At 39.2% G+C, this 121,896-nt stretch overlaps 2 protein-coding genes across 5 annotated transcripts; one reads left to right on the forward strand and one right to left on the reverse strand.

Moving 5' to 3' along the window:
• Positions 1-44,002: 44,002 nt before the first annotated feature.
• Positions 44,003-47,129, reverse strand: LSM5 (LSM5 homolog, U6 small nuclear RNA and mRNA degradation associated). 2 transcript variants are annotated; one of them, XM_036897511.2, is made up of 5 exons: positions 47,002-47,129; positions 45,755-45,850; positions 45,442-45,469; positions 44,674-44,746; positions 44,003-44,262 (listed from the first exon to the last, which is right to left on the reverse strand). In XM_036897511.2, the coding sequence occupies exons 1-5, from the start codon at positions 47,045-47,047 to the stop codon at positions 44,230-44,232; spliced, it is 276 nt and encodes a 91-aa protein (XP_036753406.1). In that variant the 5' UTR covers positions 47,048-47,129; the 3' UTR covers positions 44,003-44,229. The 2 variants fall into 2 exon arrangements, with proteins under 2 accessions (XP_036753406.1, XP_036753407.1); XM_036897512.2 differs by lacking the exon at positions 47,002-47,129 and adding an exon at positions 46,070-46,939.
• Positions 47,130-50,525: 3,396 nt separating this feature from the next.
• On the forward strand, positions 50,526-120,265 carry AVL9 (AVL9 cell migration associated). Of its 3 annotated transcripts, XR_005027156.2 has the most exons (17): positions 50,528-50,859; positions 76,677-76,797; positions 78,454-78,539; positions 81,016-81,087; positions 87,536-87,625; positions 88,341-88,407; positions 89,506-89,546; positions 91,812-91,850; positions 94,346-94,415; positions 94,706-95,244; positions 100,140-100,274; positions 101,564-101,783; positions 110,372-110,489; positions 112,984-113,037; positions 113,539-113,627; positions 115,708-116,033; positions 116,988-120,265. XR_005027156.2 is itself a non-coding variant. In XM_036897363.2 (16 exons), exons 1-16 carry the CDS (start codon positions 50,767-50,769, stop codon positions 115,821-115,823), a joined length of 1,917 nt encoding a protein of 638 aa, XP_036753258.2. In that variant the 5' UTR covers positions 50,526-50,766; the 3' UTR covers positions 115,824-120,265. The 3 variants fall into 3 exon arrangements, 2 of the variants coding, with proteins under 2 accessions (XP_036753258.2, XP_036753257.2); XM_036897363.2 differs by having other exon boundaries at positions 50,526-50,859; positions 100,173-100,274; positions 115,708-120,265; XM_036897362.2 differs by having other exon boundaries at positions 115,708-120,265.
• The last annotated feature ends 1,631 nt before the right edge of the window (positions 120,266-121,896 follow it).

Below are 121,896 nucleotides of genomic sequence, written 5' to 3' on the forward strand. Positions count from 1 at the left end.
ATTAAAGGGTCTTGTCTATAAAGGTGTGGGCAGAGTTTGGGGAAACTAAAAAGGGATAGAACTGTACCCCAGGGTTAGGAAGGGCAGGGGACTGGTACTAATCCTAGGCCTGAAAGGGAACCCAAAGCTGTGGCCTCTGTGGAGGGATGCAGTCAATCTGCAGTGAGCCAGAGAAGAATAAGACTCTGATTTCCTCTTCCCGTCATCGTCTCTCCTGCCAGTGCCTCTGCCTCTGGGTGCTGGTATAAAAGCACTGATCAAACATAATGGGAAGCCAGAGAACAGGTGTCTGTTGATGCAGCAAAGACAGGACAGGTAGGGTTGCCAGATTTAGCAAATGAAATTACAGGAGCCCAGATAAACGTAAATTTCAGATAAACAGAAAATATTTTTTTAGTATAAGTATGTCCCAAATATTGCATGAGTCATATTTATACTAAAAAGGTATGTTCATTGAAATTCACATTTAACTGAGCCTCATGTATCTTATCTGGCAACCCTCCACCCGAGGGCACAGAGCAGGGAAAAGAAGAGTGGAGGGTGGGTCTGGTGGAGGGCAAAATGAGACTATCCAGCACAGTGTCCAGATTCCTTCTGTTAAAAATCCTATTCTGCTCATCTCCTGTCCTCATTGTAGATTCTGAAATTAGGCAAGACTTCATTTCTCTCAGTACTACTGAAAGATACCAGGCATGGCCCTGAAAAAGAAATTCCCTCCCACCAGCTGGTGACAGACATCTCCACAAGATAGGCCTCCCCTGCAGCTGCAGAAAGGCGAGACGGACTCGGTCACAGAACCACCCTTGCAAAGGTTCTTCTAAGACAGCCAGACTGTGGAAGTGAACTTTACCTCTTAGAGTCTGAAATTTTACTTGGTCTTCTTTCTTAAAAATGTATTGACCTGGTAATGGTATTTAAATTGATATCTTTATTTTGGGGAAGTGTAAGTATTTGTGTATTTTCTTTAAGCCAGGAAAAGATTAATGGCATTTTCCTTTTCCCCCACCTGCTCAAGCTTAAATAAAATCTATGACCCTAGCTAGCTTTTTTTATTTAAACAAAGAGTTTGAAGGTCTATATTAAGGTTAGAATTCACAACAGTATCAATCTCATTGTGGAAATTAAATGGGCTAATGCCCTGTAGGTAACAGTTATACATAATAAACTCACTTATTTGAGACTGGCTATCAAAACCCCAAACAAGATTTGTGCAATTGTACATTAGAACAGAAACTCAGGAAGTGGAACAAACAAAACATGACATGTTTCCAGTGGAGGGCAGGTCCCGTGATCAGCCCTGGGAGAGTGCAGCCCAGCATAGGAGCCTATGCCCCAGGGCCTGTCTAGGAGGCTCAAGACAGGGGCCCAGCAGGAAGGCAAAAATGGTGACTGGGGGCCATGAGAAAGTAATATACACGAGGACAAGCAGGCAGGCCATACCTGACCACAGTAAGTTGGGATTCTTCTCAGTATGTCTAAAAAATAACTTATAAATGATCACAAGTTATGTTATAAAGTAAAAGTAATATTTAACATTGTTCAGTGTTTTTGCATCTACTAGCTTGTATTATTCTTATTTTACCATCTTTGGGGCATTTTAAATAATTTTAAACAATGCATCTAATGATACTTCAGACTTAATGTGCATTTATAAACAATAATTATCAGAGGTAGTCTTTCTTAAGCACTCCCTATGTGCTGGGGAAATAAATGCAGCACTTAGCTTACTGTTTCCAACAGGGCTTCTGGGGACAGATATGCTAGATTTAAAGCCCAGCCCCACAATTTACTAGCTGTGTGATGCTGGGGGGCTATCTCACCTCTCTTTCCTTTAGGTTCTTCATCTGTGAAATGGGAGAAAATAATAATAAGTTGGCCATTGAACTCTCTTTATGAAAAAGTGCTGTCCCATAGCAAATATTCACACATTAACATACATCATCTCGTGTCATCACTACAACACAGTGAGGTCAGTATACTATTAATCCCATTTTATGGACAAAGAAATATTCAGGGAAGTTAAGCTACTTGTCCAAGTTTATAAAAGTTTTAAATGTAGGTTTTTCTGACTCAGACCCACGCATGTTCTCAACCAGTGTGCTATGCCAAACTCCCACCATTTATCAGATCTGTAGCATTTTAGAAATGACAGAATTGTTTTGTATCTGGGTACTTTTATTCTGCCTATTTTTTAACTTCTGATGAACTTTTTTTTCCCCACTTTGTTTAAAGGGCCATTCATTCACATTAGAACTAGCATCACGACAGACTATCAAGCCATGGCCTGCAAATCAAAGGACAAGTTGCCAGTTCTAGGAAGATGAGGGGGCTGGGTATGAGCAACCAGTGAGGAGCTGAGTGGTGACCTAACCTGAACAAAGGGTCAAAGCCGGAGAAGTGACAATGCCAACTGAGAGCAGGACATTTCCAGTGCCCCTGGCCTCTACAGTAACAATTACACATAGGTATAATTATCTAGCAACATGAAAACTGCCACATAGAAAAGGTAAATGACTTGCCGTTTAAGTAAATGCTGTAGCCAGGACTTGTATTAGAGCTTGACGTCTGGGGCATAGAGTAGATGATGTTGGTTAGAAGGGAGGGGGCACATCACAACAACAGATCATTCCCCAGACGTGACCTGAGGTGGTGCACTGCACTGACACCCGTGAGCTACAGGGAACTCCTGGAGCTTGTCAAGGTTGAAAGGATCCAGCCAAAGTGGAACACACCCAAGGCCAATTGGGGCATGAGCTGCCTCAGAGCTCTCCCTTCAAGCTAGTGGCTGCTGCCCCCACAGACAGAGGCAGCTCTTGGAAGGATGGGGTACAGATGAAGGTAAAGGAAGCTGAGAGATGAGAGAAAGAAAGGAGCTCCGTAGGCACCAGACTCCAGTGTGCCACCTAGCAAGCAGAGCAAATCCTTCATGACCCATGGGCACTAGTACAATTCTGCAGCTGCAACTTGGGAACTCCAACTCTGCATTCAAGGTGAGGTCACCAAAGCACCTAACTTCAACTAGCCATGTCCAAAAGGGGGTAAGGGGTGGAATAATGTGCTCTACTTCTGCTGCACATAACTGAAAACCTGACCAATGGCGGCTTAACCACAAGCATATTTATTCATCTCACCCAACAAAATGTCTGGAGAAAGGTAGTTCCAAGGTTGTTTGGCCTCTCTGCAGTTGTGTTGGCCTTATTATTGGAAGTCACAAGATGGCTGCCAAAGCTCCAAGCATTGTATCTTCACACAACAACAATCCAAGCAGGAAGAAAGAGGACTGGTGGTGAAGGACCCTCTCTTAGTACAAACCTCTCTTTTATTAGAGAAGAAAATTGTACCCTGGAACTCATGCAGCAAATGTTCCCCCTTACTTCTCACTAGCTAAAACAAGGTCATGTCCCCAGTTCCCTAAAACCACATCACTAGCAAAGACAAATGAGACCCCATGATTATCTTAAGGCAACCTTGGGGCTAGGAGTTGCCTCCCAAATAAAATCGGGTTCTTTTAACAACAAGAGGCAAAGAACAATGGCTCCATCTCCTATTCCCAGCCTATACCTTACCAATCCCCCTCCCCAAGAACTTGGTCCTTGATTAATCAAATCCATTTCACCTGCTCACAGAAGAAAAGAGGCAAGATCTTCTTAATGTGTGGGGAGGCACATTGTGTGAGGGCCAGTTTCCACTAACTTTACCACTGCTTCTTGCCATATACATAACCCATGGCACCCAGATGGCATGGGTCTCCACGGGCAGTCTCTGCTATTCCCACACCCAAGGATGTGACATTTCATACATCTCAAAACAGACAAAGTCCACAACAAATTTACTGGTCAGAGATATTTTACTGAAGATTCCATAGAAATGGATATGAGGCATCACTTTAATACCAAAACCAGACAAAGACACTACAAAAAAAGAAAATTATAGGCCAATATCCCTGATGAACATAGATGCAAAAATCCTCAACAAAATATTAGCAAACCGAATTCAAAACTATATCAAAAGGATCATCCATCATGACCAAGTGGGATTTATTCCAAGGATGCCAGGATGGTACAGTATTCATCAATCAATCACTTTGATACACCACATTAATGAAAAAGATAAAAACACATGATCATCTCAATAGATGCTAAAAAAGCATTTGACAAAATTCAACATCCATTCATAAAAACTTTCAACAATATGGGTATAGAAGGAATAGGCCTCAACATTATAAAGGTAAGCAATATACAGCAAACCTACATCTAACATCATATTCAGTGGAGAAAAGCTTGTAGCTTTTTCTTTAAGATCAAGAACAATACAAGGATGCCCACTCTCACCATTTTTATTCAACATAGTACTGGAGGTCCTAGCCACAGCAATCAGACAACACAAAGAGATAAAAGACATCCATATTGGTAAGGAAGAAGTTAAACTGTCACTATTTGCAGGTGACATATTATACATAGCAAACCCTAAAGAATCCACCAAAAAACTACAAGAACTAATAACAGAATTCAGCAAAGTTTCAGGATACAAAATTATTACACAGAAATATGTTGTGTTCCTGCACACTAACAACAAACTAGCAGAAAGAGAAATCAGAAAAACAACTCCATTTACAATTGCATCAAAAAGAATAAAATACCTAGGAATAAACCTAATCAAGGAGGTGAAAGACCTATACTCTGAAAGCTATAAGACACTCTTGAGAGAAATCAAAGAAGACACCAATAATTGGAAATCTATCCGATGCTCATGGATAGGGTGAATTAATATTGTCAAAATGGCCATCCTGCCCAAAGCAATCTACAGATTCAATGCAATCCCTATCAAAATACCAATAGCATTTTTCAATGAACTAGAGCAAATAGTTCTAAAATTCATATGGAACCACAAAAGACCCCAAATAGCCAAAACAATCCTCAGAAAGAAGTACAAAGCTGGGGGTGTTACACTCCCTAACTTCAAGCTCTATCTACTACAAAGCTACAGTAATCAAAACAGTTTGGTACTGGCACAATAACAGACCCATAGATCAGTGGAACAGAATAGAGAACAGAGAGCCCAGAAATGAACCCACACATACATAGTCAATTAATACATGATAAGTCATGAATACGCAATGGGAAAAAGACAGTCTCTTCAGTAACTGGTGTTGGGAAAACCTGACATTTACATGCAAGAAAATGAATCTGGATTACTGTCTAACTCCACACACAAACATAAGTTCAAAGTGGATTAAAGACCTAAACATAAGACATGAAACCATGAAACCCTTAGAAGAAAACATAGGCAAAAATCTCTTTAACATAAGTATGAGCAATTTTTTTCTGGACACATCTCCATGGGCAAGGGGAACAAAATAAAAAATGAACAAATGGGATTATATCAAACCAAAAAGCTTCTGTACAGCAAAAGAAACCATCAACAAAAAAAAAGGCATCGTACAGTATGTGAGAAAATATTCATAAATGGTTTATACAATAAGGGGCTAACACCCAAAATATATAAGAGAACTCATATGCCTCAACACCCAAAAAACAACCAACCTGATTAAAAATTGTGCAGAGGACCTGAACAGACATTTTTCCAAAGAAGATATACAGATGGTCAACAGCACATGAAATGATGCTCCACATTGCTAATCATCAGGACAATGAGATATCACCTTACACCAGTTAGAATAGCCACTATCCGAAAGACAAGAAATGAAGTGTTGGCAAGGATATGCAGAAAAGGGAACCCTCCTACACTGTTTGTGGATGGTTCAGGAATGTCAGTTGGTACAGCCACTGTGGAAAGCAGTATGTAGGTTCCTCAAAAAAAACTTAAAATAGAAATACCATATGACCCATCAATTCCACTTCTAGAAATTTACCCAAAGAAAACAAAATCCCTGATTTGAAAAGATACATGCACCTCTATATTTATTGCTGCATTATTTACCATAGCTAAGATATGGAAGCAACCAAAGCATCCATCAATAGATGAATATATAAAGATGTGGTACATATGCACCATGAAACATTATTCAGCCATAAAAAAGAAAGAAATCCTGCCATTTGCAACAACATGAACCTAGAGGGTATTATAGTAAGTGAAATAAGCCAGGCTGAGAAAGACAAATACCATATGCTTTCACTTACTTACATAAAAACAAAACAAAATGAACAAAATAGCAATAGACTCATAGACACTGAGAAGTGACTGGTGGTTACCATGGGGGAGGGGTTGGGTGGGTGGAGAGGGTTAGGGGGTAAAAGGGGCACAAAAATTCTTAATTATAATATAAGTTGGTCACAGGCATGGTAGTACAGCATGGAGAATATAGCCAACGGTTCTGTAGCATCTTTCTATGTTGACAGATAGTAACTGCACTAGTTGGGGTTAGGATTTAATAATGTGGATAACTGGTGGACCACTGTGTTATATACTCAAAACTAATATAAGATTGTATATCAACTATACTTCAGTTTAATAAATAAATAAATAAAAACATTAGATTAATATATTTTTTTTAATTGCCCTGGGTAATTTGTCTGCTCTTGCCTCCATCCACTTACTTCATCCAGTCAGCCAAAGGTCCAGCAGCTGTTCATGGATCTGTAACCAAATATCATTCTTCAAGCAAAGCATAAATGGTTTATACAATAAGGGGCTAACACCCAAAATATATAAGAGAACTCATATGCCTCAACACCCAAAAAACAACCAAAAAGCTTTAAGCAACTAAAATTATCATTCAATATTAGAGATGTTGAAAAGTAGGATGAGTAGGAGAGCCAGGGATAAAGGGTGAGGAATAAAGTGAGTGATCTTTGGTAGCGAATATTGGGGAGGAGAGAATTTATTGTTATATCTTTGGACAGATACTCACTTTTTAGGTCAACTAAGAGTAGCTAACTTTTTTTTTTTTTTTTTAATGTGAGGAGAGGCACCCTCACTCTGGAGAGGTAACTCCTCCCCAGTCTGTATTTTTTTTTTATTTGAGAGGGCATCTCATATTTATTGATCAAATGGTTGTTAGCAACAATAAAATTCTGTATAGGAGACTCGATGCACAATCATTAATCAACCCCCAAGCCTAATTCTCAACAGTCTCCAATATTCTGAAGCAAAGCGAACAAGTTCTTATATGGTGAACAAGTTCTTACATAGTGAATAAGTTCTTACATGGTGAACAGTGCAAGGGCAGTCATATCACAGAAACTTCCGGTTTTGATCACACATCATGAACTATAAACAATCAAGTCAGATATGATTATTCATTTGATTTTTATACTTGATTTATATGTGAATACCACATTTCTCCCTTATTTATTTATTTTTAAATAAAATGCTGAAGTGGTATGTAGATGCAAGATAAAGGTAGAAAACATAATTTAGTGCTGTAAGAGGGCAAATGTAGATGATCAGGTGTGTGCCTGTAGGCTAAGTATTAATCCAAGCTAGACAAGGGCAACAAAACATCCATGGATGCAGAAGATTTCTCTCAAAACAGGGGGGGTGAGGTTCTAAGCCTCACTTTGGTTGATCCCCAGTTTCTCACCTGATGGCCCCCCTGCGACTGTGCCTGTCTTAGGTTGTTCCTCCCTTGAGGAATCTTACCCGTCTCTGGCTAACCAGCCATCTTCCGGGGCCATACAGGGAAATGTAAAGTTGGTAAGTGAGAGAGAAGCAATATTGTTTGAAAAGGTTAGCTTTTTACTTCTTTGCAGATTTATACCCTGTGGCTTCTATGCCCAGCATTTGTCTTGAGGTATCTTTACCACTTGGAAGAATTATGGTACTCGGTAATTTTCGTTATAAGGCATGAATTCTACTAAAGGGTTGTAATTAGGAAGGAAGAAGAAAAGCTATAGAAGTAGCAGACGGAAGAAAACATGGGAAGATTGATTATTTCTTTGACATAACTTCTTATAGAGTAACATAAGCATGTATAGGTTTTAACAAACTACTAATTAAATTGCATACACACATTAACAGAATAGGAATACAGATACATAACAAAAACAGACCTACAATTACCAGCTATATCCAGTGAAACCAAGAAAACCAGTTAGGTACCCTAGGCATTTGTGAAAACTTATCAATAATATGATGGATATTGTCTAACTGAATTTGAATAGTTTGAGAAAAATCAGACAAATTAAAACAACACATTCCTGGGAACTGTTCACATCCCATATGTTCTTTTAACAGTAGATAGTCTATAGTCGCAAGATTTTGGAGCACTGCAACTTGCACTTCTCCTAATTCCTGGTTGAGTTCTGACAATATAGATCCAGTCAAATTTGTTGTTTTACTGTATGCACAGGCCAGCTTAGATATCTCCTTCTTCATTCCAATGGCAAGTCCAGGAACCGGTGGGATGAATGCAGCTACAACTGCAACAGCGCCAGGATCTTTGTTGAAGTTTTTTGATGATCATCTTCTGGAATGACTCTTTCAGGGGATGTTGATGTTGGAAGTTCTTCTTCATATCGTATCTTAATTCGTTTTCTGGGTAGCCAAATTAGGCTTTGATCCTCTGTATAAACACAAACAAACCCTTTGCCCACACTTTGATATGACCTTTATACCATTGCGAAGAACCTATTGGAGACCACCACACAGGAATTGCTTTTTCTTTTTTTTAAGAGAAAGAAATATTATCAGAAAAATGTACTTCCATAGCTGATCATCTGACACCGCCGCCATCTTGGCTCCGCCCCAAGAGTAGCTAATTTTTGCACTTAAAATTCCTGTCTCTGTGAGGTAAAAAGTATACCCAAAGCAAGATGGTCACTTCAGGCTGTAATTTTTATTTTTATTAGTTTTAATTTCATGTTCAAACTTTTTCTATACAGGTGTTAGTGTGTGGGGATGTGGGGGAGGGGTGTCAAGAATAATTAGACAAATGGACCTACTTCCCCAAACCCCTCGAGAGCTTGCTATGGTGAAACCAAATTTATAGGCGTCTGTCTGACATAGACAGCCAATTATTAGAATCCCTCTAGAATCAGCTGTACCTGAGGGTTTGCCATCCTGTCTTTCCCTCCTGTGAGATCCAGGCAGAACAGGCAGGGGCTGAAGTAAATGAGGTGCTCAAAGACCCACTGACCTTAGTCCGCTGAGAGCTGAGGGTGAAATATCTCACAAGGGGTGCACTTGTTACCCTATAGGAGATAGGAACTGTGGCTGAAAAGGATTGCTATGCCCATTGATTAAGAATTTTTCTAACAGTGAACTTGGTTCAGATGTACCTTCCCTGGTTGCCATCTAGGCAAGCTGTTCTCACCCTGTTTCAGTTTTCTACTGCTGCATGAAATATACACAAAAAAAACACATAGTGGCTTTAAACTATGACAATTTATCTTTGCTCCTGAGTCTATGGCAGTCTATGGCTGGGATCACTCGTGCAGCTTGAATGCAGCTGGGGGCTCAGTTAGGGACCGCAGTCCTCCTTCACATGGTCTTCCTCTCCATGTGATGTCTCCAACTCCAGCTCCTGTCCACATGGCCTCTGTCCAACAGGGTAGCCTAGACTTCATTACAGCATGGTGCTTGGTTTCCAAAAGTGTTCCTGAGGACAAGTTCCTGAGTACAACCATGAATCCAGCCTCTGCCTATATGAAGCCTGCTAATGTCCCAATGGCCAAAAGTCACAGGGCCACCTGGAAGAAGACTATAGAAATAATAAGGAGCCCCATTATTAATGTATATCACAATCTCAAAGCACCAATATCTTTACTTACCTCTTTGGGGAGCAGAATACTGTGCAGGCAAGACAATTGTGAGACCCTGTGAGCTAAAGAATCTATGAGTCAGTGAATATAGAATTGAGTAAGGAAGATTTTAGAATATGTGTTAAAATTTGGTACTTGATGCTACCAAAAAACATCACATTAAAAGGGTCAGTGAAAATATAAATCCAGAGAATTTAATAAAATAGTTTCAAATTATTGAGTCTGGAAGGTAGTGGGTGTGACTAACTGAATGCTTCTCTAATCTGCCTTTTTCCTAAGGTTAGTATTTAATTCTTTATTTCTTTATTTCTTCAGCAAATGTTTGTGAAACACAAGGCATCACTCTTACAAGCTGAGGCTTTGTGCCAAGCCCTATTCCATCTCTGACCTTTTCCTACCTAGGTTCTGGCAATGGCCCAATAGCTGGTCCTCCATCCCAACCATAAATGCTCGAAAGTGTTTGTCCAAAAACACAAATGTAACCCTATTTTGTTTCAGTTTTAAAAACCTGTGACACTGTATAAAGTCTCAACCCTCTAGAGTGGTCTACCTTCTGTTAAAAGATAATTTTTTATAAAGGGTAAAATCATCACTCACATATAAATATAAGATGAACATATGTCAAAGATTCATTAAGCCTGCAAATTAATAAGGAACAGGTCAGATGTTAAAACCCACTTCAAAGGAGTGTCCATGTGGCTGACACATATACAGACACTCAGGCATGCTGAAATGAATTTGTTAATAGAAACAAAACTGGATGCTCCTTCATGTAAAGGTCTTGGGATTGGAGGAGGTGGGAAATCAATTGCACCTCCACCTGACAAAATTCATTTTTATTTCTATAGACAAGAATCCTTTGCCTTACTGTTAGAGTTGTAGAACTTACAAAGTTGAATAACTAACAGAGTTGTAAAAAAAATTCAGACAGTGAAGGGGCAGATCACAATAGAACAAGATAATATGAAAAAGTACAGTAGACAACACCCAACATACTCTAAGATACCCAGTGATCTTTTCTTTCTTTTCACTTCAAAGTCTTTGACAATTTGTTTACACATTCCAGCCTTATCATCCACAGCTCCTCCAGCCCTTCACCCTATATTGTAGCCACTGCACTCCTCACAGTTGCCTAGGAAATCCCCATGCACTTCTGGCCACATTCCTGGGTACCTTCTGTACCCCTACATGAAATAGACCCACTCTTTATTTGGAGATCTACCCGTTGTTCTTTTGATTTATTCATCATATACTTCCTTTTATACCAATAATAGGCCAAGCAGTGAGGATTCAGAAGTAAAGAAGACAGACAAGGTCCCAGCCTAGCCTGGAAATTGTACTTTGGGTGTGCTGCTTACCTTGTATCATCCAGACTTCAGGGAATGCACTGATGTCCAACCATTGTTTAATTGTGAGTGGCAAAGGGACCTCCCCTGCAGTGCATGGCCCTGCATGATCCACTGTTGATCATTCCGAGTGAAAGAGGAACCTTCCCTCTACAAGGAGAACCAGAAGAGACCTGAACAAAGCAGCCACCATGGACAGATCTAGTAAGAACATGAATTAAAGAATACACATGCCATGTGTGTTGGAAACCACCCTTTGCAGAGTGTTTCAATGGAGAGATGGAGACAGAAGTTGTATTACTCTGGGCTATAAAATTTAAAAAGGTGTATAAAATTGTAGAGATTGAATGTGGTTTTCTTTGGAAGAAATAGGGATTCTATTGTGGAGGCAGAAAGGGGAGAAAGGTGAGAAGAGAGAGTATGAGTAGAGCAACTAAGTCATTTCCCAGAGAAAACTCAGCTGTATTGTGATGTAGAAAGAGCACTGGATTTGGAGTCAAAAAATTGTGCTTGAATCCTAGTTATGAGATTTGGGGCTTGTTATGCAATCTCTTTGGACCTCAGTTTTCTCTTCTGTTAAGTGGATATAGTAATACTTCAAAATATTGTTCAATGACATAATCCTTACAAAAGAACATAGTACAAAGCTTAGCAGATATTATGTGCCCAACGGATTATTTTAAACCTCAGGGAGAAAGCAACGGCTACTATGGGTAATCATGTCGATAATCTTGACAATTCCCATGATATTCATTGAGGTTTTGTCTTGTTTTATTTTTACATCCTACAGAGCGCAGTTTCAGCAATGAAGTGTAAACATGCTCACTGTCCAGACACTTTGAATTCCTTATTAGGAATAATTTGCATTCTGGGCTCCGTTTCCAAGTAAGGACCTGGGAGATGATCTTGCCTTACTTTCTCACTTTGATGTGCCTTACTTAAGGGCAAGGCCAGAAATGGGATTCCAGCAGATCCTAGTAACCGGGTCTCCCGAGAGAACAGTCCACTGCCCTTTCCTCCTTACTAATTAGAGCCAGAAAAGCTCTACAATGGAGACAAATGGGAAATACAAACAGCTTCTTTTTATTGCTGAGGAGACAAAGCAACAAATAACCAAAGCAGCTTGTGGTAAAATTGATAAAAATCTTAGGCCTCCTACCAGTAACCTACCACCAACCACCTTCTCCCAAACCTATCACTCCCATCCCCCAGAGTAAGAATAAACTGCTTGGAACAGATGACTTTAGTGTCCAAAAAGGGGAAAACAACTCCACTTTCTCTTCCTCTACACAGCATCCTAATTTGTCTCCACTTAGCCATACAGCTCAAGACAAGAGTTTTGAAAATTAATGATGCTTTTCTAAGAGTAATTGCTTCTGCTCTAATCACATGCTGTTTCTTGCTACCCACAGAGCTCACCATTAAAATTGCCCTGAAAGAATCAGCAAATTGCCCAAAATGTGCTGCTCTCAAGCCTCCAGTTTGCTTAATAAATAATGATGAGTCACCCTAAGCCAGGTAATCACCTCGGATTCCTTATAACATGAGCTTGTACATCAATATACTCCCTAGAAGGCAAATCAGAATGTGGCGCTGGAAAAGGTCAGGGCTCAGACTTCTTAAAAACCTTCCCAGCTGCTTTTTTTTTAATTGAGGTGAAGTCACATAACATACAATTAACCATTTTAAAGTATACAACTTAATGCATTCACGATGTTGTGTAACCAACTCTCTAGTTTCAAAACTCTTTCTTCACCCCATGAAAACACCCTGTACCCATTAAGCAGTCCTCCTTGTTCTCCCCTACCTGCATCCCCTGGTAATCTCTCAGCTGCTTTCTGTCTTTAGGGATTTGCCTATTCTAGATAGAAAGGGAATCATGCGATATGTGACCTTTTGTGTCTGGCTTCTTTTACTTAGCATGTTTTCAAAGGTCATCCATGCTATAGAATTTATCAGTACTTCAGTCCTTTTTATAGCTAAATAACGTTCCATTGTATGAATATAACACAATTTGCTTACCCATTACATCTATTGATAAGACATTTGGGTTGTTTCCACCTTTTGGCTATTATGAATAATGCTGCTATGATCATTCTTGTACACATTCTGTGTGGATCCCAGCTGTTTCGACATGCCTCTTCATTCCTTAGCTCATAGAGAACATTTAACTTAGAACACCTTCTAAGAAATCCTCGGTAAGAATAAGATATTCTTAGGAAGAAAGGGATGTTCTTTTTAGCCTGGCCTCTCAGACTTTCACAATCACTATGCTTATCTCCTAGTTGCTGAACTTCTCAGTGACCACAGTGCCCAGCCCCAGCCCCAGTCTGTCCACCATTTTCTGAGATAGGTACTGGTGTGAGCTGCTTCAGAACAGCACCATGCTGGGCTGGCTGGGGCTTGGTGGAGCCAGAGGACGCTCGAGGTGATGGTGACTGAAGCAGAGAAAGAGCTGCCCCAAGAACAGAAGAGGAGGAAGAGGCGGAGGTGTGGAGGTAGGTGAGGGGCTGATCTGAGGCAGGAGTCCCAACTCTGGAAGAGATATTCTTATTTCTGCCATTTGTTGCTTCTCCTCTTTCTCATTCATTCCCCTGTCATGTACAAGAAAAAGGACTACACCATAAAAAGAAAGTGACCCACTAATATTTTAGTAGAGACTACAGAATCACTATTATTAGAACTTTTTGAGATTTCTTGAGCCATTATTTTCCCCATATGCGTTATTTTGGCCAGTCCTTCCCTATGATTAGTAAGAAAACCTTTAAAACAAAAAAGGCCCGTGTGCCTGTGTGGCCCATGTACTAACAGGCCTTGCATTCACCAGGCACATCTTCATGCTGCTCCTACCAGAGAGGATACAGAAATGTCAGGGTGTTAGGCAATGTGATAGAGTGTGACTCTGTGCCTGGCAAGACCCCCATAAGAAAGTGTCTCCTCTTGCCACAGAGAATACAGCAACAAAGCAGGGAAGGTTTATCAAGGCTGAGAAGAGGCAGGAGACAAAGCACCATGTAGAAAGTGCACTTCTTAGCCAGGCAAAAAGATAAAAGCTGCCCTTAGAAAAGCAAAAACAGAACCTCAGCATTTTGCAACACATATTGGAGGAAACAAGCCTCAGCAGAATTAATTGGTGAAAATCAGAGTAAATAAGAACTTTTTGCAAACAGTTGCACAAAGGAGTCAGAGGCCTTGACATGAGGTGTCTTACCAATGGGTTTCAGCCCCAGGCAAGTTTGCTATGGATTCAATGTGACCAAAGAAATTGACAGTAAAACGTTCTTTGGGGTGAAAGGGTTTATTACCCGGCTTGTTCTCCCAGCAGGTAGGTCCAGCACTAGTGTCTCTGCCTCCGCCCAGAGCACTGGGCTGAGCTCTCTATATAGGACAGTAATAGCTTATTGCCTAAAGGTGTGGAAGCAGTAGCCTAGCAACAGTTACATCATCAGGTGGTTTAAGTTCAGTGAGTATCCTGGCCATAGGAACCTCTACTTCCCCGCACAAGGGTACCATCCACTTGGACCAATCCCAGTAGAAAGAGAACAGCATGGGACAAAAGAAAGAGTGGTGACAGATTCTTATATGGAAGACTTGATCTGAACAAGATTATTCCTGTGGTTCCATGCCTCAGGGTTCTGTACTGGTTAGCCTGCTTTCGGCAGCAAAACAACAATAAAATAGAAAACCCAATCCAAATTAGCTTAAATTATAAGGAAATACACTGGTCCACTCAACTGGAGGACCAGTTGTTTCTATCTCCATTTCTTTGACCTCCTCCATGTCTTGCCTTCATCCTCAGACTGGCAAGGAGGTGGCAGCCTCACATCCACACACAACAAAGCCCTGAGAAAGGACAGCACATCTCTTCGTGTGGGTCTCTTAAGAGTAGAGAAGCTTTTCCCAGAATCCCCCAGCAAACTTCCCAAAGTTGAATCACATGCCCATTTCTGACTCAATCACCACAAAAGGGTTGAGATTCTCATTATTGCCTTAAACAATTAAGACCTTTGTGGGGCTACAGATGAACCCCCACAGCATAGCTGCTCTCCGGTGGTGGAGGGTATGATGGATGTTGAAGAGACACCATAAAGTCCACCATGGTTTCCCAGCAATTCCTTAGAGGAGGTACTGGAAACGATGCTGCAACCTCACATACAGCCTTAAGAGTTTGAAGCTTATCTTTGTGTTAGTTAGGATTTCTGGGTTGCAAGTAACATAAACACAATTCGAATTAGCTAAATGGAATTGGTTGGTTCTCAGCATCTAGAAAAGGCTGAATTTCCAACCTGAGGGAGTATCCAGGAAGCAGGTGGGTGGGCCATGGTTAGAACAGGACCTTGAATGCAGCCAGGGCACTGCCCCCGTCGCTCCCCTCTGAGCTTCTGCCACTCTTTCTCACCCACACCAACTTTTTCCACATAGCAGAAAACTTGGCTAATGACAGTAACCACAATTTACATCTCACAGCTTCTAAACAGAGACTGAATTCAAGGCCACTCTGATCCCAAGTCAAAAATCTTTGAAAAGGGGCTCATTGGCTAGACTTGAGTTCAATGCCAATCCCTGGACAAATAAGGGATTTGTCTGAAGAGAGGGGTTGGTAATCTCCCTGTACTAACATGGCAACTTCTGTTCTAACTGCTCGGATGGAGGAAGAGGTAGATCCTTAAAAAGGGGTCCTGAAAAGACAATCTTAGGTGTACAATAGTTATACTCAGTTGTATAATAAACTGCATAGAATTCCTATTCCAAGGAGAGGGCTTAAGTATTTCATCAGGGATTATTATAAATAGTAAGTGGACTCTGACAACTGCAGTCAAGATTGGCAAAGCAAAAAGCTTCTTCTTATGCCTCCTTTCTCTCCAGCAGGGACACTCTTGGCTTGTTTCAGGCACAGGGAAGAAGGAGAGAATTAGAGAGACTATGTTATCTTCCACAATCCTGGGGCTGAAGCCCTCCCCTTCCATGAAAAAAGAAGGCAGTTGTGAGGCAGAGCAGGAGTTCATGAGACAGGAAGAAGAGAACCCCTAGGAACTGGCCCAGGGTGGAGAAGCAGGCATTTCAGAAGGAGACAGGGCTATGGGTTTCTCTCCTGGATGGGGTTCCCCAAAAGCAAGTCCCAGAGTGATTTGGGTACAAGTGCTTTTGGAGGTCAGAAAGCAAATGTGGGACAGGAGAAGTGCGATGGGATGTGCTGACGCATGCATCGCTCCTAGGGAGAACTGCAGCTCCATCCCACTGGGGCCCCTCTAAGAGACCACAGAGCATACCCCAGAAGTGCCCCCATCAAGAAGCAAGAGAGCTGGGGTTTTTACCCTTCAGGTCCTGTCCCCATTAGTTGAGTGCCAGCCCTGGGGGCATTAATTCCCCAGCACTTCCATACAAAGCATGGTCACAAGGCCAGAGAAAATCTTTAAAGAGAAAGAATCATGTGCTTGACTATGTTTTTGGTGTGACATGGAAACTGTCCACAAATTACACGTCACCCCGACGGTGGCCCAAGGGGATTCTGAAGGGGGCATTGACAGTGTGCCCTACAGTTTCCAGAACACACTCCACAGGCAGACCCCTCAGCTTCCACACCTCAACAACAATCACCCCTCTCAGATGTTCCTGGTGTTCATTTTAACTAGATTTCACCTGGATTCAAACATCAATAGGGAGAAGTTGCTTCCCCACAGTGTGCACTGGTCCAGATCCTAGAAGTTGTTCAGGCAAAGATGAGACCTAATGTGTACTGAGTACCTACTACAGGCCAGGTTCTGCATATATATGGCCTCATGGTAATGCTCAAAAGAGCCCTGTGATGCACACAATATCCTCCCCCTTCTACAGACATTTACATACACATACACATATATAATGGAAACTGAGACCTGGAGAGGGAGGTAACTTGCTCCATCTCAAAGAGCAAGGAAGTGACACAGCTGAGACTCAAACCAAGTGTGGTTATTTCCAAAACCTCATGCCCTTTCTTCCTAACACATGAAGAGAGGCCAGAACCTGTTCATCTCGCAGTAAGAACATTCCTGTTAGATCAAGAGACCCAAGTTTAAGAATTCCAGGGAACTTCAGAAAGCCCCATTCCTTCCAGAGCCTAAGAGGAAATAAACTTGATTGTCTGGAAAGACATCTTTTACTAATACTCAAATAGTACCTGAACCTTGCCTACATGCAAACTGCTCTTTAATACACATCACTTAACACAAAGCCCTGTGCATACTAAGCTGGCTATTTTTGCTGCTTTGAGTTCATATGAAGAAGGGTTGATGTGGAACAAGCCACAAGGCAGAAACCTACACATGTTCCCTCCCTCCAGGGGAACACTTTCCAGGGCTGGGGATTACAGAATTCAGTATCTATTAAGTGGAGAGAATTTGCTTACAGAAGGAGCAAGTTTTTAAAAGTCCAGGTGATGTATGTGGCAGTGTTTTCCAGCCCTGGGAGTGTGTTGCACAAAAGAGGTGGATAATTTTAGCAAGTACACCTGCAGATGATTTCCCCAGTGAGTCTCTGGGAAGACTCCTTCCCTCTCCAGGGTAACATGAGCTGGGATTATTCTTTCTTCTCCTGGAAGATACTGGAGTCCACATAAAATCCTTTGCCCTCCCACAAAGCACTTAGCTACAATCACCCTGGTTTCATGTTACATCACTGGGCAAAATGCCATTGGTTCACAGGCATTTAATGGGTGTCTACAGTACTTCCAGCCCCATGGAAAGCTCCAGGGATATGAATATGAGAGCAAGGTCTAGTTGCCCTCAAAGAACCGCGAGTGATGAAGGATTTGCATTTCTTGTGAGTATTAAATTAGACAACAAACGTGTAGACACCGGCAGTATGTTTGGCATATATAGGTGCACATCAATGTTGGTTTCCTTTTCTTTCCCTTCAAACTACTTTTATGAGAATTGATTTGTTGATTTCTCAGCACCTCTTTGAATCCAATTTGGAGGAGACAGAATAAAAGCATATTAGTAAGTACAGGAATCCTGTGAGTAGAAAGAGGCTGGCATTATCAGCTTCATCTGTACTTGAGGAAATTGCAAGATTAGGTCATGGAGCAGAATGGGCAGGGCCATGGATCCTAGAGCAGAATTCTGACTGCCACATCCCAGACCAGACCTTGGGCATTCTCAACTCTCTGCCTCAGTTTCCTAATCAGTACAAGGGGGTGTGATGGTTAGTTTTATGTGTCAATTTGGCTAGGCTACAGTACCCAGTTATCTAATGAAAAACTAACATAGGTGCTGCTATGAAGATATTTTCCAGGTATGGTTAACTGCTTCTATTAGTTGACATTAAAGCAAGGGAGACTACCCTTGATAATGTGGATGGGTTTCATCCAACCAATTGAAAGGATGTAAGAGCCAAAACTGAGGTTTTCCAAGAAAGAAGAAATTCTGCCTCCAACAATATCAGCTCTTGCTAAACCTGCGAGCCTGCCCCATGGACTTTGGACTTGCCAATCCCACAACGGTGTAGACCAATTCCTGAAAACAGACAGGGATAGATACACACATACATACACACATATCTCCTATTGGTTCTGTTTCTCTGGAGAATCCTGACTGATACAGAAGACAACAATACATCCTACCTCACTGAGTTGTGAGAAGTTACCATCTTAGAACAGTCCCTGACACATGGGAAAGATTATACTAACTTTCACCTACTCAAGACCACCCAGCTGGTAGCTATGAAAGTAGGGCGAGTCTCCAAGTATAGGACTTTTACACCACACCCCATATTTCCTCTGCCCATCACACAGAGACTTGTCCCAATCCATTCTGCTCTTCAGAGCGAAGTACTGAATAGTACACATTTCCTGCATTTCTGGCCACCCACTTTTTCAGTTGATTCACAAAATGGCTGGGTCCCACTCAGTGGGGAGATTGTACCTAGAATATGACCATCTCATTCCTCTGTAAGGGCATTGGGGTTATTAACAGGGTTTCCTCAAGAATCCCCTGAAAGCTGAAACCTGGTTTTGGTTTTAAGCCACAAGTGGGGATTTCACTTTTCTATCAATTGACCATGATGAATGGATAATCAAAATCTTAAGGGTAAAAACTAATTTATTAAGGATTTTTATTTTTTCAAGAATGGAAATTTATTTTATCTTGGTCAACCTAAGAAAAGAGATTGGGAAATGGTAAAGGAAGACTAAGAAAGAAATGGAAGTTTGGAATATGCCAAAAATGAATAGTTTGTTAGGCTTGGGAAGGGATGGGAGGCAGGGCAAGGATGAATGGTACACAATCCAGCAGACATTTTTAAAGATAACACTGTCAAAATATGTTCTAGAACATGTTTTTTATCTCTATTTAAAAACTGAAGGCATATTTTGTAGGTAACCTGGAATTGTTTTCATAGAGGAAATATCCATCACATGACTTCCAAAACACCAATTCTCAAGACCTTTGCAGCATTCAGTGTGTAGGCAGAGTCTGTTCCCACTACCGGGAATGCTTTCCCCCTTACCAGATGAGCAACCATCAAAATTCAGCTCAATGACTACCTCTTCTGGAAAGCCTTTCCTGACACTCATAGGAGGCTCATCACCCACCCCTTCCTTTTGTGTACCCACAGCCCCCTCTTCCCACTATCTTTGTATAATTCTTCACAGCTGACATTCAGACCTTCTTTGCTAGCTCTTCTAACTGATCCTTGTACCCTTTGCACTGAGCCTAACACAGTACCTGACACACCTGGCCAAAGGTTTGTTGGTACAACAACCAAATGCAGTGGGTAGACCTGGTTTCAATCCTAATTCAGACAACCTACTGTAAAAAGGCAGTTGTGAAACAACTGGGCAAATCCAAAATAGATTGAGTATTAAATAACATTACCGAGTTATTTCTAATTTCATTAAATATGATAATGGTACAATTGCTCTGTAAGAAAATATGCTTATTTTTAAGAAATATATACAGAAGTAGCTAGAAATGCAATGACATAATGACAGTGATTTCCTTTAAAAGACTACAGCCAAAAGAAAACTAAAAGAGAGAGGAAGGGCAGAGAGGAGGGAGGGAGAAAGGAAGGAAGATGAAAGAGAGATGAAGCAAACAAGGCACAATGTTGGCAACCATCGAATCTGGGGATGGATTTGGCAACTTTTTGAATGTGTGGATGTTTTCATAATAGAATAGTTTTTAAAAGGCTTTCTGGAAAAGAAAATATAAAGGAGTTGATAAAATTAAGCCCAGATGATCTTTGCATTCATTTCATTTTTGCAGCCTTTTCTAGCATCTGAGAATCTGCTGTTAAGGACTGCGTTGGCCACATATATCTGAACCAACTAAGGACAGGAGCTCCCTCCAAGCAAACCTGTTACAACTTTTGCTTTGGAAAATCCTGGCTTGTTTTCAACCTGCTCCGAACCTAGACCAAACACAGCCTCTAACCTGGGCAAAAGGAGTCCCCTGCATGATCTAATCTTTCTCACCAAGGTGCCATATTTTCCCTTTATGACTGTATTGGTTAGGCTTAACCAAGTGGGTTCAAGAAGATAATTTATTTCTCCCTCACGCAGATGGCCAGGTAGGGGTCTAGGACAGGGACAGCAGCTCCACAACTGCCAGCATCTCCTCCTTCTTACTCTGCAGTGTCCATCTCATACTCCAGCACTACATTTACATCCCAACAGCCAGAATCTTTGCATGATTCTTTCTTTTCTAAATGGAACTATCATTGATATACAGTCTTATGTTGGTTTCAAATGCACAACACGGTGGTTCAGTAGTTACCACATTATCAAATCCTCACCCTCTCTAGTGTGGTTACTATTTATCAAAGTAGAAAGATGTTACAGAATCATTGACTATATTCTCCATGCTATATACTACCTTCCCTGTGACCAACCTATACTATGATTGCAAATTACTGTGCCTCTTTATCCTCCCACTCTTCTCCCAAAACGCACCCTAACCTCCCCCCTTGGTAACCGTAGTCACTTCTTATTGTCTGTGAGTCTACTGCTGTTTTATTCCTTCTCTTTTGCTTTGTTTTTATATTCCACAAGTAAGTGAAATCATATGGTATTTGTTTTTCTCCACCTGGCTTATTTCACTGAGTATAATACCCTCTAGATCCATCCATGTTGTTGCAAATGGCAGGATTTGTTTTCTTTTTATTGCTGAATAATATTCCATTGGGTCTGTGTATCAGATCTTCTTTATCCATTCATCTATTGATAAACACTTAGGTTGCTTCCATATCTTGGCTATTGCAAATAGTGCAGCAATAAACATAGGGGTGCATATATCCTTTCAAATTTGGGATTTTGTTTTCTTTGGGTAAATTTCTAGGAGTGAGATTACTAGATCAAATGGTATCTCTACTTTTAGGTTTTTGAGGAACCTCCAAACTACTTTCCACAGCAGTTACATCAGTTTACATTCCCACCAACAGGAGGATTCCCATTTCTCCACATCCTCACCAGCATTTGTTATCTCTTGTCTTTTGGATAACGGCCATTCTAACCGGTGTGAGGTTAGAATGTGATTTGGATTTGCATTACCCTGACGACCAGCCATGTGGAGCATCTTTTCATATGCCTGTTGGCCATTTGTATTTCTCCTATGAAGAAATGTCTGTTCAGGTCCTCCATCTATTTTTTAATCAGGCTATTTGTTTTTTCAGTGTTGAAGCATATGAGTTCTTTACATATTTTGGATGTTAACTTCTTATCAGATGAGTCATTTACGAGTATATTCTCCCATACTGTAGAATGCTTTTTTGTTCTGCTGGTGGTGTCCTTTGCTGTACAGAAGCTTTGGAGTTTGATGTAGCCCCACTTCTTCATTTTTTGTTTCCTTTGCCCAAGGAGATGTGTCCAGGAAAAAAATTGCTCATACTTACCTTAAAGAGATTTTTGCCTATGATTTCTTCTAAGAGTTTCATGGTTTCTTGAGTTATAGTCTTGGATCCATTTAGAGTTTACTTTTGTGTATGGAGTTAGATAATAATCCAATTTCATTCTCTTACATGTAGCTGTCCAGTTTTGCCAACACCAGCTGTTGGAAAGACTGTCTTATCCCCATTACACATTCATGGCTCCTTTATCATATACTAATTAACCTTATATGTGTGGGTTTATTTCTGGCTCTTTATTCTGTTCCATTGATCTATGTGCCAATACCAAACTGTCTTGATTACTGTGGCATTGTAGTAGAGTTTGAACTCAGGGAGTGTAATCCCCCCAGCTTAGCTCTTCTTTCTGAGGATTGCTTTGGCTATTTGGGGTCTTTTGTGGTTCCATATGAATTTTAGAACTATTTTCTCTAGTTCATTGAAGAATGCTGTTGTGTTTTGATAGGGATTGCACTGAATCTGTAAATTGCTTTGGGCAGGATGGCCATTTTGACAATATTAATTTGTCCTATCTATGAACATGGGATAGATTTCCATTTATTGGTGTCTTCTTCGATTTCTCTCGTGAGTATCTTATAGTTTTCAGAGTATAGGTCTTTCATCTCCTTGGCTAGGTTTATTCCTAGGTATTGTATTCTTTTTGATGCAATTGTAAATGGAGTTGTTTTCCTGATTTCTCTTTCTGCAAGTTTGTTGTTAATGTATAGGAACATGACAGATTTTTGTGCATTAATTTTGTATCCTGCAACTTTGCTGAATTCTGTTATTAGTTCTTGTAGTTTTTTTGTAGATACTTTAGGGTTTTCTATGTATAATATCATGTCATCTGCAAATAGTGACAGTTTAACTTCTTTCTTACCAATATGGATGCTTTTTATCTCTTTGTGTTGTCTGATTGCTGTGGCTAGGACCTCCAGTACTACGTTGAATAAAAATGGTGAGAGTGGGCATCCTTGTCTTGTTTCTAATCTTAGAGGAAAAGCTTTTAGTCTTTTGTTATATTAAGTAGCATGATTCTTACATGACCACAATTTGCTGAAAGGGATGTCTAGAAATGTCATCTTTGGAGAACCATGTAAGGAGAGTGAAAAAAATGCAGGACCACCAGTAATTTTCACTATCATGCTCAAGCAAGAAAAGGCATTTATTATCTTTTGGGCATATATTTTTCCTGGGGACCATTTAGAAAAATGTGGCCAGTCAAAGGTAAAAATCAGGTTTCCAGGAGTCCCTACAAAAACCATTATCTTAATTAATATGACTTCCATTGGTGCTCTTTCTGCTGGCATCAAAATGCATCCTTGCTCCTATCTGCATCAAGGAGAGCTCACCTGAGAATAGACATAACACATAGTAGAGCAGAGCAAGACATGGAGAGACTGCATCCTGCAGACACCATTAGAGTCCCTGCATCTAGCCATGCCAGTGACTGGAGTGTTAAATTATGTAAAACAATAAATATCCCCCCAGCCATGCTTTTTTTCTTAACAACAACAAAACACTATTTTGACCTTTGTCACTACAACATGCAACCTGACATTGGAGGAGACCCAAAAGACGGATCTCTGCAAAGGGCAGGAGATGCAAGGCACTCCTGGCACTTCAGCAGTTTCCAGGAAGAGAAGACTATCACCTGCAGAGTACCTACTGCATATCCAGCATGGTGGTGCCTTCAAACCAGGTGTATTTCATACATATTTGCATATATACCATATATTTATCATATACATTCTCTCACTGAACTCTCATATAATCCTGAAGTACACTCATCACCCCCGTTTTACATACATGGGCACAAAGGCTTAGGGTTGCTAAGTCACCTCTCCAGGGTCACACCATTGGGAGGTAACAAAACAGGTATTAGAAGCCAGATCCACCCCACCCCCACACTTCCTTTAAATTCCCTCCTGGGCCATCTTCCTTTCCTGGTCCTGTCCCATATAGGCCCCTCCTCCTGGTCCTCCTGCACCCATTGGCTTCTGTTGCTGTCAGCCTTTTTTAAGGTGCTGGGGGCCCCAAGGCAGATGAGGCAGCACTCCAGCTAGCACTGCAACTGGCTCTTTGGAAATAAACTGTGAACGCACATCTCTAGGACACCAATGGAAATGCACAGGGTCTCAGGCATAAGTGATTTCAATCAGATTGTAGTAAGAGGGCGGTAATTTTATCCCGGGTAACCCAGCTGTGACCACCTGGTCATGGAGGAGTGGCATGGCCAAAGAGCTCCAGGGATCTAAGCACTGGTTCCAGCTCTGGCCCTGAATCCCTTAGGCAAGTCATGGCCCCTCTCTGGAGCTCCATCTCTTCATCTATAGAGGCAGGACTGGGCCTAGTGGTGTGGTAAGCTCCTTTCTGACTCACCATAGCTGGGATCCAAAATTCCTCAGATCTCAGTGCCAGTTTGTGTCATCCTCAAGCAACAGTCACTAGGCCAGCAGGAGGCCAGGTTTCACTGGGGAGATCCTCACCTCTCAAGAGTTAAACATTTATTCTCCCAAATAGATGTATTAAGTACAGAAATGGAATAGAAGTAACCAGGTGTCTATGGGGGCTCATTTATGGAAAATTCCTTAAGCTTCTGCAATCTCTACCCATGGTGATGTGAGCACCCAATCTGGATCTAAGAGAAAAAAACATGGGTCAAATTGCCCCATTGAGCATATCACTTCTTCCCCAGCCTTTCTCACCTTCTTGCTGGCACAGGATGCCTCTTGCCTGACTCAATTTTCTCCACTAATTAAATGTCACACTTCCAGCTACAATCACCAAGCGATGCTCTCCAGGCAATTCAGTAAAGGGAAAAATAAGGTCCTTCCCATTTCTTACTACCCTCATGAGATGTTGTTTGTGAGGCTGGCAAAAACCGATGACAAATAACAGGGTTGCTATGAGGAAGTGTTAATGGGGCCTATGGCCCAAGCAGCAGCAATTATGAGGCAAAAGGAAATACTTAAAAGGAAGTAAATAGATCCTTCCCAGAAAGCCCATGATCCACATATCTATGATTCACCATACCCCATGGTCATGATCTATTCTAGTATATTTCTCTATTTTATAGGAAATATAATGACCCATTATTATGTAAGCATTCTTGTAGGCTGCCACACTTCTTTTTGGAAGGTGGTGGGCTACAGATTCATAAGTCTACAGGATGTTATCAGCTGGTGTCCAATGATGAATGAATAGGGATCTAGAGTCAATATGGAGAATTGGTCAAATTAAAGCATTTCATAGCAATAAGCACTCTACATCTTCAGAATATCTGTGTGAAATATGAAAGGCATAAGTTCTTACCAGACCCAAAAAGGATAAGTCACTTGGCTGAGCTCACTGAGTCTGTACGTGATAGACTTCTACCCCAGACCATGACTCCTTTCAATGTGGTTGCCACTCTGACAGTTTTCAAGTTTACTCTCATTGAAACAGAACAGAAAAGGAAGAGGCAGCAAGAACAGGAAGCATTACAGCTTTAAAAATTTAGCCACAGTATCCAAAACCACTAGATTCCCTCTGGACAATAAGCCCTGGGTAATCAGCAGACATGGGAATGTGACCCCAAGTCCCCAAAGGCTACCAATGCTCAACCAATTCCAAGCACGCCACAGCCAGCAGTGATGGCATGGCTGATGGTTGGAGGGAAGAGTTTGCATGCCTGAGCCTTAGGGATGTGACCTCTCTCTCAGGGTCAGCCACCCCTTCTCCCCACTTGGACCACAGGCCCTTGGCTAATTTTCTCTTCCACTGAAATGCAGACATCCAAGGGCAAAGGGAAAGTTGTTGCTGGAAGGGAATCCAAACAGTCAATTCAACTCATGTTTTATAGGTAAGAATACTGAAGTCCTGAAAAAAGGGGGTGACTTGCCCAAGGTTATACAGACATTGACAACAAAAAGTTTCCTAACTGCCTTTCCATTCCTCTTTCCAAACTGTCCAGCTGCCTGCTTTGCCTGTGTGTGACTGACATAATCCCAGTGGCACAGACTCCTTTTAAGGTGCCGGAGGGAAAATGTCATTTCCTGAAGATATACGATGGAGCTCAAGGCGGCAGCTCTTACTGTTCTCTTAGACAACCACTTTCCTCCTCAGCACGTGCATCCCAGGGTGGGGAATGGAGGGAATGAGTTTGGATTAGTTAAACTGTGCCCATCCTTTCCTAACTATGCAGTCACCATGCTTTACTCCTTTCTGATCCCCATGCTTCTTTGTGAAGCCACTTCACCATACTTGTGATTCTTTTTTCTGTGATGAAATCCCTCCTTCAACCTGATTTCCAAAGCATCCTCTTCCAAATTCATCAGGTAAGACTGAAGAGGTCTGAACCTCAACCTCCAAAAGACTACCTATCCTCCCTATAAATCGGGTGATGCAAACAGATCCCTTAGAGAAGGGAATCCTTAACTCCACTCTCCAGATGTTGCCAAAGCCCAGTTCTAGCTCAACAGGATTCGATTTTCAGATGCACCCTATATCCAGCTCCCACACAGCCCTCATCCCAGACCCAAAGACCAAATTCTTCCCCTCTCCATGCCAGTCCCCTTTGTCTGCAATGCCTTTTCCTCTCTCTGCTGGGCAATGCCTGCTTATTTGCCAAGGGCCAGCTCCCATCACTCCTCTTCTAAGATGCTGTATTGATCTGGGTCCCAGCAAGGTTCAGATGAAGAGATTCTATTTCATGGAAGGAATACTTACTGAGGTGTGGACAGTACTTACAAAAAAAGAGGTATAGTGAGGCACCGAAATGATAGCAAACACGGGAAGCCACTTCTATCCAGTGACTGAATGGGACAAGGGGAAGAAAGTGCCACACAAGCCTTTTGAGAAGCAGAGGCAGGGAGGAAGGACTGCCAGCCTGTGCTGCAGTTGTGGACAGTCACAGTCACTACTGGGGAACACAGTGCTGAAGAAGGAAAAACACCCCAGCCTCTCTCTTCTACCCTCTCATCTCCTGCTGTTGCTTCTCTTTGGAGGAACCCAACTAGGCACCAGAGGGCAAAGCAGCAGGCATGCTGTTTGCAGGATTCCACACCAAGATGCAGGGCGGGGTAGAGATGAGCAGAGAAAGAATCTAGGGTTGGGGGAGGTGAGGGACACAGAGAACAACTGGGAGAGCTCTCTATGCCCTGGCCAGTTAGCTTCTGAAAGACAGGCACACAGGAGGTGCTCAATAAGTGATTACTTCATTAATGAATTAATGACAACCATGAGCAAATCTTGATAACTCTCTGGCTCTTTATTTTACTCCCCCAAATTTAATTTCTTTGTTAAGTTCAGCCACTTTCTGATTAACAAAAAAACTTATCAGTCTCATCCTAAGGGAAAAAAGATAGCTTCCTGCTCTACTGTCACCACTGAACTCAGCAAATATCATTTGGGTCTTTCTGCCCACGTACTTTGTGATAGAAGATTCAAATATGATTAAGGACTCAGTTCTTGGGGGAAATGTTATGGACAGTCTTAAGTGGCAGATAGCTTGAACTCAAATGGAATTGTTTTGATGGAAAAAAAACATAAAAACAAGTTGATCCAAAGGCTCTTTAAATAGCAGTAATAACTATCACTATTTATTGAGCACTTACTATGTGATTGAAATGTTACTGGATGCATTCCATATATTAATCACTATTAGTTAACCTTTACAACCTGGAGAGGTGGTTGTTTCTCCCAGTTTACAAATAAAGGAATTGAAGCCAGAGACATTAAGTAGCCACCTAAACTCATACAATAATAAATAATTGACTGTGATTAGTCCAAGTCTCACTCTAGAGTTCATGTTTTTATCCATTTAGACAATTTTTTACTGTAGAAAAGGCACCTCCTGTAGAAAATATGAATAAAAAACTTTTCCATAAGTAAGTATAAAAGAATAGATTCATTCCTTTACCTGCCCTTGTGGTGTGATCCAATAGTAATAAGTACAGCAGAGTGGAAGACCAGAAGCCTGAGTTCTAATGCAGAATCTGAGAAGACACAAAAAAACTTGACCTCAGCAATTTGCTCCCTGTTCCACAGTGCTCTCTGGTGGCCAGCTCACATCATGCATGATTTTTTTTTTTTTTGAATTCAAGAATGAAATGTTTAATCACCAAAGATTCACCTAGGGTCAACGTTGGGTAAAGTAGATTAAGTCTGTTTTCCAGTCATTTTGTGTTCCAGCCTCATGCCCGCTGACCTCACACTCTTCATGACTGCAGCAGACAGAGCATAATCTGGGCATCAGGATGACTTGAGGTCAAGTGCCAGCCCCACCCCTTAGACATGCCCACCAGTGGGACAAACAGAGCTCCTGGACCCTGCTGGAGCTCCCCAAGTTTCCATCCCTAATCTTTCCTGTTAACACCCAGAGCCCAATTCTGTCACTGTACTAATGGTTGATTGACCACATCTAAGACCTTCAGATGATGGTGGTGCTGGTGATATTAGTGGTGGCTCAGACTCTACTTTCTGGTCCAACAGCGTAACAGGATTTATATCCCTTGAAATCAGGATGTTGCATGGCATGAACTAATTGAAGCTGTTTTTTTTTTTTTAAAGGAAACAGCTGTTCAAGCTAGTATAATCAAAAAGTTCTTTGAAGTCTCCATGACATGTATTGAGAAGTGATAGAGGGGTAGGGATGTTGTAGGACTTCCTGCAGGAAGTGACACGACACTACTCTTAAAGATTGAGTAGAAGTAAACCATGTAAAGAGAAGTTTAGAGACAAAGGTATTCCCACAGGGACCCAACATGAGTAAAGCCAAAAATCCAAAAAGAAGAAAGTCAGCATTACAAATTCTGTGACTAAGGCAAGACCTAGATGTGATTGACAAGGTCAATGGGTACAAGAGGTATTTTTCATGGTATCCTGCTGAGGAACTTGGGCTTTTGTTGTATAGTGGGTAAGTTACTAGAGGTTTGAAAGCCAAAGCATGACAGGATCATACTCGGCATTTTAGATAAATCACTCAAATGTTCAGATGGTTGTGAAGGACAGATGTGATAGAATGAAATAGGAGGCAATCAGGAAGGCAGAGGAGGTTGCTGTATTAGGACTGCAGAGAAGTGAGGGTTACTGGAGTCTTTGAAGGAACCAAAATGAGTTCTAAACCAATTGAGAGAAAAGGAAAAATGGTCAAACAAGGTCAAAACAGGCTAATTTACAACAAAATGGATGGATCTAAAGGGTATTATGCTCAGCGAAATATCCCAGGCCAAGAAAGACAAATACCATATGATTTCACTTTTTTGTGGAATATAAAAACAAAGCAAAACAGAATGAACAAAACAGCAGTAGACTCATAGGCACTGAGAGGAGACTGGTAGTTACCATGGGGGTGGGGATGGGGTGGGTGAGTGGGGAAAGTGAGGGGCATAAAGCGGCGCAAAAATTCTCAATCATGATATAAGTTGGCCATGGGGATAGTACAGCATGGAGAATACAGCCAGTGATTCTGTAACATCTTCCTATGTTGACAGATAGTAGCAACTGCACTAATGGAGTTGAGGGTTTAATAACATGCATAACTGTTGAACCACTGTGTTGTATTTGAAACCAATATAAGATTGTATATCAATGATACTTCAATAAAAACCACTGTGTTGATTTGAAACCAAAAGAAGAAAAAAAAAAGGCTAAGTGGATGATGTAGTTTTTATCTGCGGGCTAGTTAACTTCTTAGTATGGAATTCTTGAATTATTCAGATTTACCCACTGCACCACAGACATTGCTGGACCTCCCCAGACTACTCGTGTCTCCATGCAGACCCCTACAAAAACAGTAGATGCTCCCTGAAGTCCGCTCAACCCTAAGAGGGAAAAGGGGCTGAGGCAAGCATGCCAAGTTTCCCTTTCCCCAAACTTAATCAGTCTAATCACTCCATGTCTTTTGGGGCAGGGGGAACAAAGGAATAGAGGAGGCCAAGTACGTTACACTAACCTACCTATACAATAGAATTAAAATCCAAAAGTTAAAATCCCTTGCCTTTATGAGTTCCAAGTCCAGCACTCTTCAGAAGTTAAAGACCAAAAGCAATCTTCCCCAAATTTTTCTTAACCACAGGGGTTTTTGATGCTTGGGTGAAGATAAAGTCCTTTCAGCAGCCCACAGCCTAGGCTATCATTCATGAAGAAGTCAGTGTTTCTTTTAGGGCCTCATAAATTACATTAGATATGATTCAAATCGGTCTCACTTTTTAAAAAATTGAGACAGAATTCCTGTACATTAAGATCCACCCTTTTAAAATGTAATGTTCACTGGTTTTAGTATATTCACAGAGTTGTGTAACCGTCAGACCCTGAAGTGGTTCTCCCAGGTAAAATTACATACTCATAACCCAAAGTATTGCCCAAGTCCACAGCAGAGACTCTGAAGTGGCTGAATGAAGGAAGTCAGACTTTGCAAGGATGCCTGTTAGTCTGTCCATTGCTCAGACTCCATGACCTGACAAAATCAACTGGATTTACTTAATTCATTCAGTCAGTTGGTTGCCTTAAGTGGCTAATTATGGCACGAAGCTGACCATATCTGGGCGCACTTCCATCTATGAAAACGGTGCCTTTCTTTCTCAGCAAGTGGCATATGCAAAAACACTGCCTTCTAGCAGAGAAGAAATTTGCACAGATGGCAGATCTAGTCACCTGGGCTTATTTGAGACCACCTTTCTTTCTCATCCAATGTGTTTTAAACCTCCCAATTTCTACGTCCCCTTAGAAATGAGTTTGAGTTTGGGCACCCTGGTGCTGCATTAAGGTGGGCTCTGTCCCATGACATGGCCCCTAACACTCACTCAGAATCAAGTATATTAGTCCTGCTGCACAGTGGCTGCTTTCCTTGCTTATGAAGTGACTTAACTCTGGGCAACCTCCCTCCTGGGTAAGACTTCCACATTTTTTTCAGCTGAAGAATCACACTGGCAGATTCCTAAACAGAAACTGCTATAATGGACATTCTGAAGGTTGGGCTGCTACAGCCTTGATGTGGACTAAAACCCCTGTCGGGGCTCCTAGAGATCCTGCATTTCCTCAGCTTCGGATGCCCAAGCCCGGAGTAGCCTGCCTTCCTGATCTACCTTCTGCAGTCATGCACTGTGCCCCTACTATTTAATTTGTCTCCATTGTTCTATTTTGTTCATTAAAACTCAGCAGCATTCCCAACTGCTTCTTAAATGGGATCATTTTCCTTTCTAATGCAAGTAATCAGTACTCTTTGATGGAAAGTGGGCTCTTTAAAAAAATTATAAAAATTTTCAAACACAGGTAATTTAAAATAGAATGAACACCTTTAAAATTACTAGCTAGATTCAACAATTGTTAACATTTTGTCATATCTGCTTTACTCATCTACTTACCGATATATTGCTTAACTAACTTAAAATAAATTACATATAACATTTTACCCTGAAACATTTCAGCATACAAAACCAAAAAAACAAAGACAATCTCCTCCATAAACAGGGTATTATCACAGCTAACATTATCAATAACTCCCTATATCATCTAATATGTTATAAATATTTGAATTTCCCCAATTTTTCTCCAAAATCTTTTCAGCTGGTTTGTTCCAACCAGACTGCCAAGGACCACCCATTTCAGTTGATTCTGTCTAGAGCAGTCACCACCTTCATTTTTTCTCTGCTTCCATGATACTTTTTGAAGAAACCAGATCAATTGTCCTGTATGACATAGCCAAAAGACAAGAAATAACAAGTGTTGGAAAGGATGTGGAGAGAAGGGAATCCTCGTGCACTGGTGATAGGAATGTAAACTGATGCAGCCACTATGGAAAACAGTATGGAGGTTCCTCAAAAAAAAATAAATAAATACCACACAACTCAGGAATACTGTATTTTTAAAAAGGAGGAAATTCCTTCTAATGCTGAACATTCCATTGTATGTATATGCCACATTTTGCTTATCCATTCATCTGTTGATGAACATTTGAGTTGCTTCCACATTTTATCTATAGTGAATAATGCTGCTATATGGATTTTCAGACTTTGCTTTCAAAAATTTTTTTGCATATATACCCAGAAGTGCATTTTTAATTTTGGGGGGAACTACCAGTTTTGCACTGCAGATATACCATTTTACATTCTCATCAACAGTACATAAGGGTTCCAATTTCTCAACCAGAATCATCAATTTTTACATATTGAAAAAATGTTTCAAATAACTAGTCCTTATTGTTTTTGATACTTAGAAACAGTCCCCTTCAAGCAGCTTCCTGTTTTGCCCCCATTAGTTTTTTAATGCTACCTTGCTATTACATGACTATTAGGTAGTAATTACTAATTAAGTAATTTCAGTAAGAAACATTGATGAATACAAAAATTGGTAGGTTAAAGGGGGATGAAGGACAGGACATTTACATGGTCTTGGAGAATCACCCCACAGAGTATTTAGTATATAACGGTAGGAAAGCGTAACTTTACAATGGAGAAACCTGGCAAACATCATGAATCAAAGCTTAAGGTTTACACCATCAGAAATGGAACTAATTGACACTATTTGCCCCTCAAAGAGATGCACTGGGAGGAACAGCATTACTTCTGAGATACACCTGCCAGAAATGCATACTCTGGGTCTGTGGGGAGACTATCAAACAAATCCAAATTGAGGAACATTCTACAACGGCTATTCTGCAATCTTCAGAAATGCCAGGGTCATGAAGGTCAAGGGGAGTCTAAAGAACTCCTCCAAATTGAAGGTGACTGGAGAAACACAACAACTGGCTACAGCAGATAATCCAGGACTAGATGGTCTTGCTGTGGACATCGCTGGGGCAACCGACAAAACTTGAGCAGGGTCTGAGCGAGGGTGGGAGTTCTTTCTGATATTCTTGCAACTTGTCTTCAGTAAGTCTGAACTTGTTAAAAAATAAAATTTGAAAAATAAAATGCCCCAACCACAGACCTTTTTTTTGGTTTACAATAATTTCACTGAGATTTTACAACTACCTGCCATATTATCTACAGTAAGGGCCCACACTATTTTTCTTTACTGATCAAAACCAACCACACCTCTCTGGGTAAAGCTACAATTCTGGGCTCTGAAATCTAAAGAACGGTTAAAGTTTGTGCAATCACCAAACCAACCTTCAAGAATGAAACTGAGATTACATTTCTAGGAAGTGACCCCCAAGCCTACCGACAAGCCATGGAATCCAAGGCTGCCCCTCCACAGGTCTTCCCTTGGTCCAGGCTGAACTCTGGCATTTGGGCAGCAGATGTTATCACTTCCTACTGAGGCCTGGCACTAACGATTTAAACCAGAACTCCAATAATACTCCACAGCACACAGAACTTAGCTGCTTTACAGTTTAAATGCAGCATATACTGTTCCATCCACTAATATATGAAAGATCTATATACAGATTCTCATTTCTATAATCAAATCCTTGCTTCAGTCATGCCTGCTTTAAGAAGCTATACTGGAGAGGGGCGGAAGATGGCGGCGTGAGTAGAGCAGCAGAAATCTCCTCCCAAAACAACATATATCTATGAAAATATAACAAAGACAACCCTTCCTAGAATAAAGACCAGAGGACACAGGACAATATCCAGACCACATCCGCACCTGAGAGAACCCAGCGCCTCGCGAAGGGGGTAAGATACAAGCCCCGGCCCGGCGGGAGCCGAGCGCCCCTCCGCCCAGCTCCCGGCGGGAGAAGAATAGGCAGAGCGGGAGGGAGACGGAGCCCAGGACTGCCGAACACCCAGCCCCACCATCCGGGCCAGAGCGCAGACACAGTATGTGCCCAGGGGGCCCTGGATGCTAGGAAAACAGGGCAGCAAGAACAGTGAGCGGGCACTGGAGGCCGGGCGCCGGAGGACATAAGAAAAGTGCGCGACCATTTTTTTTTTTGCTTTTTTGCTGTTTTGTTTTGGCGAGCGCTTTTTGGAAGTCTTAAAGGGATAGGGACCCCAATACTAGGGAAACAGGGCAGAAAGACCAGTGAGCAGAGGCCTGAGGCTGGCACCAGAGAATAAAGAAAAACGAACGACCACCTTTTTTTTTTTTAATTTAAAAATTTTTTTTTTTTTTTTTTTGGTGGTCGTTGTTTTGTTTTGGCGGGTGCTTTTTGGAAGTCTTAAAGGGGCAGGGCGGGTCACTTAATCCAGAGGTAGGGAATCCGGGGATCTCTGGGCACCCTAACCCCTGGGCTGCAGGGAGCAGGGAGGCCCCTTACGGAGATAAATAGCCTCCCAGCAGCTCCTGCTCCAACGCGACTCCACCATTTTGGAGTAGCTGCCCGAGCCAGGCCACGCCCACAGCAACAGCGGAGATTAACTCCATAGCAACCGGGCAGGAAGCAGAAACCCTGTCTGCGCGCAGCTGCGCAGCACAAGCCACTAGAGGTCGCTGTTCTCCCAGGAGAGGAGGGCCACAAACCAACAAGAAGGGAAGTCCTTCCAGCCGTCACTCGTCCCAGTTCTGCAGACTATTCCTATCACCATGAAAAGGCAAAGCTACAGGCAGACAAAGATCACAGAGACAACACCAGAGAAGGAGACAGACCTAACCAGTCTTCCTGAAAAAGAATTCAAAATAAGAATCATAAACATGCTGACAGAGATGCAGAGAAATACGCAAGAGAAATGGGATGAAGTCCATAAGGAGATCGCAGAAATGAATCAAACTCTGGAAGGGTTTATAAGCAGAATGGATAGAATGCAAGAGGCCATTGATGGAATTGAAATCAGAGAACAGGAACGCATAGAAGCTGACATAGAGAGAGACAAAAGGATCTCCAGGAATTAAACAATATTAAGAGAACTGTGTGACCAATCCAAAAGGAACAATATCCGTATTATAGGGGTCCCAGAAGAAGAAGAGAGAGGAAAAGAGATGGAAAGTATCTTAGAAAAAATAATTGCTGAAAACTTCCCCACACTGGGGGAGGAAGTAATCGAACAGACCACGGAAATACACAGAACCCCCAACAGAAAGGATCCAAGAAGGGCAACACCAAGACACATAATAATTAAAATGGCAAAGATCAAGGACAAGGAAAGAGTGTTAAAGGCAGCTAGAGAGAAAAAGGTCACCTATAAAGGGAAACCCATCAGGCTAACATCAGAATTCTCAACAGAAACCCTACAGGCCAGAAGAGAATGGCATGATATATTTAATACAATGAACCAGAAGGGCCTTGAACCAAGGATACTGTATCCAGCACGACTATCATTCAAATATGACGGTGGGATTAAACAATTCCCAGACAAACAAAAGCTGAGGGAATTTGCTTTCCACAAACAACCTCTACAGAACATCTTACAGGGACTGCTCTAGATGGGAGCACTCCTAGAAAGAGCACAGCACAAAACACCCAACATACGAAGAATCGAGGAGGAGGAACAAGAAGGGAGAGAAGAAAAGAATCTCCAGACAGTGTATATAACAGCTCAATAAGCGAGCGAAGTTAGGCAGTAAGATACTAAAGAGGCTAACCTTGAACCTTTGGTAAACACGAATTTAAATCCTGCAATGGCAATAAGTATATATCTTTCAATAGTCAACCTAAATGTTAAAGGTCTGAATGCACCCATCAAAAGACACAGAGTAATAGAATGGATAAAAAAGTAAGACCCATCTATATGCTGCTTACAAGAAACTCACCTCAAACCCAAAGACATGTACAGACTAAAAGTCAAGGGATGGAAAAACATATTTCAAGCAAACAACAGTGAGAAGAAAGCAGGGGTTGCAGTACTAATATCAGACAAAATAGACTTCAAAACAAAGAAAGTAACAAGAGATAAAGAAGGACACTACATAATGATAAAGGGCTCAGTCAAACAAGAGGATATAACCATTCTAAATATATATGCACCCAACACAGGAGCACCAGCATATGTGAAACAAATACTAACAGAACTAAAGGGGGATATAGACTGCAATGCATTCATTCTAGGAGACTTCAACACACCACTCACCCCAAAGGATAGATCCACTGGGCAGAAAATAAGTAAGGACATGGAAGCACTGAACAACACAGTAGAGCAGATGGACCTAATAGACATCTATAGAACTCTACATCCAAAAGCAGCAGGATATACATTCTTCTCAACTGCACATGGAACATTCTCCAGAATAGACCACATACTAGGCCACAAAAAGAGCCTCAGAAAATTCCAAAAGATTGAAATCCTACCAACCAACTTTTCAGACCACAAAGGCATAAAACTAGAAATAAACTGTACAAAGAAAGCAAAGAGGCTCACAAACACATGGAGGCTTAACAACACGCTCCTAAATAATCAATGGATCAATGACCAAATGAAAATGGAGATCCAGCAATATATGGAAACAAATGACAACAACAACACTAAGCCCCAACTTCTGTGGGACACAGCAAAAGCAGTCTTAAGAGGAAAGTATATAGCAATCCAAGCATATTTAAAAAAGGAAGAGCAATCCCAAATGAATGGTCTAATGTCACAATTATCGAAATTGGAAAAAGAAGAACAGATGAGGCCTAAGGTCAGCAGAAGGAGGGACATAATAAAGATCAGAGAAGAAATAAATAAAATTGAGAAGAATAAAACAATAGCAAAAATCAATGAAACCAAGAGCTGGTTCTTCGAGAAAATAAACAAAATAGATAAGCCTCTAGCCAGACTTATTAAGAAGAAAAGAGAGTCAACACAAATCAACAGTATCAGAAATGAGAAAGGAAAAATCACGACAGACCCCACGGAAATGCAAAGAATTATTGGAGAATACTATGAAAACCTATATGCTAACAAGCTGGGAAACCTAGGAGAAATGGACAACTTCCTAGAAAAATACAACCTTCCAAGATTGACCCAGGAAGAAACAGAAAATCTAAACAGACCAATTACCAGCAACGAAATTGAAGCGGTAATCAAAAAACTACCAAAGAACAAAACCCCTGGGCCAGATGGATTTACCTCGGAATTTTATCAGACATACAGGGAAGACATAATACCCATTCTCCTTAAAGTTTTCCAAAAAATAGAGGAAGAGGGGATACTCCCAAACTTATTCTATGAAGCTAACATCACCCTAATACCAAAACCAGGGAAAGACCCCACCAAAAAAGAAAACTACAGACCAATATCCCTGATGAACGTAGATGCAAAAATACTCAACAAAATATTAGCAAACCGAATTCAAAAATACATCAAAAGGATCATACACCATGACCAACTGGGATTCACCCCAGGGATGCAAGGATGGTACAACATTCGAAAGTCCGTCAACATCATCCACCACATCAACAAAAAGAAAGACAAAAACCACATGATCATCTCCATAGATGCTGAAAAAGCATTTGACAAAGTTCAACATCCATTCATGTTAAAAACTCTCAGCAAAATGGGAATAGAGGGCAAGTACCTCAACATAATAAAGGCCATCTATGATAAACCCACAGCCAACATTATATTGAACAGCGAGAAGCTGAAAGCATTTCCTCTGAGATCGGGAACTAGACAGGGATGCCCACTCTCTCCACTGTTATTTAACATAGTACTGGAGGTCCTAGCCACGGCAATCAGACAAAATAAAGAAATACAAGGAATCCAGATTGGTAAAGAAGAAGTTAAACTGTCACTATTTGCAGATGACATGATACTGTACATAAAAAACCCTAAAGACTCCACCCCAGAACTACTAGAACTGATATCGGAATACAGCAAAGTTGCAGGATACAAAATCAACACACAGAAATCTGTTGCTTTCCTATATACTAACAATGAACCAACAGAAAGAGAAATCAGGAAAACAACTCCATTCACAATTGCATCAAAAAAAATAAAATACCTAGGAATAAACCTAACCAAAGAAGTGAAAGACTTATACTCTGAAAACTACAAGTCACTCTTAAGAGAAATTAAAGGGGACACTAACAGATGGAAACTCATCCCATGCTCGTGGCTAGGAAGAATTAATATCGTCAAAATGGCCATCCTGCCCAAAGCAATATACAGATTCGATGCAATCCCTATGAAACTACCAGCAACATTCTTCAATGAACTGGAACAAATAATTCAAAAATTCATATGGAAACACCAAAGACCCCGAATAGCCAAAGCAATCCTGAGAAAGAAGAATAAAGTAGGGGGGATCTCACTCCCCAACTTCAAGCTCTACTATAAAGCCATAGTAATCAAGACAATTTGGTACTGGCACAAGAGCAGAGCCACAGTCCAATGGAACAGACTAGAGAATCCAGACATTAACCCAGACATATATGGTGAATTAATATTTGATAAAGGAGCCATGGACATACAATGGCAAAATGACAGTCTCTTCAACAGGTGGTGCTGGCAAAACTGGACAGCTACATGTAGGAGAATGAAACTGGACCATTGTCTAACCCCATATACAAAAGTAAACTCAAAATGGATCAAAGACCTGAATGTAAGCCATGAAACCATTAAACTCTTGGAAGAAAACATAGGCAAAAACCTCTTAGACATAAACATGAGTGACCTCTTCTTGAACATATCTCCCCGGGCAAGGAAAACAACAGCAAAAATGAGTAAGTGGGACTATATTAAGCTGAAAAGCTTCTGTACAGCAAAAGACACCATCAATAGAACAAAAAGGATCCCTACAGTATGGGAGAATATATTTGAAAATGACACATCCGATAAAGGCTTGACATCCAGAATATATAAAGAGCTCACACGCCTCAACAAACAAAAAACAAATAACCCAATTAAAAAATGGGCAGAGGAACTGAACAGACAGTTCTCCAAAAAAGAAATACAGATGGCCAACAGACACATGAAAAGATGCTTCACATCGCTAATTATCAGAGAAATGCAAATTAAAACTACAATGAAATATCACCTCACACCAGTAAGGATGGCTGCCATCCAAAAGACAGAGAACAACAAATGTTGGCGAGGCTGTGGAGAAAGGGGAACCCTCCTACACTGCTGGTGGGAATGTAAGTTAGTTCAACCATTGTGGAAAGCAGTATGGAGGTACATCAAATGCTCAAAACAGACTTACCATTTGACCCAGGAATTCCACTCCTAGGAATTTACCCTAAGAACACAGCAATCAAGTTTGAGAAAGACAGATGCACCCCTATGTTTATCGCAGCACTATTTACAATAGCCAAGAATTGGAAGCAACCTAAATGTCCATCGATAGATGAATGGATAAAGAAGATGTGGTACATATACACAATGGAATACTACTCAGCCATAAGAAAAGGGCAAATCCAATCATTTGCAGCAACATGGATGGAGCTGGAGGGTATTATGCTCAGTGAAACAAGCCAAGCGGAGAAAGAGAAATACCAAATGATTTCACTTATCTGTGGAATATAAGAACAAAGGAAAAACTGAAGGAACAAAACAGCACCAGAATCACAGAACTCAAGAATGGACTAACAGGTACCAAAGGGAAAGGGACTGGGGAGGATGGGTGGGTAGGGAGGGATAAGGGGGGGGAGAAGTAGGGGGGTATTAAGATTAACATGCATGGGGGGGTAGGAGAAAAGGGAGGGCTGTACAACACAGAGAAGGCAAGTAGTGATTCTACAACATTTTGCTCTGCTGATGGACAGTGACTGTAAAGGGGTTTATAGGGGAGACCTGGTATAGGGGAGAGCCTAGTAAACATAATATTCGTCATGTAAGTGTAGATTAGTGATACCAAAAAAAAAAAAAAAGGGCAGTTCCTGTGTGGTAACCTCCAATGAGTTCTACACAAGAGTATAAAGGGCATATAAAAGTGTAGGCAAAGGGTCTGTTTGCATCTATACAGAAGATCAAAGCCTAATTGGGCTACCCCGAAAATGAACTAAGATACGATATGAAAGAGAACTTCCAACATCAGCACTCTCTGGAAGACTCATGCCAGAAGATGATCATCAAAAAACCCCAACAAAGATCCACGCACTGCTACAGCTGTAGATGCACTCATCCCACCGGCTCCTGGACTTGCCATGGGAATGAAGGAGATATCTAAGCTGGCCTGTGCATACAGTAAAACAACAAATTTGACTGGATCTATACTGTTGGAACTCAACCAAGAATTAGGAGAAGTGCAAATTGTAGTGCTCCAAAATCTTACAACTACAGACTATTTACTGTTAAAAGAACATAAGGGATGTGAACATTCCCCAGGAATGGGTTGTTTTAATTTGTCTGATTTCTCTCAGACTGTTCAAGTTCAGTTGGACAATATCCACCATATCATAGATAAGTTTTCACAAATGCCTAAGGTGCCTAACTGGTTTTCTTGGTTTCACTGGAGATGGCTGGTTATTACAGGTATGCTTTGGTTATGTAACTATACTCCTATTATGTTAATGTGTGTGCGCAATTTAATTAGTAGTTTAAAACCTATACATGCTGAAGTTACTCTACAAGAAGATATGTCAAAGAAATAATCAATCTTCCCATGTTTTCTTCCGCCTGCTACTTCTATAGCTTTTCTTCTTCCTTCCTAATTACAACCCTTAAATAGAATTCGTGCCTCATATCAAATTTACCGAGTATTATAATTCTTCCAAGTGGTAAAGATACCTCAAGACAAATGCTGGGCATAGAAGCCACAGGGCATAAATCTGCAAAGAAGTAAAAAGCTAACCTTTTCAAACAATATTGCTTCTCTCTCACTTACCAACTTTACATTTCCCTGTATGGCCCCGGAAGATGACTGGTTAGCCAGAGACGGGTAAGATTCCTCAAGGGAGGAACAACCTAGGACAGGCACAGTCGCAGGGGGGCCATCAGGTGAGAAATTGGGGATCAACAGAGGTGAGGCTTAGAACCTCACCCCCCCGTTCTGAGAGAAATCTTCTGCATACGTGGATGTTTTATTGCCCTTGTCTAGCTTGGATTAACACATAGTGTACAGGCACACACATGATCATCTACATTTGCTCTCTTACAACACTAAACTATGTTTTCTACCTTTATCTTGTATCTACCTACCACTTCAGCATTTTATTAAAAATAATAATAATAGAGAAATGTGGTATCCACATATAAATCAAGTATAAAAACCAAATGAGTATTCATATTTGAACTGACTGTTTATAGTTCATAATGCATTAGCAAAACCGAAAGTTTCTGTGATGACGGCCCTTGTACTGTTCACTATGTAACATTCATTATGTAAGAGTTTGTTCTACATGTAAGAACTTGTTTGTTATGCCTCAGAAGATTGGAGACTGATGAAAATTAGGCTTGGGGTGTATTAATGATTGTGCATTGAGCATTGACTCCCCTATACAGAATTTTATTGTCGTTAACCATTTGATCAATAAATATGAGAGATGCCCTCACAAAAATAAATAAATAAATAAATAAAGACAGACAGACTTCCAATGGTAAAATAAATAAGTAACCGGGATGTAATGTATAGCATAAGGAAAGAAAAAAAAAAAGAAGCTATACTGGAAGCAGCCTGCACTCTAAGGCAGTGGGTCTCAGGCTTTGGTGAGGATCAGAATTACCTGGGAAACTTGGTACAAATGCAAAGGCCCAGGACCCTACCCTACTTTCAATTGTTATTAGCTTTCCCAGTGATTCTGATACCAGTTTTCAAACCAAAGTTTGAGAAAAGAAAACCCAAATCCACAGTGCAGGCATAGCTTCTGCCTCTCCTGCTCTCATTTTTGCTGAGGCTTCACCTTTTGCTTTAGGGCCCAGCACATGCAGCCCAGCCTCTCAGAAATGAAATACCACCTGTATAAAAAAAAGACACTTAGCAGCAACCTGCCAAAGTGAAAATCCTATATGGTTAGCACATAATACAGTATCATTTCAGCTTAGAACCACTCATTTTACCCTGCTGGACTCTTTAGTCACAGCATTTTCTCTCCAATCCTTATTTATTGTCTAGAACCAACGTTCCTCACCCAAGCACCAAATATTATGGAATTTTGGAGGGTCCAATAAACAGCACCCCTACTGTTTAGAACAGTGGTTCTCCACTATGAGTGTTACTTTGCCCTCAGAGGATATCTGGCAATATCTGGAGCTATTTTTGTTACCAGTTGGGGGAAGCAGGAAGGAAGGATGCCATTGGCATCTAACAGGTGGAGGCCCAGGACAATGATGAACACCCTATGATGCACAGAATGCCCACACAACTGAGAATTTTCCAGACAAAAATGTCAAGTGCCAGTGTTAAGTGACCCTTATTTAGAATAGCACCCATTCTAAACAAACTTCAATGTAAGACAAAAGTTTAAGCAGATAGGAGACACACCATTTTTATGACTTTAAAGACTAGATTAAGAGACCTTGTTTATCTGAAGGCAAGTGAATTTCCTATGACTGAACCCCAGAAGTAGATTATCCCCCTAGCAGGTGAGGTAACTATATGCCTCCGTAAGTGAGGTGAGGCTCCTCTAGAACACCTAGCATGTTGGAGCTAACATATGCCACCTGCAAGCAAATTACCAGGAGGAAAAAATTACCCACAGAATAGCAACTAAAAAGGTAGAAAGAGCACAGTATTACATTTAACCTCCCTCCAAAGGTATGGCAATAACAGGGGGAAAGCATTCCCTCCCAACATGATTCAAAAGCACTGGGCAGGGAAGGTGTGGGCAGCAGGCTCTTACTAGCTCCTGAGAACCAACAGGTTACATCTTTGGAACGTTTGCAAGCTAGCTGTTAAACCCTTGGCAGCTTGAAATCAGCCACAGTAGGAGTATTTATACCATGAAAGTAAAAAGATACCATAAATCAGTGGCTTAGTTTTTTAGAAAATAAAGTTGGATCCTACTTTTACATGGAAACAGTAAAACTGAAGATGGATTCAGGATTTAAATGAAACAAAGAAAACATAAAATACCAAAAAATGTACAATCAGAGCAAAGGTCTTTCTAAGCCATGTGTACCAATGACAAAAACCATAAATAACGAGAACATATAACTACATAAAAACACATTATTTATGCCAAAAAATTCCCACTAACAGGCAAACTACAAACTAGGGAAATTATCTGCAAAATACATGACTAAAAATAACCTATTAATAATCCTTACAAATTAGTTAAGAAAAAGACAAGCATTAAATGGCAAAAAACTCACTTAAGTATTTCACAAGATATAAATGAGTTCAAAATTAATAAAAACTTAAACATACCAGGTTTGCCTATCACAGTGGCAGAGAGAAGGTAGAACATAGCCAATATTGTTAAGTATGTAGAGTACTAGGAAAAACTTTTGGCAAAAGAACAGGTTGACACAGGGAAGACAGTATAACACAGAGAAGACAAGTAGTGATTCTATAGCATCTTACTATGCTGATGGACAGTGACTGTAATGGGGTATGTGGTGGGGAACTGATAATGGGGGAGTGTAGTAACCATAATATTGCTCATGTAATTGTATATTAATGATACCAAAATAATAAAAAATTTTAAAAATTTAAAAATAAAAGAACAGGTTGGTACAAACTTTTTGTTGGCAACATGGTTCTACCCTTTAACCTTCCACATTTACTACTCTAAGAAAAATGAAAGTGTATAAAGATTTAGTTAGACTATTGTGGCCAATAATAATAGGCTAAAGAAGTTATTGTAACTCCATTTAGTGAAATACTATGCATACTCTCACGGTGCTGAATTATTTGGCATGGAAAGATGTTCACCATTTAAATTCAAAAACAGTATTAAATGGAGGCTGCAAGATAGAATATTCAGGATGAGCAAGTTGTGTAAACATAAAATGTGTACTGAAAGTGTACCAATAAAGTCTAAAAGGATATACAGAGAAGAGTGAAGAATAATTCCCTTTTTACTTATCTGCATTTCTACAGTGGGTATATGTTACCTGCATATTTCACTGGTTTGTTTTTAATAGGAGTTAATGGAACTTGAGTTAAGCAGAAAAATCCTTATTTCAATATATCATTGTTTGAAGTGAATTTTGTAAATAATCATCTCAGGTTTTTAAAATATAACTGTTCAAAATCAAAGGTCATCACTTTGGAATAATTTTTGTTTATGTTTAAGAATCAAATGGTTGTGCAAATGAAGCAAATAGGCATAAAATGACAGGAAAGCAAGTGACAATCATAATTACAATCTTTGTTCTACTGGCTATTATGTTATAATAAATAAACTGACAGTTAACCAAAAACACTTTTATTTTTGTCTTCAAAGAACAAACTGTTCTTTTTCTGAGATAATCATGATTAACTTACAAAAACGGGCATTTACAATGCATTTTCAAAGCATTTCCCTTTAACGGGAAACTTAGCTTTACAGAATCCAAATACTAAAAGGTTGGAAAAAATTCCTATTTTCTTGTCATTATAATACAAAACATAATCTAGCATAAGAAAAGGAAATCCATTCATACTTCAGGTCCTTCTCCTCCAGGAACAAGCTGCATAGGAGGAAAAAGAGTTTATTAATAACACCATCACATCATCTAAAAACCCCTACTAAGAGCTCCTCATGAACCAAAGCCACTTTTGCCCCTTCCTCACATTCCCGTTTTCTCCAGGTCATTGCTATCTGTTTATAATTTCCAGCATCATCAATTAATACTTAGTGTGTCAACAATGATTCTTGACAAAATAAAAGACTAAAAAGCCCAAGCAAAATAATCTTTGGACCTAATGTTACCTTCAAGAGTTCAGTTTTGGGGCCCTGATCACCAGAGCATCCCTTTTCCATCTTAAGCACAACTGGGCCATGAACATTTAGTTGAGCAAGTTAGTTCTAGTTACTTCTGTGATCCCTGCCCCACAAATATGAGCTAACATCCAAATAAAATAGCTTTATTGTGTCTTACCATTGTTATATTATTTCCATTAAGCAAAATCTGATCTAATTTAGTAATCCTTCTTCCTTCCGGTGTGATTTCACTAGATGAATAGATACAACAGAGTCAGGATAAATAATAATAATCAAAGCCACCATTCTGATCCCTAAACAAGATTATTCTTGTACATAAATCAATGTGAGGTCAGACAATTTTATCAGTTCTCAAACACAAGGGATATCCACTAGGTGATGTACATTCTTCCTGAACTGATTAACCTAAGATTCACATCCACTAGGACTTATCTCTATAAAAGCTGAAACTTGCTCACAAGATCAAATATGAAATTAAATGTTTACTAGCTCAATTTTTACAATTGCTTACTACCAATTCCTTTCTGTTAAATCAATCTATCAATCTTTACTCAATTCAATTTTGAAAGCCGAAATGCTGGTCATGATCTTTATAACTAATACAATGGAGCCATCATTTACATTTTATTATGCTGTTAAAACACTCTTATTATCAGTTACCTGATTTGACCTGAGCCCTAAGGTTCCTGGCTGTTTTTAGTATGTTCTACCTTAAATTGCTGTCTCCACTAATTTCCTAGCAATTTAGTAGTAATTACATTACAGTAATATGGTAATAATCCTCTGAAATTTTACTGGTATTAGTAAATAAAATTTATTAAAGGTAATTCCAATGTTTCCTCATAAATCATTTTAGACACATTAATGCTGAAATTGCTTTAAATTAAAGAGATTTCCCAATTCTTTAATTTTTAACACTACTCACAACTCAGTGACATCCTCCAGTACCATATCTGAAATAAGGCGTTAAGAAAACAAACATAACAGGTTGAATTTACTCTGGCTTCTGCCTTTATTCAGGTTTAATTATAACACTCAAAACAATGTCTCAAATTCATAATATTTGTAGTTGGTAGGAACTTTTTTTAGTACACACACCTCTTAAAATGCTATCACATGTTCCCTGAGAATAAATTAATTCTTATTATAATAATTACTAAATACTGATTATCTATAGTTCTTCTGTTCTTAAATAACAGAAGAAAAACCCATACCATCACCACCTTTTAAAAGGATACTGACAAAGTCGTCAAATCCTAGAAGCGTGCCAACAATTTCCTTATCACTCTTCATCACAATGTGAATTCTCGATCCTATACATTTGTCCACAAGCTCTATGGATATATTTTTTTTAAAGGAAAAAAAGTGGGGGAGAGGGAAAAGATTATTTTACCCATTCATTTACTTCAACAATTATTTGAGCGCCTACTAGCACTTGTTACTTGCATATGGTAAAAGATAAACTAAGAGAAGTGTTCATTCAAAAAACTTTATAGAGCTTAAACATTTCTCTGTTCAATCATTAACAGAAGTTTCCCCTGTTTGCCACTTACCTATCCTTTGTAGAAATTTATGGTCTTTGTGGTTTTATATTTGTCTGATTAACATATGAACTCCTCCTTTAAAATCTAAACTCCAAGAGAGCTGAGACCTGGTTGTTTTTTGCACATTACTGTATCCCCAATGGACAGTCCCTGGCACACACTAGGAATTCAAAAAGAGTATGTCAAATAAATGAAGGAATGAAAACCTTCAATCACTGACACATCAGCTAACTCACTCTTCAGCTACGAATTAGGAAGAGAGGCATAATTGCCTTCATCAGATATTCCTTCCTGTTAGTACCTCTGCTTTGACAGCAGCTTGAACATCTCTAGCCGGCTTAGCATTATTTGTTATGTTATTTGTCCAGTATTCTATGTACTTCACTGGTTCGTGTTATTATTTTAAGGCAATGGCCGTGATTTAAATGTGAATACTGCCAAGCCACTGTCTGGTACACAGACGCTCAACAACTCTTTGGTTAAAGAAAGGCAAACGGAACTGGTTTCCAGATCCTTCTTTTAAGGGTCATTCTACACTGCACTGCTTCTCTTAATAACCGGCCGGATACAGAACAGGGTGTAATCTGGGGAACTTAAAAAAATGCCAAGTTGAGGACTGGGACTGCTACCCGTGAACGTGGTAGGCGAGCGCACAACAACGAAGGCCGACCACGCATTCATAAATTATAGACCGTTTCCGTGACGACTTGGTTTGGGGAGTCACAAGTCTCTCCCTCAAGGAGCCTTACCACGCTGAAGAGACATGGGCGGCCCACGGCCGCAGAGACTTGGGGCCTGGAGACACGCCGCGGAAGGAGAAAGCAGCTGGCCGGTTACGCTTCCCTAACACTCGGCCAGGGGCTGCCTCGGCCGCAGCCCCTAAACCCCCAACCATAAGCTCCAGCTCCCTCCCGCCCCGCTCCCCACAGGACGGGAGTTACCAAGAGGTAGTAGCTGCGACGGGTTTGTGGTCGCGTTAGCCGCCATGGCTACGCCGGAAATGGCCTGCTTCCATCCACAGAGGGGCGGTGAGTTTGAAAGAGCGCGCTTCCGCTTTTTTCCGCAGCGCGGACAGGCTCGACCAATCTGAGGCCGAGTGTGCGATCGGTCCAGTCCACGTGGGTCTTGCCAAGTAATTTCCCGGGCACTGTGAACCCGGGAAAAGTAACAGGCCATTGAACATTCTGCGGGCCTGACAGATACCCACTTTCCCCTCAAAGTTTCTGGGAGACGTTAAAAATATCCTGCCTTGAAGAGCTGAATAGACACTTCTCCAAAGAAGAAATTCAAATGGCCAACAGGCACATGAAAAGATGCTCCACATCGCTAATCATCAGAGAAATGCAAATTAAAACCACAATGAGATATCACCTCACACCAGTTAGGATGGCCAACATCCAAAAGACAAACAACAAATGCTGGCGAGGATGTGGAGAAAGGGGAACCCTCCTTCACTGCTGGTGGGAATGTAAATTAGTTCAACCATTGTGGAAAGAAGTATGGAGGTTCCTCAAAAAACTCAAAATAGAAATACCATTTGACCCAGGAATTCCACTCCTAGGAATTTACCCTAAGAATGCAGCAGCCCAGTTTGAAAAAGACATGTGCACCCCTATGTTTATTGCTGCACTATTTACAATAGCCAAGAAATGGAAGCAACCTGAGTGTCCAGTAGTAGATGAATGGATAAAGAAGATGTGGTACATATACACAATGGAATATTATTCAGCCATAAGAAGAAAACAAATCCTACCATTTGCAACAACATGGATGGAACTAGAGGGTATTATGCTCAGTGAAATAAGCCAGGTGGAGAAAGACAAGTACCAAATTATTTCACTCATCTGTGGAGTATAAGAACAAAGAAAAAACTGAAGGGACAAAACAGCAGCAGATTCACAGAACCCAAGAATGGACTAACAGTTACCAAAGGGAAAGGGACTGGGGAGGGTGGGTGGGAGGGGAGGGATAAGCGGAGAAAAGGGGCATTACAATTAGCACACATAATGTAGGGGGGTGGGGGGACACGGGAAAGGCAGAACATACAGAGAAGACAAGTAATGATTCTATAGCATCTTACTACACTGATGGACAGTGACTGTAATGGGGTATGTGGGGGGGGACTTGATAATAGGGGGAGTCTAGTAACCATAATGTTGGTCAAGTAATTGTACATTAACGATACCAAATATATATATATCCTGCCTTGTTAATAAATTCTTCTTCTAACCCGGAAGGCTTCTCAAAATACGGAAACCTTTGAGTTGTCTCATTTTCCACTATAAGGTTGCATCTCACTTCAAACCAAGATCTTTCTTAAAACCAGTATAAATCAATTCGATTTTCCCACCACAAATTCATTGTGTTGCAATTTCGTAAAAGCCATTCATTTTCTTAAGGAATTACTGTTTTTAAAGTCCAGCGGACTAAAAACCCACAACCAACATTTAAAAAAAATTTTTCTAGCGTGGGAATTTAAGATATGTTTTCTATTTATTTCTACCACCTTATTTATTTCATTGTTCTTATTTTACTATATCTAGAAGTCTAATTCATTAGGACTTTGTATTTACTTTCTTCAGCCAACACATACTGTCTAACAAGCAACCAACCACCAGATGTCTCTCTATGTTAATGTTAATGTCATCACACTTAAGAACCCTTAACGCTTTTTGCACTTGCTGTTTTGAAAAAAGAGAACAAATTCTCGGCCTTACTCTCTTTTATATTTGTATGCAAGGATCTTAAAGGTGGAGGATCAAAACAGCAGAGGCCAGAAAAACATCATTCATTCATACACAACAAATAGTTGTAAAGCACCATCATTTATTCATTAAAGAATTACTTATTAGTTGCAAACTATTTGACTAGCATTTTGCTGAGTACAAAACTGTACAAAACAACTACAAGGTTTTCTGCCCTTGTAGGAGCTGAAGATTGAATGGGGAAGAAAGACAATGAACAAACATTATGTACATGGCTCGTAAAATTTAATATATACAGCAAAAGACCTCTTTCAGCATCAGGGACCCTAGAGAATTAGTTATGATTTACCACAAATGTCAGCGAGGAGGTTCAGAAAGCCCTCATAAATGGGCCCTACATTTCAAAGCTCCCTAGAATTCAGCCTTCTAAATACCAAGCCAATCCTGGCTTTTTTGCGTTTCATAAAATATTGAGTGCCTACTATGTGCGAGGATTCTCACAAATACACCTACTCGATCTTTATGACTATCCTTTGAGACAGGTGTTAGAATGAACTTCCTCAGGTTAAATAATTTGCCCACTGATCACATAGATAGCTTGGAAAACTTCGCAAAGCAACTGACAGTAATCTAATCTTGGAGGATGGGTAAGAATTCATCTTTTGCCCAAATGATTTCCCTAAATAATCTCAGTCCTTCGCGATTTTACTTCCTTGCACTCAAGATGCTCTGTCCCCCAGTTCTGGTAAAAATCCTGCTCATCTTTCAAAACCCTTCAAAGGTGACCCCCTCTTTGAGGATTCTCTGACTTGAAGATTCGGTGGGCTCTGTCATTGTCCTGCAACAAGGTTAATAGCTCTCAGAATACTCCCAATATATTCTCTTATAATTATCTATCCAAGGGGTTACCACCCCTCACAAAAGACTATTAGTTCCTCAAAGTCAAGAATTTTGGGAAGCAGTATAGTGATTAACCCCACTGGTTTTGAAATGAAATTAGTTAGGTTCAAATCCCATCACCACAATTCTTTCTCTTTACCTGACCTTAGACTAGTTAATTAACCTAAGTCCCAATTTACCATTGGAAAAAAATGACGATAATCGTATCTATTTGTAGGATTGTTATGAAGACTGAGATTATCCGTGAAAAGTGGTTAGCAGAGCACTGGCACATAGAGCTTTTTCATGAAATGTGTGCAGTTATTGCTTATTTATCTTTGTTTCCTAACGCTTAACGTGGTGAGTGGCTTAGAGTGGGTGCTACAAAAGCTAGCATTGCTTATGTTCATATTTATATCTAATTTCTATAACCCATTATAAACCATAGAATACACAGATACAAAGCCGCACCAATATGCCTCCATGTTATCAAATATTTAAGGGTAAAAGCGAAGGAAGGGACATGAAGGAACTGGATACTCGGAGGTGAACAAAAAAGATGTTTAAAAGAAAGAAGAAAAGCTGAGGAAAAAGGAGGGAAGCGGCGGGGTTTTAAGGGAAGAAGTGAGGGCAAAGCAGGCGAAAGCGGGTTGAGACCGCACGGGGGGAGCAGGGTACAGGGAACAGGTGTGCGGTGTGCTAGGCGGTGCACCCAGGCAACAGGTGTGCGGTCCGCAGGGAGGCCCACCCAGGCCCCGCCCCATCCCAACACCAGTGCCCTCGGCGCCCTCGTCCCCCGCCACCAGGGCTCCGCCCCCTCCCCTCAGACCACGCCCCAGGCCCCTCCCCCTCCTGTCCTGCCCCGCCCGCCGGCGACGGCAGCGCACCGGGTGACAGCCCGGAAGCAGCGGAAGCGGCTGAGGGAAACGCGGCCATCGGCCCCGGAGGGCGGTGCGGTGGTGCAGGAGCCTGCGTCCGCTCCGGGCGCCCTGCGGGGCCCTCATGCGGCTCCCTCGCTGACACCTGAAATCCGCCGCACGCGGTCCTCCTGGAGACCGCTGGGTCGCCCCGCCTGCCGCCCTTGGCGGTTGAAATCGTGGTGCGGAACCGCGGCCGCCGCCCATGGAGAAGGCCGGGCGGGGCGGTACTGGCTCCTCGCGGGGGCCCGTACTCCACATCGTGGTGGTCGGCTTTCATCACAAGAAGGGCTGCCAGGTGAGGAAGGGGCCCGAACCCGCCTCTGGCCGTTCGCGGATTCGCGCGCCTCGGTTCTCCGCCCCGCTCGGCTCCGTCATCCCTCCAGTGCCTTCGGCCTCCCCGCCTCTGAGCTAGACGCCTCTCTCCGGCTCCTCGCACTCGCCCCACCCGAGGCCCATATCCCCGACTCCCTTCTATCTCCTGCCCTGAAAATCGTATTTTGAGTAGCAGAGGAGCTAAGCGTTGGCGTGTTGGGTTGGCAGGTGTTTTTAAGTTTTTTGGTGGAGTGGGTCCCACTCTCCTCATCCATCTCTTGTCTCTATTGGTCTTCTGGGTATCCACCTGTAAGGGGAGCGCTTAGAGAAATTCAGTCCTTAGACTGCATTTTGAAGGTAATGAGCTCAGTGGGCTCGGGTTGATTGAAGCACAGACGGAGCCGTGGGAAAGTCAACTTCCTTTGTTTACCCGTGGAAACCCTAGAATCCGTCCGTCGTGTTCGGGTGGTGTATTGACTCCGCCCCCTTCCCATTGGGCCTTGGTTTTGCTATTTGATCGTCCAGATTTTGCCTTTTGGTGAGTAACTGACCTCCCCAGCTCAATTGCAATAAGAGCAGGTGTATTTACCGAGCAAAGAAATATACAAATACAAGTCATTTTTAAGCTTCATCATTGAAATGGTGAACGAGAGCAATGGAACATTTTTACAGTCTATGCATTGAAGGCAAGGAAACAAAATAGAAGCAAATGAGCAGCATTGAAAGACAGTGATGTCATTATGTGCTATTGAATAGTAAATTGAAATGCTTAAAGTGCTAAAAATACTACTACCACTAGGTAATAGAGCTCATGATTTCTTGCAATGTACAGATAATGTAACATTTTAGATCTGGTAGCAAAATTTAAGTTCCTTAGAGGATAACAGAAAAGTGGTGGAGTGAAAAGATAGCTGGGTATATATTGTAAAAACTGCTCAACTTTAAAATATATCATATTCATTGCCCCTCAGGTAAAAGCCCTATAGAAACATACCGAGGGGGAAGTGGCATTAAATGTGAAATTAAAACATTTTTTAAAATGTCAAACAACAGCAGTAGAATACAAGTTTTAAAAATGTGGCCCTATATTTAGAGGTAGGATAGATATTTTAAATTGAACCATGGTATGCAGACACAGTATTAATCGTCATTAGATTTTTCATACTTTAAAACTCCACATTTTTTTACTTAGTTGTCATGTTATAACTTATTTTGGATATGGCTGAAAGAACTGAAGCCTGGAGGAAGTAAAATGATCTTACTGAGGTCACACGGCAAAACAAATCCTGAAGTCAGAATTGCTTCTGGCACCATGTGTGTTCATTCTGCTGATCTATGTGGCATTTAGGAACCACTTAGAGTAAAGAAGGAAGTGGGAGCCCACTTCCAAACCAAACTGAATGGAACTTTTAAAGACAAAAAAGGAACTATTGGTAGGAGATAGAGTAAAATCTTTTAGTTTTTGCTGTCATCTAGTGTCAAGATTAATAAGTTTTGTACCTGCTTTATTGGCGAGTTTTATACCTACTTTATTGGCAAAGGTAATAGAATTTGTATTTCCAGAAATAAAAAAATATTTATTTTAGGAAACAAAATGTAATGTTGCTTAGTGGATAAAGTGAAGGTTCCTGTGGCCAGGATTCTCACCTGGCCTGGTTGGCTCGCTCACTACACATGTGTGGTCAGTACGTTGCCCTTGACTCTTTATAAAGAGCTCCTCCGCCCAGTGCTCTGGATGACACGATGGCATGGGCACAGGGTGTGACATAGACTGAGGACAGAGACTGAGATGGCTGCAGGGGTAGAGAGGCCCAAAGGCAGAGACCAGCTTTCCACATGCAGACACGCTCTGAGTGGATGGGATTCTAGTGATTGACCTGCCACCGTGGGATTAAAGTTCCATAGTGAACTTGCCTGGGGCTGAAACCCATTGGCAAGACAGAGTAAATGAAACTAAACAACATACTGTTCTAAAATGAAAGAGGCACTTTGGGCTGAAGTAGCACCCTGGGTGCCATGGCATTTCTCTGTATTTGTCTGGCTTTTGGTTTTAGCAGTGAGGTAGCAGGGACTGGTTTTATAAAAACAGTGTGCTTGGAGTCAGAAGATCCAGATGATGTCCTGGCTTCACAGCTCTTGTGAGCTCCAAGCAAGTCCAAATTGCTTACTTTTTCTGCACCTCATTATTTTCTACCAGATTTCTTCAGAGGAATTTTAGACCTAACAAGAATTCTTAGAGATCATCTACTCCATTTCCCTTAAATTTACAGATGAGTAAACTGAAATCCAGAAAGGTTAAAGGACTTGAGCATACTTGGCTAGTTTGGTGCTACCAGAAAAACCAGAGCTGGATAATAGTTAAAGTTGTAAAAAGTTTTCAGACAAGCTGTTGCAGTAGGGGGAAAGAGACCTCAGTACAGAACTGGGCTCAATTCCAAATACAATGAAGAAAAGCAGGAATTTATAGCTAAGGAGCGGAATGGGGATCAGTGAGGGGAAAATTACTATCTCAGGAGTGGTGGTGGGGTTCTGGCTAAGCCCACCTAACAGGATTCTTGCTAAAATTAGGCAATGCAGAGACTAACAGGGAAGCCCTAGTTGAGAAGAGAGTCCAGAGAAGCCTGACTTAAAGTTTGGTTAAGGAGAAATTATTTGTCAGCTAAAGCTGAAACCCAGATGTCCCTAGTATTTATAACTACATCTCTTAATAGCACTTTTAGGTTGTAAGCTCCTAGTAGAAAGGAAATATATGCCTTGAGTAATTGATTGATTTTTATTTATCTGTTTATTTATTTATTGAGGCCCATATGGTGCTTCAGAGACAAGGGCAATTATTTTTTTATGCTTGTTGAGTGTCTGCTCACCTGGGTTGCTGATAGAATGGAGGAGAATGCAGTGGGTTCTGCCACAGTGCAATGAAAGATGAGAAACCTAGTATGGATTATTTTCTTACTGCTGACCAAAAGACAGCTTTTTTAAATGTCTCACCTCTCAAAGCAGAAAATGAAGAGTTAAGAACTTAGTTTTTGCAAATCAAACTAGGATTTGTTACAGGTAGTCATAGTCTAAATAATGCACAGTGAATAAAAAGGTGATTTTTAGATTGATAAATTGCAGTCTGTAGCTTTTGCAAGAGTCAAACATTTATTTTAGTAGACCTATTACTCAAAAATTTTGGCTTACTAGTAATCCTCTGTTAATTTTCTTCTCGTGGAGATTGGTTGGATAGATGGCACTATGATTTTTCAACTCTAAAGAGAGGGTTTGGGGAGTGGATAATCTGAAAAACCTTCATTCGGAAACGCTCTGTGGTATTAGCCGGGTTGTGTGTAGGGCCACAGCCAGTCTGCTCAGACAACAGAGCAAATGAATGAAAAAATATCTTATACTAAGTTGGTTGATGAAATTGACAGGTCAAGTCAGTAAAAAACAATGGAACTTTTGCTGGAGCCATAATTTGTGTAAAGTCATAGTAGTTCATCCAAGTGGAACAGGAGATTCAGTGGATATATATAATAGTATTGGAAACAATGGGGAAATAGTTTGTTCACCTACATTTTTTTCTGTTTTGATTGCCCTACAGTTCCCCTTCTTTTGTCTTAGTTTTTCTAAAATACTGAGAATGATGTTGATTTTGCCAGGTAAAAAGGAGTAATGTAAAAGTGTTTTAAAATTTCCAGTGTATGTCATATTCCTAAAGTTCTTCACCTCTACAAATCAATGTCTTTTTAGATGTCCTACATCTAAAAATGTGGGCTTTCTTAAAGCCTTCAAAATCAAGTACATTTCATGTTTTCAAAAGTGCATGTGTGTTACAGGTGTTAAGTCTTAGAATATTCTTAAGCCTTCAAAATCAAGAATATTTCCTGTTTTGGAAAGTGCATGTGTTATAGGTTTTAAGTCTTAGAATGTTCTAGAGACTGCTGTTCCTTTTCAATCAATGTATCAGGTGATTCAAAGGCTCTAATTGTGTAAGACTTCCCTCAGGATGAATTAACCAGCTACCATAGTCTTTTCCATTTTAGTTCCAGGTGTAAAGGATTAAAAGTGGATGGCTTATTGAATTTTTACTCTGACATCAGAGTGTTTTAGTTTGTGTTGTGTGAGGGTGCTTTATCAAATTGCTCTTCCAAGTGTTCACAATGCTGCACGTCACGTTGATCATAAGTTCTTTACGTGCACTGAGATTATTCATAGTATAGATTCCCATACTTTATTGTAATTTGTAATTTTGTAATTCAAGTGAACAGAAGTAAAACCTTTGTTTAAAAGTAATGCCATTCAGCAGTCTGCTGGGCTAAGCATAACTTTATGTAGAGGAATGTACTAAATCTTTGTGGACTCTTCTGTTATAAAGGTGCTCTATGGTGCTATGGTAAAGGAGTCAGGCGGTCAAAGACCATCTTCTAATGCAGCACAGCTGTGTTGAATGTCCCCAAACTAGGCATGTAGATGTTCATCTTGTTTCCTACATTTTTTCCACCTTTGACACCTTCAGATGTATTTTAAATGAAAATGCCTTCATTTAAATTAAAACGGACGTCTGATGGCAGAGTAACTGATGAAGCAGATGTCAAGTTTGCAACTTAGTGAGATGCTGCGGCAGCTATGTCAAAAGGCAAAGCAAATATGCAGCACAGATATGTGTGACTCTTTTTGAATCCCTTGGCAGGAGCAAGCAGTGATACTTGTGAACACAGATATGTGAAATTCTTCTTAAATCCCACAGCAGGAACAAGCAGTGGTGCTTATGGTAACCAAACGGTGAGAGGCATGGGCTTGTCAAACCATTGAGTTATGGCAGCCCAGCCAGCCAGCCAGCTTCTGAGTCGTGTTTATGGAGGCAGGCAGCTATGGTGGCCAGAACAGCATGAGTGGATATGACCAAATATTACAGGAAAAGGCCAGTGCTTTTCAATCAAGCATTGCATAGGCAGCAAAGGAGCAATGAACAGAAGCTTCTACAGTAGTGGAAGCCATGCATCTGTGGGAGGGAACAGAATGAGAGGGATGGCTAGCATGTCCAGTATGAGTGGTAGATGGAGGATTATAATTATCCTGATCAGTGACTCTTGGTCAACATTTGTGTGGTCAACAAAACTTAAGTTTAATAGTTTTGCAATATAAGCTTGTGATTTAGGCTTAATCTAAGTGGAAAATCAGGATTGTTTTATTAAAGACTTAAGGTTCAGTATTTTTGAACATATATATTCATATAAGATGTAACAACCAAGTATAACTGTTAAACAATTTTCAGCTTTTCTCAAGTTAGTTATATTATAGGACATACTTAAGCAGTAAGTGTATTATGGTGAATTATGTTGAATATTGCTCTTACACCACATTACATTGAACACTGGATGCATGTTCAAAGATGCTTTTTTGTAAAACTCAATACAGGAGCTGTGTCTGTAATTAAAAGTGAAACATTTGGCATGCTTGCTAATTCTAGTTTCATTTAATAACCTGAGGCATGTAAGTTTAAGCAGTTAATGGGGAGAATTTTGAGACACAATACCAGTACTTTAGAATTTTGGTCTTGGTCTTTGTATGAAATTCGGAGGCCTTGATTTAAATCTTCTCTTGTATTATTATTTCCTTTTGGGTGTATTGCTATAGCTCCAGGGCGAGTCCTGGTGAAACCAAAATAAGTCAAGGGAAAAGGATAGGTTGGGAGAAAGGCTCTTATTTCCTACAGTCACTAGCCAGGCTCAGCTCCGTCTGTCTCCTCTGGCCGCTTCTCATGCTCCCCTCCCCCTACCTGCCCCATCCGGCAGGAACTCCATGGGTGGCTCCTTGGTGTCTGGCAAAAGCCAGACCAATTCCATACCAGTAACAGAGGGGAGGAGAGAATAGCCGTTTTCTCTCCACCTGTTGCACCAGTTCTACAGGAGTGCTCTGCAGTGGTTAACACCTATTGACATGTAAATGAACTAAGGCTAGGCAGGAGATCCTGGAAATTTTGCCATTTGCCCCACAATCCACCCCTCTAGAATTCTTGCCTCACAGTCTATGTGTCCCCAATCTTCTGCAATGGCCCCTGTGAGAAAACTAGAGCACTGTAATCAGACTAACAATATACAAAAAAACAATAGTAGTTATGACACAGAGATCAATAAAGTCATGACAGTCCTTAAACCTGTGGGTCCAGCTGGGTTCAGAGTCCTACTCAGATTAATTCCATAGCTCACCGATTCCACAAGAGGCAAGCAGCTGAACTGGTAGGGAGCTCTGTGCACACTAAGCAGCATCTGTAGCTAGGAGGTAGGCCCAATCAGCAAAGACTGTAGAAGAAAATAAGCTTAAGGGTGATAAAATACATGTTTAATGATATCAGTGTAGGCAAATCTTGTCCATTAAGAAGGCTACTGGAAGCACATGCACTGGCCACAATAATAAGACAAAACTCCCCTTCAAAGTGCTTTTACCTTCCAGCTATTTGGGTATACTAATACTACTGTGACCTTTGGGGGCCACTCTGCAGTTACTCCAGGAACACAGGAGGCCAGCTTCCAGGCCTTGTACCCAAGGTGCTAGAAGGGCCAACTATCACTGGTCCATGTGTCAAGATGTCCAAGGCCATGTAGTCTGCAGGTTGGTGTGGGACTCAGTCACATAATGTGTTCCTGCCAGGCTCTACTGACCTCTTCAAATGTCAGAGGCAGGACTCACCAACGGACTACAGCCCACAGGTCTTCTGTCCTGGACGAGGTTGTTTGCTTCATCATTCTCTAGGGATGCCAAGATACATGGCGTGCAAGTTGCTGCCAGAGGCCCCAGTCACATGGACATCCAGCTTGTCCATTTTACAATGATGGAGATAACTGCACACATTAACTGAACTCTCTTCTTCCCAGCCCCACCTGATGCCCATGCATGCCAAGGGGCATAAGGGCCTCAGAATTTGTGCCTAGTGCAGGGTCAACACTCTCCAGTAGCCTACAAGACCCAAAACCTCTTGCAATAATGCCATAGTTATCTGTAAGAGAATCAGAAGTGAGCATAACATCATACACATTAGATCCCCCTATTCTCAAGGGGATTCAGGCTTGTTCCACTCTGACAGCCCCACCCCTGTATAATAATGGGGCCCTAGGATACTGCTCAGGGTCACAATAAATCAGGGAACATCCAGCTCCTGTGTCCACCAGTGCCAGGACATGCACAATCACTGGGGGACCAGCAAATTGCTAATTCTTCATGTGGCCTCCAGTCCCTACCATGTCCCCCAAGGTGGGGTGCTTGACCCTCCCCCCAGTCAAACCACAACTCCCAGTCACGCTCCTTTGTGGGCAGGGGCCCAGGCAGGGTCTGGGTACTCTCCCTCAGGAAGTACTGCAGGCACACGGCCAGATATGGGGCTTTGCTTCCGGCTTCTGGGTCTTGGACCTCAGCGACTGGAACTGCTGCTCTGGCTCTAATTGATGCCACAGCTCTAGCAATATTCTACTGGGCTATCCATCAAGTTTTCTTTCACTGCCCCCACCTTTATCAGCTCAACCTACCTCTGGGTCCTCAAGACCTTCATGGGGCCCTTTGAGCCTCTTCTTTCGTTGCAAACCATATTTCCTTCCATGTTCTTATTATTTCAACCTCCCCCAGATCTAATATACTATGAGTAACCTCACTTATGGATTCCCCTATATGGAGGGCAAGAATAGACACTAGGGATCCAAAGAGGGATGGGGCAGCTGTATGGTGAACAGCTCCTCACTGGGCCGTGGGGGTCCATATTGTAGATGATATTTTTCGTGCTTAACTCCCATAACACCTGCTGGAGCTCTGCATATTTTTGCCAGCTAGTGGGAAAGTATCGTAAATCACCCTGATTAGGCCAAGTTGCCTTGAGGGCTGCCGTCAGCCAATCCTAAAGTGTGTGATTCCCTGGGGTCTAATGGGCATTTTGTAACCTGCCAGAGAGAGGGGTGAGTCATCAGGGAAGCCAGCTTGCCCCTTTCTGACCCAGACAGAACAATGGCCCCTACTTCTAAATCCCAAAGGTGCAAAAGCCATGTGGGCAGAGGCTCCAAGGGTTTCTGCTGAAACCAGGTGCTCAAATCCACCAGCTTAGCCTGGGTATAGGGGCAGAGCATAGAGTGCTCCACAACCTAAGCATGGGGCTGCTCCTCTCCCTGAGGAACCCATGGTTGTTACATCTTTATTTTCTTAACTACAACTGGGCAGGCTTTCAATATGGGAGGGGCTGGTGCCTCAGGTGGCAGACTCAGCCCCAACCCCTCATCATTCCCCAGCTCCTCCTCCACTGACATCTCTACCATCTTGGGGCTGAAGGCACTACCCCTTCCTGTACCTCCCCAACAGCCTCTAACAGCTCACATTTTTCTGCTTCCCCCTCCCACACCACTAGCATGTCTCTCAGCAGCATGACCTTGGTTTTCAATAGCTTTGTTCCCTTTTCAGAGCACCCCACAACTTGTCTTCCTGTTCTGACAGTTACCATCAAAGGGCATCTCTCCCATTAGTAACCCTTTCTAATGCCGCAGGAAACAACCACCCCTCTTTTCTTGTAACCTCGTGGCTACTCAGTTCCCCTAAGGAGTCTCTGATTTTGCGGAGGGCCAACTCCATTGCCTCCAGGGTCCCCATCCTTCCCCAGTTCTGGGGAGGGGCCCCACTCCTCTAGGAGGCACTTTACCCTAACCACATCCCCACTGGACTGGGGAATCTCCAGGTGAATCCCCACCATCCACAGGGAAGTCCCCAGGTGAATCCCCCCCCACCCCTAGAGGGGGTCCAAGGGTATTTCCCCACCATCTATAGGAGCAGCCCGCCCAAACATTGATAGATTTCATGCAGATAGATTTCAGGTTCACCAGATCCTGCCTACTATGCCAGATGTAGCTCCAGGAGGAAGGATGTCCTCTGCCTGGGGCCAGTCCTTTTTGAATCCGATGAAACCAAAATAAGTCAAGGGGAAGGGTAGTTTGGAAAAAAGGCTCTTATTTCTTACAGTCACTAGCTAGGCTCAGCTCTGTCCATCTCTGGCTGCTGGTTGTGCTCCCCTTCCTCTACCTGCCCCTTCTGGCAGGAACTCCATAGGCAGGTTCTTGGTGACTGGCAGACGCCAGACCAATTACATACTAGGAACAGAGGAGAGGAGAGAATGGCCATTTTCTCTCCACCCTTTGCCCCAGATCAGCAGGAGGCTCTGCAGTAGAAAATACCTATTGATATGTCAATGAACTAAGGCTAGGCAGGAGATTCTGGAAATTCTGCCATTTACCCCACAATTGTGTTAAGTGAAATTTATCAAATAAATCTTCCTTTTAAAAACTAAAGGAAAAAAAGGGTTAAAATGAACATCTATTAACTTTATCATGAACATCTCTTCACTTTTATTGGGGTAATTTGTGAGAGTGAATTCTAATGGTGATTATTCTAGTTTATCAACATACTTAGTATTTAGAACATTTGAAGCGAACAACATTTAAAATAGTTATGAGTCTGGCACAGCTGATGGGTAGGGAGAGGGGTCCCAGGGACAGCAGTGGAAGGGACTGCCAAAGCGGGGGCTGGCCCTACCCATCAGGGCTGGTACCTACCATTCCCTTGACTCAGCCCTGCCGCCTGCGGCCCTGAAAGACTGAACTGCAATGAATGGAGAAAAAAAAACGGGGGATGGGGGTGGATACGGGAACAAAACAGGCAGCTTTCCCAGGCACTGGGGCTGGGCTGGGGCAGAGTGAGCCCAACATGGGGTGGTGGCAGGCCTGGCAGACAGACTCCAAGGCCTACCTTCCCTGCCTTGTTCTGAGGGAGCCCATGAGCCCCTCCCTGCAGACTGTCTATCTGTACATTAGTTCCCAATGCAGGCTGGGGTTGAAGAGGCCAGTGGGGGTAACTGGGGAAGCCCCTCTCATCCTGCCATGGACTTATCTGTGCAGCCGTAGTTTTGTGCGTGGCTGTCCATTCATGGAAGACACAACCCCTTTTTCCATCCCTGTGGGCTAAGCCTTGCTTTGACAGCCTTCATCACATCATCAGCAGGCTTTGCTGAGGCTGGAGGGTGGAAAGGCTGCAGGGGGCCTGGCCTTTGGGAGCTGTACCCCTGACAAACAAGACTTAATCAGAAGCTTCCTGCTGTACCTGTTTTAGACATTTAGTTGGCATTCCAGTTTTTTGCTATTTTCAGTAGTGCTACAAATAACACCCTTTTGGCTAAATCTTTGTGACTTTTTTTTTCTTAAGTATGGAGACATTTTAAGCCATTTCTTTTTCATGGTGATCTTGTTAAAATGGATTTTGATGCAGAATATACTGAACACAATTTAAATTAGTCTGGATGATTCTGCCTTCATAACAGATGCCACTCTGCACTGTGGCATTCTCAGTTTATTTTAACATAGTGCCTCACACATGCCTCTGACTCAGCTAAGCTTTTGATAGCCAGTCAGAGAGAGATCACAGAGCAGATAGTTACTTCTCAGTGTTGACCCAAAAGAGAGTTGGGTCAAAACAAAGTTTTCAGCTTTCCCTCCCTGCTTTCTCGTTTGTTGCTTCTTTTCTTCCATGAACAGGGAGACAGCATCTACTAAATGTATTAGAGCTGTTTATGAAAAAAAATGACATAGTCATGGGGTTTACAAGAAGACCTAATGCCTTTTTAGCATATTACTGGGGGCTTCATGATAGCTGGTTAGACAGATATAGATGCTTTTCTCACTTAATTCTCGGTTTTGACAGTATCTACATAATAATTATCAGAAGTCTGACTTCTGAATAAACTATGTTTGGGTGCCCAGTTAGGTTTGAAATATAGCCCTCTGCACTTGAATTTTTTTCATCCAAGTGATGATCATTGTCACAAGGTATTCTGTGTATTCAAATATAAGGCAATGACTTCAGTGTTGTTAATGAAGTCTGTTCCTGCCCCCACGGCCTTCACTGGTGATGTTAGTAATTTGTTAGACTCTGTTGGATGGGTATGCTATGCTCCTAGAATTTGGAATTTTTTTTGCCAAATAAAAGTTCAATATTGAAATGTTAAAAGTGAATTAACATATGAAAGCTTGCTAGGGTAGAGTTCATTAAAATAAATTGATTTAAATAGTACATTAAGAAGTTTCTAATTATTTTTTTCCTGAAAGAAAAACATTTTTTGTAACATTGATATCATTTTTGTATTTATTATCAATAACTTAGAAATAATATTCCTTACTATCTAATCTGGAAGACCAGTCTGTCATTCTACCATATATTTTGTACAAATCTTTGTCCTGTTTCTCCTCTAGTAGAAAATCTTGGCATACAGTATTCCTAATATCCCTTTGTGCTTTCAGCTCTGATAGATTGTCTTTTACCACTCTCTGATCAACAGCAAAGTGTGTGTTGTAATCAAGAGACCTGAGTTCCAATTTGGCCCTAATGGTTATTAAATGTGTAACCTGGGGCAAGTTGCCTAATGTTTATTTGTAGACTCCGGTTTCTTCATTTAGAAAATGGGGTTTTTTAAATGGGTGATTACTAACATTTCCTCCACTTCCTTGATCCTAATGAAATCAGCAAACATTTACTCAATAGCCATTATAGGCTATATTTGGAAACACCCTTCAGTTCAACAGGCAAAACTAATATTTGGTGATAGCAGTCTGAACAGAGAAACCTGGGATGATGACAGTTCCTGTGTCTTGATGGGGTGGTTGTCCATATCTATATATAAATCATTATCACCTATAGACTCTGTACACTTAAGATCTTTGTGTTTTGTACTTTTTAGTTACACCTCAAATCTAAATAACTTTTTTTTAATCTTTCTCTTTGTTAACAGATCACAAACTATATCCTTCAATCCCTTTGAGGAGAGTTTGTCCAAAAACTGTCTATTCTATAATTTTCTTTCTTTAAACTCCTACCTGTACAGAGCTAGGAATTAGCAACAATTCTCCATTTGTATTAAAATTTTGAGACTTAAAAATATATAATTTGGGAAAAGGAAAATGAAGAACCGCACAATCATTCCTTATGTCTTATCCTCACTTGTACTAAATAAGCATGGTATCTTCAGAGACATAAAAGCCACAGTTCAATGTAGAAACACAGACTTCTCTTAATGCTAATGTAACTTATGTACTGAAAGCATAAATTTCTGTTTAGTACAATGATTTTCGTCATTCTTTGTAACCAAGTAATAGTAAGGATACTAAATTCCATAAAGTGTGCCCTAAATACACTTACTACCTGTCATGAACTATTTAAAAAGTACTCATGTAAGGGTTAGTCACCATGCAATTCACCATTGCTGTTCTATGAAGATACTATTATTAACAATACTAATAGCTGCCATTTATTGAATGTTTACTGTATACTAAGCACTGTGTTAAATGTGTATTTATTATCTCACTTATTCTTCACAATATACCAAGGTTTTATTAGCCCTCTTTTATAGATAGGAAATTGAGATTTAGAGATCACTGACTTTAGAGATAAGGTCACATGGCTAACCAAGTAGCAATCTGGGACTGGAACTCAGTGTTTACCCAGTTTCAAAGGTCCATGCATTTAAACACTTGGTCTTCATATTTTAAGTGTTTTCTTAAATTGATATAACATCAATAAGTAAGTACCCAAAACTTAATGGCATAGCTTGATTAGTTTATATACATATATATATATATATATATATTCTTATAACCACCATCCAGATCAAGATAGAGAATAATTCCAGCACTTTAGAAGATCCCCCCATGTGCCCCCTCAGTCATTACCCACCTGAAGGTAACCACTGTTCTGACCTATGTCACCATACATTGGTGTTGCTCTTTTGTATCTTACTTGTTTTACTTGGTGTTATGTCTGAGATTGATCCATGTTGTTTATGTCAGTAGGAATAGTAAAATAGCTCCTTAATTCTAGAAGAAAACAGAACTGGCAGCCTTTATTCACTTTAATATATGAAAGCATATGGTTTAAACTTGTTTCCATTTTATTTTTTTATACACTCAAGACATCAAACATTCTCACTAATTTTCCCCCCTTCACCTATTTCATTCATACCTCCAGTCCCCTTCCCTGTGGCAACTACCCATCTGTTTTCTGTGACTGTGAGTCTTATTTGTTTGTTCATCTGTTTTGTTTTTTTAGATTGTACATATAAGTGAAATCATGTGATATTTGTCTTTCTCTGACTTATTTTACTTAGCATAATAGGTCCTCTAGGTCCATCCATGTTGTTGTAAATAGCAAGATTTTGTTCTTTTTCATGGCTGAGTAATACTCCATTGTGTATATGTATCACATCTTTTTATCCATTTATCTATCAATGGACATTTAGGTTGCTTCCATATTTGAGCTATTGTAAATAATGCTGTGGTAAACATAGGGCTGTCTTTATCTTTTTGAATTGGTGATTTTGTTTTCTTTGGGTATCCCAAAAATGGAATTACTGGGTCATACGGTATTTCTATCTTTAGTTTTTTGAGAAACTTCCATACTGCCTTCCATAGTGACTGCACCATTTTGCAGTCTCACCAGCAGTGTATCAGGGTTCTCTTTTCTCCATATCCTTGCCAACACTTGTTCCTTTTCTTTTTAATACTAGCCATTCTGGCTGGTGTGAAGTGATACCTCACTGTGGTTTTGACTTACATTTCCCTGATGATGAGTGATGTTGAGTATCTTCTCATGTGCCTGTTGGCCATCTGTATGCTGTCTTTGAAAAAATGTCTATTCAGGTCCTCTGCCCATTTTTAAGTCAGATTATTTGGGTTTTTTTAGTGTTGAGTTGTATGAGTTCTTTATGTATACTGGATATTAGACCCTTATTGGATATATCATTTGCAAATGTATTCTCCCATACAATAGGTTGCCTTTTTGTTTTGTTGGTGGTTTCCTTTACTGTGCGGAAGCTTTTAGTTTGGTGTAGTCCACTTGTTTATATTTGCTTTTGTTTACCTTGGGGAGACATATCCAGAAAAAAAATTGCTAATGCTGGTGTTCAAGAGTTTACTCCCTATGTTTTCTTCCAGGAGTTTTATGATTTCGAGTCTTATATTTAGGTCTTTAATCTATTTTGAGTTTATTTTTGTGTATGGTATAAGATAGTGATCCAGTTTCATTCTTTTGCATGTAGCTGACCAGTTTTCTACCACAGTTTATTGAAGAGATTGTCCTTTTCCCATTGTATATTCTTGCCTCCTTTGTCATATATTAATTGACCATTTATGCATGGGTTTATTTCCGGGCTCTCTATTCTGTTAAATTGGTTTATGTGTCTGTTCTTCTGTAGGACCATACTGTTTTGATTACTGTAGCTTTGTAGTATAGTGTGAAATCAGGGCACATGATACCTCCAGCTTTGTTCTTCTTTTTCAAGATTGCTTTGGCTTTTTGTGGGTTTATTGTGGTTCCCTACGTGTTTTAGGATTATTTGCTCTAGTTCTGTGAAAAAAATGCCATTGGTATTTTGACAGGGATTGCATTGAATCTATAGATTGCTTTGGGCAGTATGACCATTTTAACAATATTAATTCTTCCTATCCATGAGCATGGAATAGCTTTCCATTTATTTTTGTCTTCTTAATTTCTTTCATCAGTATTTTACAGTTCTCAGAGACTAGGTCTTTCACCTCCTTGGTTAAATTTATTCTAAAGTATTATAGATTTATTCTTAGGTATTCTTTTTGATGCAGTCATGAATGGGATTTTTTTTTTTTTAAGCTTCTCTTTCTCTTTTTCATTATTTGTAAGTCCACTTAATTCTAAAAACAAAATGTGGACTTCAGTGGTAAGTCTCTGTAGTACCATTGCAGTTTTACAGTGTACACTTAATTTTTCTGGGCATATAGTGCACTCATAAAACTATGAAACAGTTTGTCATGCTAAGGTAGAGTAATGTTAAACACAAGGTGTTTCAGAAATAAACAGCTGACAAGTATTGGCATTTGTTGCCAACTTTTTAAGAGAGTAGAAGAAAAGTGCCAGTTCTTTTGTAGTATTGATTCTTCAAGAGATTTGGGAGAGAAAACATACAACCAGTTTTCTTTAAAGAGAAAAATGTCATGACAGAGCCTTAACTTTGGAACCTAAAGTTTTTGACTGAATAGGAAAACAAATACCCCATGATTCTGATTGAAGGGAGAAAAAAGGGAGGTGCCTGGAAAGGGAGGGAGAGGCAGAGCAGCTGGCTCAGAATTTCCAGGAAGCACTGTCCTCTCAGTAAGACCCTTGTATCAGTATCTGTGGGGACCTTGGATGTGTTTAATCTGTGTGGTTTGGGGCATTGTGGCTTCTATTAGTTGTATGCTTCTCTAAACGTGGAATGGATATTGCATTGATAAAAGTGAACAAAGGATACTTTTCAAGTTCTCAAAGTTCACAGCAGGATACTATGTTATTGTGTTTTTGTAGTTTTTCTTTGTCATTTTCTCAATCTTCGGTTTCCAAGGACAAGTAAATGGAATCTGACTAGAGAACACCAGTTTGGCTTGTGAGCTATGAAAAGGGGTGGTAATTTTTACTATTCTTGAAGGACATGTATATTGCCACTTCTTACATGGTTCATTTACCTTTTAGAAAAATGGCCTTTTTATTCCTTGTGATTAGAACATCTTTATTCAGCTTTTACATTTTTGAAATCTGCTATTGTCTTTTCCTTGCAGTCTTTTGTAATCATATGAGTAGGTAAATTATTACTGCTGGTTGGGATCAAAATAGATTCAGCCACATGAATATTGGTTGACATAAGAAGAGAATTCTTTGAAATTTGCATGAATTAATAACATTATCTTTGGGGAGGCATTTGATATATCTGTCACACGTGGTATGTGGTAATGCTCTACCAGACACCATGTTTGATCCCTAAATTTAACTTAGATTTGGGGCTTGAACTTCCTCTGTTTAATAGCATCCCTACTGGATGATAATCTTCCTAAATGTTTCTTAATCTCTGGGGATTTATTTTGATTTTTGTCAATGATTGTTTATATTTACTTAGGGCTGCCTTGTACAGCTGTGTAGACTCCACAGCACAGCTGCAGGGAGAGTCCTTCATGTAAGCTGCAGTATTGGGGGATCCCCCTGGAGTTGGACAGTGAGGCACCCTCTTAAGCCTACCTTTACTTTTGATGGTATTGCTTAGCTTAATTGACCTTATTGTTTAAATCCCTTTTGATTCAACTGAGTATTATTTAAGAGTCTGGTGTAGACTGTGTAGACTCTGCACAGCACACTGAAGGGAGAGTTTTGGGCAACTTGGAAGAGAATTCCTCTTAAGCCCCTGGGTGTTGGTCACTTGTTAAACTACATCTTCAGAAAAGTAGATTTCTGCATCTCCCTTTGCCTGCAAGAGGATAGAATGGAAATAGGATTTCCTTCAGAAGTTAGGGACTGCTTGTGGTTATCTTTCACTTTTTTTTTTTTAATTCTGAAAGCAACACATAAAATTTTTTTTTAAATACTAATTTACTTAAAAAGACAGTAATATCTTCAATTTACTGTCAAATGGGTTCAGAAAAAGTGTGTGTATATACAAATACAACACAGCTAAAGCACATGTGGCCAAAGAATTAGCAGTTTATGAATATAGATTATAACTTTCAACTCTTCTGTAAGCTTGAAATTTTAAAAAAATAATTTAAAAAAAATCTTAGGAATATTCCTCTATCTTCAATCCCCAATCATATTTATCTCACCAGAGGTAAAATCTCTTTTAGCAGTCTAGCTTCTGTATTTTCTTTTTTTTTATTAAGATATCGTTGATATACATTCTTATTGAAGGTTTCACATAGCTTGGTTATTTTGAAGCATGATTTTTTAAAAATCCATTTAGAGATATATAATTTTTTGCATAAATAGAATCACAGTATACGTAGGATTATACTATATTTACTGATATTCTGCTTGCTTTTTTTTCCCCTCTCACTTTTTTATTTATGGTATCATTAATATACAATCACATGAGCAACACTATGATTACTAGATTCCTCCCATTATCAAGTCCCCACCACAGACCCCACTACAGTCCCTGTCCATCAGCATAGTACTATGATATAGAGTCACTGCTTGTCTTCTCTGTGCTATACTGCCATCCCCATACCACCCCCCACATTACGTGTGCTAATCATAATACCCCTTGATCCCCTTATCCCTCACTTCCCACCAACACTCCCCAGTCCCTTTCCCTTTGGTAACTGTTAGTCCATTCTTGGGTTCTGTGAGTCTGCTGCTGTTTTGTTCCCTCAGCTTTTGCTTTGTTGTTATACCCCACAGATGAGTGAAGTCATTTGGTACTTGTCTTTCTCCACCTGGCTTATTTCACTGAGCATAATACCCTCTAGCTCCATCCTGTTGTTGCAAATGGTAGGATTTGTTTTCTTCTTATGGCTGAATAATATTCCATTGTGTATATGTACCATATCTTCTTTATCCATTCATCTACTGATGGACACTTAGATTGCTTCCATTGCTATAGTAAATAGTGGTGCAATAAACATAGGGGTGCATATGTCTTTTTGAATGTCAGATCTTGCATTCTTATGGTAAATTCCTAGGAGTAGAATTCCTGGGTCAAATGGCATTTGTATTTTTAGTTTATCGAGGAACGTCCATATTGCTTTCCACAATGGTTGAACTACCTTACATTCCCACCAGCAGTGTAGGAGGGTTTCCCTTTCTCTGCATCCTCACCATCATTTGTTGTTCTTAGTCTTTTTGATGCTGGCCATCCTTACTGGTGTGGTTTTAATTTGCATTTCTCTGATGATTAGCAATGTGGAGAATCTTTCCATGTGCCTGTTGGCCATCTGAATTTCTTCTTCACAGAAGTGTCCAGATCCTATGCCCATTTTTTAATTGGATTATTTGCTTTTTGAGGCATGTGAGCTCCTTATATATATTTTGGACATCAGCCCCTTATCAGATATGTCATCCATGAATATATTCTACCATACTGGAGGATGCCTTTTTGTGCTACTGCTGGTGTCCTTTGCTGTACAGAAGTTATTTAGTTTGATAAGGCCCCACTTGTTCATTTTTGCCCTTCTTTCCCTTGGCCAGGGAGATATGTTCATGAAAAAGTTGCTTCACGAGTTTTCCTATGTTTTCTTCTAAGAGTTTTATGGTTTCATTACTTACATTCAGGTTTTTTATCCATTTTGAGTTTCCTTTTGTATATGGAGTTTGACAGTAATTCAGTTTCATTCTCTTACATATAGCTGTCCAGTTTTGCCAACACTAGCTGTTGAAGAGGCTGTCATTTCCCCATTGTATACCCATGGCTCCTTTATCATATATTAATTGACCATATATGCTTAGGTTAATATCTGGACTCTCTATCCTGTTCCACTGGTCTGTGGGTCTGTTCTTGTGCCAGTGCCAAATTGTCTTGATTACTGTGGCTTTGTAGTAGAGCTTGAAGTTGGGGAGCGTAATCCCCACTGTTTTATTCTTCCTTCTCAGGATTGCTTTGGCTATTCGGGGTCTTTTGTGGTTCCATATGAATTTTAGAATAATTTGCTCCAGTTTGTTGAAGAATGCTGTTAGTATTTAGATAGGGATTGCATTGAATCTGTAGATTGCTTTAGGCAGGATGGCCATTTTGACAATATTAATTCTTCCTACCCAAGAGCATGGGATGAATTTCCATTTATTAGTGTCCTCTTTAATTTCTCTCAAGAGTGTCTTGTTGTTTTCAGAGTATGGGTCTTTCACGTTCTTGGTTAGGTTTATTTCTAGGTATTTTATTCTTTTTGATGCAATTGTGAATGGAATTGTTTTCCTGATTTCTCTTTCTGCTAGTTCATCATTAGTGTATAGGAATGCAGCAGATTTCTGTGTATTAATTTTGTATCCTGCTACTTTGCGGAATTCAGATATTAGTTCTAGTAGTCTTGGAGTGGATTCTTTAGGGATTTTTATGTACAATATCATGTCATGTACAATATCATTTGGAGTGGATTCTTTAGGGTTTTTTATGTACAATATTAGTGACAGTTTGACGTCTTCCTTAACAATCTGGATGCCTTTTATTTCTTCATGTTGTCTGCTTGCTGTGGCTAGGACCTCCAGAACTATGTTGAATAAAAGCGAGGAGAGTGGGCATCCTTCTCTTGTTCCCGATCTCAGAGGAAAAGCTTTCAACTTCTCACTGTTAAGTATGATGTTGGCTGTGGGTTTGTCATATATGGCCTTTATTATGTTGAGGTACTTGCCCTCTGTACCCATTTTGTTGAGAGTTTCTATCATGAATGGGTGTTGAATTTTGTCAAATGCTTTTTCAACATCTATGGAGATGATCATGTGATTTTGGTCTTTCTTTTTATTGATACAGTGGATGATGTTGACAGATTTGCAAATAATGTACCATCCTTGCATCGCTGGGATGAATCCCACTTGATCATGATGTATGATCCTCTTGATGTATTTTTGAATTCAGTTTGCTAATATTTTGTTGAGTATTTTTGCATCTATGTTCATCAGGGATATTGGTCTGTAGTTTTCTTTTTTGTGGTGTCTGCCTGTTTTTAGTATTAGAGTGATGCTGGCTTCATAGAATGAGTTTGGAAGTATTCCCTCCTCTTCTATTTTTTGGAAAACTTTAAGGAGAATGGATATTATGTCTTCTCTAAATGTTTGGTAAAATTCAGCGGTTAAGCCATCTGGACCGGAGGTTTTGTTCTTAGGTAGTTTTTTGATTACTGATTCAATTTTATTGCAGGTAATTGGTCTGTTCAGATTTTCTGTTTCTTCCTGGGTCAGTCATGGAAGGTTGTATTTTTCTAAAGTCCATTTCTTCTGGGTTATCTAGTTTGTTAGCATATAATTTTTCATAGTATTCTCTAATAATTCTTTGTTTTTCTGAGGTGTCCATAGTGATTTTTACTTTCCAATTTCTGATTCTGTTTATGTGTGTAGATTCTCTTTTTCTCTTGGTAAGTCTGGCTAGGTGCTTATCTATTTTGTTTATTTTGTCAAAGAACAAAATGGTTTCATTAATTTTTTTATTGTTTTATTCTTCCCAAGTTTGTTTATTTATTCTCTGATCTTTATTATGTTTCTCCTTCTACTGACCTTGGGCCTCATTTGTTCTTCTTTTTCCAGTTTCAGTAATTGTGAATTTAGACTATTCATTTGGGATTGTTCTTCCTTCTTAAATAGGCCTGGACTGCTGTATACTTTCCTCTTAGAACTGTCTTCGCTGCATTCCACAGAAGTTGGGGTGTTGCCCTGTTGTTTTCATTTGTCTCCATATATTGCTTGATCTCTGTTTTAATTTGGTTACTGATCCATTGATAGTTAGGAGCATGTTGTTAAGCCTCCATGTGTTTGTGAGCCTTTTTGTTTTCTTTGTACAGTTTATTTCTAGTTTCATACCTTTGTGATCTGAGAAGCTGGTTGGTAAAATTTCAATCTTTTTTAATTTGCTGAGGCTCTTTTTGTGGCCTAGTATGTGGTCTATTCTAGAAAATGTTCCATGTGCACTTGAGAAGAATGTGTATCCTGCTGCTTTTGAGTGGAGTGTTCTGTAGATGTCTGTTAGGTCCCTGTGTTGTTCAGTGCCTCTGTGTCCTTATTTATTTTCTGTCTGGTTGATCTGTCCTTTGGAGTGAGTGGTGTGTTGACGTCTCCTAAAATGAATGCGTTGCATTCTATTTCCCCCTTTAATTCTGTTAGTATTTGTTTCACATATGTAGGTGCTCCTGTGTTTGGTGCATAGATATTTATAATGGTTATATCCTCTTGTTAGACTGACCCCTTTACCATTATGTAATGTCCTTCTTTGTCTCTTTTTACTTTCTTTGTTTTGAAGTCTATTTTTTCTGATACAAGTACTCCAACAACTGCTTTTTTCTCCCTACAGTTTGCATGAAACACCTTTTTCCATCCCTTCACTTAGTCTGTGTATGTCTTTGAGTTTGAGGTGAGTCTCTTGTAGGCAGCATATAGATGGGTTTTGCTTTTTTATCCATTCTGTAACTCTGTGTCTTTTGATTGGTGCATTCAGTCCATTTATATTCAGGGTGATTATTGATAAATATGTACTTATTGCCATTACAGGCCTTGGATTCGTGGTTACCAAAGGTTCAAGGGCAGCTTCTTTACTATTTTGCAGTCTACCTGAACTCACTCATTACACTATTATAAACACAGTCTGAGGATTCTTTTTTCTCCCCCTTCTTTTTCTTCCTCCTCAACTCTTTGTATGTTAGGTGTCATATTTTGTACTCTTTGTGTATCCCATGACTGACTTTGTGGGTAGTTCATTTAATTTTGCATTTGGTTAGTATTAAGTTGGTCTGCTTCCTTTGCTGTGGTTTTATTTTCTGTGGTGACAGCTATTTATCTTTAGGCACACTTCCATCCAGAGCAGTGCCTGTAAAATGCACTGTAGAGGTGGTTTATGGGAGGTAAATTCTCTCATCTTTTTCTTATCTGGGAATTGTTTAATCCCTCATTCAAATTTATATGAAAATCTTGCTGGGTAGAGTATTCTTGGTTCAAGGCCCTTCTGTTTCATTGCATTGAATATATCATGCCATTCCCTTCTAGCCTGTAAGGTTTCTGCTGAGAGGTTTGATGATAGTCTGATGGGTTTTCCTTTGTAGGTGATCTTTTTTCTCTCTGGCTGCTTTTAAATACTCTTTCCTTGTCTTTGATCTTTGCCATTTTAATTATTATATGTCTTGGTGCTGTCATTCTTGGGTCCCTTTTGTTGGGAGATCTGTGTACCTTCATGGCCTGAGAGACTATTTCATTCCCCAGATTGGTGAAGTTTTCAGCAATTATTTCTTCAAAGACACTTTCTATCCTTTTTTTCTCTCTTCTTCTTCTGGTTCCCTTATAATAAGAATATTATTCTGTTTGGATTGGTCACACAGTTCTCTTAATATTCTTTAATTCCTAGAGATCCTTTTTTTCTCTCTCTACCTTAGCTTCTCTGTATTCCTATTCTCAGATTTCTATTCCATTAAGTCTCCTCTACCTCATCTAATCTGCTTTTAAATCCCTCCATTGTTTGTTTCATTTCTCTTATCTCCTCCCTGAATTCTTCCCTTAGCTCTTGAATATTTTTCTGTAGCTCCATCAGCATGCTTGTGACTTTTATTTTGAATTCTTTTTCAAAGAAAAAGTGATTTCAGTGATTTCAGTCTCACTGAGTTCTCTTTCTGGTGTTTGAGGGATTTTGGATTGAACAAGGTTCTTCAGCCTTTTCATAGTCCTGGAGCAATAGGAGTGGTCGCTGGTGAGTGGTGTGGGTGTCATCTGGAAGGACAAAGTCCCTTCCTGCCTGCCGATCACCGTGCCTGTCTCTGTTGTCTGTGCTGGTTAACCATGGGTGGGACAGCTCTCGGGATGTCCTAGGGTGCTGGTGGGTTCACAGGCGAGTGGCGCGGGTTGTGCCACAAGAAAAAAGCCCCTTCGTGGCTCCCAGTCTCAGTACCCATTTCCACTGTCTGCCTGTCAATCACAAGCAGGGAGCAGCCTGTGGGTCTGGGCTGGTTCACCGCTTGCAGAAGCCTCTGCCTTAAGCTATGTAGTTATTGCAGGCAGGGCTGCCCTCCAGACTCTCTGTAGCAATGGCATGGACAGCCTGTTTGTGCGCAGGTGCTAGTGTGGAGGAAAGAATGGCAGGCTGCTTATTGTTGTGAGGGACCTCAGGGCTGCGTTGCCAACCAGGGGGCAAGGGGATATGGTGCTTGAAGCTCCTGAAAGTTCCCAGACTGCTGGGCTGAGTGAGCCAAGACGATATTGTCCACCTGTTCCTTCTCCTAAACCATTGCTCCTTTAAGACTTTTAAAGTGCCTGCTTTTCTTTTGTCTCAGGGCAGCCAGTTGTGGGAACCTGTTCGCAGTCTTAGTCTCAGACTGGTTTTCAGCCCCTTCAATCTCCAAAGCACCATGCAATGTGGGTCTGTGCTCCCAGAGCAGATTTCTGTGGCTGGGTATTTAGCAGTCCTGTTCATCCACTCCCTCCGCTGTCTGATTCTTTTCCTCCCACCAGTGAGCTGGGCTGGAGAGAGAGCTCGGGTTCCCCTGGGTCACAGCTTTTTACTTTACCCTTTTCTGTGAGATGTTGACTTCTCCCAGATGTAGACTGGCTGGTGTACTGTTACTTCTGGTCACTCTTTTAGGAATAGTTGTATTTGCTGTATTTTTAAAATATATGGGGATTTGGGAGGAGATGTCCATCACACTACTCACACCACCATCTTTCCCATCTCATTCTGCTTGCTTTTTAACAGTATGTATTAGTTTTCTATTGCTGCTTTAATGAATTACCACAAACTTAGTGACTTAAAACAAAAAAAATTTTAGAACTCTGGAGGTCAGAAATCTGAAATGGATTTCACTGGGCTAAAATCAAGGTGTTGGCAGGGCGACATATCTTTAGAATGCTTGGGGTGAATTATGTTCTCACCTTTTCTAACTTCTAAAGGTGCCTGAATTCCTTGGCTCATGGCCCCTTCCTCCATTTTCAGAGCATCTTGAAACACGACATCTTCAGATATCTCTTACTCTGACTCCTGCCTCTCTCATATAAAGATCCTTGTGATTGTACATTGGGCCCACTTGAATAATCCCCATCTCAAGATCCTTAAACATTATCTGCAAAGTTTCTTTTGCATTGTAAGGTAATATGTTGACAGATTCCAGGAATTAGGATGTGGACATCTTTGGAGGGCTCTTATTTTACCTACCACACAGCATACTGCATCTGTCATGCTTTATTGGTATATATGAATCTAACATTCTTTTTAACAGTTGGGTAGGACTGATACAAAATTAACCACTCTTCTGATGAATATTTAGGTTTCCAATTTTTATGCTACAGTAAGTAAGTCATGCTGCTCTGAACATTTTTGTACATGTCTGTGTGAATATGTCAGTATATCCATGGAATAAATTCCTAAAACTGACATTGCTGAGTTAAAGGGTAAATTTATTACTGATTTGATAACACTGTCAGATTGCCATCCCAACTGCTGCACTAATTTACAACCCCACAGCCACACCTATTTCCCTATACTGGTGTCAACACAAAATATTAATAATCTTCATGTATTTTAATATATGAATAAAAGTTTTATTTCAAATGGCATTTCCATTGTTAAAAATAAGGTTGAGCATTATTGTACTACTTTCTTATAGTATTATCTAGATTAAACTTTTTGGATCCTAAAGAACAACATATTTCATGAAGTACTCATGAGAATTTGGGTCCATGATGTTTATGTTTATTTGAAAGCATGTTTATTCCATACTAAATACTTTTTAAATAACTATTTATACATTTAAGTTAGTGGTTTTCTAAAAGAAATCATTGTGTAATAATTATCAAGACTTTATAGGATGTTAAGTATTGGACTTGGGTGTTGACTACAAAAAACACAATACTTCCTTGTCCCTGTTTTGGGTTTTTTTTTTTTTATGTTAAAGCAAAAATTCTGAATTGGGAGTTTTTAAACTATAGCTACCAGCTTCATAGCATCAGCTTTGAATTTATAAGTGTTTTTATTACATCTTTGTCATGTCCTGCGTTTCCCCACACTTTAAGGAATCATCAGAATATAAAACCTGGGTGAAATATCGGTAAAGAAGATACAGAGAATTGTGAAATGTAATTTGAGATTATTTATGCCCAGCCTTCAGTTAATTGATCTGAGAGAAAAGTTGTATTCTATAATCCAAACCTTTAAAAAATCCTTTCAAACTAAAAGCATTTATTGGTTCTGAAGGAGGGTCAAGAAAATGTACTGCATGGCCATAGTGGTAGTGTCAGGGGTGGTAGGGAATCTTTTTACTGTATAGTCCTTTTGATATCTTTAAATGTTTTAAAAATGGAACCAGATTGTCTATTAAAAGTAATCACTTTTAAAGCCCTTTTATAATAATTGGCTTTTATGTGACTGAAGTGGCAACTTGATTCCATTGAGGTGTAGGAAGATGAACCATCTTTATTAAAGATGGAATCTAAAAGTGATTCTTATTCCTATGTTGTTCTAACTTTAGTGTATATGTTACTAATGCAATACAGATTTCTGCTTAAATATACTTTGAAAGGCAATGAAGCCTAATTCACCTAGAACTCACACTTACTTAGTCATTATGATAACCAGGTCCCGTGCATTTAATTCTTACTTCCTCTCCAAAAGTCTCATTGAAATAACAGAAACAAATAGAAGCACAGAGAAAATACTAATAAGTTTGTAGAATGCTAGAAACTGGGGGTACATCCTAAAAAGTTTATTATTCTATAAAACACAGTGTTTGAAAGACTTCATTGAACTGCCATTGATCGGTACTCAATCTTGGAGGAAAAATAAAACCTGAAATATGGGTTAATGCCCATTTAGCCCCTGATCAACTCCCCCATCAAAACCTTGAGCTCAAAGCTGTAAGTACTGTGAGCAAGGGAGCTAGTGATGGGAAACAAACTTAGATCTTGGCTCAACATCTCAGGCTCCCTTCTTGGATCTCCTCTGCTCAGTTCAGTAGGATGTGGATTTTCCTCAGGGCTCCATGGCTTCAGTTACCATGTATTTGATGACAGCTCCCAATTGAAAATCTCCTATCCGGTCACCACCACCACTACACCGTAGCCTGTTCTGCACATCAAAATTGAACAACCTTTAAGTCAGAAAGGGGAAAAGGCTTACAAAGCTTTCCCCCTTTGAATCCTTTTTCCTCTTCTATGCCGTAGGTTTGCTGATAATGTCAAACGGCATCAACAAGTGTGGCTTATCCTTACTTAACGTCATTCAGAACTTAAAACCATTTTTGCCTGTCAGGATAAAATACTCCCTTTGATCAACAACCTTTGGGCTAATATCCTTTACCATTTTAGGTTGAATTCTCTTACCCGCCCCTGATTCCAGGAGACAGACATGACAGTCACACTTTACCTGAAGAATGGAAGTATTTGCCCTTCCTTGCCTTACCGGATGGCGCACACAACTACCAGGAAGGTATGTAAAACAGTGAAGCAATTAGTAGGTGCTATGTTTTTTTTAATTTGTCGGTAAGTACTGTGGTAAATGAAAGGCCTTTGGCCTATTGTGACTACTCATAAAATTTTTCTGTGCTTGCTTGGAGGTGAGTAGTCATGCACTAGAGGATCTCCAGGAGGAGTGTTAATTAGGCTTGTATTGATAATGGCTGGTCAACTTTGGCTACTTTTTTGCCAGTCACTGGCCAAAGTGATTAGCTGGAAGAGGACATCTGCTACTGGCAGCATGTCCTCAGTTTATACTTCAGACTCCTCTCAGAGCCATGCTAAAGGGCTTACCTGCTCGAGCTGCAGATTGGAGCACCAGCTGCCAACTTAGTAGATTATTACTCCAGTGTCTACCTGGAAACAGCTGGTATTGTTTCTCCACCCCTGGAGCCATTGCTGCCACAGTGCTCTGCCTAAAAGTTTCCTTGCATGTGTGAACATCCTCAAAGCAGTGCTGTGAAGTTAGTACTGAGTCACCTACCACCCTACAAAAGAGTGCTTTGACTGGCTTGATGAAGGACTATATTTTATTATGGCATTAGAGGCTCTACCAAAACACCTGGTTAAACTTGGTTTGATTACCTATATTCCTAATATTTTAAAATTCTTGTAGGAAATGAAGCAGATGTTACTCTGCAGTTTAACAGAAATTCTCAATACAGCATTTTTAATCTCACAAATCTTTTTTCCTAACCTTTTTATTATGAAAGTTCTGAAACATATAGAAGAGTTGAAAAAATAGTGTAGCAAATATTCCACAGATTTTCTTTATATTTGTGTGTGTGTACAGTTTTTACCTGTACTATTTGAAAGTCAGACACTTTACCTCTAAATACTTAAGCATGCATCTGCTAAGAGTAAGATCATTTGCCAGGATAACTTCCAATACCGTTATCACAGCTAAGAGATTTAACAGTAATTCCATAATACCATCTATTAGCCAATTCTATGTTCAAATTTCCACAATTGTCCTAAGAATTTCTTGAATCAATTCAAGATTCATGTGTTGCTTTGGTTTATATTCTTTTTTTTTATTTATTTTTGTTAAGGTATCATTGATAAACAATCTTATGAAGGTTTCACAAGAAAAAACAATAATTGTTACTACATTCACCCTTATTTTTAATTCCTCCACCATACGCCATTGCAGTCACTGCCACAGAGTCCCTACTTGTCTTCTCTCTGCTACACTGTCTTCACCGTGACCCCACACATACCATGTGCACTAATCATGATACCCTTCAATCCCCTTCTTCCTCCCTTCCCACTCACCCTCCCCAACCCTTCCCCTTTGGTAACCGCTAGTCCCTTCTTAGAGTCTATGATGATTCTCTTTCTTTTAATCTGGAACAATCGTGTATGGATAAAGTATTTTCTTTAGTGGTCAAAGTCCCAATTTGACCTGTTTCAATTCAGCCTCTTGGGCTTTTTGTGATGAGCATACACTGTGTAAAGCAATGAGAAGAATTATAAGAAACCAGTGGTTGTGATGAAATAAGTATGACATGGGTTCCTTGTTATGTCATCATTTTTGTTTTAATGACTGCATTGTAATAACCTCAATTTTCATTATTTATTAATAAGGGCAACTCACTTTGGTATTTATACTTTTCTGTGTATCTCTTAGATACTGTGTTTTTTCACTTGCCACCCAGAAACGGAAATGGAGCCACAGTATATGGAATCTCTTGCTATCGACAAATTGAAGCCAAGGTATAATCACTACAATGAGCAACCAAAAAACCCCAGTCATAAGTGTTTGCTGCCTAAAATGTAAAATTTAGGGAAATAACTAGTCTTTATTATTCATGTGGTACTTGTGATACTATTTAAAAATTTTACAGTTTATAGCTATTCTCATTAGGAGAATTTATTCACATGAATGCTTTTTAAGTTGACTTTGGTAACCATAATTATATTTGTGTCATATATTTTATACATTGCTTTTAGACAGTGGTACCTAAATTATCTGTTTGTCTTCAAAATACTGCATTTAAATTTCTTGGTGTCCTTGAATTGTATTTCTAATGTTTGGTATGTGACTTAGGAAAATGGAGTAGTAATGTATGTTTTGTTCTTTTCTTTCTTTTTTTTTTTTTAGAAGCATTTTAGTATTTAGTAGTGGAAAGGACTTGCAGTAGCTTTGAACTACTCACAAGTCATCTTAATAATCTACAACTAAGATTGTTGATAATTCTAAACTACCTGCCAGCTTAATGCCTGACTTAAGTATAATGTCTCTATTTAATAAATTCAAATAAACCAAGATGGGTAGCACAGCTCCCCCTTTCATGTTTTGTTTTGTTTGGTAAGGAGCACTCTTTTTCTGTGGTGGCAATACTCCTTATGAGTAAAAAGCTCTTTCCTCTCATGAGATCATTAAGATTTAGGAGTAGTAGGTACTGAGTACTTCTCGACCCTTGGCTGCCCCCTGGAATCACCTGGGGAGCTTTAGGTAGGGATGACTTGGCCCTAATCCCAGAGATTCTGATTTAATATTCTGGGCATCAGGAGTTTTAGAAGCTCCCCAAATGATTCTAATATGTAGGTAAGACTGTGAACCACTGCTCTAAAACAATAGTTTTTGACCAAAATTAGCTGCAGACTCTTTCTTTTCTTTTGTTTTCTTTTTTTAAAACATGCCCAGCCTCTACCATAGAGTAGAGCTTAGGTGATGAAGTTTTAAAAGCTACTCCAGATTAATAACTTAGTAAATCTTTTAAATTTTTATTTTAATTTTTTATAATGAACATTTCAAACATGCAGACAAATTAAAAAATTGGACAATGAATACCTGTATACCCACTGTCTAGATTCAACAATGTTGACATTTGACCACATTTGCTGTGGGGGGTGTGTGTGTATGTGTCTATCCTTGTACCATTTGAAAGTAAACTACAGGTGTGAATTCCAGCATACCCAAAGTAGTTAACTACCGTGAAATAACCTTCCATGCACAGGGCCTGGATCATAGGACACACCCTGTAAATGTTTGTGGAATGAATAACTGTATTTAAAGATAAAGAAACCTGAGAATAGGAGTTAGGCTGGTAACTCTGTGCATTTGATTCTTCATATACTATTACCCTTACATATTTTCATATGAGATGTATTGATCTGCTGCCCTTTCTTTGTGATCTGTTCCTTTTACTACCTCTTATCCCATATAGGTTATGAAAGCACTAGTGAAATTATTTCTCCAAAGCTGCTGTTGTTCACAACAGTTGTCACGTTCTCCATAGCCTTTAAATTTCATACTGCCTGTGTCCCTCACCCCTGGGTCTGACCCACTCCAAGTATATTGGGGTTGCTCATTCCTCCAAGTTTTTCAGCGTCACATGAGAACCAGACAGATAAGCCAGATATCAGAGAGACCAAAAGTTTAGGAGAAAGACTGTAATTCCCTCTGAACAAAAGTGGAACAGATTGATGAATCCAGTCAAGGTAGGTAGAAAATAGATTGAAGAAAGGCTCTACTCTTGACTTAATTTAATTGGCTAATCATAAGTCACTTGAAGACACTGAGAGCCCTTGGTCCTCAGGACAGATACAAGATGTCAGACCATACGTTAGAGGATGGAAGTGTTTCTTACTTCCTTCACAGTTTTACTTGAGGTTGATCAAATCAAGGCTTGTTTTCTACTAGCAGAGAATGATAGAAATCTCACGTGGTCATCCTCAGAAACACCAAGGCATGAGTAATGGCTCAGGTGTGGGCTACAATAAAAGTCTGCCAGGATAGACTCCAAGCAGCACAGAGCAACCAGCTTAACAAAACTGCTGCCAGTTCTTAAATTTCTGGACAAACAGGCATTTTTGTCATCTCTTAAAACTATCTCCTTCTCATCAGAAACAGTGGTTTCTGAAAGGGACCCATTTTAAACTCAGAACCATGGCAGTTGCTGTGCGTTATGGGTGTGACAACTTACCACATAAAGGTTTCTCCATCAGACTTAAGTTCTTGAGAGTAGAGATTGTCTGTCACTGTTACATTCCCAGTGCATGCCAGATTCTCACACACAGCGTCCTTGCTGACACTTTTCATTCAATAAATGGTTCTTGACATTCTCAATAAGTACTTTTTGAATTTAATTAGTTAAATGCAAGAGATTTTTTCTAATTGCTATTTTTCTATTGCTAAGTAATGATTTTTGAATTATTTCTAACAGTGACTATTTGTTTATAATAGGCATTGAAAGTACGGCAAGCAGATATCACCAGAGAGACCGTTCAGAAAAGTGTCTGTGTTCTAAGCAAGCTGGTAAGAAACCAAATAACTTGTAACGTGCTTTTTAAACACTCATGGCAGATTTGTGTTTGAGGATAAGGGATTATTAGAATAAGGAGAGATTTATGAAAACAGTAATATATTAAATTAGGGCTCATTGCTTATATTCTTGCATCTCCTCTTTCTTTTTGCCTTTCAGCAGTTTTACTCTCATTTGCACCTCTACCTAGGACTAGATAAGTGGAAGGGAGATCTCATAGATAGGTTTTTGGGAAGGCAGTTGACACTTGACCAAAATGAGGCAGCTGATATATTTTACTTACCCATTTTTGTTTTGTTCTCAAGACTTATGATAAATATTTTAGTATTAAAATTCAAAATATAGTTAACTCAGACTGTACTGATGATATAGAAGTGCATGACTCTTTTTGCAATGAAAAATGATAGCCTTAACTTGCTCTTTGAAAACTTAGAAAGTTTAAGGAAAGGAAATTTCCAAATAATTGTATTATAACAGTACTCTAAAATTGATTCTTCTGTGTTCAAGTTGATCAGATGTGAGTATATAATCATTTCAACTTCTTATTTTTAAAAAGAAAATATGTAACTTTTTTCATAGTTTTGTTCATTAAATCATTTGTAATGTTGTATGTTTATTACTAATGAAATAATAACACCTTTATTAGTAACACCAAATGCCTAATTCTCCATGTCAACATAGTCCCCCAAAATTCCTTTGTGTGGAAAAACCCAGATCTCTGTCATTTTATCTTAGATCTACATGATTACTGCATACAAAGGTTTCTGTAGTTAACCTAAACTGAAATTGGGAATATTTCATTAGCCTGGTCACCTTATGTATGTAGGTTTTGTTAATCATGTTTTCTGCAGTTGCCCAATTTCTTATATCCACAGACAATTTAAGTGTAGTTTGCTTACTTTAGGTTGTTTTGCAAAATAGGATTTATTTTGGCTCTTCTTACTAAACTAAAAAATAAACAAAATACTGAATAATGTTCACTTAATACTGTAGACCTTAATAATAAGATTTTGAGGATCAAGGTATTTCTTTCAAGATAGTAATTTTAAATAGAAGGCAAGACGAGTCTCCTAGGAAAGGAATGGTTATTAAAGACCCATTATCTGAAAATTTGTAGATTTGTTTTCTTCTTATGGCTGAGTAATATTCCATTGTGTATATGTACCACATCTTCTTTATCCATTCATCTACTGATGGACACTTAGGTTGATTCCAATTCTTGGCTATTGTAAATAGTGCTGCAATAAACATAGGGGTGCATCTGTCTTTTTCAAACTTGAGTGCTGCATTCTTAGGGTAAATTCCTAGGAGTGGAATTCCTGGGCCAAATGGTAAGTCTATTTTGAGCATTTTGAGGAACCTCCATACTGCTTTCCACAATGGTTGAACTAATTTACATTCCCACGAGCAGTGTAGGAGGGTTCCCCTTTCTCCACAACCTCGCCAACATTTGTTGTTGTTTGTCTTTTGGATGGTAGCCATCCTTACTGGTGTGAGGTGAACTATTTCTGGTGTGTGGTTTTTGAACTATTTGTTCCAGTTCGTTGAAGAATGTTGCTGGTAATTTGATAGGGATTGCATCAAATCTGTATATTACTTTGGGCAGGGTGGCCATTTTGACGATATTAATTCTTCCTAGCCAAGAGCATGGGATGAGTTTGCATTTGTTAGTGTCCCCTTTAATTTCTCTTAAGAGTGTCTTGTAGTTTTCAGGGTATAGGTCTTTCACTTCTTTGGTTAGGTTTATTCCTAGGTATTTTATTCTTTTTGATGCAATTGTGAATGGAGTTGTTTTCCTGATTTCTCTTTCTATTGGTTCATTGTTAGTGTATAGGAAAGCCACAGATTTCTGTGTGTTAATTTTGTATCCTGCAACTTTGCTGTATTCCGATATCAGTTCTAGTAGTTTTGGAGTGGAGTCTTTAGGGTTTTTTATGTACAATGTCATGTCATCTGCAAATAGTGACAGTTTAACTTCTTCTTTACCAATATGGATTCCTTGTATTTCTTTGTTTTGTCTAATTGCCATGGCTAGGACCTCCAGTACTATGTTAAATAACAGTGGGGAGAGTGGGCATCCCTGTCTTGTTCCTGATCTCAGAGGAAAAGCTTTCAGCTTCTCACTGTTCAGTATGATGTTGGCTGTGGGTGTATCATATATGGCCTTTATTATGTTGAGGTATTTGCCCTCTATACCCCTTTTGCTGAGAGTTTTTATCATGAATGGATGTTGAATTTTGTCAAATGCTTTTTCAGCATCTATGGAGATGATCATGTGGTTTTCGGTCTTTCTTTTTGTTGATGTGGTGGATGATGTTGATGAATTTTCGAATGTTGTACCATCCTTGCATCCCTGGGATGAATCCCAGTTGGTCATGGTGTATGATCCTTTTGATATATTTTTGAATTCAGTTTGCTAATATTTTATTGAGTATTTTTGCATCTGCATTCATCAGGGATATTGGTCTGTAGTTTTCTTTTTTGGTGTGGTCTTTGCCTGGTTTTGGTATTAGGGTGATGTTGGCTTCATAGAATGAGTTTGGGAGTATTCCCTCCTCTTCTATTTTTTGGAAAACTTTAAGGAGAATAGGTATTATGTCTTCTCTGTATGTCTGATAAAATTCTGAGGTAAATCCGTCTGAGCCGGGGGTTTTGTTCTTGGGTAGTTTTTTTACCATTTCAATTTCTTTGCTCATAATTGGTTTGTTTAACTTTTGTGTTTCTTCCTTGTCGGTCTTGGAAGGTTGTATTTTTCTAGGAAGTTGTCCATTTCTTCTAGGTTTTCCAGCTTGTTAGCATATAGGTTTTCATAGTAGTGTTTAATAATTCTTTGTATTTCTGTGGAGTCTGTCATGATTTTTCCATTCTCATTTCTGATTCTGTTGATGTGTGTTGATTCTCTTTTTCTCTTAATAAGTTTGGCTAGAGGCTTATCTATTTTGTTTATTTTCTCAAAGTACCAGCTCTTGGTTTCATTGATTTTTTTTTTCTATTGTTTTATTCTTCTCAATTTTGTTTATTTCTTCTCTGATCTTTATTATGTCCCTCCTTCTGCTGACTTTAGGCCTCATTTGTTCTTCTTTTTCCAGTTTCGATAATTGTGATGTTAGACTATTTATTTGGGATTGTTCTTCCTTCTTTAAGTGTGCCTAGATCGCTATATACTTTCCTCTTAAGACTACTTTCACTGCATCCCACAGAAGTTGGGGCTTTGTGTTGTTGTTGTCATTTGTTTCCATATATTCCTTGATCTCTATTTTAATTTGTTCGTTGATCCATTGATTATTTAGGAGCACGTTGTTAAGCCTCCATGTATTTGTGAGCCTTTTTGTTTTCTTTGTAGAATTTATTTCTAGTTTTATACCTTTGTGGTCTGAAAAGTCGGTTGGTAGAATTTCAATGTTTTGGAATTTACTGAGGCTCTTTTTGTGGGCTAGTATGTGGTCTATTCTGGAAAATGTTCCATGTGCACTTGAGAAGAATGTATATCCTGTTGCTTTTGGATGTAGAGTTCTATAGATGTCTTTTAGGTCCATCTGTTCTACTGTGTTGTTCAGTGCCTCTGTGTCCTTACTTATTTTCTGCCCGGTAGATCTATCCTTTGGAGTGAGTGGCGTGTTGAAGTCTCCTAGAATGAATGCATTGCATTCTATTTCCCCCTTTAGTTCTGTTAGTATTTGTTTCACATATGCTGGTGCTCCTGTGTTGGGTGCATATATATTTAGAATGGTTATATCCTCTTGTTTGACTGAGCCCTTTATCATTATGTAGTGTCCTTCTTTATCTCTTGTTACTTTCTTTGTTTTGAAGTCTATTTTGTCTGATACTAGTACTGCAACCCCTGCTTTCTTCTCTCTGTTGTTTGCCTGAAATATGTTTTTCCATCCCTTGACTTTTAGTCTGTGCATGTCTTTGGGTTTGAGGTGAGTTTCTTGTAAGCAGCATATAGATGGGTCTTGCTTTTTTATCCATTCTGTTACTCTGTGTCTTTTGATTGGTGCATTCAGTCCATTTACATTTAGAGTGACTATTGAAAGATATGTACTTATTACCATTGCAGGCTTTAGATTCATGGTTACCAAAGGTTCAAGGTTAGCTTCTTTAGTATCTTACTGCCTAACTTAGCTCACTTATTGAGCTGTTATATACACTGTCTGGAGATTCTTTTCTTCTCTCCCTTCTTATTCCTCCTCCTCCATTCTTTATATGTTGGTTGTTTTATTGTGTGCTCTTTCGTGTTTCCTTTAACTGCTTTTAGTGGGTAGTTGATTTTATTTTTTGCCTTTAGTTAGTATTTGGTTGGTCTGCTTTCTTTGCTGTGATTTTATTTTCTCTGGTGACATCTGTTTAGTCTTAGGAGTGCTCCTGTCTCGAACAGTCCCTCTAAAATACCCTGTAGAGGTGGTTTGTGGGAGGCAAATTCCCTCAACTTTTGCTTGTCTGGGAATTGTTTAATTCCTCCTTCATATTTAAAAGATAATCGTGCTGGGTACAGTATCCTTGGTTCAAGGCCCTTCTGTTTCATTGCATTTAATATATCGTGCCATTCTCTTCTGGCCTGTAAGGTTTCTGTTGAGAAGTCTGATGATAGCCTGATGGGTTTTCCTTTATAGGTGACCTTTTTCTCTCTAGCTCCCTTTAAAACTCTTTCCTCGTCTTTAATCCTTGCCATTTTAATTGTTATGTGTCTTGGTGTTGTCCTCCTTGGGTCCTTTCTGTTGGGAGTTCTGTGTATTTCCATGGTCTGTTCGATTATTTGCTCCCCCAGTTTGGGGAAGTTTTCAGCAATTATTTCTTCAAGGACACTTTCTATCCCTTTTTCTCTCTCTTCTTCTTCTGGTACCCCTATAATATGGACATTGTTCCTTTTGGATTGGTCACACAGTTCTCTTAATATTGTTTCATTCCTGGAGATCCTTTTATCTCTCTCTGTGTCAGCTTCTATGCGTTCCTGTTCTCTGGTTTCTATTCCATCAATGGCCTCTTGCATCTTATCCATTCTGCTTATAAATCCTTCCAGAGTTTGTTTCACTTCTGTAATCTCCTTCCTAGAGTCTGTAATCTCCCTCCGGACTTCATCCCTTAGCTCTTGTATATTTCTCTGCATCTCTGTCAGCATGTTTATGATTCTTATTTTGAATTTCTTTTTCAGGAAGACTGGTTAGGTCTGTCTCCTTCTCAGGTGTTGCCTCTGTTATGTTGGTCTGCCTGTAATTTTGCCTTTTCATGGTGATAGAGATAGTTTGCAGAGCTGGCACGAGTGACGGCTGGAAGAACGTCCCTTCTTGTTGGTTTGTGGCCTTCCTCTCCTGGGAGAACAGCGACCTCTAGTGGCTTGTGCTGGGAAGCTGCATGCAGAAAGGGCTTCTTATTCTTGCCCGGCTGCTATGGAGTTTATCTCCGCTGTTGCTGTGGGCGTGGCCTGCCTTGGGCTGCTGCTCCGATATGGTGGAGCCGCATTGGAGTGGGAACAGCCAGGAGGCTATTTATCTCCGTGAGGGCCCTCCGTGCTCCCTGCTGCCCAGGGAGTTAGAGTGCCCAGAGTTCCCCAGATTCCCTGCTGCTGGACTAAGTGTCCCAAGACGCTTCCATCTGTCTGTGGAGTTCCTGTCCCTTTAAGACTTCGAAAAAGCACTCGCTTGTCTTTGTCCTGGTGCGCCAGCTGCAGGGACCCGCTCATAGGTCTTACTGTCCTGTTTCCCTAGATTCCAGCACCCCACGCATTCACTGTGTCTGCGCTCTGGTGCGGATGGCTAGGGCTGGCTATTTAGCAGTCCTGGGCTCCCTCTCCCTCCCCGCTCTGATTCCTCTCCACCCGTCCAGAGCTGGGGTGTGGGGCGCTCGGGTCCCGCCGAGCCAGGGCTTGTATCTTACCCCCTTCGCGAGGCGCTGGGTTCTCGCAGGTGTGGATGTGGTCTGGCTGTTGTCCTATGTCTTCTAGTCTCTCTTTTAGGAAGAGTTGTCTTTGTTGTATTTTCAAAAATATATGTGGTTTTGGGAGGAGATTTCCACTGCTCTACTCATGCCGCCATCCTGGCTCCGCCTCCTTTTAAGTGCTTTTTATGTGCCAAATACTCTACCACATGCTTTTACCTGTGTCATTAATTCTGAAAACAACCTCATAAGATATACTGCCTTTTCCTATACCCATGTTCACATCAGCAAGCAGGTATGGAGAGGTTAGGTGCCCAGAGTGAGCAACTGAGTAATGGAACAGAACCAGGAAGTCTCAACCACTGTGCTCAGAATGTGACAGGCACTTTTCAGCTGTAGCCAGAGCTAGAATAGATGACTTACCAGCTCTCAGCTGGGAATAATAAAGATACTAAAATTGACAGTTACTAACTTTTTTTTCCCTGTTCTCCTCAAGTTAAAAAGCTACATGGTGTTTGTTTTTTACTACTATCATCATAATGGTAATTTCTCATTTTTTTCTTTAAGCCTCTTTATGGCTTACTTCAAGCAAAACTTCAACTCATTACTCACGCATATTTTGAAGAGAAGGATTTTTCCCAAATTTCCATTCTTAAGGTAACTATATCCCTCTATATAAATGTGTTTGGCTGAAGACAGATTCATGATCAAGTAAAATTGTTAGTAATATTGTGAATAACATAATTTATTATATTAAGAAAGACATTCTTTGAAAATAACATTGAAGGGCCAGGGATCTGCCCAAAATATATAATTCATACTTACTAAATAGTTAGCCAAACTGTCTTTTATTAGGAAATAATGACTGCAAATGACTGTACTAATATAAATGCTTTTATTAATGGATTATAGCCCTTTTGGCTATGGCTTCTCTAAATTTGCTTATCTATTAATAGACTGCACAGTATGTTTGTATATCAGTCTTTTTCCTAGCTCCCATAGCAAAAAATAGAAACACCATATGACTATTTTACTGAAGATAGGTAACATGTTTTTCTCAAGGCTGCCATGAATGTGTAGAATGTGGATCTCTCCTGGATTCTATTGAGGGTATGATGGTTAGGTATTTAGCAAAAAAGTAGAAGAAATTTATCCTAGGAATCCATACCACCATGTGAATGAATCAAGCTCTAAAATGGAGCAGAAAAAGAGAAAGGACTAGCAAGGTTTCAGGAAGACTGTGTTTCTAAATTTATGACCTGGCAAAACAAACTGCCTCAATTAAATAACCAGTTTTTTTCTGATTATTGTATTTCTGATTTAGTGTATAAAATGATAATAAAATGGTCTAAACTGAATCTATTTTTTATAGGAGCTTTATGAACATATGAATAGTTCCTTGGGAGGAATTTCATTAGAAGGATCCCAAGTATATCTTGGTAAGTAACTTTTTACCAGTTAGAAGACAAGCCTTTATTTTTTTGTGGGCATACTAAGTTGCATGTAAAACTTCATAATCACAATTATCTCTGTGTTCTAGTTCTTGAGCATTTGATGCTGCTGCTCCCTTAAATACCTTCTTAACCAGTGTTTATATTGAGAAGGGTTAACATAACATACCTGTAATGATATTTGCAACTACCATTGTAGTAGGCAAGTTTTTGCTTTTCAGAATAGTAAATGAAAGTTTTTTCTTTCCTATGTTAAGGTTAACCAGGTTTATTCCCTGTCGTAACAGAGAGGGAGAGCAAGAGAGTGATCTGCTCAGCTCTTTTCTAAGATTCTTCAAGTTGGGGGGTTTTGTTCAATTTATACTATCCTGACCCAGAATATCCACTGGTGTCCAAGGTACTGAGTAGGCACTCACTATCCTTCTCATGATTTTTTTAAGTTATAATCACAAAGTGACTTTTGTTCAGTCAGCCCTCTTTTAACATGAAGTAGCCATTCTGTGCTAGTTCACTTTTACAATCCTGTGTGTGATGTAAGCTAGTTTCAGAATTCCTCTTCTGAGAGCATATTTTTCTCTAAATTATTTGCTCTTGACCTGCGACAGATGATCTGAGAAGGCTATGATTCAGAAATAATAGCATATGGAGGTAGTGACCAAAACCATGTATTTAAGTGATTGCTAAACTTGTGTAATTTGTAAGATGTTTATAGAATGGGGAGATGTTAGAGCAGAACTGTCTATAGCAGTAGCTACTAGCCACATATATGACTCTTTAAATTTAGTTTAGAATTATTAAGTCAATTTGTCAGTCACACTTTCCACATTTCAAGTGCTGAATTAGCTGCATGGGCTACTGTAGGGAGTAATGCAGATGTTTTATTGGGCAGAATTTTTTAATGCTTGACTATTAACAGTGATTTGATAAGTTATAAGTATATGTGTACGTAATCACCTGTTACATAAATACTTGAATATTTGCATATTGCTGCTTTCTTTTTTACTTTCCTTTTGGGTTAGGGGAAGGACTTCAACAAAAACAGTAGAATGTGATCACAGATGAGCAGCTTTTTTCTTAACGTTATAGGTCTGTCTCCTCGAGATCTTGTGCTTCATTTTCGACACAAGGTATGATACCTTATTTAATTTACCATGTATTAAAATGGGACACTGTTTTCATTGTGTTTTAACTAGGCAATATTTTTTTGTAAATGATACACAAAAACTGGACATATTTAATGTATGCAATTTGATGAGTTTTCATACATTAGTGAAACCAACACCACAATCAAGGTAATGAACATATCCATTACCTCCAAGTTTATTCCTGCTTCTTTGATTTTTTTTTCTTTTTTGTAGTAAGAACACTTTACATGAGACTGTCTTCTTAAAAATTTTCTAAGTGTACAATACTGAAGTGCTAACTATATGCACATTGCTCTACAGCATATCTCTAGAATTTATTCATCTTGCATAACTGAAACTTTACAGCTGTCAAGCAACAACTTCCATTTCCCATTCCCCCCAGCTCCTGGCAACTTTCATCCTATTGTCTGTTTCTATGATTTGACTCTTTTAGCTACCTTATACAAGTGGAATCATACTGCTTTCCTTCTGTGATGGCTTAATTCACTTATCTGTGCTCATTCATATTGTTACCTATGGTGGGATTTCCCTTTTTTAAGGCTGAATAATATTCCATTGTATATATATATGTATATGTGTGTGTATATATGCATACACACCAGATTTTCTTCATTTATCTGTTGATGAACATTTAGTTGTCTGCATTCCTTGGTTATTTTGACTAATGCTTCTGTGAACATAAAGAGTGCAAATATTTCTTCAAGATCTTGGTTTCAATTCTATTGGATATATAGCCAGAAGTAAGATTATTGGATAATATGGGACTTCTACTTTTAACTTTTTGAGGAACCTCCATACCGTTTTCCACTGTAGCTGCACTATTTTCATTCCAATTTAAGAATACAGCAGAATGAGGGCTCCAATTTCTCCACATCATTGCCAGCAGTTGTTATCTTTTCTTTTCCTGGTAATAGCCATCCCAACAAGCGTAAGGTGATACCTCATTGTGGTTTTGATATGCATTTCCCTCATGATGAGTGATGTTGAGAACCTTTACCTATGCCTTTGGCTTTTTACAGAGCTTTTCTTTGGTGAAATGCCTATTTAAGTTCTTTTCCCCATTTTCAATTGGGTTATTTGTTTTTCTGCTACTGAGTTGTAGCTTATTATATATTTTGGACATTGAAACTTCATCAATCTCATCAAAGATTGCTTTGCAAATATTTTCTCCTGTTCCTTAGTTGCCTTTTTCATTCTGTTGATTTTTCCTTTGCTGTGAAGAAGCTTTTAGTTTGACACAATTCCACTCATCTATCTTTGCTTTTGTTGCCTATGTTTTTGTTGTCATACTCAATAAATGGCTGCCAAGGCCAGTGCTATGAAGTTCTTCCCCTGTGTTTTCCTCTAGAGTTCTACAGTTTCAGATCTTACATTTAGGTCTTTAATCCACTTTGAGTTGATTTATGTGTGAGGTGTAAGATAAGGGTCTGATTTCATTCTTTCACCTTTTTTTTGAATATCATTAATATACAATCTTATGTTGATTTCAAGTGTACATCACAGTGGTTCAACAGTCCTCATGACCAGCTTATATTTTGATTGCAAATTCTTATATTCCATTTATCCCCCACAACTGCCCCAACCCCTCCCCCTTTAACTGGACAAACTTCATGTGCTACATGGTCAAGTGCAGGATTGTTGCATAACTGTGTTTGGTTCCTTTGAAAAGTTGAAAGTGTTGGTAGTGATTATATGATAGAAATTTCTCAAAGTATATAAATACTGTCTGCACAGGATAGGATACTTTTTCCCATATTTGTAATTTCAGCTATCGTGAAATTAGAGTAGAAATAAATGTGTTCTAGATATTTTATATGTTGCATTGAGGTTGGAACACTTTTCCAGTAAAATACCTGCACTTGTGCCTTCTGATCTTTATTATTAAAGCATATATGTTGACTAGGATATACACACATTGATCATTCATTTAACAAGCATTATCTGCTCTATCAATGCCCTGGACATCCAAAAATAAATGAATAGTCCTGCCCTTTAAGAAACTTGCAGATTTTAAGCAAAAATGGCACTATTCTTAACAAAACACACAATTTGTTAGAGATTTAAGAGGTTCTTTTTAGGGGACACATAATTTCTCAGTGTAAGTTCATAATTCTCTATGTATTTTTTTAAAGCCCTTTATTTAGTATTGATTAAAAATATATATGGTTATGTTTGAGAGGGGGAAAAGGCAAATGAATATTAGGGTTGAGTTTCCTATTTTAATACAATATTTTTCTTTTTCTTCAGGTCTTAATCCTGTTTAAACTAATTCTTCTTGAAAAAAAGGTGAGATCTGAAGAGACGGAATATTTAACATTACTGACATTTCTTAAATACTATATAAAATTAATGATGAAGTATAAATTAAGACCATTTTGCCTATCAGATGTGGTGAGCTGTAACACATATTCTTGTCTACTACCATAGAATAAATAAATTCATGCAGTCTTTCTGGAAACAGTTTGATAGTTTATTCAATTAGCGGAATGATTGTTGTTTTTTAATTTAAATATCGTTAACACACCATATATTAGTTTCAGATGTATGGCATAATGATTAGACATCACAAAGTAAAAATCATGATAAATCTAGTTACCATCTGTCCCCATACAGAGTTTATTTACAGTATTACTGACTATATTCCCTATGCTATACTTTGCATCCCCATGATTTACTTATAACTGGAAGTTTGTACCTTTTAATCTTTAATCCCCTTCACCTCTTTTGCCCATCCCCTGACCCCAGGATAGTTTTGACTACAGGTAACCAATTTAAACTGACTTAAATTGTTTGACTGAATGATTGAACGGTATAATTAAGTACCTAGTTTTTTTCTCATCTCTTTGCTCTGGAATCCTTGGTGCTAACTTTATCTTAAACCTGGTATCCTTTATAGAGAGTGATAACTGCCAACAATAATTGAGCTAAACGCCTCCTCAGTTATAACTTGTGGCAGAAATAATACCTCTTCCCAAACCTTTTAATAAGAATTCCTCCTTTTAATTTTTTTGGGCCTATGAGGCCATGTGCCTGTTCTGAACCAATATTGTTGCTAAAGAAATGCCTATACTGATTGGCTTAAGCTTGGATTCCAGACTACTGTCTAGTACAAAGGGAAGGGATTGCCATGATTTTAGGCCAAATATTTTGATCAGAGATTAAGCTAAGGATCTGCAAATTAGGCCCCAGGGCCAAATCTGGCCCACCACCTATTTTTGTAAATAAAGTTTTATTGGAATACAGAGGTGGAATGGATTTTGGAGAGTCAGCCATTCATAATGTCCAAAATGTTTCATTACCTTAAAAATACTTCTTATTTTGGCCCAGTTATTCTTCCCTTAGAACTAATATGAGTTGGACACAAAGCTCTAAGAGATTCTACCACAGAATCATTTTTAATAATGAATTATCAGTGAATAACTTAGTAATGGTTTATCTTGTATATAATTCCAGTCAGAAAAAAGATTCTGAGGGTTTTTTTAATTGTCATAAAGATGTTTCATGGAATGTTAAGTGAAAAATGTTGGTCCAACTGTTTTTATAAATAACATATATTCATTGAAAAGAGACTGGAAGAAAAGACATTAACAGTTGACAAGAATACAGCTTATATTTTTAAGAAGGAAATACTTTTTCATATTCTAGTTTTCTGCAGTGGATGTGTATTCCTTCTTCATACAGAAAAAAGTAAATTAAAAAAATGAATCCAATAGATTAGTATCTTTCAACCTTTTAAAAAAGTTTTTAATTGTTGTAAAATACATATAGCATATAATTTACCATCTTAATCATATCTAACTATATAGTTGAGTGGTATTAAGTACATTCACATTGTGCTTTTATGACCATCCATCCACAAAACTCTTTTTTTGGTGCAAAACTAAAACTCTCTATCCATTAAATAATAACTCCCCATTCTCTTCTCCCCCCAGCCTCTGGCACCCGCTGTTCTACTTCCCATCTCTATGAATTTGACTACTCTAGGTTTCTCATGTAAGTGGAATCATGCCATATTTGACTTTTTGTGACTGGCATATTCCACTTAGCATGATGTCCTCAAGATTCATCCATGTACAACATGTGTGAGAATTTTCTTCCTTTTTAATGCTGATTAATATTCCATTGACGTATTACCCATTTGTTGATCCCTTTATCCATCAATGGCTTACTTCTACCATTTTGGCTCTCATGAATAATGCTACTGTGAACATGAGTTTACATATATCTCTTCAAGAACCTGCTTTCACTTCTTTTGGGCATATACCCAGAATTGGGATTGCTGGATCATGTGATAATTCTGTTTTTAATTTTTTAAGGTACAAGCATATGTTTTCCATAGCAGCTGCACCATTTTGCATTCCTACCAATAGCTCACAAGGGCTACAGTTTCTCCATGTCCTCGCCAACTCTTGTTATTTTCTGGCTTTTTGATGGTACCGCCCTAATAGTTGTAAAGTGGTATCTCCTGGTCTTGATTAACATTTCCCTAATTATTAGTAATGTTGAGCACCTTTTCTTGTGCTTGTTGGCTGTTTGTATATCTTCCTAGGAGAAATGTCTGTTCAAGTCCTGTCACAATAGTTGTAGCATCCATTGGTAATTTTTACCTGAATCTTGGTGGGTGTTGGTTGATCTCTAATTCTACCATTAATTCTGCACTTATTAGCTGTTAATCTTCTGTAAAGAAAAGTTTTCGCCCTAACTCTTACCCTCCCCACCACCACATTTTTTTAGTATCACTGGACTCATGGATTTTCTAATTTTGATTGAATCCATTTCAGGTTCTCTTTTATATTTCTCCAGTAAACAAATTGGTGGGCTCACTGATGACTGTCTTGTCCCTTTTTCCAGGTAAGAAAATAGCAATATCTACTTTTTCTTTTAACTTGTACTGGAATTTTCAATGATAAAAGTTTCAAAGATAAACTCATTAAGATTAACATTTCTATTTTAATATGACATTTTCCTTTAGGCAGTATAGGTTTCTTTTTCTCTGAGATTTTCTTTTTTTTAATATCTGTGCAAGCATAGCTTATTAAAATTTTTATAGGAGAGTTCCATTACTTAGAACAGAATATACAACTTTTATTTTCTTCCACCTTATTATAAGCCAAACTGTTCTCCAATGTTGTATGTTTTAGGCATGATTGAGCATGGTCTCAGTGACTCTTCTCAGTACAGACCCCGAAAGAGTATGTCTGAAGATGCTGGACTTGAAGAAAGCAATCCCCCTGTAGATGATTTTGTTTCTGTGTCTGCTCCTGACATTTCAAATACTGACTTGGGAATGGTCAAGAAAATCATGACAGGAAACCATGGAGAAGATTCTGCCATCAAGACTGAAGAACCTTTGTTCCAAGTAGAAGATGAGAGCAGCAAAGGACAGGAATCCAATGATACCAATCAATATTTGAAACCTCCTTCTCGCCCATCTCCAGAGTCTTCAGAAAGTGACTGGGAGACCTTGGATCCTAGTATCTTAGAGGACCCCACATTGAAAGAAAGAGAACAGGTGGGGTCAGAACAGACAGACTCATTACTGAAGGAATCTGTGCCCTCAGACAGTCCTCCGATTACAGTACAACCTCAAGCTAACACAGGCCAGGTGGTCCTGATACCAGGGCTGATTTCCGGCTTGGAAGAGGACCAGTATGGCATGCCCCTGGCCATCTTCACAAAGGTAAAGTTTAATATCTTTTATTGAGGCCCTTAAAGAATCTGATAAACTCCCCTTAGAATTTAACTTTTAGTGTTGAACACATTTTTGGTATGAAAAAAACACTCAAAATGTATTTGTAATTTTTTTAAATAACTTAAACACAACATAATAAATCAAATTGAATCTTTAACTCAGGATCTTAACATCCTAGGATATCATTTCTTTATGTCATTGCCATTAATACATTTAGATTCTAGTAGCTACATTATTTGGATTCTCTAATTTTTCATCTTACTCAGGAAAAACTATTTTATTGCCATTTGTGAATTATTTTTCAAAATGGAATAGAAGAGAAATTCCATTTCATCCCCTCATCAGCAAGCGTTTATGGCCTTGCTGTGTGCCTGGGCATCATACTGTGTTCTGAATGCCTGCACCTGTGATTTCGCAGTCTGCCATGAAAAGCGAATACATCTTTACTGTAACTAGAACAAAGTTTTATGTTTTTCTCTATATACCATCCTTCATGCATGAAGTAAAACTTTTTGTGGAAAAGAAAGTAGGAGGATAGTGTTGACTTGAACATGTACTTCTTCCTGTGCTGTACTCTGCCATACATTCTTCCTGGTGTATCCAGCTGTACAAGAAGCCCTTGCCCCAGTAATAAGTACTTACTGAGCAGGTAACAGAGAATGCTGTCTGTGTTCATTCTGTGGCCTGTTGGGGGATTCTGAAGCTATCTTAATTGGTTTAATGATTGAACTATTGCACAGTTTCTTAAAACTGAGATTTAGGAACCTGGGGAGAAAACTCAGGGCTCTCAATCTGCTGGGTTAGTCAGTAGCCCTAAATTATGGTTTCTGTGAACTCACGTGTGGTAGTCGACTGCATATACTTTTTGGAGCCCTTACTTTGCTGCTTGACCCACCCACCCTTAAATTTGTATGTTTGTGAAGATAATCAAGAGGGATATTAACTGTGGAGGGATTTTGTTTTTTGTCTTTGAGGTTGCTGAGTTAAAGTAGTGTAAACATGTATTTTGTGTGCTCTTAATAAACAATGTTTGGCAGAATATTTTATTTGTGTGCCTTATACCAGTGCTGAATATATGATGGGCTTTCCATCCATCATTATGGTAAATAAAGCATTTTTCTTTTTGGTTTTATTTTATTATGTACTGATTAAAATCTTATTTCTTACAGTTTTAAATGCAAATGTCAAATCTTTCATGTTAGTAACTTTGGAATGTGAAGTATTCTTAAAAGTGAACTGTCTTTAGGCTTTTTTTTCTCTTGAAGGTCTTAAAATGCTTGTACAGAAGGAATTGGGTTAGCAAAACATCTTGAAAAGTAGTTTCAAAAAGCTGGAAAGAAGCTTACATGAGTGGAGACATTGCTGAAGTAGGGTAGGGAGCTTTGAAGAGAATAATAAGCTAAATGATCCCTGGTTCAGTAAGCATGTGGAGACAGATTTCTGTCTAAGAAAGCATTTTGTCTGGAAGAGATTCCCCAGCTCTCCAGCTCTCTAGTCTTCTCTCTGGTACGTAGAATTGCCTGAGGATGATGCCCTTCATGTCTGTCTTAGAGATGAGGATTACTATATAAATGCTGTAGACACCAGATTCTAAAATATGCTTAAACCTTTCCTGAGAACTTTGTAGGAAGTGTAGGAAAGAAGCTGGGGTGCTGAGGGAGAGGAGATGGGTCTGGAGGCAGCTTTCAGGTACAAAACCCATAAGGTATGGGGACGGGAGTGAAGGAACCGGAGGAGAAGGACAATTAGAAAATGTACGTATTCTCCACTGAACATGTATTTCCACTTTATTACCGAAAAAAGGAGAATGAGGGAAATGGGAAAAAAGGTAGAGAGGAAGTTGGGGTAGCTGTTGTGTTCAAATGTGAAAAGACAATCCTGAGGGCTTTTCTTCCATTTTTCCCCGATCTTAAATCTTTCTACCTTATCACTGAAAGAGTTCTGGTATGGACCGCACACTGGGGCAGAGCAGCTAGAGCAGGACCGGCCAGCAAAGCTTACAGCCCTGGGAGTTAGGGCTCCGGCCTGTTTGAATCTCACAAGTCAGCTTCCCCCCTCCTCTTTTCCAGTTGTAAGGTAACTTTTATTATTTAGTGAAATGAGTTGAGTATGATCATAAATGGAACTCTGGTGAATATAAAGTAATCACTGTAGAGATTGAGCATCTTTTCATAATCTTGTTAGCCATCTGGATATCCCTTGGTGTTCTATTTGTTCAAAGCTCTTGAATTGTCTCCCTTGTCACTGATTTGTGGGTATATGTTCTAGATACCATTTCTGTTTATTAGTTTTTTTTAACCTTACAGTTAGTACTTTGTGGGTCTCAAAAAATTCTCCTCTCCTCAAGGTCATGGAAACAATCTCCTATATTATCTTTTAAAGCTTTATAATTTTGACCTTCACATTTTGGTTTTTATTTACCTGGACTTAATTTTTGTGTATGGTTGAGGAAAGTAGTCTGTTTCTGGACTCATTTTGTTGTTCTTCTATTGGTGTATTTGCCTATCCGTGGGGAGTGCTACACTGAGTGAATTACCATGGATATCATGTCCAGCAGAGAAAAGGCTTCCCCTCCTATTATTCTTCAAGACTGTCTTAGCCATTTGCATTTTCACATCACTTTTAGAATCAACATAAGTTCTCACTCACACAGGTTGAGATTTTGATAAGGATTACCTTTAAACTCAAGATAAATTTGGTTAAATATTCAAAAGGTTCCAAAGCTTCTCTGTATAATAAAAAGTCTCCCACTCATTCCATCCCCTGCTGCTCAGTTGCCCTCTCTGGTGGCAACCAACATTATCAATGCCTTCTGTTCCTTCTGGGGGTATTTTATGCATAAACAAATGCATAAATATTTCCCCCCTCCCTTTTTACACAAATCGGAGCAGACTGTACCCATCTTCATGCCCCTTGTTCGTGTTTACTAAATATTTCTTGGAGGTGAACTTCATCCCTGTTTATCACTGTAGGGTGTTCCACTGTATGAACAGTTACTAAGTTTCCCATTCATGATTGGTTAGGATTCTAGTCTTCCACTGTAATAAATAATGCTGGAATAAATAGCTTTTTTTTTTTTAATCTCACACATGAGCAGGTCTATCTGTAGAATAAATTACAGGAAGTAGAATGCAGGGTCGAAGAGTATATGTATATGTATATATAAATATATATACACACACACAATTTTTTAGAGAATATATTTTTTGATAATTTTAAAAAGCTTTGAACTGTTGACATTTTCAAACAATTTCTAGTTTCTGTGCAGTTACAGACCTAGCCAAGAATTCTGTGCTGTTACAGACCTAGCCAAGAATACACTTTTCTTCTCCAACAGAATTAATTATGAAATGTAATACTATGTGCAGTTCTTACTACTGTTTTGCAATATAAATCTTCTGTGGTGATTGATAGTTCTGTTGTCTGGCAACAAAGGAGGTGCTGTTGCTATTTACAGCACTTCTGTGACTAAGAAGGATTCTCAATTGCAGTTGAAGTGGGTATTTGGGGATCCACATTGAGTGTGAAAGAGCATTCAGTATTGTAATTATTTATGTTTAAAACAGGTAGTTAAAACTCAATCACTTTGGCTGAGTGATTCTGAGTGAGGGCAGGGGTCCTTTCAGCCTTTAGTCACAGAAGGATGGTTTGAGAAGCCCTATGCTGAGTGTCTCTAACGCATAGCCATGGATTTATTTTTGCAGCTTCTTTGGGCAGTTTATCAAGCAGAGGAAGACATTGTCTAGAGTAAGAATAAAATCAAGTTATTAGACCCACATTCCAGCTTTTGGAAGTTTTCTGTCCCATATTAGGTATTTAATAACTACCTGTCAGTACAAAGTACATCCTAGATACACTGAAGAAAATGAACTAGCAAAAGGGATAGCTCCTGCCTTCAGAGGAATTCATCTCATGGTGTAAATAAGACTATCATCCAGATAAGTTCAGTTTTTCTGTTTCGGTTTTTTTATAAGTAAAAATAAATAAAACTGTCATAGAACTTGAGATTGAAAGCAAGTTCATGTGTTCCACAAGTCTGCCATCCTGGCCTCACACACAAATTGTGCCACTTGTTGAAAATCTGTCTTGATTTAGAATCTCTCAGCAGAATCCCGCTTCCTCCCTCAATGCGTCATTCCAGTGTTAGTACTTTATTCTCAGGAAAAGGCTGCATTTTGTGCACTGAACTGTGGTTTGGAAATTCAGCTGTAATATTCAGGACAATGGTATTTCCAAATAAAATGCAAATGGAAATTAATTAAATACACAGCTACTTCCAGTTTCATTTTGCTTTACACATTTAGTAGCAAATATCTTGAAATATTTTTGCATGATTTTTAACAAGAGGACAATACAACAAATGCTATGCAGTGCTTTGATATTCTTATAATTGTACTTGGTGTACTGTTATGTATATATGTGCAGATGCATGTGTTTTAAATTTTTACTAGAAGAACTAACAGCTTTCTATTAAACAATATAGAAATACTAAGTATTAAGCCCAACAATGGGCCTAATGCTTCATTTCCTAAATGAAAAAGTCCAGTTCATTAGTTACTGTGGAGGGTTTTAAGTTGAACTGAAAATAAATCAAGTAAGACAATCTTCATGTTAGACATCTTTGCCAGGATCTGACCATTTATTTATAAAGGTTGGTGATTAACGGTACTTATTGCAGTCAGGACCTGAGATTTCCCTGGAATATTATTGTAGTGAGTCAAAACTCAGCTGCATTAGAGATGAGTGGGTGTAGTGGAAGTTGGGAAGTTTCTTTTCCTCCTATCAGCTCTCTAGTCTTGAAGAGAGAGGTAGCTGTTCTCTTACTTTTCTAATACTCTTTATTCCTCTAATTCGTATTCCTCTAATACTCCTTTAATTCATAGGGATATCTGTGTTTGCCTTACATGGCGTTGCAGCAGCATCATCTTCTCTCTGATGTCACTGTTCGGGGATTCGTTGCTGGAGCTACTAACATCCTTTTTCGACAACAGAAACACCTCAGTGATGCCATTGTGGAAGTAAGTTTATGTATGAGTACTTGTCCTTGACACTGCTGGTCTCTGTTTTCTTTATTTAAATGGAATTATAAGGGCATAATTGTCAAAAATAAGAATAAAACCAAGTTGTTAGACCTATATTCCAATATTTTGAAGTCTTCTCTCCCATACTAAGTGCTTACAGCCACCTGTTAGCATGACACATCCCAGATGCAGTGAAGAACATGGACTAGCAAAAGGGATAACATTATTAGTGTTAATAATAACACTAATAATGATGACAATTGCCTCCTGTGCCAGGCATTATGATGCCTTACATATATTAACTTATTCTCATAACAGCTGGTGAGATACGTATTATTACCACACCTCCAAAAGCTAAGGAACAGAGAGATCAAACAGTTAAATGGATGAACCAGGATCACAACCCAGGCAACCTGATTCTACTACCACGTCATAATAAAAATTATTTATTGTTTAAATAAATACTTCTAGCCTGTTTAATATGCACTTGATATCAAGAGGAAGAAGCTAGAGATATATATTTGACACCTTAGCAGGATATAAGATATAAGCAGGATATAAACACTTATATGTAGGTGTTCAGTTTCACAATTGAAGTAATTAAAAAGAAAATTCAGCCACCCAAAGGTTTTTTAAGGTTCTAACAGAAAGTACCGAATGTGCTTCCTGGGGAAATGTTTATAGTATAATAAGTGAAAAATGTGGGATTCAAAGCTATATTTATTCCAATTTTGAGGAAGAAAAGTACGTACATAACTTCCAAGGCAGGAGAATACAGATGGGGAGGAGAGTTGCTTCAACATTATTGGTTACATTCTAGTTCTAAAGTTGGTTGGCAAGATCATGAGTTTTATTATTATACTTCAAAGCTAGCCTATAAGTTACAAATATTTCTCTGTATATCAAATATTATATAGTAATATTCCAAAGTATCTGCACTCACAAGTTTTTAGGAATTAACCCTAATTTTATTCATTTGTGGTTGTGTGATAAAGGTGATTTTTATTATACATCTTTATTTCCCCAAATACTTATAATCAACATCAATTGCTTTTATAATTCAAAGTTACATATTTATGTGTGTATTTTCTGAAAACTAAAACTAAGCATTTTTTAAATAGAGAAAGAAACTTCAGTGTAAAAATCTGTCTTTTTCACTTTTTGAGAATGCTGTTGTTCACATTTTTTATTTCCAGCTCCAACTTCCCAGTAGTTACTCTTTAAAGTATGGCGTGGGATATCTGCGTGAATGCCCAGACTCTGACTTGTACCTGGGTGCCCTCTAGGTAGAAGAAGCTCTGATCCAGATCCATGATCCAGACCTCAGGAAGCTGCTGAATCCAACCACTGCAGACCTGAGGTTTGCAGATTACCTGGTGAGGCACGTGACTGAGAACCGGGATGATGTCTTCTTGGATGGCACAGGCTGGGAAGGAGGTGACGAATGGATCCGAGCCCAGTTTGCAGTCTACATCCACGCGCTCCTGGCTGCCACACTACAGCTAGGTAAGGACCATACGGCCACTTTTGCATTTTGTTACATTTATGATATTTTGAAATGCATAAGAAATATATTTTCATTTTAGAAAAATTACCTGTTACTCCTTCATACAGAGATCACTACTCTTATTTGAGACCTTTTTCTATGCATATACTTCAGATTTTAGTTTGTGGTATTCATATATTTCCTTTTACAAAAATGGATCCCATCATACGTGGTTTTTTAAACTTTGTTTTTCTTTATAATACAAACAAATATATATCAAGACAGTAAATGCAGATCTTTGTCACTTTTACATGGCTGCTTAGTATTAAAACATATTGAAGTGTTTAGTAGTGTTTAGGGGCTAAACACTGATGTACATACATAAAGGGAGAAAACAGAAATGTAAAAAATAGAAGTCACTGGAAATCACTTTCTGAGTGATTAGCCCTCAGACTTATTCCCCATTCTAAGAACTATTACTCCTGTTCAGTAATTAAAATGGACCAAGTAAACGTAAAATCACTCCTCTATTAATACTATCTAACTCCCTGTAGGAAAAAATGTATGAAAAGAGAACATGAGGTTCTGTGATGAACTTTCCCACAATGGACAGCTACCCCCTGGATATTTTAGCAAATATTCAATTTTTTGATTGCTTGTTCTTGTTAAAAGAGCTTTTGTTTTTCATTTTTTTTAATTACCTCTACCACGTTTTTGAGGTTTTTTTTTTTTTTTGAGAGGGCATCTCTCATATTTATTGATCAAATGGTTATTAACAACAATAAAATTCTGTATAGGGGACTCAATGCACAATCATTAATCAACCCCAAGCCTAATTCTCAACAGTCTCCAATCTTCTGAAGCATAACGAGTAAGTTCTTACATGGTGAACAAATTCTTACATAGTGAATAAGTTCTTACATGGTAAACAGTGCAAGGGCAGTCATCACAGAAACTTTTGGTTTTGATCACGCATTATGAACTATAAACAATCAGGTCAAATATGAATATTCATTTGATTTTTATACTTGATTTATATGTGAATCCCACATTTCTCCCTTATTATTATTATTATTATTTTTTAAATAAAATGCTGAAGTGGTAGGTAGATGCAAGATAAAGGTAGAAAACATAGTTTAGTACTGTAAGAGGGCAAATGTAGACGATCAGGTGTGTGCCTATAGACTTAAGTATTAATCCAAGCTACACAAGGGCAACAAAACATCCACGGATGCAGAAGATTTCTCTCAAAACAGGGAGGGTGAGGTTCTAAGCCTCACCTCTGTTGATCCCCAATTTCTCACCTGATGGCCCCCCTGCGACTGTGCCTGTCTTAGGTTGTTCCTCCCTTGAGGAATCTTACCCGTCTCTGGCTAACCAGTCATCTTCCAGGGCCATACAGGGAAATGTAAAGTTGGTAAGTGAGAGAGAAGCAATATTGTTTGAAAAGGTTAGCTTTTTACTTCTTTGCAGATTTATGCCCTGTGGCTTCTATGCCCAGCATTTGTTTTGAGGTATTGTTTACCACTTTGAAGAATTATGATACTCGGTAATTTCGATATGAGGCACAAATTCTACTTAAGGGTTGTAATTAGGAAGGACGAAGAAAAGCTATAGAAGTAGCAGACGGAAGAAAACATGGGAAGATTGATTATTTCTTTGACATATCTTCTTGTAGAGTAACATAAGCATGTATTGGTTTTAAACTACTAATTAAATTGCATACACACATTAACATAATAGGAATACAGCTACATAACAAAAGCAGACCTACAATTACCAGCCATCTCCAGTGAAACCAAAAAAACCAGTTAGGCACCCTAGGCATTTGTGAAAACTTATCAATGATATGATGGATATTATCTAACTGAATTTGAATAGTTTGAGAAAAATCAGACAAATTAAAACAACACATTCCTGGGAACTGTTCACATCCCATATGTTCTTTTAACAGTAGATAATCTATAGTCGCAAGATTTTGGAGCGCTGCAACTTGCACTTCTCCTAATTCTTGGTTGAGTTCCAACAGTATAGATCCACTCAAATTTGTTGTTTTACTGTATGCACAGGCCAGCTTAGATATCTCCTTCTTCCTTCCAATGGCAAGTCCAGGAACCGGTGGGATGAATGCAGCTACAACTGCAACAGCGCCAGGATCTTTGTTGAAGTTTTTTGATGATCATCTTCTGGAATGACTCTTCCAGAGAATGTTGATGTTGGAAGTTCTTCTTCATATCGTATCTTAATTCGTTTTCTGGGTAGCCCAATTAGGCTTTGATCCTCTGTATAAACACAAACAAACCCTTTGCCCACACTTTGATATGCCCTTTATACCATTGTGAAGAACCTATTGGAAATCACCACACAGGAACTGCTTTTTTTTTTTTTAAGAGAAAGGAATATTATCAGAAAAATGTATTTCCATAGCTGATCATCTGACACCCTTTAAATGATCAAAATTAAGGATATTTAAAGCATGCATTAATCATTGATTTACAGTTAGTTTTATCCTATCAGGGAGTAATCCCCATTTTCTTTCTTTTTTTTTTTTTTGTTATCATTAATCTACAATTACATTAAGAATATTATGTTTACTAGGCTCTCCCCTATACCAGGTCCCCCCAACAAACCCCTTTACAGTCACTGTCCATCAGCACAGCAAAATGTAGTAGAATCACTACTTGTCTTCTCTGTGTTCTACAGCCCTCCCCTTTCTCCCACCCCCCCATTATACGTGCTAATCATAATACCCCTTTCTTCTTCTTCCCCCCCCTTAACCCTCCCTACCCACCCATCCTCCCCAGTCCCTTTCCCTTTGGTACCTGTTAGTCCATTCTTGGGTTCTGTGATTCTGCTGCTGTTTTGTTCCTTCAGTTTTTCCTTTGTTCTTATACTCCACAGATGAGTGAAATCATTTGGTATTTCTCTTTCTCCACTTGGCTTATTTCACTGAGCATAATACCCTCTAGCTCCATCCATGTTTTTGTAAATGGTAGGATTTGTTTTCTTCTTATGGCTGAGTAATAGTCCATTGTGTATATGTACCACATCTTCTTTATCCATTCATCTACTGATGGACACTTAGGTTGATTCCAATTCTTGGCTATTGTAAGTAGTGCTGTGATAAACATAGGGTTGCATCTGTCTTTTTCAAACTTGAGTGCTGCATTCTTAGGGTAAATTCCTAGGAGTGGAATTCCTGGGTCAAATGGTAAGTCTATTTTGAGGAACCTCCATACTGCTTTCCACAATGGTTGAACTAATTTACATTCCCACCAGCAGTGTAGGAGGGTTCCCCTTTCTCCACAACCTTGCCAACATTTGTTGTTGTTTGTCTTTTGGATGGTAGCCATCCTTACTGGTGTGAGGTGATACCTCATTGTGATTTTAATTTGCATTTCTCTGATAATTAGCGATGTGGAGCATCTTTTCATGTGTCTGTTGGCCATCTGTATTTCTTTTTTGGAGAACCGTCTGTTCAGTTCCTTTGCCCATTTTTTAATTGGGTTATTTGTTTTTTGTTTGTTGAGGCGTGTGAGCTCTTTATATATTCTGGACGTCAAGCCTTTATCGGATCTGTCATTTTCAAATATATTCTCCCATACTGTAGGGTTCCTTTTTGTTCTATTGATGGTGTCTTTTGCTGTACAGAAGCTTTTCAGCTTAATATAGTCCCACTTGTTCATTTTTGCTGTTGTTTTCCTTGCCCGGGGAGATATGTTCAAGAAGAGGTCACTCATGTTTGTCTAAGAGGTTTTTGCCTATGTTTTCTTCCAAGAGTTTAATGGTTTCATGACTTACATTCAGGTCTTTGATCCATTTTGAGTTTACTTTTGTATATGGGGTTAGACAATGGTCCAGTTTCATTCTCCTACATGTAGCTGTCCAGTTTTGCCAGCACCATCTGTTGAAGAGACTGTCATTTCGCCATTGTATGTCCATGGCTCCTTTATCAAATATTAATTGACCATATATGTTTGGGTTAATGTCTGGAGTCTCTATTCTGTTCCACTGGTCTGTGGCTCTGTTCTTGTGCCAGTACCAAATTGTCTTGATTACTATGGCTTTATAGTAGAGCTTGAAGTTGGGGAGTGATATCCCCCCTACTTTATTCTTCTTTCTCAGGATTGCTTTGGCTATTTGGAGTCTTTGGTGTTTCCATATGAATTTTAGAACTATTTGTTCCAGTTCATTGAAGAATGCTGTTGGTGTTTTGGTAGGGATTGCATTGAATCTGTAGATTGCTTTAGGCAGGGTGGCCATTTTGACAATATTAATTCTTCCTACCCAAGAGCATGGAATGAATTTCCATTTGTTAGTGTCCTCTTTAATTTCTCTTAAGAGTGTCTTGTAGTTTTCAGGGTATAGGTCTTTCACTTCCTTCGTTAGGTTTATTCCTAGGTGTTTTCTTCTTTTTGATGCAATTGTGAATGGAGTTGTTTTCCTGATTTCTCTTTCTATTGGTTCATTGTTAGTGTATAGGAAAGCCACAGATTTCTGTGTGTTAATTTTGTATCCTGCAACTTTGCTGTATTCCAATATCAGCTCTAGTAGTTTTGGAGTGGAGTCTTTGGGGTTTTTTATATACAGTATCATGTCATCTGCAAATAGTGACAGTTTAACTTCTTCTTTACCAATATAGATTCCTTGTATTTCTTTGTTTTGTCTGATTGCCGTGGCTAGGACCTCCAGTACTATGTTAAATAACAGTGGGGAGAGTGGGCATCCCTGTCTTGTTCCCGATCTCAGAGGAAAAGCTTTCAGCTTCTCGCTGTTCAGTATAATGTTGGCTGTGGGTTTATCATATATGGCCTTTATTATGTTGAGGTACTTGCCCTCTATACCCATTTTGCTGAGAGTTTTTATCATGAATGGTTGTTGAATTCTGTTAAATGCTTTTTCAGCATCTATGGAGATGATCATGTGGTTTTTGTCTTTCTTTTTGTTGATGTGGTGGATGATGTTGATGGACTTTCGAATGTTGTACCATCCTTGCATCCCTGGGATGAATCCCACTTGGTCATGGTATATGATCCTTTTGATATATTTTTGAATTCAGTTTGCTAATATTTTATTGAGTATTTTTGCATCTGCATTCATCAGGGATATTGGTCTCTAATTTTCTTTTTTGGTGTGGTCTTTGCCTGGTTTTGGTATTAGGGTGATGTTGGCTTCATAGAATGAGTTTGGGAGTATTCCCTCCTCTTCTATTTTTTGGAAAACTTTAAGGAGAATGGGTATTATGTCTTCCCTGTGTGTCTGATAAAATTCTGAGGTAAATCTGTCTGGCCCGGGGGTTTTGTTCTTGGGTAGTTTTTTGATTACTCTTTCAATTTCTTTGCTCATAATTGGTTTGTTTAACTTTTGTGTTTCTTCCTTGGTCAGTCTTGGAAGGTTGTATTTTTCTAGGAAGTTGTCCATTTCTTCTAGATTTTCCAACTTGTTGGCATATAGGTTTTCATAGTAGTCTTTAATAATTCTTTGTATTTCTGTGGAGTCTGTCGTGATTTTTCCGTTCTCATTTCTGATTCTGTTGATGTGTGTTGATTCTCTTTTTCTCTTAATAAGTTTGGCTAGAGGCTTATCTATTTTGTTTATTTTCTCAAAGAACCAGCTCTTGGTTTCATTGATTTTTGCTATTGTTTTATTCTTCTCAATTTTGTTTATTTCTTCTCTGATCTTTATTATGTCCCTCATTCTGCTGACTTTAGGCCTCATTTGTTCTTCTTTTTCCAGTTTCGATAATTGTGATGTTCGACTATTCATTTGGGATTGTTCTTCCTTCTTCAAGTGTGCCTGGATCGCTATATACTTTCCTCTTAAGACTGCTTTCGCAGCATCCCACAGAAGTTGGGGCTTTGTGTTGTTGTTGTCATTTGTTTCCATATATTCCTTAATCTCTATTTTAATTTATTCGTTGATCCATTGATTATTTAGGAGCATGTTGTTAAGCCTCCATGTGTTTGTGAGCCTTTTTGTTTTCTTTGTAGAATTTATTTCTAGTTTTATACCTTTGTGGTCTGAAAAGTTGGTTGGTAGAATTTCAATATTTTGGAATTTACTGAGGCTCTTTTTGTGGGCTAGTATGTGGTCTATTCTGGAGAATGTTCCATGTGCACTTGAGAAGAATGTATATCCTGTTGCTTTTGGATGTAGAGTTCTGTAGATGTCTATTAGGTCCATCTGTTCTACTGTGTTGTTCAGTGCCTCCGTGTCCTTACTTATTTTCTGCCCGGTGGATCTATCCTTTGGGGTGAGTGGTGTGTTGAAGTCTCCTAGAATGAATGCATTGCAGTCTATTTCCCCCTTTAGTTCTGTTGGTATTTGTTTCACATATGCTGGTGCTCCTGTGTTGGGTGCATATATATTTAGAATGGTTATATCCTCTTGTTGGACTGAGCCCTTTATCATTATGTAGTGTCCTTCTTTATCTCTTGTTACTTTCTTTGTTTTGAAGTCTATTTTGTCTGATACTAGTACTGCAACCTCTGCTTTCTTCTCTCTGTTGTTTGCCTGAAATATGTTTTTCCATCCCTTGACTTTTAGTCTGTGCATGTCTTTGGGTTTGAGGTGAGTTTCTTGTAAGCAGCATATAGATGGGTCTTACTTTTTTATCCATTCTATTACTCTGTGTCTTTTGATTGGTGCATTCAGTCCATTTACATTTAGAGTGACTATTGAAAGATATGTACTTATTACCATTGCAGGCTTTAGATTCATGGTTACCAAAGGTTCAAGGTTAGCTTCTTTAGTATCTTACTGCCTAACTTAGCTCACTTATTGAGCTGTTATATACACTGTCTGGAGATTCTTTTCTTCTCTCTCTTCTTATTCCTCCTCCTTCATTCTTCATATGTTGGGTGTTTTGTTCTGTGCTCTTTTTAGGAGTGCTCCCATCTAGAGCAGTCCCTGTAAGATGCCCTGTAGAGGTGGTTTGTGGGAGGCAAATTCCCTCAACTTTTGCTTGTCTGGGAATTGTTTAATCCCTCCATCATATTTAAATGATAGTCATGCTGGATACAGTATCCTTGGTTCAAAGCCCTTCTGTTTCATTGCATTAAATATATCATGCCTTTCTCTTCTGGCCTGTAAGGTTTCTGTCGAGAAGTCTGATGATAGCCTGATGGGTTTTCCTTTATAGGTGACCTTTTTCTCTCTAGCTGCCTTTGAAACTCTTTCCTTGTCCTTGATCTTTGCCATGAGGTTTTTTTTTTTTTTAACTGTGAAGTACACATAACCCAGATTTGCCATCTTAACCATGTGTAAGTGTGGAGTTCCATAGTGACATGAAGTTCACTCACACTGTTGTGGCAGTGAAGTTTTTTACTCAACTCCACCACTACCAACTCCCAGATTAGTTCTTTACATAGTATATATGGAGTTTTAAACCAGACTTTAGGTGTGTTCTTCAGTTGTAAAGGAAATCTGTGGAGGAAGTCCTTATTTGTTAATGGGATATTTTTTAATGTCTGCCGCTTGTACAAATGTAGCAGCATCTGAGAAACCAAAATCAAAGCCCCTAACCCAGAATCATTCAGTAAGAAATAATCCTCAGTAACAAAACCCCAGTTACTAATAATAGTAGCTTTTTTTTTTCAACATTTACTATATACAGGGATCTGTTTTGAGCACTTTGCATCTACTAACTCATACTCAAAATAACCCTGGAGATAGATACCTTGTCATCTTCATTTTAGAGGAAAAATGAGAGACAGAAAGGTTAAATTGCTTACTCATCCATTTAGTGTGAGCTGGGATTTAAACCCGAGGAATCTGGCTCAGGCCCACGCTGCTAAAGGAAGTTCAGCACAGTGAACTGAATGAATTGTTTGAGGAGTATATGCTTATGAGAACTTCCTTATGCTGCATATGGAACCATGTATATTCTTCTCCTTTACCAGCAAAAGAAGTCATACTTTATCTTCAAAGCAAGCAATTTGAAATTAATATAGGATGGAAGAGCTACATTTAATCAGTTCTCCAAACTTTTTCTGTTATTCTAAGTAGAAGAAATGCTCTGCACTGAAGTTTCCCATGATATTGATAAAGCTGAAATGTTTTAAACATTAAATATGAAAATCTCCTTTTTATTTTGAGTATTTTGACTGAGAAATGCATGGAAACTCAAGAGTTGAACATCACCAAATTAGAAGACAAATTCCCAAAACAAGAGAAAAAGTTGGTTAAAGGATCCAATTTATGCATTCATTCTAATCTTTTCTTGTAGAAAAATGGCATTTATGACAAGTTAGCAACCCTCATTTGCCTACTCCATTTGTATATATCAGTACATTTACTCATTGTCCAGACTATAGTTTTTGCTAATCATATGCCTTCTAACCTTGGTAAGGAATATGTGGAAATATTTTGGAGTTGTAAGTGACCTGAGAACATATCTGGCTCAATATTCTTATTTTCTGGTTAGGAAAATGAAGTTCAAAGTGATTAAGTGACTTGTCAAAGGCCACATAGCTTCTTAACAGGATTTCTGAAACTAGACCAAGGGGGGCAAGGACAGTGAAGCCATTCCTTTACCCTTTTTGGTTGTTAATCTTCACATGTCTGATTGGCTGCAGTCCAGCTCAACTTTCAAATATTTACTTGACAGATAATGAAAAGATATTATCGGACTATGGGACAACCTTTGTTACAGCATGGAAGAATACTCACAACTACCGGGTCTGGAACAGCAACAAGCATCCAGCACTTGCAGAAATAAATCCAAAGTAAGCACATCCTTTGAAGATTGATAGATAACACACAAAATGGTTGCTTTACAGAGTGTGCCCAGTATAAAGAAAATCATCTTAACTTTCATGATATTGTGCATATCTTCAAGAATCTCCTTAAGTAGATTATGAAAAAGGCTCCCAAATGCAGAGAAGCAGCTGAAAACTGCTTCCCTGTTCTTTTCTGAGACAGAAATCTCCGGGCACTCTTGGAAGCACTGACATTTCTCCCGGCTCTCGGTGTATTCAGACAGGAGGCCCCGCCACACAGTGACGCTCAGTATGTGATAGCTCTTCTCTCCCATTGCTGGGATCTGTACTTCAGCAGAAAAGGTCAAACAAGATAGAAGCCTTACAGGAAATACCGCGAGGCAAAACTGAGAGATTATTGTAAACCATCAAGTGTGAAAAACCAAAGTTGATATGTGAACTCCTAGGTACCCAGTCAGTACTGGTTTCCACATCAGATACTAAAATTTCACAAAATTTAATACCTGTCTTTGTATGGAATATGGACTGGACAAAGACTTTATCCCACATAGGCATAAAAGACATTTAAACTTGCTATGGAATGGTGCCACTATGAAATAATACCATCTTTGTGTGAATGGAACAGAGTTGAGTCGAAAGAGACTCACTGATATAATGAAGACATCCTGGGAACTTATCTTGTAAATTAAGAATTAAAATGATGTGTATTTTTATAATACAAACATACACTGAATGTTTGTTTTCATTTGTATTTTAAACTTATACTTCCTGAGAATCAGACAAAAATCAACTTTGGACTGACTACTATATTATTTGGGAACTAGGGTTAACTTAATTAAAGTGGGGATGTGATTTAAGTGGTGCAAAAAAGGATACTCCCCCTCCCACAACATGCAAAGTCCAGGCATTTATGGCATAGTAACTTGGGGAAGCATCTGCCAGGAAAAGGTACTGTAGCAGAGCTTTGGAAAACATGCATATTAAACTTCATATTATCTATCAAGAGAAACGAGCCCTGATTTGGGTGAACTGAATCATCATACTGAGCTATAGTAGAAACCCACATAGACATTCGAATGTGGTAAAAACAGAATTAAAAAGCAAAACATTTTAATAGTATTAAATCAAAGAGCTAAGAGCTCACAGTATTCTCCCTCGCTAACCATGAGGTCTGTATTCTGAAGAGGGATGAGGAGAAACAGAGGTGTGTTTGGGTTGCCTGATGGCTCTCACTGGAGGTTTGGGGGGCCATCTGTCCTCCCCCAGGGCTCTGCACTGCTGACCCACTCAGACCCTTAGCCAGTCGCCGTGTCTGCTGTGGTGCCTTTCACTTGAACCAGCTCCACAGATTTTAATGCGGCTTCATAAGAGGCTCAGGTGGAACAGGCTTTAAAGGATTGTAAAATAGTGCTTTTTAAAATATGTAAATAAACTGAGGTTATTTAGATTGAAGAGAAGACTGAAGAAGGACCTGAAATATATAGGGGAAAGAGCTTATGCAGATACTATAGTCAGCCAATTTTCATTATTTTCACTAAATTTAAAACAAATGATAGCCTTCAGTTGTTATCAGGAGGTGTAATTTCAAAATAATCCCAACTAATTGTAAGATTTGAGGTCTATGAAACCCTCTCTTCAGTTCCTTAAAGATCAGAGAAGGTAGTCCTTAATTTCCCTTAGTAAGCAGCAGGCAGGCATATTTCATCTAAACACAGCCTTTCCAGGAATACAGAGCATAACTTGGTAATCTCTCAATTCTTTCAAACTGTGATTCAGGAATCTAGAAAGACAGAAGTTTTACATATGCTTAATATGGCCAGTAAACAAATTTATCATTTGAAAAGCCATGAATACATTTTGATGTTTTTATAAGTAGCTATAGATTTCATTAGGGTCACTTTGTTAGACATTCAAAGAGACCCCTGAGAATAAGGTTAGAATCTGGAAATTTATTAACTCCTTCTTTTATAGTGTAACTTTGGTCAGGTTGCCTGATTGTGCATGTGTATACACATACATACACTTTTTCTCCCTTTTATATATTTTTTAGAACTGCATTTTGAGTTGCTTTTCTAATGAGAAGTCAAGATTTTACAGATCCATCCACAAATGTTTGTATACTAATAGGTGGCCAGAATCAAGTTATAACCTGTGATTATGGCCTAAGTCAGTAACTATAACCCTGACTGTCCTGGGGAGCTTGTTAAAAACATTGATGCCTTAGACCCAACCCAGACCAAATAGGTCAGAACATCAGGGTAGCACAAACACAAACCCCACCCAAGGAACAAACAAAACACCAATTTTACAAGTGAGGAAATAAGCTTACGTCCCCATAACTGTAGGAGGAGAGCTGTGGCCAGAGCCCCATTTCCTGCTAGCATGTTCAGAGCACCACTGCCCAGCAAAAGTCCCCCTGTGAGCCATAATAAACGATAAATCTCATTTGCAGTATTACTGGTGAAATACTTATAATCTAAACTCAGACTTTGTTTTACAGCCATCCTTTTCAAGGCCAATACTCAGTGTCAGACATGAAGTTAAGATTCTCACAGTGAGTATTTAAAGAAAGTACTAGGAAAATTCTATCTGAATTTATGCCATGTGTTTCATTGCTAAATGGGAATTGTTTTTCTCACTTGATAGACTTGTGCTTCAAATGGTAACCAAATATGTGCATAACATTCTCTAGCTTAGCAGTGTGTATGTTTCAAAGGGAAAACACTGCTGTTTCATGGAGAATGGTGTGAACTAATAACAGGATTTGCCATTTTTATTCTGGTGAAGTAACTTTAGCAAATCATGACTGTAGGGATAATTAACCATACACCAGTCCTTCTGTTCTTACCACTTTTTGGTTCATCTTCATGTTCTTTTAGTATTTTCTGAAAGTTTGCATGCTTTAAAATTTAATAAGTTAATTGATGCTTAACAAATAATAACTTAGCTTCTTTTTCAATAATTCTAATTTGGGAGATGGTTATTGAGTGGTTAGTGTATACATGTGTGATTTTTTTTTTTTTAACTGTACTTAACACTTCTTTCTTTTACTCAGTTCTGTTCAAAACAGTGAACGTGGCAAAAAAATTGGAAACGTCATGGTCACAACTAGCCGTAATGTTGTACAAACAGGAAAAGCTGTTGGTAAGGCATGCCTTTAGCAAGGAACAGATTGGAATCTGAGCACATCGCTCATCTATCTTTAATATGTCATTGATAAAAACATAAAGTTGTAGAGGTCTGTGTATCATATAATAATGTAAGATGGTTGAATAGAGGTTTTTTGGTATTTTTCTGTTTCTTGTCTTAATCATTAAAAAATACTCTTGTGACACCAGATAGCACCAAAGAAAGTTCAGCAAATTTTGCTACATTTGATGGAGAGTGACAGCATTTTCTGTGAGTTTACTGTTGTTACCAGGGTTTGAGGTTCACTGGAATTTTGCCCCATTCCCTGAGCTGCCCACAATTCTTTATAAACAGTAGAAAACTATAATAAAGTAGGCATTAGGAACTGCTTCTTCTAAGATATATCACACAAAGAAAATCAGTAAAACCAATAGTTCATTTCTTTAAAAGGTCAAGAGTATTAATAAAACGCTTACAGACTAATAAAGGAAAAAAAGAGAAGGTACAAATTACCAATATTGGGAATGAAGGAGGAGACATCACTCTACATCTTATAAAAATAAGATAATATGAGAATATTGTGAATAACTTTATGACGTTTTTTGGACAGCTGAGGTAAAATACGTAAATTCTTTGCAAGACTCAAATTGCCAAAACTGATACAATAAGAAATTTCAAAAATCTGAATAGCCCTATATCTATTAAATAGATTGAATTAAAATTTTAAAACCTTGCTACAAGATTTTACATTTAATCCAGGCCCAGATGGCTCTACTTAGGGACTTTATCAAATAGGTAAGGAATAATATGCTACCCTGATGCTAAAGCCAGATAGGTGATAGCATGTAATTATATATACTCTTCCGCACCTAGCTTTTTTTCACTTAAAATATTTTGAAGATTGTTCCATATCCATTCTAAAGAAATTCTTCATTCCTTTTCTGTGTATTGAACTTTTTGTATAATGTCAAACTTAAAGAATGATACATCAGTGTACAAGAAATTCCCAGTTACCTCAGATTCACCAGTTATTTACCTTTTGCCACATTTGCTTTGTCATATCAGTATGTAAAAAAACAGGACCCATCTCTTTCCTTAGCTCCTGGGAGAAGTTGACTAACCCTTACTGAACACAGTTCAACAGCCCAAGAACTAGGTGATCTCTGTGCAGGGGTCCTCAGCTGTGAGGGATAGATTCCATATACCAGGGGTAGATGGGGGAGAGAACTTCTCCACAGTGTCTTAGGAGACAAACAGAGCACATAGCCTTATCACTGGGTTCGTTTTATTACCAGAGAATGGAATTTGATGTATAAGCATTTATTTCAATATAATATTACACATTTGGCTTTTTTTTAATTCTTGTTTTCTAACAGACAAATTCTGCTTTATCATAGGTATATGCTATTAATTGTTACTTAACTCTTAGTGTTACTACTGCTAATGTCTAAATTCTAAGGCCAGTTCTCCTGTTGCACACTCCTCCAGGAATAGTGGGCTTGTATGATCCAACTTAAATAATTTCACTTTAGCATCAACTTTTGAGATACTATTCTTTAAAACAAAGGAGACCTGAGGCAGAGAGAGCTCTTGTGTGACCTTTAATGCAACATCATTTTAGATGACCAAAGCAAATGTCCCTAAAGCAGCCTAACCCCTCCTCCCTGTATAGTGGTTATCTATTACCAGCTTGGGTTTAGGGTACAGAATGCACATAGGACTTTCTCATCTCTGCAAATGATTCCATGCACAGCCAGTGCTGAGAGCCTAGCACAGTGGATATTAAGGGAAGAGTTTGCTGAATACCTTCAGAATGCTTAGAAGAATGCTTAGAGATACTTAAGAGATTCAGGTATAGATAGTTCAAGATACTTAGGAAAATAGGCTCTTATACCCAGAAATGATCCAGTTTCCTATTAGGTACTCCCTTGGAAAGGAATTGTTTGGAAACTAGAAATTTCAGTGATATTTTAGTAACTATTATCACATTGATGTGTTAAAGTAAATTAACATTCACTAATTAGCATCGGTCTTTCACTGTCTCTTAACAAAAGTGAAGACACTTTCCTTTTGTTTTTCTCCTCTTTCCATCCAGGCCAGTCAGTTGGAGGAGCTTTCTCCAGTGCCAAGACAGCTATGTCTTCGTGGCTTTCTGCTTTCACCAGTTCCACCCCTCAGAGTCTCACTGAGCCATCCGACGGGAAGCCCTGAGCACGGCATCCAGTGGCTGCTGTTGCTTTCTTAGGTTTAAGTGTTCCCTGTCTGTCTGCTGCTCCCAGACTGTTCCTCTCTGTCGGCCACAGGTCCACAGCAGGGTACTGATTCGTCGAACTGTTTACATGGACGGTTGCCCTCTGTCTAAATGAATGTCGCAGGATGCAGAAAAATGAAATCACAACCAATGCAGGGATGGCTTTCCAGGTTGGGGTTTAAATTGACTACTTTTATTTCAGTCTGAGCCTGATTAAAACACACAGTGAACCTTCAATGAATTTGAGTTCTGATACACATTTGTTTGCTTTAGAGTTTTTACTTTTGTAAATTTTGTCCTGTTTTGATGTTTGAATATCCAGATGGTCACTGTAAATTATATGTGCTAAAATTAAGTTATATTGCTATTTTAATTTCTCTAAAGTTGGCCCTAAAATGTGCTTAAAAAGTTAAAGGGCCATGCAGTCCAGCCCTTTGTTATTTTTTTGCTGAGTTATATGATGATTTTTTTTTGTTTGTTGCTTTTGTACCCCAAAATAGATTTATCAATTCACTTCCACCTGGAAACGTGAAAGAGGTGGTAGTTCTGAGTATGGAGTGTTTTGTTTCATGTTTTTAATTTGTTCTTTCCCTGTCCTAAACACTTGCTTTGAGATGTCAAAGAGTGTCACTCTGCTTTCTTCTCTTCTTTCTCTTAGGTGTGCAGAGAACTAGCATAGTGACGATGACAGCGGTATAGCAGTGTTTGAGCAGCTTAGCCTGAATGTATATTTAGGGCAAGACTTTAAAAGACTTCGGTGTTAGTTCTGGCAGCTCTAGTCACGTTGCAGTCTTTTACAAGGATTTTTTTTAACCCACAGTTTGTGCCTTCTGTTGCTTCGTTTGAACAGTTTTCCATTGGGTGTTTACAGGCCTACAGGTTTTTTTCTTAGTCTTACTCTTCATAAAGCTCTTTAAGGCTCTTGGCCTTCCTAATTCCCTGATGGAAAACCCTCCTCTAATCAATCCCCAACCCCTTCTAAAAGTATTTATAAAAGAAAAGCAAGAAGATACATAAATAGAAATTTCATTTTAGATCACATTTATAAATGCAAGAGGCAAGAGAAGAAAACTACAGCCATGACATCAGTCATGTTTCATAAAGGACATCTGGTTTCATTTTAGACGTGCACGTGTGTGCTATCTACTGAAGATTTTTACACAACTGGACCTCATGTATCTGCCATGCTCAGCTCTCGTTTGCTTTTCAAGGGGACTTTGGATGGGTGTTCTCAGGGAGTACTTAAAGGGGACAGACTTCTTTTTCAAAGGCTACTTGGAAAATACATTGTGAGTATAATCTACATATGATATAAAAAGTATTGGGGAAATAAAGGTCCTAGTTAAGGAGGACACTTGGTTATACTTGATGTATCACTTAAGAAATGTTTGTGTGATAAGGAAATCCTTCTAAAGCATGTGAAATGGACATAGGGACATAATATATAAATATTCCCAGAATTTCCAGTTTGTGTTTTAACACAAGTCCAACAAATCTAAATGCATACTTCTACTTGAGCATAACTCAAGAATTCAGTGATGATAAATTAAAGGGCTTATTTTCAGAACTCCATTCTACTCTGCTAGGAAAATTAACCTTCTCAGGAAATAGTATTTGAAGAGAAGAAAGTAATACCAAACCAAACCTTTTTAAAAGTTACTTTAATCAGTGTTACACTGAAACCATAAAGAATTCATTCTAACATCATGTTGTTTTGTGAGACTACGTCATTAGCTAGAGTGTGATAGTGTATTTGTGTGCAGTTGTTACCTTTCACCTGCTACAAGTACACAGTGCTCAGGGCACCAGGAGGGCCAGCTAGCACGCTGCAGGTCATCCTTTAGTTTACCTGGTTTGTATGACTGGGGTAAACTCCCATCCCTCCCTCTTTGAAAGCAGCCCAATCCATGCTTTGGAAGTCCACTGAAATAAAAACATTTACATTTAACTTTGCTCTAGTATCACTTGTTTCCCATTTCAATGTACACCTCAGCTGAACTTTCTAGTAATGTTTCCCATTCAGAGTTCGACTTTTAAAGTGGTCGTTTAAGTGGCTTTCAGCATAAAATGAATTATCTCAGAAGAGAAATTTTGTCATCGAAATGGTCAAAAGACTAACTGTAGTTCCTTTGGGATCTGGGAGGCGTTGGAGTTTTTAGGGAGCTTAGGCTGTTGAGTTGTTGGCAGGAGCCCTGGGGCAGCCAGCACGGTTGAAGTCAGGAAGCCTGGCCCCTTGTCCTATGTCGCCTATGTGCTTCAGGCTCAGATTCCAGGCTCCAGCTGAGCAGCGGGCCCCAGAGCGGTTGCCTCACTCTAATCACCAGCTCAGTGAGCCATTGGAGCCAACACTGGGCCGTCTTTGGACATATCCCTGGGAAAGGTGTGTGTTTCGGCCACAGTTGCTCCAGTGCTTTTGTGTCTAGTACTGAGTATTTATAAGTAGGCCTGAGGGAGCTAGGGTCAGCCAGGCTTTTCAATATGTGCCAGGCACACAGACTGCACCCCTCACTTGGTGGTGACTTAAAAGTAGTGTTTGCAAACAGTTCCTGGCATACTTTAATTCCTACTAGGTACTGTAATGACAGTGATATTGGTAAGGAAAAGAGAGTAAAGCTACCACATCCTAAGCTAGGTGAATAGAAAATGCTGCATGTCAAAGTAAAACTTAGAATCATTGTGCCATATGCATTTAGCTCACATAAACCAATACGAATGGTCTGTCCCCAAGTCCATCACTGATTTGATTTACTAGCCCCAAGCCCTTAAACAATTCTTCCCTACTTTTTGCTTTAAGAAACACAGCAACAATACCTTTGGGCAGCAAACCAGACCTGTGACAGGATTTCTTCAACCTTATCTTGCTTTCTTAGTTCTATATTAAGCGTTGAATATATATATATAAAATCATTTACTTGGGAAAGGCAAGGAGAACGCAAATTAGGAAGGGAGAGAAGTGAGAAGTTATTGCAAGGCTGAGGACCAAGGTACTTACAACCTAAATGAAAGTATTTTGAGAGCAGTATTTAACATGCTAAAGGTTGTAAGAATTATTTTGCAAAGAAGTTCGAATTTTAATCTGCTAGTTACAAGTTTTAAAATGAAGCTATAACACTGTCTCCCTAGCTGGCAGGTTTTGTTCTTATTTTATGTTTTGTGGAAGTTATACTGGTCTTTTTCCCTCCAGGCCTAGTGATGAGTCAGGATAAGGGGCCAGTGGACTGATGCCTAAACCACATGAACTTTTACATGCTTCAGCAGTTCGGGGAAGTCTATTAGGATGGTAGCTGCTAAATGTTGCCTATTATTTTATCAGGGAGTTGACTGGGTCTCTTGAAATGACATTAGCATTTGCATGCTCTGATTGTTTAGTCAGAGGTGGCAGGGCATTCATGGCCTTTCCACCCGGTTCCTTGGTAGCCTTTAAACACGATGGGTAGCCCTAGTTTCTAGAAGATGATTGTCATTCCATATAGCACATTGTGCCACTAGGAGATTTTTCATTCCAAGTCTTTGGACTTCATAACATTAGAATTGTTTTTCCATAATTTCCAACATTCCATAAATACTCGTCAAGACAAAGAAAAGCAATGTGGATCTTTATTATTTCCATATAAATAACTTCAGTACCCATGACTTCCTGCTTTAATATGGAGGAGAAGAAACTAGCTCCTTTGTATGGTAACTCCAAAACTAAAAGATTGTGCAAGTATAAGGGGTTGACTGACTATATTTTGTAAGATGCTAATGCATTTGTATTTCTGTGCTGTTCTAAAGTTTACCTTTTTACTCAATTAATTAAAGATATAGAAACTATATATTTAAATCATGTAAATGGGACACTATTTAGGGATTTTTTCCGATCTTCCATCAGCTTCTCAGACACACATAGTATGCTGCTCAAATTTTTTTGTGTGCAATATAAACATTTGAACATTTCAGTCAGGTATTGAGCCAAAAAGGGTAACTGAAGTTTTTATAAGCTTCTGTGCTTTGCTTGAAATATTAATCATTTATAGCTGGAAATATAGGATCAAGACGTATGTGTTTCAGGCCACTTGATCATTGGTTCCTAAATTTAGGAAACATTTGATTAATGAGTTGGTGAAGGCATTTAATGGTTACAAAAATAGTTTAAGTATCTGAGATTAAAGGCTTTCTATAAACCCTTTCTAAGAAAATTTAGCTTAGGAATCTTAGAAATTTTTTTCTGAGGAAATTTAGCTGTGACACATGTTTTGATCAGAAGTGTAGTGTCTCTTTGCTCTAGTAGTTTTATAATTTGTACTAGTTCTTTGTTTCTTAAAAATGTTAAAATTATAAATCATGTCTAATCATAGTGAATTGTAAACCTTCTACTGTACTTTAAGAAAAAATGAGAATAAAATTATACCACTGTCTTGCATACAGTTGTACTTGGCCTGTCTTTGTGGAAGTACCCCTCATGTTGTCAGTGTGGTTTCTGGCCTGCTTCACAGTTGGACAACAGGGCCAGCTTGATATATTAAAAATTCAGCACACAGAAAGAACTAGAGGACTCATTGTTCATTTAGTCTCTCAGTTTGGCATTGCTTATGGTGGCACCTCCATTTTTAAGGGGCTGACTCCCACAGGAAGAGCCCTTTAGTTTGTGTGGAGTGCTGAGTGCTTGAGACCCCACAAAGTACAGGCAGACTGAGGTTGGTCACTCTCACTAACAAATCCCCAGGGAAGAGGACATTGTCATTAGCAGCTCATTTTTCCGCCTGGACTGGGAAGCTTCAAAATAGCCCTTAACATTTCCACTGAAGACTTCCTAGCACATTTTCTTATATTTATTTCCATGTACTATGGTTTTCTTACAGCCACTCTACAAACAGAAGCTGTGTGATGTGCTTCACAGAAGAAGCAGACAAATTTCTTTGTCCCCTGGGAAAGTGTACCTCCTAGAGTGCTGGGTTAAGTTTAAGATCCCCATGTTCTCTGACACGGACCTTTACTGGCCTGGCACTGCTGAGGTGACCTGGGGACAGTACAGCTCTGCCCTGCTGGCATCTCCCCTTTTCAGAGGACTTGTTCCTGCTGGGCTCTGGGCCCTGCCGCTGTGAGGTGATGGTTCCACGTCTCCAAGGTCAGAGCTGCCTGTGCTTTGCTCTGATAAGATGGGAGTTGTAATTACTGCATCTGGTATCATCTAGAAGGAGTGTGGCTACAGAGCTAGTTTTTTCCAAGGAACAACCCTTCATGAAGAGCTTACCTCTCTGCCTGGGTTTAATCTACATTGGATTGGGAAACACACTCGGCAGGACTGATCTGTCCAAGTTCATGATGGATAAATCCACAACTGGCCTTTAAGATAACATGACTGACAGTCCACTCCAGTTGAGGCAACTAAGGTGTAGTCACTCAGCACACATACTTTATATGATCGTGGAGTCCGAAGCCAGGGAACCACCCAAGGCAGGAAATCAGAATGGTTATGCTCGTTGTTGATCCCATTAGCACCTGTATTTAACATTGCTAGTATTTCAATGCAAAAACTAAGACTAAAATATTTTTAAATAATGTGTTCTATCCTTCACTGGATCTGGCTACACTCCTGGAGCCCATCGATGTGGACTGGGACTATGAAAAAATGGTGAATGGTTGATCATTGTTGAAGCCAGGTGATGAGTATGTAGGGGTTCGTTAGACAGTTCTGGTTTTGTGTGTGTGTGAGAATTTCCATAATGAAAAGTTGAAAACTTCTTGCCAGCTATTAACTCTCTCGCTAATGAAAAGACTCTGTACCCCAGCACCACCAACACTCTTTAATTTTCCTGTTTATTTCTGCACAGGCAGTTCTAATAGGCATAGGGAATTTTTAAAGCCTTAGGTCAGGCTTTTGGCATCAGATCAGTGTGTCTCCCAGTCCTGTTCTGACCTTGTGTGGTTCCAGTCACTTGTCCTTGTAAAGCAGAATCTAGAGTTCATTTTTTTCCCTACAGTTAGCTTTGGAGTGGAAAGGCTTGAAAAGAGAAAATCACTTTTTGGAAGTTTGTTATTCAGTCATTAAGG

This window comes from Manis pentadactyla, chromosome 7 (genome assembly GCF_030020395.1).
Source record: "Manis pentadactyla isolate mManPen7 chromosome 7, mManPen7.hap1, whole genome shotgun sequence".
Lineage (NCBI taxonomy): Eukaryota > Metazoa > Chordata > Mammalia > Pholidota > Manidae > Manis > Manis pentadactyla.

Excerpts from the sequence above, each read along its gene's own strand:
- LSM5 (XM_036897511.2), bottom strand. The coding sequence starts at position 47,047 with ATGGCGGCTAACGCGACCACAAACCCGTCGCAGCTACTACCTCTTG. Across the intron at positions 45,851-47,001 it reads GTCGCAGCTACTACCTCTTG|AGCTTGTGGACAAATGTATA; the intron begins GTAACTCCCGTC and ends ATATATCCATAG. Across the intron at positions 44,747-45,441 it reads CTGGAGGATGTCACTGAGTT|TGAAATCACACCGGAAGGAA; the intron begins GTGAGTAGTGTT and ends CTATTCATCTAG.
- AVL9 (XM_036897362.2), top strand. The coding sequence starts at position 50,767 with ATGGAGAAGGCCGGGCGGGGCGGTACTGGCTCCTCGCGGGGGCCCGTA. Across the intron at positions 100,275-101,563 it reads TCAGTGATGCCATTGTGGAA|GTAGAAGAAGCTCTGATCCA; the intron begins GTAAGTTTATGT and ends GGTGCCCTCTAG. Across the intron at positions 113,628-115,707 it reads ACAAACAGGAAAAGCTGTTG|GCCAGTCAGTTGGAGGAGCT; the intron begins GTAAGGCATGCC and ends CTTTCCATCCAG.